The 141,999-nt window shown below is 48.1% G+C and overlaps 5 protein-coding genes across 8 annotated transcripts in view; all 5 read left to right on the forward strand.

The window, feature by feature from the left end:
* LOC116817833 (gastricsin-like) overlaps positions 1–8,390 on the forward strand; it is a 12,635-nt gene extending 4,245 nt beyond the window's left edge. For all 3 annotated transcript variants that reach the window (XM_075064908.1, XM_075064909.1, XM_032768285.2), the window contains 8 exons: positions 306–456; positions 2,551–2,668; positions 3,913–4,031; positions 4,831–5,030; positions 6,360–6,482; positions 7,117–7,264; positions 7,733–7,831; positions 8,029–8,390. In XM_075064908.1, the coding sequence (XP_074921009.1) occupies positions 306–456; positions 2,551–2,668; positions 3,913–4,031; positions 4,831–5,030; positions 6,360–6,482; positions 7,117–7,264; positions 7,733–7,831; positions 8,029–8,184 (1,114 nt within the window). In that variant the 3' untranslated portion in view covers positions 8,185–8,390. The remainder of the gene's footprint in view (positions 1–305; positions 457–2,550; positions 2,669–3,912; positions 4,032–4,830; positions 5,031–6,359; positions 6,483–7,116; positions 7,265–7,732; positions 7,832–8,028) is intronic.
* Positions 8,391–17,287: 8,897 nt separating this feature from the next.
* LOC116818123 (pepsin B-like) lies at positions 17,288–25,100 on the forward strand. Its single transcript, XM_032768810.2, is given in 9 exon segments — positions 17,288–17,343; positions 17,648–17,801; positions 18,385–18,502; positions 19,220–19,338; positions 20,300–20,499; positions 20,694–20,816; positions 21,434–21,578; positions 24,460–24,558; positions 24,883–25,100. Coding segments are annotated over 9 exon segments (1,167 nt in total). The 3' UTR covers positions 25,036–25,100.
* An 8,539-nt stretch (positions 25,101–33,639) lies between these two features.
* On the forward strand, positions 33,640–39,641 carry LOC116818131 (pepsin B-like). The gene is made up of 9 exons (XM_032768823.2): positions 33,640–33,695; positions 34,010–34,163; positions 34,773–34,890; positions 35,919–36,037; positions 36,978–37,177; positions 37,686–37,808; positions 38,368–38,512; positions 39,094–39,192; positions 39,489–39,641. Exons 1-9 carry the CDS (start codon positions 33,640–33,642, stop codon positions 39,639–39,641), a joined length of 1,167 nt encoding a protein of 388 aa, XP_032624714.1.
* A 13,074-nt stretch (positions 39,642–52,715) lies between these two features.
* Positions 52,716–59,432, forward strand: LOC116818103 (gastricsin-like). Its single transcript, XM_032768773.2, is given in 8 exon segments — positions 52,716–52,844; positions 53,294–53,411; positions 54,847–54,965; positions 55,625–55,824; positions 56,493–56,615; positions 57,030–57,177; positions 57,662–57,760; positions 59,280–59,432. Coding segments are annotated over 8 exon segments (1,074 nt in total). The 5' UTR covers positions 52,716–52,730.
* Positions 59,433–64,244: 4,812 nt separating this feature from the next.
* Positions 64,245–113,109, forward strand: TFEB (transcription factor EB). Of its 2 annotated transcripts, none has more exons than XM_032768297.2 (9): positions 64,245–64,384; positions 104,962–105,206; positions 105,321–105,575; positions 106,155–106,235; positions 108,189–108,318; positions 108,544–108,600; positions 109,738–109,813; positions 110,491–110,638; positions 112,530–113,109. In XM_032768297.2, the coding sequence occupies exons 2-9, from the start codon at positions 105,009–105,011 to the stop codon at positions 112,971–112,973; spliced, it is 1,389 nt and encodes a 462-aa protein (XP_032624188.1). In that variant the 5' UTR covers positions 64,245–64,384; positions 104,962–105,008; the 3' UTR covers positions 112,974–113,109. The 2 variants fall into 2 exon arrangements, with proteins under 2 accessions (XP_032624188.1, XP_074921011.1); XM_075064910.1 differs by having other exon boundaries at positions 64,302–64,384; positions 108,189–108,309.
* Positions 113,110–141,999: the final 28,890 nt, after the last annotated feature.

The following is a 141,999-nucleotide window of genomic DNA, read 5'->3' on the forward strand; positions in this document are numbered from 1 at the left end:
TTCCAGTGTGCTACTTCCCTACTTCAAGGAGGTCTTAAGAGAACCAAGTCTATGGAAAAGAGGGGGTCAAATTTATCCCTGCTGTAATTACAATGAAGTCAGTCCCTGTGGAACCCCACTAATTAGTCCCAATGCATTGGGTTCTTTCACTGGCTGGAAAATCATACCACTAAACTACCCCATCCCAAACCTATTGAAGCTATGGGAGAGAAGCAGGAAGAGTGAGACCACAAAGGAGAGAGGGGGAATAGGAAGAGGGAAAATGATGAGGGGACACTTGATCGCTGTCTTTACATTCTGTGCAGAATTCCCCTGAAGAAATTCAAATCCATGCGGGAGGTGATGAAGGAGAAGGGCGTACTCAGGGACTACCTGAAGAACCACAAGTCTGACCCAGCCAGCAAGTACTTCAACAACTTTGCTGTTACCTATGAGGCCCTGTCTAACAACCTGGATGTGAGTATGTGCCTGATTTGGAAAAAATAATGACAAAAATGGAACAGAGATGAGGAAAAGATGGAGGCTGTCAACTGTGGAGCAGGAATGGGAGGAACAAGAGAATTCAAATGGAAAATATGATATCCAACTTGCACCAGCCCATCGTCTGTAGGACGATTCTTGTAGTTGTCATAAATAGATAGCTAAGGGTTAATGTTTCTTTTACCTGTAAAGGGTTAACAAAGGGAACCAAACACCTGACAAGAGGACCAATCAGGAAACCGGATTTTTTAAAAAGCTTAAGGGAGGGAATTTGTGGGTCTTCTGTGTCTTGGGTCTGTGTCTTTTGTCTGTCTCTCAGCTATGAGAAGCTTCTTTCTATCTTCTAATCTTCTGTTTCCAACTTGTAAGTACAGGTAGAAAAACAATATAGGCTTTTATGTTGTTTTGGGTGTATTTACATGTGTGTAACTTGCTGGAATGTTTCAAATTGGATATCTTTTTGAATCAGACTGTTTATTCATTTTTTTCTTTTAAGCAATTGATCCTGTATTATTGTCATCTTGATACAGAGAAATTTGATGTCTTTTTTTCTTTCTTTTTTTTTTATATAAAGTTTCTTTTTAAGACTTGTTTGAGTTTTTCTCTCTGGGTAGGCTAAGGAACAAGGAGGGAATTCTCTTTGTGTTAGATCTATGGAGGATAAGCTCTGCAGCACCAGGGAATTTGTGGAGGGGGAAAGAGAGATAGAATCATTTCTGTTTCCTTGTATTTGGGTTTGTCTCTTTTGTGGAATAGAGAGATATGCTTCTTAGTATTGTGATGTAAAGAGATTGCATCAATACTCTCAGGTTAGCCCAGAGAGGAAAGTCTGGGTGGGAGAGGGAGGGGGAAGGGAAGTGGAATATTTCCCTTGCCGGTAAGACTCAGAGCTTCTGGGTCTTGGGGTCTCTCCAGGGAAAGTTTGGGGGGACCAGAGCGAGGCAGGCGCTGTAATTCCTGTCTGGTGGCAGCGAGATAAGATCCAAGCTGGTAATTAAGCTTGGAGGTTCATGCTAAGCAGCCAGATTTTGGACGCTAAGGTCCAGATTTGGGAGAAAGGCTTATGATAGTAGTATACTAGAATTGGGTAGTATCCCTTTAAATAGTTTGTGGGCCCTCTCGTGGTGGTCACCGTGTTATAGACCAGCCAACCAGAGCAGCCACGTGTGTAGCTAAGCCTTGCATGTTTGTGTCTACAGGAGAACCTCAGAGTTACAAGCACCTCAGGACTGGAGGTGATTCATAACTTTGATTCATAACGTGATTCATAACAATTCATAACGGAAATGTTCAGAACTCTGAACAAAAAGTTCTGTTTGTTCTTTCAGACATTTACCACTGAACATTGACTTAACACCACTTTGAAACTTTACTATGTAGAAGAAAAATGCCTTTAGCCAGTTTGAAACAAGCACAGGAGCAGTTTCCTTACCTTGTCAAAAAAAATTTTTAAACTTTCCCTTTATTTTTTTAGTCATTTACGTTTAACACAGTACTGTACTGTACAGTATTTGCTTTTTTTGGGGTGGGGTCTCTGCTGCCTGATTGTGTTCTTCCAGTTCCAAATGAGGTGTGTGCTGACCAATCAGGTCATAACTCTGCTGTTCGTAACTCTGAGGTTCTGCTGTAGTAAGTAAACACAGTTATTTGGGACTCAGCTATGCCCAGTGGTTCCTCCATATAGATTTTCTTCCACGAGGAATAAAAGGCCCAACAGTTCTCCCGGCCTTAATAAAGAGCACAGGCTGCCTTCTAGCTAGAATATATATTTAAGAAATTGAATCTCTCTGGGGGAGAGAGAAGGGTTAAAATGGAAGCGGGGGGAAGTTTGCCCTTTTTTTGGAAACCCTCTAGCATAGTTGGAGTCATTTGCAAAACCTCTAACTGCATGTGATTCCATTGTCTCTTGTCACCATTCATCCACCTGGCAGCCCCATTGGTTTGAGATTACATATGTGGTGCAGATGGCGGTAACTGTCTCCAGCATGCTCAATAGTACTATTGGTTGGCAAGTGACATAGATCATGAGGAGGAGAACCTGTGATGAAAAGAATGCCCCCTTTTCTCTAGATGTCCTACTATGGGGCGATCAGTATTGGAACCCCACCCCAGAACTTCCTGGTTCTCTTCGACACCGGCTCATCCAACCTGTGGGTGCCCTCGACGTACTGCCAGAGCCAGGCCTGCAGTGAGTAATCCCCATGCACAAGGGGCTGAGGGAAATGTCTCTACCATGGAGGGAAATTCTCTATCACACTATCCCATCCTGGGCACTGACCAAGCCCTAATCCAGATTGTTCATCAGGAATAATGTAGATATCCTTCAAATCCCAATATGCTAGGAGTGTTCTGAAGTCCCACTGCAAACAGAAAGATAGCCGAGGCTATGGAAGTTCATGTCATTTACGTAGATTGGACACTCTGTGGGGCAGGGACCCTCTTTTTGTTCTGTTTTTTGTTCTGGCACAGTGGGGGCTGGTCCGTGACTGGGGCTCCTAGGTTCTTATGGGAATTCAAATAATAGATTTATTTATAGATATACACTCACACATAATTTTAAAATAGATACTGTTTAATTATATAATACCAACATGGACACACAAATTATTCTTCTCTTCTTCTTTGCTTCCCATCCATCAGCTCAGCTGTGACTCTTGAGGCCAAACAAAGTCTGTCCACCACTTCCTACCTTGTACCAGCTTCATGGCTTTGTTCATCTTTAAATCTTTTTGTTGTATGTCAGTCTCCACCATGTCCATCCAGCGCATCCTTGGTCTTCCTCTATTTCTACCTGCTTGCAATTTGGTATCTTTCACCCTGTCTGGTATCCTTTCTGTGTCTGTTCTTGACATGTGTCCAGACCTTCACGGTTGTCTTTCTTAGATCTTCTGCAGCAGCGTTATTTCTTGCACTGTTTATAAAAATAAAATCAATCCATGTATTACAAAGGGGAGAAATTCCTGTTCAAATGCTTTCAGTCCCATAACGGCTTCACTGCTGAGGTGTCTGGAATCCCGAAAAACTGTTTCAATCAGTGTAGGCACATGTGACAGTTTCAGACGGCTGCATGCAAAGAAAGAGGCAAGCCAGGGAAGGATGGTCATATGGCTAAAGAACAGGATTGTGGGGTTGGGTTGTGTCCCACTGGGCAAATCACTGCCCAGTTTTGTGCCTTCATCCCCCACCTGTAAAGTGCGGGTGATTAGACCTACCTCAAAGAGGAGTGGTGTGGCTTAATTGATTAGTAACGGGTGGAAAGTGTTTGAGAACAGCAGGGGGAAGGTGCTACAGAAAGGTCAAGTTTTGTCATTATTGGACCTTTCTAGAGGGGATTAGTGTCGGGCTCGGTTCAGGGTGGGGAGCTTCAACTCTGAGTCTGAATCTGTCATTCGTACGAGCTGACAACTGATGCTGATCTGTGTTTACCCCTAGCCACCCACACTCGGTTCAACCCCAGCAACTCCTCCACTTACTCTTCCAATGGACAGACCTTCTCTCTGCAATATGGCAGTGGCAGTCTCACTGGAGTCTTTGGCTATGACACCGTGACAGTAAGTAATAGCATCAGCCGAGGAGATGATATAGTTATTAGAGTTTTGCATGAGCTGGCAGGTGCTAACATCCAAACTCCTTCAGCAGGCAGCAGCAGAAAGTCTCTGATTTCCGCTGTAGGCTCTGCCACGAAGGGGCTGAGATCACTCACTCTAGCTAGTGAATATACGGCCCATCACTCATTGGGGAATTTTCTGTTCAAACAGAGCCTTGCCGAGGGCCAGAACGGAGACATTTTTCCCGCTTTTAATCTCCAGATAAGGATATAATCTGGGCTGTTGAAGTAAGCTTTCAGAAATTAGGTGGCTGGGGAACCGGATGTTTGGGAGTATTTCAAACAAAACCCAAGGCACTCAGCATTCTTTTTTCAACACCGTGAACCTTCGGGCTCCCGGGCTGTGTGTGGTGAGGCACCTGTAGCTGGGAAGCCTTTGTTTAGTTGGACATCCACTAGCTGCAGTGCTTTGGAGGAACGTCTGAGCCTCAGTGGGTCTTGCTAGTGGTAACAACCTATTATTGTAAGAGGCAGCGTGGTCTAGTAGTGGGAGTCAGGAGATCTGGTTTTTATTCTCAACTCTGTTTGTGACGGGCTGGGTAAGCTTTAGGTAAATAGCTTCCCCTGTTTGTACCTGTTTCCCTATCAGTAAAATGGAGGTGATGAGACCCACAGAAAGTGCTCTGAGATTTCTTGGCTGGTTAGATAAGTGCACCCAAAGTTCTCCTTCCTGGGTTTGCTAGGTTCAGTGGCCTGCTTGCTCTGTCTGGTTGTAATGGCTATTCCCATCTCTTGCTCTGCAGATCCAGGACGTTTCCATCACAAAACAGGAGTTTGGCCTGAGTGAGACTGAGCCTGGCACCAGCTTTGTCTATGCTCAGTTTGATGGGATCCTCGGTCTGGCTTTCCCTGCCATTGCTGCTGGTGGTGCCACCACCGTGATGCAAGGTCTGATCCAGGAGAACCTCATCAGTGCCTCGCTCTTCAGCTTCTACCTGAGCGCGTAAGTAGGAGGATGCCGTTCCCCTGTCTCCTTAAGCCCATCTGCTGTCTTTATATTTCCCATGATCCTTTTCCCTTTGTGTCGGCTCCTCTGGCTCCCATACTCTGAGGAGGGCCAATAGCAGAATAATGGTTAGGATCAGACTTCATCCCTTCTCCTGGAAATGCGTGCTTCTTCTCTGCAGCCCCTTCTTCTCCCGCTCAGAGCTGGGCAAACCGATCAGTATGGGGAAGCTCACTGAGGTCATTCACCTGCTCCTCCCTGTGATGAAGGTTCTACCCAATCAGACGTAGCATGTTCCTCAGGGGCTACAGTTGCTAGGCTTCACTGTGCCATTTCTGCTCTACTCCACTCTGATTAGGCCTCAGCTGGAGTATTGTGTCCAGTTCTGGGCGCTACATTTCAGGAAGGATGTGGACAAATTGAAGAGAGTCCAGAGAAGAGCAACAAAAATGATTAAAGGTCTAGAAAACATGAGCTATGAGGGAAGATTGAAAAAAATGGGTTTGTTTAGTCTGGAGAAGAGAAGACTGAGAGGGGACATAACAGTTTTCAAATATGTAAAAGGATGTTACAAGGAGGAGGAAGAAAAATTGTTTCTCTTAACCTCTGAGGACAGGACAAGAAGCAATGGGCTTAAAGTGCAGCAAGGGAGGTTTAGGCTGGACATTAGGAAAAATTTCCTGTCAAGGTGGTTAAGCACTGGAATAAATTGCCTAGGGAGGTTGTGGAATCTCCATTGTTGGAGATTTTTAAGAGCAGGTTGGACAAACACCTGTCAGGAATGGTCTAGATAATTAATCCTGCCACCAGTGCAGGGGACTGGACTAGCTGACCTCTTGAGGTCCCTTCCAGGTCTATGATTTGCTCTGGACACTCAATGCCAGCTTTTTCCCAGATGCCGAGTACCCACAGTTACTTCCATGGTACCTTTGAACGCCGGGCATTAGACTGACAACTCCATCCTTGTTACAAGATGATTCATTTCCTCCAAACAGTAGATGAGGCTTTTCTGAAACACCCCATTGCAAACTGACTGGCACCCACCCACTGTGATGGTATTTGGGGACTGCCCAGGTTTGCCGCTTACTGGAGAATGTGCAGGTGTCACCGCACCAATATGTCTGGTGCATGATGATCGAAAGCTCTCCATAAGCTTGATTTACTCCCGCCTCAACCCTTTGTCACCAGGGTTCTTGGTCTATCTCTGAGAAGGTTTTTGTGCTATAACTCCAGCTAGGATCCGGGATGCCCCAGTCACAGGCTGTCTTTGGACTCTGTAGATGGCTATAAATAACCAGGTGCTTTCTTTCCTGGGCGTTTGTTTAGGCAAGAGGGCATTCAGGATGGTGGTGAACTTCTCTTTGGAGGGATTGACTCCAATTTGTACTCTGGTCAGATTGTCTGGACGCCTGTCACCCAGGATGCTTATTGGCAAATTGGAATTGAAGGGTAAGGTTGTTGTCATTGGTATTTTCTGAGGAATGTAGGGCCTGATCCTGAGCCCATCATAATCAGTGGGAGTCCTTCCATTAATTTCAGTGGGCTTTGGAACATGCTTTGATCATAATAACAAATGTAAGAACGGCCATACTAGGTCAGACCAAAGGTCCATCTAGCCTAGTATCCTGTCTTCCAACTGTGGCCAATGCCAGGTGCTTCAGAGGGAATGAACAGAACAGGACAATCACTGAGTGATCCATCCCCTGTCATCCACTCCCAGCTTATGGCAATCAGAGGCTAAGGACACCCAAAGCATGGGGATGCATCCCTAACCATCTTGGCTAATAGCCTTTGATGAACCTGTCCTCCATGATCAGACAAAGGACTCTGGGAGCCAAGACCTGGACTCCTGGCTCCTATTCCTAACTCGGCTCCTGGGTTCTACTCCAGACTCTGCCCCCAAGTCTCTGTGGGACCTTAGATAACCTAAACTTAAAAAGTTCCAGAGATACCCCGAGAATACAAAACAGTGGCTCTAACATCTCTAATGGAAGGACCCCCATGTTCTTGGTTTGTCATGCAAAAGATGGGTACATTGCTGCCAAATTTTCCTGCTGAAGTGTCCTGTGTTCTGTTCTCTTAGTTTCTCTGTTGACGGACAGTCCAGTGGCTGGTGTAGCAGTGGCTGCCAGGGGATTGTGGACACTGGAACTTCCCTCCTCACTGCTCCACAGGCGATCTTTTCGGAGCTGATGGAGGACATTGGCGCTCAGGAGAACAGCGACGGTGAGGTATGGAGAACAGCTGGCCACAGGGAGGCTTAAAAGTGGAAAAGAGAGGAACCTTGCTGCTAAGCAGGTTTCTGTTGGGTGAAGCAGCTCAGAGAAAGTGTGGTCTGGTGGTTAAAGCAGGTGACTGGTGGTCTGGGCTCTTGGATTCTATCCTTGGATCTGCCACTCACTCTCAGCTGGGTCTTGGGAAACTCATTTAACCTTCTTGTGCCTGTTTGCCCATCGGGGAAAGGGGGTAAGGGGGAACCTAATAATCTCTGCTGGTTCGGGCTGTTGAGGCCTTTTGATTGCAGTAAAACATTTGTCTTCCTTCCTTTTCCATGTGATTGTTATAAAGAGCTTTCCCAGGTTGATGGAAAGTGGCTCTGTGTGGAGAAGTGGCGGTTTGAGAGTCACACGGGTTGTAGCATTTTATCTGCAGTGGCTGTACCCAGTATGCAAACTTGCTCTTGCTTTCTCTTTCCACAGTACGTGGTTAGCTGCAGCAGCATTGACAGCATGCCTACCATCTCCTTCACCATCAGTAGAACCAGCTTCCCGCTGAGCCCCTCTGCCTACGTGCTCCAGGTATGGATTCTCATAGCAGTGCACTATCCTCACCTTCCTCTGCTTGCATAGTCTCCTCTGGGTGGGCTCCTGGAGAGCTATATATTTGATATGGGTCTGCTGGGCACATCCGTACTTGTGTTATCCATGTGGTGGGTTATGACCAGAGCTTCCAAACCAAAGGGCTTTAACTCAGCTTTCTGTCTTCGTCTCAACAGAGCAATAGCACCGAGTGTGTCGTGGGCATCTCGCCCACTTACCTGCCATCCCAGAATGGGCAGCCCCTCTGGATCCTGGGTGACGTCTTCCTCAGGTCATATTACTCTGTTTACGATCTAGGCAACAGTCAGGTGGGCTTTGCCCCAGCAGCGTAAGCGCCACCGACTGTCTTCCATGCTGCTCGGAACCGTCTCCTGCCTCTCCTCCAACCTGCTAGGCTGTAACACTCTGGTCCCCCCATGCCTCTTTCCAAGGATTTTGAATGTCTCTCTGTACTGAACTTTTGCAAATTTCTGAAGCCTCTCTCCAGTGAAATCTGTGCTATGGAATTCTGGGCTCCCTTTGAAGGTGACTGTAAATAAATAAAAGACATTAAAAACATGAAGCAAATGTGTTTTCGTTTGATCTCTTGGTGCAAAATAAACACATGGCTGAGGGAAGCATGGCATCAAAGTGGTATGTCCTGGGCACAAACATGCAGCTGCTCTGAGTAGGGGTGAATTTAAAGCTAACCCAACCATAGGAATTCCATTTAAATACCACCCACACTTAACATGGTGTTATAGGATAGTCATGTTGCAGCTCCAAGTTTAAACAACACTCGGCTCACACTACACCTTCCCTTCCTTTGTTGGGACTAGTTGCTTGATAATATGCAGCTTGTTTAATCTGTAGATGTCAACGCACTCTGAGATGTGGGAACAGAGGCCCAGGGAGGGTGAGTTTTAAGCAGAATCCTGGTCACTTAGAAAATGATCATCCTGCCTTTAGTTAAGGTTGATAAGAATGTTTGGTGGTTATGGCAAAGGCCTGAGAATCTTGAGTTCTGGTTCCATTCCTGACCATGTCACTGAATCCCTATCTGAACTCAGGCAAGTCACTTCCCTGCTGTGGGCCTCAGTTTACCCACCTGTTAACTGAAGACTACAGCTGGTCAGAAAAACAGCTGATTCAACAATTTGCCAATTCAGCAAGACCAGAACATTTCACAGATCTGGCCCAATTTCACTAAAGAGCCAATGGAACCAGGAAGGTGGAACCCTAGGGAACCTGGCACATTTCAACACCCTGGAGGTGGGGGACTTGTTGGCCTCTAATCTTCTGCTACAGAATCCGAGTTGATGTCAATGGGACATTGAACTCATGGGCAGAAACATCTAGATGCTCCTGATGAGCTACTCTGAGCATGGGCAAATCTAGGGGCCAAATTTTGCTCTCAGGTACAGTGTGCTCAGCTGCAATCAGTGGGAGTCACTCGTATCCTGCTTTGGGGTAACGGTGCCCCAGAATTCCAGTCCTGGCTGTACTGCTGACATTTGATGTGACAGAGGGCAAGTCACTTTCCCTCTCTGCCATATGGGGGTACGAACACTTTCCTCCTTACTTAATTTACCCTCACAGCCGCCTAGGGTTGCCAGTCTTGGCTGGACGTCTTCCTGGAGGCTTCATCACATGACTTAATCTTGAATTAAAGTTTCATCCTTAATTTCTGGAGACTCCAGGATGATCCTGGAGGGTGGGCAACCCTGCAGCATCCTCTTTTGACATTTGTGAAGGCACTTTGAACTCTGAAGAGTGGATTTTTATCTCCGCTACACCACCATAACCTAGAATAATTCGGCATCGGGCTGTTCCTTGCTAGAAAATTAAGTCACGTGGGAACGTGATGGTTGTGTCTTTGCTCTCTGTCTAATGTTAAGAATATGTGGAAATCACACAGCCCCAACTGGGTTCCATAGAACTAGGTTTACTAACTGCATGCAGATAGACAAAGATGACTACATGGGTATGGTGCTGCTTGGGCAGGATTCTAGTGGCTTCAGCAATAGAAGACAAGGATCCTGATTTCAGCTTAGCCTCCCCACCCAGATCTGGGACTGGCAGGACAGAAAGCCTGGGTGCTCAGCCTCCATGCCCCCTTCAGCTGCAGGCAGGCAGAAGTGAAATTGACAAGAGCATCCCAGCCTGCCTGCCGGGGAGCTGTCACTTTGATTTTCCTGACAGGGAGTTGACTTTTTTTTTTGGCAAAACCTGAAATTTTCCCATGGTTTTGCAAAAAGTGTGTTTTTCTTGGGAAATGAATCAGACAAATTATTTCCCACCAGCTCTAGTAAGAACCAATGGTACTCAGGGCCGATTCAAGGATGTTTTGCGCCCTAGGCGAAACTTTCACCTTGCCCTCCCACCCCTGCGCAGCAGCTCCCCCCCTCCACCATGAGGTGCCCTACCTGCGGCAGCTCCCCACCCTCCATCCTGAGGCACCCCCCCCGCCCCAGCTCACTCCTGCCCCGCCTCCACCCCGAGCATGCCTTCGCGGCTTCACTTCTCTCGCCTCCCAGGCTTGTGGCACCTAAGCTGATTGGCGCTGCAAGCCTGGGAGGCGGGAAAAGTGAAGCAGGCACGGCGTGCTCGGGGAGGAGGTGGGATGGGGATGAGCTGGGGCAGGGAGTTCCCCTGCGTGCCACCCCTATCTTACTTGCTGCAGGCGACCCTCCCTGCACTCCCCTGACCCAGCTCCCTCTGCCTAAATGCTGGCGGCGGCTGAAGATCTGGCCACTGTGGTCACTGTCGAAGAAAATGCCACCCCCCCAAATCCCAGTGTCCTAGTCGACCGCCTAGGTCACCTAACTGGTTGCACCGGCCCTGATGGTACTAAATGACCAGGCCCCAGAAGGCATGTAACCATAGGGCAAGTTTTGTGGCTGGGTTGTGCTAAGAACAGATTCAGCTTTCTCTTGGGATCTGAATAACCTGTCTGGTCAGTGGTGTGGCCACAAGATGTATGTGACTCTGTGACAAGTTCACAGTTCCCTTTGTTTGCTCTAAGCCCCTGCCCAGCCAGCCTCACAAGTAACTTTTGGAGGGTCTCAAAATGCTCTTCATATCTGTCGCCAGGACTAGTATATTGTCTTAGTAAAATTGCGTCCCAGGAATGTCCTATGATACGCAGCCCATGGCTCACTGCCAAATAGCAGGTGCACAAACGATTCCAAACACTAGCCTGTTAGATTGGGTAAACCTTTGCCTGTTAATTTGGAGACAGGTCTGGGCGAGGTTGATCATGGATAAATGCTCTTCATAGCTAATGATGCAAATCTAATCTCTCTTCCATGTAAAGTATGCTGATCCGCATGCAATATGGACTTTATGGTAGGGTGACCAGATGTCCCATTTTTATAGGGACGGACAGTCCTGTTTTTTGGGACTTTTTCTTATATAGGCACCTATTACCCCCCCACCACCTGTCCCGTTTTTTCACAGTTGCTATCTGGTCACCCTACTTGATGGGATCCTTGAAACGGCCTCTATAGGGGGTGCTGCATTCACTCCAGTTAACCTTAGATTTCCAGAGCTCTCTGTCCCTGGCTGTATTGCAAACAGTAGTGGATGAGCTTGAAAAAATGTAGGCATTGCCCTCCGGTGAAGTTTTTGCTTTCATGTGTGTTACCTTGAAATCGCTGTAAATACCGACAGCCCCATTCTTTTCCTGCTGACGCTATAAGGGTGCGTCATTCACTGCAGTTAACCTTGGATACAATTTCAGCCTCCTGTAGCTGCTGCAGCTCTTCCTCTACCTTTTCACCTTATCACAAAAGGTTACTGGATGAGCTCCCATCGTTAAGCACAATTTTTGCTTTTATGTCTTATATTTGCTTTCGGAAGCATTGGGGAGCAGTGACTTGACAGAATTTCCATAATCTCAGCAAATCTTTCATCGGTTGGTTTAACAGGAGTAAGGTTGTGCAGCAGGTTATGGGTTTTAGCTGCCATTATGCTCAGTAAAGCCACCAACTTTTTTTCATCATATATATTGTTAGCTATGTGCGCTGTTCCAGTCTCGCAATATTGGTAGCTCAGCCCTCTGCTGAGCAATCAGACAAGTAAATGTCACCCAGACATACAAACATTTATAAAGTAATTTTTTTATCTACATGAGCAGATCACTACCAGTCCCTGTGTTGCAGGCATCCCAGGATTAGGGACCTATCTTCATCACCAATTGTGATTTTGCTCACTCTAAAAAATGGTATGTTCCTACCTCATGTTAATGAACACAAGGCAACTAACATGAGGTACAATCCTAGCGGCTACAAGGCAATATATGGTTTTCATGTGTGGGAGTGTGACATTGTCTAATTACAATATGACCTTGCAAATCATTGTTGCTACTGCTGTTATATAATTGCAACAAATCTTATACAAAGTGTGATGTATGGCCAGAAAGGGTTAAGCATCCTGCAGCATAACTGATGCAGAGTCTCATAGACTTTAAGGTCAGAAGGGACCATTATAATCATCTAGTCTGACCTCCTGCACAACGCAGGCCACAGAATCTCACCCACTCATTCCTGTAACAAACCTCTAACCTATGTCTGAGTTACTGAAGTCCTCAAATCGTGGTTTAAAAACATCAAGGTGCAGAGAATCCTCCAGCAAGTGACCTGTGCCCTATGCTGCAGAGGAAGGCGAAAAACCTCCAGGGCCTCTGCCAATCTGCCCTGGAGGAAAATTCCTTCCCGACCCCAGATATGGTGATCAGTTAAACCCTGAGCATGTGGGCAAGACTCACCAGCCAGCACCCAGGAAAGAATTCTCTGTAGTAACTCAGATCCAACCCCATTAGAGAGATGTTAGAACAGTATGTAAATGGTAATTAAGGCCATTCCATGGTAGGTAGGCTAGAACTTTGAAATGCAAACCTATAGTGTTGGAAATTAGAGGTGATGCTAATTGTATGTGTGTACTCATATCTTGTTTGATGCTAGCCCTGTAAACAGGTTTTTGTCTGTCTCTATAGCTATTGAGTCAGAGACCAAAAGAACATACTAACATTTAGATGAACTGTAAACATATTAACATCACTGTGTTCGTTTCTCTTTGAAAGGTATAGCAAATCACCTGAGAACGATAGAAAAATGGGCAATTGCCTATGTTAATCTGTAGCTAATTACCAGTGATGCTTAGGAAATGGATCTACTTCAAAAGTCCCTATAAGTGCCTATTGTTCACCAAAGGACTTGGAGCTGTCACAAGGCAGCCTGAAATTGTATAAAGATGCCTAGGGTCCCAATTCTTTTTATCTCTGATCTGCTTGATGCTTCATGCAGAGGAAACTTAAGCCACAAGGCTGAGATCTCCAGTCTGGATTCACCCTGAATATGGACATTGAACTATAACCTATGGACTATTTCTGAAAGAACTCTTTGCAACTGCAAAGCTTTACTATGAATCTGAGCTCAGAACTGTTCTCCTGACTGTATGTATACTGATTTTTAATCAATACTCTCGCGCTTTTCTTTTTTAATAAATTTTAGTTTAGTTGATAAGGATTGGCTGTAAGTGTGTATTTGGGTAAGGTCTGGAACATTCATAAACCTGGGAGGTAATGTGTCCGATCCTTTGGGATTAGTACAACTTTTTTATGTGATGAATAAGATTTTCAGTAATCCTCATCCTATTTGACTTGGATGTCTGGGTGGAGGCCTAAGGGTTTGGCTACACTTGCAGCTGTACAGCGCTGGGAGTTAAAGCTGTCTTTGTACAGCTGTGTAGGGAAAGCGCTGCAGTATGGCCTCATTTGCAGTATTTGCAGGGGTGTTGGGAGTGGTTCATTATGGGCAGCTATCCCAGCATTCAAGTGACTGCAACATGCTTTTCAAAAGAGGAGTGTGGGGTGGAGTGTGACAGGGACTGTGGGGGAGACAGAGAGAGAGTGGTATAAGATCTGGACGGGGAGTAAGTTACAGCGCTGTAAAGCCACCAACAGCGCTGAAACTCTCAAGTGTAGCCAAGCCCTAAGGCTGGTTTACTTCAAGGGAACTGTGGGTATGGCTACACTTGGAATTTCAAAGCGCTGCCGCGGCAGCGCTTTGAAGTGTGAGTGTGGTCAGAGGGGCAGCGCTGGGAGAGAGCTCTCCCAGCGCTGCATGTAAACCACATCCTTTACGGGTGTAGCGTGCAGCGCTGGGAGCCGTGCTCCCAGCACTGCTGCCCTGATTACACTGAAGCTTTACAGCGCTGCATCTTGCAGCGCTCAGGAGGGTGTTTTTTCACACCCCTGAGCGCGAAAGTTGCAGCGCTGTCAAGTGTGAGTGTAGCCAAGCCTTGTGTTGTTGGTTTCTGGGTAACCAGTGAGGTGCTATAGAAACTGGGTTGTGCGGATTTGGTAAATCTTAGGCCTTGGCTACACTGGTGCTTTACAGCACTGCAACTTTCTCGCTCAGGGGTGTGTTTTTGCGGCAAGTTACAGCACTGCAAAGCGCTAGTGTAAACAGTGCCCCAGCGCTGGGACGGCGGCTCCCAGCGCTGCAAGCTAATCCCCTCAGGGAGGTGGAGTACCTGCAGTGCTGGGAGAGCTCTATCCCAGCTCTGGCGACACGACCACATTTGCACTTCAAGGCGCTGCCACAGAAGCGCTCCTGCGGCAGCACTTTGAAGTTTCGAGTGTAGCCAAGCCCTAAGGCCCTGGAGAGTTGCAGCGCTGGTAGTGGCTTTACAGCGCTGCAACTTACACCCCGTCCACACTGGCAAGGCACATACAGCGCTGTATCTCCCAGGCTACAGCGCTGGTTGTACTCCACATGGACGAGAGGAATAAAGAGAACAGAGCTGGTGCTGCAGCGCTGGAGTGCCAGTGTAAACAGTGATTAATCTTACTATGCTGTAACTGACCTCCGGAATTTTCCCATAATGCTTTTAACTAAAGAATTCTCTTTGTTTTGTTGTGAACTCGGGGCTCCCGGAGCTGCTTATCTAAAAAACAAACACAGCAATTGTTTGCTGGAGCAGAGGCAGGCAGGGAATGTCCACAGCTAGTGTTTGCTTGAGGAGAGAAACAGCACGGCTGGGGCGGGAGGAGGGAGTCCCTTGGAGCAGCTGCTTAGCTGATCTGAAGGCTATTTGCATTTAAGAGTGACTGAGAGAGGGGTGGGGGAAGTGGTTGGAATTTGCAAGGCAGCTGCTGACACAGTGTCAGCTCCAAAAATTCACTCTCTCCCATGCTCCCTGTCACACTCCACCCCACACCCCTCTTTTGAAAAGCACGTTGCAGCCACTTGAACGCTGGGATATCTGCCCATAATGCACCCCTCCCAACACCGCTGCAAATGCTGCAAATGTGGCCACACTGCAGCGCTTTCCCTACACAGCTGTATGAAGAAAGCTTTAACTCCCAGCGCTGTACAGCTGCAAGTGTAGCCAAACCCCTGGTCTTCCCTAGGGGGCGGGGTCGATGTAAGATATACAACTTCAGCTATGGGAACAGCGTAGCTGAAGTTGAAGTATATTATTTCAACTTACCTCCTGTCCTCACGGAGCGGGATCGACGTCCGCGGCTATTAAGAAATGTTATTTTGACAAAAATGGAAAATGTCTCCCTCAAAAATTAGGATTTCTATGAAATTTTGTATGTTTTAACCCCAAAACACCTTTAAATTGAAATATTTAAAAGTTTGGAGTTTCTTTTTAAGAAAGTAGAAGAAATGTTGATAGAAATAAAATGTTTCCATTTACATGGAAATTTTTTACAGGAAAAAAAATGAACCAACCAATTCTATTCTAGAGCAATGTCTATATGAAAGACTTTACAGTGGCAGAGCTGTGCCGATGCACCCGTGCCACTGTAAGATCTCTCGTGTAGCTGCTCTTTGCCAGTGCGAGAGAGCTTCCCCATCAACATAACTAAACCACCCCCAATGAGCATCAGTAGCTATGTTGGTGGGAGAAGCCGGTGGAACTTATGTGACCCCGGTTTGTGTGTGTGTGTGTGTGAGTGTTTTCACACCCTTGAGTGACATAAGTTTTGCTGACATATATGGTAGTGTAGATATGACTTAGATTTACACTGGGGTAAGTGAGAGCAGAATCTAGTGAATGTAACCTCCATATAACTGCTCGGCTCCACCATTAGGATTGCTATGGGTTTGGGTTAAACCTCTTGAAGCTGGTAGGCATAATGGCGGTCTTTCATTGAGGATAAATGAAAAACAGAATGGACCTCCTTTAAGGCATAAATAGCTGAAACAATGGAAACCTCCACCCAAAGCAAAACCACAGGCAAGACAGGAGTAGGAGCCAGCTTTGAGGCCCAAAGGGAATTCTGTTGCACTCACAGCAGAGCAGAATTTTTGGGCTGAAATTTTTCCACAAAAATGCAGATTTGTTTCAACCAAAACATTCTGAAAATTTGTTTCAAACTCACCAAATTGTTTCAGTTGAAAAAACAAACGAGTGTTTGGTTATGACATTTTATAAATGAAGCTTTTTGAGTGAGTCACAACAAATTTTGTTTAGAAATGTACTCCTAGTTTATTTATTTATTGTATTTATTCATGAATAAGCTCTAAAGCAAAACCAAAGGCTTTGTTCTGGGTTAAACAATGCACTTTGACCCCCAATTTTTTTTTAAAGATCCAATGATCTAAAAAAAATCAGTTATTCACACAGCTCTAACTGTGATCCAATAAACTCAGGACTGAGGGATCGATTGGACTGGAGTGGTGTGTCTGTGTGTGTGAGGGAAGAAGAGAAACACCACAGAAACAAATTCAGGAAAGGCCTGGGAGAGTGGCTTTGAGACAGAGCATAGAAAGAGGAAGATTTTGGGGCTAAGTGCTAGCTAGAAAATGGCTTGGAACTGTGAGCAAAGAAACTTTCTCCTGATGTTTGATTCTTGTTGTTTTCATGGAAACAGGACTTTGTATGGTCTTTGTAAGTGAACCAGATTGCATCAAAGAAATATCTGACTCCAACATCACTTTCTTCTCCTAAGCAAAACAATCAGCAAGGCCTTGAATTTTGGCTAACCACTAGGGTCAAAAAGAGAGAACTGTATCAAATTTCCATCCATTGCAGCCAGCAATGGATTTCTTCGTTTTTGGCAAGGAAGTTTTGGAGCAAACAGATAAGGCTCCAGTGTGTTGACATTTGACAACACCTTTCTTTTGTTGTGAGCAGATGTTTGCTTCTGAGCAGATCTTAACTGTTTGATCTTGCTGTCAAAGGTGCTAATTGCTTTACAAGCTCAGCACCCGACAAAAGAAACAAACATCTTAATACTTCAGAGAGAAATAAAATACACCAAGTGTTGACGCTGGGTGAGCACTATGATATGGGAATTTGGGTGCCAGCACATAATGGAGCAGGGGGCAGTGCCCAGGATATAAAAGTAGGGATTGTAGATTAGATGCGTCAGCCTAGTCTTGCGGCAGTGACCGACGTGTTCTGATCAGCAGCTGCTTGGTGGAAAAATTGAGCACCATGAAGTGGCTCATCCTGGCTCTGGTTTGTCTCCAGCTCTCAGAAGGGCTGGTGAGGTGAGTATTCCAGAACAGATATTGTAGTGAGGAGTGCGTAGAAGTATCCACATAGTAAATAAATGAGCATTTCTGTATTCTGCTAAGTAATGTCCTTATGTTCCTTACAAAGTGCTACTAACTGTATGATATTTGTAAATATATTTCTGCCTCTGCTCAGGTGTCCTCACTTTGGGTGGTAACACACTGATCTGTAGGAAGTACTTAAGAGGAAGGAACAGCATTATGGCAGGATACAGAGAGGAACAACATGAGAGATGCTTGGGAGGACGAACCATTTCCTGAGCTGCTCTTGTTCTTACAGAGTCACTCTGAAGAAAGGAAAGTCTATGCGAGAGGTGATGAAGGAGAAAAGAGTTCTGGAGGATTTTCTGAAGCATCACAAAGTTGATCCCGCCAGGAAGTACCACTTCAATAATTACAATGTCGCTGATGTACCAATAGCCAACTACCTGGATGTGAGTATTAAAGCTCTTCCCTGTCTCCTTTCTTTATGTAGTCTTGCTAGCCTTCTTTCCTTTCTTATTACCTAGTCAATCTATGTACTTCTGTGGTTATAAGTCAATAGATCCCTCTTTTCAGTCTTTGGAAATCTGTAACTATTTTGAAGTGGTTTGGATGAAAAAATCTAACAGAATACAATGAACACACAGATTCTGCTTCCAACTGTATTTCCATTTGGAGTAAAAGCAGAGTCTAGATTGCCCTGCTTCCTCCCACTTCCACTTTATCACTCCCAAGTGTTTGCTGTGTTCCTTGAGACACATCACGTGTCTTCTCCAGAAACTGGACGTCAAGAAGTCACAGTTCTGTTCCTGGCTTTGACTGACTTACTAGGTGAATTGGGCAAATCACTTCTCTTCTTCATACCTCAGTTCCCGCATATGCAAAATAATGGACCACCCCTGTGGACCTTAATTCCTTAAAAGCTGTAAAGACATTTGGCATCTTCAAATGAAAGATGCTAGAGAAATCAAAATGTTGGAAAATGATCAAGAGCACAAAGGAATCCCCCATCCCACACGTCTTCTCTCTTTGTAGTCCTTCTACTTTGGAGAGATCAGCATTGGAACTCCGCCCCAGAACTTCTTGGTTCTCTTCGACACTGGATCCTCCAACCTGTGGGTGCCCTCTACTTACTGCCAGACTGAGGCCTGTTGTGAGTACTGCTCAGCTGTTAAATATTCGGTAAATGCATGTCCTGGGTGCATTGTTTCTGAGAAGTGGAGTCAAATTCCAACTAGACAAGAAGCTATAGCATCTTCCAAACCAAAAATGATCCTCTCAGACAGTATTTGTGAATGTCATACTAAGATATCTGCTAGCCTGCTAAAGCTCTTTTCTAAGCCTTGAATACAGTATGAATCACTCTTTCCTCATAAAAGGTACTACAGTTTTCTAAAGTGGTAGTCCAAAACTCTACAGCTGAGATACTGCACTGCAAAATACTGTAGTGTGTATGCTAAAGTTTAAGCAGTTGTGCTGGGAGACAACAAATGCTGTGAATGGCATAACTATTACCCAGAGTTTTAGCTGGTATAAATTGACTTCAATAGAATTATACTTATTTATATCAGCTGAGGATCTGGCACATAATTCTTAAATGTTATGGTTACAGGTACAATATAGGTAAATAAAGAAGATGTGCATTAAAAAAAGTCTGAGGTTATCTGGCTTAATATCAGTGCTTTGCTCTGTCATATAAGAACTCCTGGGCTGAGTCTTGGTCCTGTTCTTTCACTCCATGGGAAGTCAGCTGTTGGGGAAATGCTGCCTCATCAGGGCACTCAGTCCGCAGTTGAATGAGATCAGCTCAAATCACATTGCAGCTACCAAAGAGAATGGCCATGATGTTGCAGTCTTGTTTTTAATCTAGCCAATCATGCAAGGTTCAACCCCAACCAGTCATCCACCTTTTCCGACATTGGCGTGACCTACACCCTGGACTATGGGTTTGGAGACCTGACTGTGGTTTTAGGTTACGACACAGTGACCGTAAGTGAAATTTGCGCCACCCCCATCACACATTGTCATTTGAGCTGTGTCTCTGGCACCGTCAAAGAGCATTGGGATTAAAAACGTGGGGTTGTGGATAATAAAGTCTTGTTCTGAATGCAACTTATTGAAGTGTGTACCCCACATAGCAGCAGAAATACGTAATCCGTCTTTCTAGTTTAACTGCAGTGGGCTTGGAGACATTTATCTGAGGACACTTTATGAGCTGAATTCCACTGGCCTCCATGTTGTGACACCAGCAGTGAATTTGGTCCTGTACATATGATTTTTATGTTGTTAATTAGACCCTGTTAATACAGGACATAATAAGGGCTTGTGTACATGAGAAACTTGCACCAGTTTTAACTTAAGACGTGAGTTTAAACCGATTTAGTAAAATCAGAGCAAACCCCAGGGTGGATGCCCTTGTGTTATTTTGAATGGTTTATTTTGGTGTCACTGAAGTTGATCAGGAACATAAGAGTGGGTTAGCTTCGTTAAGCAAAGTGACATAAAGCCACTCTTAAAGCGAGAGAAAAGCTTCTACAAAGGAGTTTGCACCAGTTTAGCTGAACTGGTTTAAAAAATGATTTAAGTTAAACATGTCTCGTGTAGACAAGCCTTGAGTTAACCAGTGCATAGGTCAGTTAGGAATAACGCTAGCTATACTAACAATTACTTGGTACAAATTCTATGGCTATGGGGTTTTTTTTTCCTCCGATTTTGCTGTGCCTTGAATTTTCTTTTCTGATTGAGACACTGTCCTCAGCTGACTCCCATCCCATATGGAGTATATGCAGCTGCATAGAGAAGCATTAGGTCGGCATCTAACCCTAAGGATGTGCTTTATCGGACTGTCTTGAGCGTCAGCCACCCTCAAGAATGAAATAGTTGGTGGTTTTTGTTGTCAACATTTAGAATAAAATTCTAGCCAAGAGCAATGATTTTTTCCCCCTGGTAGATCCAGAACATCACCATTGAGCACCAGGAATTTGGTCTGAGTCAGGATGAGCCTAGCAGCCCCTTCTATTATACGTATTTTGATGGGATTTTGGGAATGGCTTATCCTCCCGTAGCCATACCAGGGTACAGCACACTTATGCAGCAGATTCTGCAGCAGGGCCAGCTTACTGAACCCATCTTCAGTTTCTATTTCTCAAGGTAAGATCTCTCTCTCACACCCCTCCTATGTATTTTCAGTCTATATTTCCATCTCTCTCTCTCCCCCCACCATTAGTCTGGTTTCTTACTGTCAATCCATCACCCAGTCCCCCCATCCACATGTATCTTACGCCCCATGCTCCACAGGGCAGAATTTGATCCCTGTCTGATATTTTAACCATTTGTGTTTCCAGGCAACCCACGTATGAATACGGAGGGGAAGTCATCTTGGGAGGCGTTGACACCCAGCTGTTCTCTGGCCAGATTACCTGGGTACCTGTTACCCAAGAAGTTTACTGGAAGATTGGTATTGAGGAGTAAGTTCTGTTTGCAATCCTCCCTTTATTAACATGGGCGTGAGCCTTTCCTCTTTATTGTCCATGGGCACTTTCCAGCTGCAATTAGTGAAGTCAGCTGCCTTTGGTAAACTCTACTTTTCTGTGCTTGAGGCTGAACAAAGGAGGGTTTCTGTCCCATTCTCTAGTTAGCCTAGAGAGATTATTACTTACACAAGATCTGATCTTGGCCCAGGATAAAGGTTGGGTCTGGATTTCAGACACTCTCAAAAGACTTTGAATCCAGGGTTTTGGTTCAAGTAATGCTAAAAGTGCCTCTCCTAGACCCCAATTCAGCAGAGCTCTTAAGCAGTATTTTTAAACATGTCTAAGTCTTGAAGCAGCGACTTAGAGATAGGGGCATGCTTAAGTGCTTTGCTGAAGAGAGAGGGAGATAAGCACACACTGAAAGTTAAGTGTGTGCTGTGTCCTTTGCTGAATTGGGGCCAGTGACAGTGCTTGACTCTATAGAATAAGAGGTCACTGAACTGCACGTTACGGAGTATCTGAAGCCTTGTACTCTTGGCTCAGCCTGCATCAGAGGCATTCTTGTGCCTGATAGACGTGCACAGTGAACTCTGTTGGGTTTCCCTCCTTAGGTTCGCTATTGGACAGCAGGCGACTGGCTGATGCAGTCAAGGCTGCCAGGGCATTGTGGACACTGGGACCTTTCTGCTCACCGTCCCACAGCAGTACATGGAGGACTTCCTGCAGGCTGTGGGTGCCCAGGAATCCAATGGAGAGGTAGGAGCAACAGGTGCCTTGCCGCACTGCCGAGGACATCTGTGAGGGATTTTGCAATGTCTGACACGAGGAATCCAAGACACAAGAAGATGAGGCTGATGGGCTTTTGGGTGATCATACAAGGGTTCCTAGAAGAGCTCAAGGGTTTAAACCAGAAGTTTAAAGCTGGTGACAGCATTAACTACATCTGGGGAACAGAAAGTCTCCCCTGAGTTTGGGGGGGAGAGCTTCTGATCTCCCTTTCCCCAGTGTAAATCAGAAGCAATTCTGCTGAAGTCAGTGGGCCAGATCATTGGCTGGTGTAAATGGGGGTAGCTCTGGAGTGACGTTGACTTACACACCCTGAAGTGCTGTCTCAGTGTAAAGTCAGCATGAGATCTGAAGCAGGCCAAATGGGCGTACCATTGTGGGTGGCCACACATCAGGCAGAAGAGCGTGTGTGAAGCTGGTGAATTGCTGCCTATGTAATGGCAGAGTGCTGCAGAGGGGTTTTTATTACAGCTGTGTGAATAACTGGTTTTGCAGTTTCTCCAGACAACCAAAAATTCTGGGGAAATATTTGGTTCCGTTCCAAAAATGGTCATCTTTCAGCAGATTGGTAAAGTTCATGTCAAGCCACAAAATCTGGTGTGAGCGTTTCCCTTGATAACTGATAACCCCCTGGTTAGGGAATGGGAGAGCCTCAGGTCTGAACTGCTGCTCTGGAGCAGGGACTTGAAATCAGAGTTTCCTCTCTCCCAGGGGAGTGCTCTAACCACCAGGGCCAGGATATTCTGGGCTGTTACCTGCAAAAATCTAGGACACTGTGCCTATACGCTATCGAGGGCTCACGGCGTGCCCCGGTTAGTTTAGGTACCCCCACCTTCTCTCTACCGAGGGCTTATGGACGGATGTAAAGCACCTACCCTTTCTCACTGGGCTCAAGGAAAACCTGGTCAGTTTAAGTACCCGCCCTTACTCACAGTGCTCAGGGCCATACGGGTCTGCGGGAACTTTTCCCAGTGAAGAGCCTCACACAGCTATGCTCTGAACATCTATTTATTAGCAATGTACAGAGAACATATAGGTCAAGCCAATCTCTTATGCTCACCGCTCCCAATATACAGACAAACTTCACCCAGTCAGGATTCACTCGTCCGGGAGTGCTGGTTGATGCCTTTGCATGTCATGGTCATGCAGAGCGCTCAGAATTCTAGCTCTGGTTCCCAAAGAGCATTGCTTTTTATTTGCATTACATAGGTAAACTAGTGACCACCTTTAACTTCACTAAACCTATGACATTATTCGATCGCCCTAGGTAGCAAAATGTAACCTGTCGTGCACTAGCACCTATGTTTCCTCCTCCCCGCTCAGATCTTTTTTGTGCTTTATCTTTCATGCCCGAATTGTCACCTATTTATAACCTTCTTTGTTTGTGAACATGGTCAGCATAAATTCTCGGGTCAGAGCTTATCTGATGTGATGGGGCAAGGCCAGATGGTTACAGTAAAGTACTGAGAAACAGGTATGTTAGCCCCAGGCTAAACAAATCCCTAGGACCATGGTAACCAAATGGCAGTTGCTCCAGGTTAATCAAGCACCTGGAGCCAATTAAGACCTTTCTAGAAGGCAGTGGAGATAGCTACTTTAATTAGAACACCTGCAGCCAATCAGGGCAGGCTAATCAGGGCACCTGGGTTTAAAAAGGAGCTCACCCCAGTCAGGCAGGGAGGAGCCAGAGGAGAAGGAGTGCGAGTGAGGAGCTGGGAGCAAGAAGGCAAGGAGCTGAGAGTGAGAGAGTGTACTGCTGGAGGATTTAGGAGACAAGCATTATCAGACATCAGGAGGAAGATCCTGTGGTGAGGATAAAGAAGGTGTTTGGAGGAGGCCATGGGGAAGTAGCCCAGGGAGTTGTAGCTGTCATGCAGCTGTTACAGGAGGTACTATAGACAGCTGCAATCCACAGGGCCCTGGGCTGGAACCCGGAGTAGAGGGCGGGCCTGGGTTCCCCCCAAACCTCCCAACTCCTGATCAGACACAGGAGGAGTTGACCCAGACTGTGGGGAAGATCACTGAGGTGAGCAAATCTGCCAAGAAGCGCAGGACCCACCAAGGTAGAGGAGGAACTTTGTCACACTGATCTATTTCACGGTTTGTGGGGGTCTTTCTGTATCCTCCCTAAAACTTCCTAGTGCCTGGGTGTCGCTACGTTACAGCCCTTGGTGTTATAACTCTTGGTAGGGGCATTCCTGAGGTGGGGATGCCTTAAGCACTGGAGTAATTTTTTCTCAATTTTAGTGGCTGATCAAGGCTAGTTTACTATAGGAGTGAGTCAAGTCACAGGCTTACAGGGCTGGGTTGCTCTCGATTGCTTCTGTTGAAGCTTGTTCCTCTTTGTATAAAAGCTTAAATATTTATAATGCTAAAGAGATTTAAATCGTTCTCTGCCTGATTCTCATGTTGAAATGGAACAGCTTCAACAGGCGAGACTGAGAAAAACACACCCCTCAATAGCCTAGTGGTTAGAGCACTCAGCACAGAAGAGCTCTGAGTTCAAGTCCAGCTACCGGGTGGGGATTTGAATGTAGACTTCCTATCTCCCAGGAAAGGGCCCTTACCATGGGGCTAAAAGTTACAAAGAGGGAACACATGTCTGAGCGTTGGCACGTGGTTTCCTGGCCCTGAAAAACTTTCCACAGTTGAAACTATCAGGCCAAGTTCACAAATAGTTTTGGTCCACCTGAAACTGCATTTTTCACCAAAATGCTTCTCCCAGCATGAATTTCTGCCCTCAGTTGGGTGGAACGATAGATACCATATAGTGGCCATTCTCCTCTGTTGGGAGCAGTCTCTGCTCTAGGTTGTTACTGTCTTAACCCCCTCTTGTTCTTTTCTTCCACAGTACGTGGCTGACTGCAGCAGCATCCAGGACATGCCGACCATCACCTTCATCATTAACGGATCTCAGTTCCCGCTGCCCCCCTCAGTCTACGTCCTCAATGTATGTATTACTTTAAAGGCAAAACCAACTTCTATCTTACAGAGACAATAAACCATGCATGGTTTCCCAATCGGGAGTCAGAGCTTCTCTGCAAAGGCAGAGACCTTTTCCCCCCCACCCCACCACACTGCAGCTCTGTTTGCCTGTCATTTCTAACAGCACTCAAAAAATGATGAGGTGTTTGTGTTCCAACAATGCGAGCTTATGGGGGCCTGCTCCTGCTCCCTTCAAAACCATTGCAAAGCTCCTAAAAATTCCACTGGCACTTCAGAGTGCAGCCTACACAGCCCTAGAGATGTGTCTATCTCTTTTTCCCTCTTACAGAACAATGGCTACTGCAGCGTTGCGGTTGAGACCACTTACGTATCTTCTCAGAATGAGCAGCCAATCTGGATCCTGGGTAACATCTTCCTTAGGGAATATTATTCTGTCTTTGATATGGCTAATAACAGAGTGGGCTTTGCCCCATCAGCCTAGCCCAACCAGGCCTCACCAGAACCACATGAAGGCATTCCTTTTCCTGTCTCAATCTTCTCTCCTGGACACTGTTGGAATCAGACTGAGTTCATATGGACAAATTGAATCTTTCTTAATGTACCTTGCATACAGCCGTAACTTGCTTTTGGCTTGTGGGTAACAATCAGTGCTCTCCAAATGTATTATTGCGAATAAACTGAAAAGAGTCAAATTCCTTTTTGTTGAGTGAAGATTGAGCCCAGCTGTTTGTTTGTGGTATCACAACCTTATCAGCACACACCAATTGCTACGCAGGTATAAAGGAGGAAATTAACCTCTCAGTGATCCATTTCTGCCCCAATTTCAAAACAGCTAAGCACTTAGCAGCTCCCATTGAGAAAAATGGATTAACCCCCCCTTTTGTTCCTATTAGAAAATCTTCTGCACCACAGAATGGCCTTTCTTTGCACAGCTGTAATGGAGATGCTGATTCTTGACTAGCTGGCAAGGGGATGTGGGCAGCTTCATCCCCTTATGTTTGCAATAGGCTTTGAGATTCTCAGATGGGATGGGGATAGTGGGCCAAAATGTGGTTGCTGGGAAGGAGGTAAAGATCCTGTTTGCGCTCTGTATTTACACGCTATTACCATCGCATAGACGTCCTGAGGCTCTGCCTCTGTTCCTATCCAAGACTACCCTAACCAGTGGAATAGTATGTGGTAGGGCTTTCAAGTGATTAAAAAAATTGATTGCGATTAGCCATGCAATTAAAACAATTAATCATGCTGTTAAACAATAATAGAATACCATTTATGTAAATATTTTTGGATGTTTTCTACATTTTCAAATACACCTCTACCCCAATATAACGTGACCTGATATAACATGAATTTGGATATAATGCGGTAAAGCAGTAGGGAGCCTGGGCCCTTTAAAGCACCACCCGAGCCCCTCTGCTTTAACGCGTTATATCTGAATTAGTGTGGAGCCCCAGGACCTTTAAATCACTACCCAAGCCTCACTGCCAGAGCTCCAGAGGTGATTTAAAGGGCCTGGGGCACCCTGCAGTGGCTGGAGCACCAGACCCTTTAAATTGCTGCTGGGGAAGCCGGTCCAGTCTGGCATGGCTTACTTTAACCTCTGGATACAACGTGGTTTCACCTATAATGCCGTGAGATTTTTTTGGCTTCAGAGGACCGTGTTATATCAGGGTAGAGGTGTATACTGATTTCAATTACAACACAGAATACATAGTGTACAGTGTTCACTTTATATTTATTTTTTATTACAAATATCTGCACTGTAAGAAACAAAAGAGAGAGTATTTTTCAATTCACCTAATACAGGTACTGTGGTGCAAACTCTTTATTATGAAAGTTGAACTTACAAATGTAGAATTATGTACAAAAAAAAAACTGCATTCAAAAACAAAACAATGTAGAACTTTAGCGCCTACGAGTCCACTAAGTCCTACTTCTCGTTCAGCCAATCGCTCAGAGAAACAAGTTTGTTTACATTTGCAGAAGATAATGCTGCTTTTTCTTGTTTACAGTGTCACCTGAAAGTAAGAACAGTCATTCGCATGGTACTGGTGTAGCCAGCGTCGCAAGACATTTACATGTTAGATGTGCTAAAGCAGGGGTGGGTGGCCAACATGTGGCTCTGGAGCCACATGCGGCTTTTCAGAAGTTAATATGCGGCTCCTTGTATAGACATCGACTCTGGGGCTGGAGCTACAGGCTCCAACTTTCCATTGTGCCGAGGGGTTCTCACTGCTCAACCCCTGGCTCTGCCACAGGCTCTGCTCCCACTCTACCCCTTCCCGCCCCCTCCCCTGAACCTGCAGTGCCCTCGCTCCCCTCCAGAGCTTCCTGCATGCCACGAAAGAGCTGATCTGGAGGTGCGGGGAGGGAGCAGGGGCTGCTGGTGGGTGGGAGGTGCTGGGAGCAGGGTGGAGGAGCTGATGGGGGGCTGCTGACGTATTACTGTGGCTCTTTAGCAATATAACAATAACAACAATATAAAGTGAGCAGTGTACACTTTGTGTTCTGCATTGTAATTGAAATCAGTATCTTTGAAAAGGTAGAAAAACATCCACATCTTTTTAAATAAAATCCAGGTGGTATTCTGTTGTTTAACATGCGATTCAAACTGGGATTAATGGCGACTAATTTTTTTGAGCTAATCATGTGAATTAACTGCGATTAATCAACAGCCCTAGTACATGGAGTTCCTGATTTCCCATAACTGCAGCTTTAGTTGTGCCTAAGGCTGGTTACTGTTTCACATGTTGCCAGTGCAGAACCTAATACAGAAACACAAGCTCAGCCTTAAAGAGGTGATGGACTAGGAAAAAAAACAGACAGTAGTTGTCCAAACCCTGCTCCCGCTGAAGAGTCTGGGATTCCGCCATTGACTTCAGGGGGATCAGGATTCAGAAATGCAGTGCAGGCCGGCAGAAGAGCTGCCAGGATGGCTGAGGACTCAGCGGATGGGGGTTCTCTCACGTGATGCAGCTGATGCATGTGGGGAGCTCACCCGCTAATGCTGTGTTTGCAAATCGGCCTTTGGCTACCGCTGGAGAAGGGGAACCTGGGCAGGAAAGGGTGAGAGAGATTAGATACTACAGTCCACAGCATAGTTCAGTTCGTGTCTAAAGCATGTTGTCGCTTTGTGTGCTACTGGAAGGTGCTCTGATACTATGGTGATGAGCACAGTATAAGAATCTGTGTAGACTAGACTAGAATTTCCAGGAAAATGCAATGCAGCCCTTCCAGCATTGTGTGTGTGTTACTATGTCTCTGGGTCCATTGGATGAGACTTTATGATCCACAGTTATTGGATTCCAGGGCACTTCTGTAAGGTTAAGGATTTACCCTGGAGAACTTGCTTATTACTATTTAATATTTATATTACAGTAGCAGCTAGAGGCCTCAGTTAAAACTGAGGTCTTATTGTGCTAGGTGCTGTATGGAGATATATGAGAGAGTCCCTGCCCCAAAGAGCTGATCATCTAAATACACAAAGGGTGGGAGGGGAAACTGAGGCGTGGTGATTTCTACAGCAGGTCAGCAGCAGAGCTGTGGCAATAATGCAGGTCTCCTGAGTCCCAGTGCTCTAGCCACTGCCTCTTGGTCAAAATATCCTTTCTCCTCATGGTTGTGCATTGTGTGCTAATTAGCTGCTGCCATCCATCCCAGAAGCAGCTGCATTCTAGTAGTGCTTTGGTAGTCTATCTATAAATGTTGGTTTCCCAGCCCACTCTTCTTCGGCCCATTTTGTCTGAGGGAAAGGAAGCACACAGTGACCTCAAAGCCTGAGGGCTTGAATGCAAACGATCAGCATTAAAGGACCCAAAGAGTCAAATCCTGCTTTCATTTAAACTGGCATAAAACCAGCAAGATTCCACTGATGTTAGTGGGGTTCCTTTACTCACAATTTTCACAGATGCAAGAAAGCCCAGTTTGGCCTCATCATTTTACCACTGAGAAATGTCCCTGGGCCTCTATATCTGGCACAAGGAAGGGCATGAAAAGCTTTTAGATGTAGTCATGTGCCAGGGCAAGGGCTGTGAGCAGGGGTACTTTGTTTCAGTTTCCAATGCCCCTCATTTCAGAGCCAGCTGTTTGCCACCAGGAAGCATCTTGGCCCCTTGTGGTGGCATGCTGAGGCGCATGCGTCGCTATGGTAGAATCTATAGGGAGCAGCGAGTTGGGAACTTACTTGTCTGAAGCCTGGGAAAGGAAAGTGCTTCATAAACTAGCCAGAAGGCATGTATGTGCCCAAGCAGAACTGAGAGAGCATGCTAATGTTGCCCTAGATTTGAGAGGGGGTGTCCCCCTGATTTTGGTGCACAAACCATATTGTGTGCATTCAGCCAGCATGAATTAATAAAACAGAACACCACATAGTTAAGGGTTAATTTGAAGAAGCAGAGCTCCTGGAAGCAAGGTCAACGTTACCTGTAGGTTTGCAGTTTCTGCTAATTGGAATGGGAGGAGAGGAGAAAAGAGTCAACATATTGAGACTGAAAGAAAATAAGGGGATGAAAACTTTGAATTTGGATGCCTTTGAGAGAGAAGCTTATTATGACTAAGATTGTTAGGAATGTTTGTTGATAAGTAGTTTGCTGAAGTTAGGAGAGGTGATGATCCAGTAGAGCAGGGGTTCTCAAACTGGGGGTTGGGACACCTCAGGGGGTCATGAGGTTATTACACGGGGGGTCGTGAGCTGTCAACCTCCACCCCAAACTCTGCTTTGAATCCAGCATTTATAATGGTGTTAAATATATAAACAAGTGTTTTTAATTTATAAGGGGTGGTTGCACTCAGAGGTTTTCTATGTGAAAGGGGTCAGCAGTAAAAATGTTTGAGACTCACTGCAGTAGAGGGTCACTGTGTGTTTTGTAAAGTTATAAAAAGACTAGATAATAGAGTGTACTTTGGAGCAGTTCTCTGAAGCTATCCTGTGAGACTCTTTCCTGACACCTTACTCCCCAGTGGGGAAGCCACCGCCATCCTCACATTCCAAACCAGTCACATTGAAATAATGTGGCGTTGGGCTGTTAGGAAGATGATCTGGTCCTGATAATGCCCATCACCAGCAGATAAAGAAACAGATCTTAAGATGGTTGAAGAAAACTTCATTTGATAGCATCTTGCCAGGCAAGAAATCACTTATCAGTGGTTGTGGTTGTGAAACCTCCATTTCTGTATTGTTTTATCTTTATGGCCCCCACTTTTCTATTGTTAATCTGTCTGGTTCTCTAATTGTTTCTGTCTGCTGTATAATTAATTTTGCTGAATATAAGTTAATTAGGATAGTGGGATATAACCGGTTAAAGAATTACGTTATAATATCAACAAGGAGTCTGGTGGAACCTTAAAGACTAACAGATTTATTTGGGCATAAGTTTACGTGGGTAAGAAACCTCATTTCTTCAGATGCATGGAGTGAAAATTACAGCTGCAGGCATTATATACTGACACATGAAGAGAAGGGAGTTACCTCACAAGTGGAGAACCAGTGTTGACAGGTCCAATTCAATCAGGGTGGATGTAGTCTACTCCCAATAATAGATGAGAAGGTGCCAATTCCAGGAGAGGCAAAACTGCTTTTGTAATGAGCCAGCCACTCCCATCCCTATTCAAGCCCAAATTATGTATTGTAACATATGTTAGGATTGGTTAATCCTAACATATGTTACAATATGTTGACTGGGGTCAAAAAGGAAGTAGGGGAAAGGGAAATTGGAATCATGTTTGCTGAGGGGGAACGGGAATAGGGAATGGGGAACAGGGACACAGACAAGGCTCTGTGGTGTCAGAGTGGGGAAGGGAACAGATTATTTCGGTGTATAGAGATAAGCTTGACTGGTGTGAAGGGCTTTGGAATATGCTTGCTAGGAAACTAAGCTCAATAAACATCGCATTGTCTGTGCTTCGAACTTCTGGTCTTCTGCTTTCTGTCTACGTGACAAAAACCGGGGAGAGAGGGTGCAGGGAAAGCCTTCTAACATACCATCTTAGATTCTAGGTAATTATGTGGGATGTTTTAAGCCTATTGCTTATGTCTGTGTGTGCATAAATCTAATAAATTATAGTTTTAGATAAGAGCATGCTGACTTGTGTCAATTTTTATCAGATGAAAGCGCTGTGTTACCATTGATTTATTCCTGACACTGACTGGTGTGAAACTATTAAGTCATCATTGCTATGGGTTCTGAAAACCCTGGGTAAAGCTATTTCCAATGCACTGCTGCCTGCGCCCCTGTTGCTGTCCAATGTCCCTGGGGCATCCTTGTATTACATCTGTTCAAACAGAGGATCAGTAAAAAGCTGTTGTCAGGGCATGTGTGATCCAGCATCCAAGAAGGGGTTAAAAAGGTCCACATGTGTAGTTACAGGGATATCTTGGAGAGTTCCTGGAGGCCTCACCATTCCTATTATTTCAAGTGGCAAGAAGAGGAAGGCTTACACCTCATACCGTCAACCGGTGGAGTGCCTTGCCAGAGGACGCTGTGAAGGCCAAGACAATACTAGGGTTAAAAAAGGAACTAGATAAGTTCATCGAGGATAGGTCCATCAATGGTTATTAGTGTGGATGGACAGGGATGGTATCGCTCACCTCTGTTTGCCAGAAGCTGGGAATGGGCAACAGGAGCTGGAAACTTTGATGATTACTTGTTCTTTCATTCCCTCTGGGGCACCTGGCATGGCCACTGTCCAAAGACAGAACTGGGCTAGATGGACCTTTGGTCTTGTCATAAACAGATAGCTAAGGTTAATGTTTTTTTACCGGTAAGGGGTTAACAAGGGAACCAAACCCTGACCAGAGGACCAATCAGGAAACCGGATTTTAAAGCTCAGGGAGGGAATGTTTGGGTGTGTGTCCCTTTGTGTGTGTCTTTTGTCTGTCTCTCGGCTATGAGAGGGATCTTTCTATCTTCAAGCTTCTAATCTTCTTTCCCAGTTGAGTACAGTATAAGACAATATAGGTTTTATATTGTTTTGTATTTATATGTGTGTAGTTGCGGATGTTTAATTGTATTCTTTTTGAATAAGGTTGTTATTCATTTTTTTAAAGCAATTGACCTGTTGTCAACCTGATACAGAGACTATGTTTATGTGTTGTTCTTTCTTTTATATAAGGCTTTCTTTTTAAGACCTGTTGAGTTTTCTTGGGTAGCTAAGGAACAAAGGAAAGGAATTCTCTTTGTGTAGATTACGAGGGTGAATCTGTGCAGCTCAGGGAAGAAGAAGGGGGGGAAGGTGAATTGTCCTCTCTGTTTTTGAAGTCAAGGAGTTTAAGTACAGTATCGTCCAGGATAACCAGGGAGGGGAGCTGGGGATGAGGTAAAGAGAGACAAGGGGAGGAGGTTGTTTTCCCTTTGGTGTGGACTCAGGGCCTCTGGTCTGGGTCCCAGAGAAGGTGTTGAGGAGACCAGAGGAGCAAGCCTGCAATTCATTCCTCGTCTGGCTGGTGGCAGCGATATCAGATCTAAGCTAGTAATTAAGCTTAGAGGGTTCATGCTAGCTTCTCATTTTATGAACGCTAAGGTTCAAATCTGAGTAGGAAGCTACGACAGGTCTGACCCAGTATGGCCGTTCTTATGCTCTCACAATGAGCTTTGTCCTGAGATCCTGTGCAGATCTAGGACTGTGGGACTTAGCCCCTGAGTTCATGTTACAGAAGGTGAGTTGGTGTCAATGACACTTACCTGTGTTGAAGTAACTCCTTAGGAAGTTGGGGCCCAATTGTGATGTCAGGCACAGTGCCCTCAGCTACGATCAGTGGGAATAGCTGAAAGCCTGTCCTGGGAAAACAGTTCCACAGAATTCGAATCCTGGGTTTTCCTGCTTCGTGTTTGCTGACGGATATTAAAATCCTAGTGATGACAAGGCAGTTAAGAGTTTTCACGTGTTGGAGCAGCTCAAGATTAAGACCTTGGTGGAGCCTACGGTTTACCTTTTCCTGGTCACGTGTTAAAATCACAACACCTTTTCTTTGCTAGATTTCACCTCATTTCAGGGCTCATCTACGTGGTAAATTACCGTATGGCAAGCGAGGACGTCAATCTACATTGCATCTTTTTGCCACACAGTAATGGCTACTGCTACAGTGCACAGAAAGTCTCCAGGTACAGCTTGGTGCACTGTGCTTTCACATAGTACGCCAAGCCACACTCTCGCACTTTCAGTGTGTCAGAGCAGCGTCTGCGTGGGATGTTACTGCGTAGGAAGATGGGGCCCTGTAGTGTCACGCCCTGGCGTGTACAGTAATTTGCCATGTAGACAAGCCCTTAATACCACGTGTCAGCTTTTCTGAGGTAAGAACACACCTTTTTCCTAGTGGTGACAAGGCCTTCCAGCACTAAGTGACTTCAGATTAGAGCTGGTTGAAAAGTTTTTGTCTTAAGTTTTTTTTGTTTTTAGTTTTTTTTGTTTTTAATGAGCAAATGGCTTTTTTTCCACAAAAATCGAAGCTTGCTCCAAATAAAATTCTGATTTTAATTTAAAAAAAATTTTTAACAAAAGAAAAGAAATGCAAACATTTTACACTGTTTTTTGTTTAAGTTTTTGCTTTTCGATGGAAGGTCAAGAAATTTTGACGCAAATTAAAATGTTTCCCTTTCATTAACATTTTTTGTAGGAAAAAATACGTTTTATATACATTTATACACTTTATATAACTGCCCCTTCATTAGTATTATCAATTTCCATTCAGTCTAAAGAATGTTTTCCTTTGTTTTTGAAAAGAATGAGCCGGTGTTTGAAGCAAACAGATAATATTCCAGCATGCTGATTTTTCGATAAGACATTCCTTTGTCAGACGCAGAAGTTTCCTTCTCATTGGACCTTAATCATTTGATCTTGCTATCGAAGGCATTAATTGCTTTATAATCTCAGCACCCAAGAAAAGAAATGAATTTTTAAATACACAGAAGGTATTGACATTGCATTAGTGCGGTGAGATAGGAAATTGGGTGTCAGCAATTAATGGGTATCCTGGGTACAATGCCCATGGTATAAAAATAGAGACTCCATATCACAGACTTCAGTCCACTTTTGCTGGGGTGACTGACACATTCTGTACAGGAGCTGGCTGGTGGAGAAATCAAGCACCATGAAGTGGCTCATCCTGGCCTTGGTTTGCCTCTATCTCTCAGAGGGGCTGGTGAGGTGAGTATCCCAATGCCAGTATTGTAGTGATGAGGACATAGAAGTACCTAGACAGGTAAAAGACAGACATCAGCATTTCTGTATTCAGCTAAGCCCATGCCCTTATCTTTCTTTAGACCATCTACTATTTCTGTGATATGGGCATATCTATTTATGCCTCTGCATGGTCTGCCTCACTTTGGGTGGTAGAACATTGACCACTAAGAGGCCCATAAGATGGGGGAACAGCATTATGGCAGGGACAACATGACAGGTGACAGAAGGATGAACGCTTTCCTTGCTGATTTCTGAGTTCTATTCTTCATTCTGTGCAGAGTCACACTGAGGAAAGGCAAGTCTGTCCGAGAGGTGATGAAGGAGAAGGGAGTGCTAGAGGACTTCCTGAAGAACCACAAAGTAGATCCAGCCCGAAAGTACTACTTCAATAATTACAATGTTGCTGAGGAACCAATAGCCAATTACCTGGATGTGAGTATTAAGGCTCCTTCTCTCTCTTCCTTCGCTGTCCTATAGCTCTACTAGCTATTCCTTGTTTATTACTTACCTACCCACACAATTACCTAATGCATCTATGTACTTGTATGGTCCCATTAGCGTAGTATCTATTTCTTCTTCTTTGTGGTGATAAGCCAATAGAAAGTTTTGATCCCTCTTCTCAGACCTTGGAAAACTGTAAGTATTTGCAGAAAAAGCGGTGCTTGGTTTCTGCTGTTTATTTTCTGCTTTGTTACTCTCAAGTATTTGCTGTATGTTCTCTGGGACATTTCCAGAGAAAGGTGTTAGGATTGTAGTATGGACTGGGAGTCAGATCTGGGGTCTGTTCCTGGCTGTGCTACTGAATTCTGAGTGAGCTTGGGCAAGTCACTTCCCCTCTCCATGACTCCTTCGCCCAGTATGCATCAGGGGAATAATGGTAAACATCTTATCTCACCCCTTGTGAAGCTTAGTTCGTTAATGGCACTAAAAACCTTTAGGATCCTCAGCTGGAAGTAGTTAGAGAAGGTCAAAATGTTATTTTAAAATGATAAATAGTGCAAAGGAATCCACCTGCCCACACGTCTTTTCTCTTTTTTGCAGTCCTTCTACTTTGGAGAGATCAGCATTGGAACTCCGCCTCAGAACTTCTTGGTTCTCTTCGACACTGGCTCCTCCAACCTGTGGGTGCCCTCTACGTACTGCCAGAGTGAGGCCTGCTGTGAGTACAGCTCGGCTCCTTAGCATAGGTGCATGTCCTGGGTGCATTGTTCCTGAGAAGCGTAGTCAAATTCCAACCAGCCAAGAAGAACTGGTCCTCTCAGACAGGCTTTGGGAATGTCATACACCCGTATCTGCTACTCCTGTTCTGGAGAGCTTCACTAAGCTATGGCGACCATATGGATCGCTCTTTCCTCATAAAAAGGTACTATGGTATTCTAAAGTCGTTGTCGACAACGTCAGCAGTGATGCTGCAGCGTATTCTGAAGTTCAAGGAGTCACGCTGGGAGACAACTACTGCTTTGAATGGCATAACTATTGGCCAGGCTTCAGCTGATGTAAATTGACATAGGTGCATTAGTTTCAAAAGAGTGACACTGATTTACAACAGACGATCTTGCCCAAATTTCTTAGCTACTCTGGTGTTGGGTGCAATAGAGATAAGAAGATAGATAATGTTGGTGACGTAAGAACTCATGCTCAGTGGTTAGTGCAGGGGTCAGGTTAGAGGAGAAGGTGGTAGTCAGGAATTGGAGCTTGGGATCTGAACTGGAGTCAGAGGCCTCATGCCAGAAGCAAGGGTCAGAGAGCTGAAGTTAGGAATCAAAGCCGAAAGTCAGGACCGGGTTTTCTGGAGCAAGGCAAGGTGGGAGACAGAGGAGCTATCATAGCCGTAGGGAGATGCTTTGAGCAAATGCTGTGCCACTGCTGCTGCCTTAGGCACTAGTTTGCTGACTCTTTACAGCAATCAGGCAGCCTACCACAGGCCAGCTGTGCCGGTTAGGTTGCCCAGGGCTCTGCTACAAGCCCTGATTCCTGACAAATAGGTACATACAGAATGAGGTGATGCCGTTTGCATTAGTGCTCTTCTCTGTTATGCAGAAACTCCTGGGCTAACTCTTGGCTCTGTTCTTTCACTCCATGGGAAGTCAGCTGTTGGGAAGTGCTGCCCTGTCGGGCTATTCAGTCACCGGGTGGATGGGAGGCGTCAAATCCAGGAGAGTCACCATGATCTTGTTTTTAATCCAGCCAGTCATGCCAGGTTCAACCCCAACCAGTCATCCACGTTTTCCAATGATGGACAGACCTACACCCTGAGCTACGGGAGTGGCAGCCTGACTGTGATTTTGGGTTATGACACAGTGACAGTAAGTGAAATATGCACCGCTCTATCATGCATCGCCATTCACACAGTCCCAGGCCAGAAGGGACCATTGCAATCATGGAGTCTGACTTCCTGTATAACACAGCCCATAGCACTTCTCCAACATATTTCTTAGAACAGAGCTTTTGGAAAAACAACTCATCTTGATATCATAATTGCCAGTGGTGGAGAATCCACCACAACCCTTGGTAACTTGTTCCAATGGTTAATTACCCTCATGGTTAAAAATGTGTGACTTATTTCCAGTCTGAATTTGTCTATCTTCAATTTCCAGACATTTGATCATGTTAGACCTTCCTCTGTTAGATTGAAGAGTCTGTCATTAAACATTTGTTCCCGCAGAGATACTTTTAGGGTGTAATCACGGCACCCCTTAACTTTCTATTTGTTAAGCTAAACAGATGGAGCTCTTTGAGTCTATCGCTATCAGGCATGTTTTCTAATCTATTTGGGCTGCATCTCTAAAATCATCAGACTGCATTAGTATTAAAAACAGCAAAAGTCACTGATAAAACTTTTCTCTAGAATATGTGATACATTGCTCTAGTTTTACTGCATGGGACATGGGGACATTTATCTGAGGACACTTTATGAGCTAAATGAATCCATGGCTGATGACGCCAGGGATGAATTTGGTCCTGTACATTTGATTTTTATGTTGTTGATTGGACCCTGTTAATACAGGACATAATAAGGGCTGGTGTATATGAAGCTTGCACCAGTTTTAACTTAAGGTGTGAATTTAAACCGATTTAGTTAAGTCAGTGCAAACTCCAGTGTCGACAGTCCTATGTCTGTTTAAGAGTGGCTTATTTGGGTATAGCTGAATTGATCAGAAACATAAGAGGGCACAGTCATCTGATTTTGTTACTGTAATTTTGTGTAAAATTCCAGGTTAGAGCGATTATTTTCTTCCCTGATAGGTGCAGAACATTGCCATCACCAATCAGGAATTTGGTCTGAGTGAAGATGAACCTACCAACCCCTTCTACTATGCCCATTTTGATGGGATTTTGGGAATGGCTTATCCTGCCATGGCAGTAGGGGGCTCCTATACACCTATGCAGGAGATGTTGAAGCAGAGCCTGCTTACTGAACCCATCTTCAGTTTCTATTTCTCCCGGTAAGATCTCTCTCACTACCTCTCTCTGTCTCCATTACCACATATAACACTCTATTTTCCCATTTCTCTTTACATTGTACCTGTCTCTCTATATATCATATACCAACTCACCCACTCACTCTTTATCTGACCTTATGTATCTATACATCTGCTCACCCACCCACTCACCCACTGCTATGTCTCTTCACCCACTGGGTGACAGGGGATGGATCACTTGATGATTACCTGTTCTGTTCATTCTCTTTGAAGCATCTGGCATTGGCCACTGTTGGAAGACAGGATACTGGGCTAGATGGACCTTTGGTCTGACTCAGTATGGCCATTCTTATGTCCTGTCTGTTGGTCTACTACCATAAGTACTCTGTTTATTTTCTCTCTGTCTAACCATTGACCCCCCAACACCACACATATCATCCCACCCCCCATTCACATATATGTTACAGCTCCTGCTCCATAGGAGGATAGTTTGTGTAACATATGTCTGATATGTAACCATGTATGTTTCCAGCCAACCAACATATAATTATGGAGGAGAAATCATCTTTGGAGGTGTTGACACCCAGCTGTTCTCTGGCCAGATTACATGGGCACCCGTGACCCAAGAGGTTTACTGGCAGATTGGTATTCAGGAGTAAGTTCTGTTTGCAACCCCTCCACTCCCCGACCCTTTATTAACATAGGCATTGGCCTTTCCTCCTTATGGTCTGTAGGGAGCCTTTCTGGCTGTAATGAGTGGAGTCAGTTGCCCTGTGTCAACTCAAACTCTCCCTGGAGAAGGATGAATTTGGATCAGATCTGGATTTCAGGCACCCTCAAAAGGAGTTTGGATCCAGGTTTTTGGTTCTAGTAATAAAAGCTGCTAACCTAGGTTTCTATTCTGCAAACCAATTTGAACTTTAAACACATGAGGAAATCCCATTTATGTTAATAGGACTTAAGCGTTTACTTAAAGTGAGGTGTATGCTTAAGTGCTTTGATGAACAGAGATGGGCTTAAGCTTGTACTAAGAGTTAAGCATGTGCTTCTGTGCTTTGCTGAATCAGAGCCAGGGACAATGCTTGTCTGTATAGAATAAGGGTCCCAGGGCTGCAGGTTATAGTGTATCCAAAACCTGATCTCATCCTGCATCAGAAGCAGTTCCTTTGGCTGACAAGTTGCTATAATGATGTTTCTTGTATTTCCCTCCTGAGGTTTGCTATTGGACAGCAGGCGACTGGCTGGTGCAGCCAAGGCTGCCAGGCTATTGTGGACACTGGGACGTTTCTGCTCACTGTCCCACAGCAGTACATGGGGGACTTCCTGCAAGCTGTGGATGCTCAGGAATCCAATGGAGAGGTAGGAGCAACAGGTGCCTTGCCGCACTGCCAAGGACATCTGTGAGGGATTTTGCAATGCCTGACATGAGGAATTTGTGACACAAGAAGATGAGAATGATGGACTTTTGGGTGATCAGGCACAGGTTCCTAGAGGAGCTCAGGGACAGAGTCTTAAAGCTGGTGACGGCACTAATTACAACTGGGGAACAGGAAGTCTCTCCTGAGTTTGGGGAGAGAGCTCCTGATCTTCCTTTCCCCAGTATAAATCAGAAGTAACTCTACTAACATCTGTGGACCAGAGATCTGGCTGGTGTAAATCAGCCCAGCTCTGGAGTTGGGCTGATTTACCCCAGTTGAGGAGCTGGCCCAGTGTAAAATCAGCAGGAGATCTGAAGCTGGCGTGGTGAACGTAAGCATGTGTGGGGCTAGTGAAGCTGCTGCCCATGTGAGGGCAGAGTGCAGCAGGGTGGTTTCTCCCCTCTATTGGCTAGAAGGGTCGATACCTGGCAGTGCTACTTGCCTCTATTGGAGGCCCTGTAAGGGCAGCTTCTGCTCTCGACTGTCACAGCTGTAACCCTCAATTGTGTTTCGTTTCCACAGTACGTGGTAAACTGCAACTACGTGCAGAACATGCCTACCATCACCTTTGTCATTAGCGGATCCCAGTTCCCGCTGCCTCCCTCTGCCTATGTCTTCAACGTATGTATTATTTTAACAGCATAAAACACTTTTATCTCACCGAGACAGTGACCCAGCAGGAAGCCAGAGTTTCTGTGCAAACGCAGAGACCTTTCTCCTGCACTGCAGCTCTGTTTGCCTGGGGTGGGGTGGTTGCATTCCAACACTGTGAGCTTGTAGGAGGGCCTGCTGCCTGCTCCCATCAGTCACTGCAAAGCTGCCACTAATTCTGCTGGGGCTTCCATGGCTAGCCTATATAGCCCTCTGCCTAGTCAAACAGCCCTGATGCGACCTCTCTCTGTTTTTCCCTCTGATAGAATAATGGCTACTGCACAGTTGGGATTGAGCCCACGTACCTGCCTTCCCAGAATGGGCAGCCCCTCTGGATCCTGGGAGACATCTTCCTCAAGGAATATTATTCTGTCTATGACATGTCCAATAACAGAGTGGGCTTTGCCCCATCAGCCTAGACAAGCAGTTCATCCACCTGAAAAGGATGAAGCCTTTCCCCTTCCTCTTTTCCACTGGACACTGATGGAATCAGACTAAGTTCATATGGACAGATTGCATCCTTCTTCATATGCCTTACATAGCTTTTCTTTGGTTTGCATGCAATAATCAGTGCTCTCCAAATGTATCGTTACAAATAAACTGTAGTGAATCCAATTGTCTTGTGTCGTCTTTGGAGTTTGTTGAGTGAAGATTGAGCCCTCCTCTCTGTTTGTGGGTCCTGCAACCTTATGATGGTGCATGCACTACTCACTGGGACACAAAGCAGCAAGTTAATCTCTTGGGTCCTTCTACACTGCCGTAAAAACCCTGCAGTACCGAGTCTCCGAGCCCAGCTCCACTGACGTGGGGTAGGGCTGCAGGGCTACATATCACAGTGTAGAGGTTCAGGCTTGGGCTCTGAGACCCTCCCCACTCGTGGAGTCTTGGACCCTGGGCTCCAGCCTGAGCCTGAACAGCTACACTGCCATTTTTAGCTCCGCAGCCTGAGCCCCGCAAGCCCGAATCAGCTGAGCCAGGCCAGCTGTGTCCATGCTCTGGGTTTTTTATTGCAGTGTAAACATATCCTCTGTTATCCACTCTGGGCCAGACTTTTGAAAGAGCTGGGCACTTAGGCTATGTCTACACTTCAGTGTAAGCGTGGGCTCAGACCCAGACTTGAGCCCAAACTCCTTTCTGTCTACACACACATCCCTCAAACTTGGTCCCAGACCTAGGGTCCTATCATGAATTTTCCTATTATAAATCAACCTGTGTGGTCTATGAGGGCCTGCTTCCAGACAGTTATAGCAACCTGCTTCTGGACTGGTAAGGCTGCCCCCTTGCATGTATTGTAACACTGGAAGGTTAGGCCAAGCTGCTCACAAAGTTCCATATGCAAGTTCTGGACCTGCTGCTGGTCATCTGAGGTCAGCATGACAATGTGATCCCACCAATCTGTGCTTGTGGCCCTGTTCCAGAAGGGCCAGTCTGCATAGGGGGCATCAGTGGCTATACCAGATATGTTGAGCCACATCAGCCAGTTCATGACTGCTGATGTCAAAATGTCCACTGTCAAAATGTCCACCAGTAAGTCATGAAAGCTCTGCCCGTTTCCTGACACAGAAGTGAAAGCACAAGCCACAGAAGCTCTTCAAAAGGTGCCTTCTCCATGTTGCTGGCAGCGGTAGATGGGAGCGCACAGATCAAAATGGTTGCCTGGCAAGTTGTCTTGGTGGGCTGTTCAAACTTTCTGTAACACACTAGGTGGACAGGCAAGATTTCCCACTCTACACCACAGTGAAAGGACTAGAACAGCCACATTTCAGCAGGGTGCTGGGGAGTCTGGGGAATGGTTGATTTGACTCGTGTCTGCATGCTGCAGTGCGTGCACCAGAGCTCTAGGTTTGCACCTAGATTAGAAAATTCTTAAAATAGGGTTAACCATCCGTGTAGATCAGTAGTTGCCAAATGGGGGTTGGCGAAATATTACTGTGGGTTCTCTGGAAAAAATTCCCTAATGGTGGACAGAGCTGTCACTAGGGACTCCGGACAGCATGGGGCCAGCAGCTCAGAGCCCCTGGATTTCCAAGAGCCCAGCAGATCAAAGCAAGCATATCACTCATACTGAGGAGACTTAAACTTCAAGACTCCTTATAAGAAATGGAAAGGGAGGTGGATATTTTTTGCTGTTTTTAAAATGAAATTGGCAGCTAGTATTGTTTTTAAACTTATTATGAAGAACAAGCTTAAGCTTTGTTGTAACGTGTTGTTTGCCTGGACGGTTCAAGATCTGAATGCTTGTGCAGGAGGAACTCTAAGTTCACTTCTTAAATAAGGCTTCATGCTGTTTCACATCTGATACTCCTTGATTTCCAAGCTCACTGCTTTTATAATTTATACTCAGGTAAAGGAGAAAATCCCTGGAAATATTCATTTTTAGGATGGGGTTCGTGAGACTTGACATTTTAATGAAAGAGGTTCACGGGTTGTTAATGTTTGGGAACTAGTGGTGTAGATGCTCAAGGCCTGGAGTTTTTAAACCAAGGTGAGCTGACTTGAATCCCACTAATCTTGGGCTTATTGCAGTGTAGACAGACCCTTTGAGGACAATGGAGATTTCCTGCTATATTCCTATTGGAAACCAAAGTTATGAATTCTCTCTCTTTGCACAGCTGTGGTGGAGAGGCTGATAGTTACCTAACTTACATAGGGAAGCTTCATTCACTGATGATTGTAATATATTCTGAAATTCTCAGGTCTGGTCTACACTATGCGTTTAAATCGATTTAAAGAGCGTTAAATCGATTTAACGCTGTACCCGTCCACACTACAACGCCCTTTATATCGATATAAAGGGCTCTTTAAATTGATTTCTGTACTCCTCCCCGACGAAAGGAGTAGCGCTAAATAAGATATGAACATATCGGATTACGGTTAGTGTGGACGGAAATTGACGTTATTGGCCTCCGGCGGTATCCACAGTGCACCACTGACCGCTCTGGACAGCAATCTGAACTCGGATGCAGCGGCAGGTAAACAGGAAAAGCCCCGCGAACTTTTGAATTACATTTCCTGTTTGCCAAGCGTGGAGCTCTGATCAGCACGGGTGGCGATGCAGTCTCAAATCCAAAAAGAGCTCCAGCATGGACCGTACAGGAGATACTGGATCTGATCGCTGTATGGGAGACAAATCTGTTCTATCAGAGCTCCGTTACAGAACACGAAATGCCAAAGCGTTTGAAAAAAAATCTCCAGGATACACAGCGCTGCGTGACAAGCGTAACGGGAAGCCAGAGACTCAAATGGACGCTCATGGATGGAGGGGTACTGAGGACTCCAGCTATCCCACAGTCCACAGCAGTCTCTGAAAAGTATTTGCATTCTTGGCTGAGCTCCCAATGTCTGTAGGTTCAAAACACAGTGTCTGGCATGGTTCAGGGAATAGCTCCTCAGTTTCTTCCCCCCCCACACCACATGAAAGAAAGGGAAAGAAATCATTTCTTGACTTCTTTCAGTGTCACCCTATCTGTACTGAATGCTGCTGGTAGATGCGATGCTGCAGCAGTGAAGAGCAGTATCCGCTCCTCTCCCCCTCCCCCTCCCGGTGGTAGACGGTGCAGTAGGACTAGTAACCGTTCTCATGAATATCTAACATGTTGACATGAGGGCATCATTCCTGGTTACTCCCAGTAGATAGGACAGAACGGCTAATAACTAGCTTCATCATAGCAACTGGGGGCTTCAGCCCCTCCCTTTCCTGTGTAAAGAAAAGATTCTGTACTGCCTGGACTGTCATAGCAGCAGCATGCTGGGCTCCTCTCCCCACACCGCTTAATGTCCTGCCTGGACTATCATCGCGCCGGAGGCTGCCTCCCCTCATTTTATGTCACTATCAGTGTTTCTTATTCCTGCATTTTTATTACTTCATGACACAAATGGGCAGGACACTGCCACGGTAGCCCAGGAAGGTTGGGGGAGAAGGGAAGCAATGGGTGGGGTTGTTGCAGGGGCACCCCTGTGAATACTGACACGGAGCAGCTGTGCTCTCTGATACACTGGTCCTCTAATACACTTGCCCCTTATTCTAGGCAGGACTGACTCTATTTTTAGAAACCATAAGGGAGGATTTCAGTCCCAAAATCAATCCTTTTGCGTTGCATGGCCCCCCGACCCCACCCCACCTCAACCCCAGCAGCCCAGAGGGGCAGAGCCACCCCCACTATCCTGGCTGCCCCCGGCACCCAGAGCCACCCCCTCCCTCCACTGCCCCACAGTGCCCCCATGACTATTATGTTCAGGGAAGCGGCAGTGGTTTATCTGCACTCCCAGCAGACTCCCCTGGCTATGCAGTGCAGGGCTGAGACTGGGGCTGGGGGTTCACCCAGAGCAGCAGCACATGCCTGGCCCGCAGGTAGACACTGGGCTGTGGGAATACAGGCCTGCAGCAGACCTGGGTGAAGGACAGCTCTCCATGCAGGCGGGATGTCAGCGTGAGTGACAAGCCCCAGGACCGTGGGCTCAGGAGAAGCGGGCACTGGGGTCCCTCCAGCAGTGACTCGCGGAAGTACCAGGTTACCGTATATTTGGGTTGGGGGGAAGTGAGCAGAATCAGGCAGGGTGCAACCAATAACGGACTAGGGAAGAGACTGCTCTCCTGGCCTTAGCCAAGGTCTGACCTTGGCCGGGCCACCCCCAGTTTGCTAAGGGGGTAAGATATGAACTTGTGCAGCATCCAGTGCTAATACCTGCCTGCCCACACCGGAGCGACCGTCATGGGTCGAGGCAGCCCAGGGTTAGCACCTGGATGTGGGGAACTGCTTTTACGGAGCCACATTTCATAAGAACATAAGAATGGCCGTACCAGGTCAGACTAAAGGCCCATCCAGCCTAGTATCCTGTCTACCGACAGTGACCAATGTCGGGTGCCCCAGAGGGAGTGAAGCTAACAGGTAATGATCCAGTGATCTCTCTCCTGCCATCCATCTCCACCCTCTGACAAACAGAGGCTAAGGACACCAATCCTTACCCATCCTGGCTAATAGCCATTAATGGACTTAACCTCCATGAATTTATCCAGTTCTCTTTTAAACCCTGTTATAGTCCCAGCCTTCACAACCTCCTCAGGCAAGGAGTTCCATAGGTTGACTGTGCGCTGCGTGAAGAAGAACTTCCTTTTATTTGTTTTAAACCTGCCATCCATTAATTTCATTTGGTGGCCCCTAGTTCTTATATTATGGGAACAAGTAAATAACTTATTCACTTTCTCCACATCACTCGTGATTTTATATATCTCTATCATATCTCCCCTTAGTCCCCTCTTTTCCAAGCTGAAAATTCCTAGCTTCTTTAATCTCTCCTCATATGGGCCCCGTTCCAAACCCCTCATCATTTTAGTTGCCCTTTTCTGAACCTTTTCTAATGCCAGTATAATTCACATGCTGTAACACTGCACAGACGTCCTGAGGCTCTGGTTCTGTTCCTAGCCAAGACTATCCTAACCAGTGGAGTGGTATGTGATGCCCCTGCCTTCTCGTAGTTGCACCTCTGTAGATTTAGTTTTGCCTGAGACCCATTACTGTTTCACACGTTGCCAGTGCAGAACCTAATACAGAAACACAAGCTCAGCCTTAAAGAGACGGAGAACTATAAGAAACCATGAGCAGCAACTGTGCAAACCCTGCCCCCTTTGAAGTCTCTGGGAGTTCTGCCATTGACTTCAATGCGCTCAGGATTCAGCGGTGCAGCGCAGACAGACAGAAGCAGACAGCACCGATGAGCTACCGGAGTGGCTGAGGATTCAGGACAGGGGAAGGTTCTGTTATGTGATGAAGGTGATGGTGGGGAGCTGGCTATTAAAACTTTATCTTTTACCAGTGAATGGACGAGAAAACTCCATCAGCCATGAATGCAGCATTAGCTAATTGACCTTTGGGCACCAATGAAAAGGGGTGTCTGGCCTGGAACGCATGAGAGAGGTTAGATACTACAGTATACAACGTGGTTCAGTCTGTGTCCAAAGCACGTCGTCACTTGCTGCATTACTAGAAGGTGCTCAGACACAGTAACGATGAGAATGGAATAAGAACCTCTACAGAAAAGAAATTTCTAGAAGGTGCAATGAGGCTTTTCTGCTATTATGTTCCACTCAATGTGTGTGGGGTCCATTGGATGAGATCTAAAAATCAGGGTGGTTTGATTCCAAGGCAGTTTCATAAGGTGAAGGATTTTCCCTAGAGGCCTTGTTGTCATTATCATTACTTAATATTGATATTACAGTAGCACTTAGAGGCCTGAATTGAAACTGAGGGTGGGGGGCAAGTGGGGCAATTTGCCCCAGGCCCCGCAGGGACCCCGTAAGCCCTGGCCTGGAGGCAGTCTGGATCTTTGGCAGCGTTTCAGCAGCAGGGGGCTCTTCAGTGCTGCTGAAGACGCGGAATGACTAAAGGGCCCCCCGTCGCCAAAATACTGCCAAAGACCTGGACCACCGCCGGGTGAGTACAAGTGCTGCAGCTCCCCGACTTTGCCCCAGGCCCTCTGAATCCTCTGGGCGGCCCTGAGGCCTATTGTGCTAGATGCTGTACAGATATATAAGGTCCGGAGCAGCAAATTAACCCCTCTGAAGCAAAGAGAGAACACGGCCGTGGTCTGACATTTTGATAGGAGCTTTTTCTGTTCTGAGCAGCCATTTGGATCACAATCATTTGACCTCTCTATCTTTGAAACATAAGCCTAGCTTAATTTGCTTAAGCTACTTTGAAATAAAGCTAACTGTTTATCGAAACAAGAGCATTCACCGAGGGGTTTGCAGTGGTTTAATTAAATTGGTTTTAAAAGCTTTTTAAGTTAAACTAGTGCACCTTTTCTTTGGAGCCAAGCTCTGACTTAACAAGGGCGTGGGTCAGTTAGGAATAATGTTAGCTACACTGACCATTACTAGGTATAAGTCCCACCGCTATACAGATGCCCCCGACTTACGCAATCGTTCCATACCGGAAAGCCTTGAGTAACTCGAATTTTGTGTAAGCCGGAAATGTATACCCATACATTACGCACAAATTTCTGCAACTTGAAAATCCTATTTCTGGCTTATGGAACTTTTTCCATTAGTGCGAATTTGCGTAAGTCAGGCCTTGCATGACCCGGGGAGTGTCTGTATATATAAAGATATAGATATTTATTTGTTGTTTTTTGTCTATATAGTGGCCTTGAATTTTCTACTCTGAGGCAGTGTGGTCTCCACTAACTCCTGCCCCAGATCAAGTATATGCAGCTGTTAAGAAAAGATCTGATCAGCATCTAACCTTTGTGAGATGCTTTATCTCATTTTTTTGAGCATCACTTACCCTTAATAATGAGACAGTCATTTGATTAAGTTACCATAATTTTGTGTAAAATTCTAGTTGGGAGCAATTATTTTCTTCCCCTCTAGTTCCAGAACATTGTCCTCAAACACCAGGCATTTGCTCTGAATGAGGATGAGCCTCCCAGACCCTTCTGCTATTCTTATTTCAATGGGATTTGGGGAATGGTTTAGTCTGTCTTAGTGATAGCAGGACACAACACAGTTATGCAGGAGATGGTACAAAGCAGAGCCAGCTTACTGAACCCATCTACAATTTCCATTTTTCCCGGTAAGATCTCCGTCTCTCTTGCTATAATTCTCTATATCGCCAAATGTTGCTTGTCTGTCTTCTATGTCTGCCAACGTATAATTATGGAGGGGACATCATGTTTGGAGGTGTTGACCCTCAGCCTTTCCCTGGTCAGATTACATGGACATTCATTACTGTCAGTTCAGTACTGAGGAGTAAGTCCTGTTGGCAAATTCCTGTTATCAATGTGGGCATGAACTTTTCCTTCTTATTGTCCTTTGGGGAGCCTCTCCAGATGTCATCAGTGGAGTCAGCTGCCCTGTGTCAACCATCCTCTCTGGGCAGGAGGCAGAACAAAGGAAGAAACCTCTGTGCCATCCTCAAGATAAAATGGAGGGATTACTGCTTAAAGAGAGGTCTGAACTTGGCCCATGTGAGCTTGGCATTGGGATCTGGATTTCAGACACTCTCAAAAGGTGCTTGGAGCCAGTAATGATAAAAGCTTCTATCCTAGGCCCCAGTTCAACAAAGTCCTAGACTTCAGCATGTCCTAGACTTTAAATACATGAAAACCCTTAAAGTTAGCTGCATGCTTTGATGAACAGAGAGAGAGTTAAGCATGCATTGAAAGTTAAGTGAGTACTTCTGCCCTTCATTGGATTGGGGCCCATGACAGTGCTTGACTCTATAGAATAAGGGTCTCTGAACCGCAGGTTGAGTATCAGAAGCCTTGTGCTCTTGGCTCAGCCTACATCAGAGGCATTCTTGTGGCTGACAGATGTGTACAGTGAAATCTCTTGGGTTTCCCTCCTTAGGTTCACTATTGGATAGCACGTGAAAGGCTGGTGCAGCCAACGCTGCCGGCCCAGGCTATTGTAGACACCAGGACGTTTCTGGTCACCATCCCAGAGCAGTACATGAGGGACTTCCTGGAGGTTGCAGGTACTCAGCAGAACAACCAGGATGTAGGTGCTACGAGTGGTTTGCACAGATGCTGAGGAAGTCCTGTGAGGGTTTTTGCAATGTATGATACAAGGACTCCAAAATCATAAAGCTGGGCTGTGGTGTGTTCAGGCAAAGATTCATAGAGGAGCCCAGGAGCTGGAGGCTTAAAGCTGGTAACAACATTAACAAGTAAGTTCAGAATGTCCTTCTCTGAGTTTAAATTTGGAGAGAGAGATCCTGACCTCCCTTATATCGCTGTAAATCAAAAATAAATTTACTGAAGCCCAGGGGGCCTATCACTGACTGGTGTACATCCACGTAGCTCTGCTGAAGCCAGAGGAGTTATGTTGACTAACCTCAGCTGGCCCAGTGTAAAATCAGCAGGATATCTGAAGCAGGCTTAGTAAACATAACCTTGCTGCTGTTCCCATGCAAGGCAGGGGATAAGGGAGCATGTGTGAGGCTGAAGAAGCTGCTGCCCGTGTGATGGCAGAGTGCAGCAGGGTGATTTCTCCCCTTTGCTGGATAGAACCATTGATACCTGGAAGTGCCAATCTCCTCTGTTGATAGGCACTGCAAGGGCATCCTCTGATCTCGTTTGTTAGACTTAACCCCTCTGTCTCTTTGCTTCCAGAGAACATAGTTGACTGCAGCAATATCTAGAACATGCTGACCATCACCTTCTTCATTAATGGATCCCAGTTCCCTCTGCCCCCGTGAGTTTCGGTGCAGATTCAGAGACCTTTCCCCCATGCTGCAGCTCTGTTAGATTGCCCTTTCTAACAGCTCTCCAAATGATGGGTTTAGTCTTCTAGCAATGTGACTTTCTAGGAACCTGTTCCTCCTCCCATCAAAGCCACTTAAATGTCCCAGTGCTTAAGCCAGGGCTTCAGGGTTTAGGCTACGTAGCCAAACCACAGCACTGAAGCTGCCCCTGTCTGTTTACTCTCTTACAGAAACATGACCGAGGTTGAGATCACTTACTTGCCTTCTCAGAACGGATGACTTCTTTGGATCCTGGATGATGTCCTTCCCAAGGAATGGTCTTCTGTCTATGACGTGGCCATCAACAGAGCGGGCTTTGCCCCATCAGCCAGGAGTCAGCTGGAAAGGACCATGCAATTCCCTCTCCTGCCTAATCTCTCCTGGATGCTGATGGAATCATACTAAGTTTATATGGACAGAGTGTATCATTCTTAATGTACCATGGGTACTGTGTGAACCTGCGTTCTGCTTTTGTATATTAATCAGTGCTCTCTACATCTTTTGTTGCAAGAAAATGGCAATGAGTCAAATTGTCTCTTGTCTTCTTTGGTGTTTTGTTGAGTAAAGATTTAGCACAGCTGTTTATTTGTGAGTCTTGCAGCCTTCTTATTGCACACAAACTAATCAGTGGGTATAAAGCGGCAAATTAATCCCTCTGTCATATGTTTCTGGCCAGACTTTCAAAATAGCAGGGACCTCAGTAGCTTCCCAATGCGAACAGTGGAAATTCTCCAGTATGTTCCTGTTGGGAATAATGGGTGCTACTCTGTGCTGATCACTTGTAAAACTCCTGCCATTTCATTTAGGTGCTTAAATGGGAACTGAACATTATGGAAAATATGGTCCTTCCTAGCTGACTTTTCATTTTAAGGGCCACACTTTCCAAAACAGCCTCTGAAATGGCACTAGCGGATTTCCAGGTCTATGTTTCTACATGGACAAATATCAGGTTGGAGCGTCAGCTAGTGTAAATCAACCCAACTGTATTGACTTCAGCAGAGCTGAGCAACTTTACACCAGCTGAGGATCTGGCCCTTGCATCTTTGCACACAAACTGGATTGGGGAAGGTGAAACCTTGTAGTTGAGGCACTAGACTGGGGCTCAGGACAGTTGGGCTGTAGTTTCCTGATCTACTGCAGACTCCTTGTGTAACTACTTGAGATCACATCTTAAACCTGCTGAATACCTTGAAATCACATCGAATTCAATGGGAGTTGCAGGTGCTCAGCATCTTTCAGAATCTGACCCATTACTTATCAGGGCTTCATTTTCCCTACTGTAAAACAGGGATAACACTGACTGACCTCATGGGGGATTGAGAGATTTAAATTAGTTAATCTTTGTAGAGTGCATTGAGATTATCAGCTGCAACGCAGCTGAAAAAATGTCAGCTGTTACGGTGTGACTGCTTCAATCAGGGCACAACATATAGAACTGTTGTATTTTCATGTGTAAATGCAGTTTGCACACACAAGTCCAGGTGTTTGCATGCGCACACGCAAAAACATAGAGGTGAAAATGTATGGATACAGTTTTAGGGGTTGTCTGAGGGTCTTTTGAAAAACTTCATCTTGAACAGTTGCTTTCAGTTCGAGATGAGCCTGAATTGGGGGAAGGGGTGTGGAGAGGAAAGTTTGAAGCCACCCAAACTTCGGGACAAGTTGGCTTTGGTTCTGAACTGCTAGCCTCACTCTGACTCCTCTTCAGTCATCATAGTCTATCTCTTTATTACTAACAGAATCATAGAGTCGGGCGAATGGCTTTACGATCCCTGTCCGACCTGGTTCATCAGCTGCAAGCAGCTTGCAGGCTAATTTGGCTAGGTACTACAGCAGAGAGGAAACAGAGTGAGCCATTATATACACCATTTAGCATTATCATGGAAATTCTCAGGAACCCGTCCACCTGGAAAGATGTCTAACTTAGGAGGTGTTGGATGTGCAGACAGAGCAGTGACATGAACATCCCTTTATCGTCTTAAGACTTCAGTGCTTTTCTGCACATAAACATCAGGTCCTATGCATTCAGGGTGGGATTTTCCAAGGAGTCTGAAAGGTCTAGATGTCCAAACCCCAGTGAAAGCCAGTAAGATTTGGGCTCCTAATTCCATTACACTCCTTTGAAAATTCCAGCCTCAGCAGCTGGCTGTATTCACCTAAACTGGGGAAAAGATTGCCCAGGGTCCAGCAGGATAAGGAAAATCAGTTCTGTCTTCAAATACTAACACTGAAAAGTTAATTCTAAAGACCCATGGGGGAGAGTGAAGGTTCTATTAATACTTTGCACAGATAGAGGCCTTTCATCTTTGGATCTCAATGGTGAGATAATTTCTCCTCTTCCCTGCAAGGAGGTAGATAGTTTACAGTGGGCAAAGCCGTGGCACAGAATGTGGAATTGACTTGCCTGAGATTACACTGTGAATCAGTGACAAAATGGGGAACAGAGCCCAGGTGTTCTCCTATCTCTTCTGCTACTTCAGCGTGTGACATGAGTGTAACTGAAAACTGGCTTTGGCTCACTGATCACACTCCTTAGAGAGATGTGTCATGGGCTCAAGCCACCAGGAACAGCCTGCTTATTATGCATAACTTATGATTGTTATTACCATGTTCTGGAAGGTTTGATCTCGAACTACTATAGTGGGGTTTCCTATGTGATACAATTACAGATAGATTCAGTATTTCTCATTCCCCTAACCCCTTCCACATTCAGTCACCCACCAACCCTTTCTGGATGTGTTCCCAGAATCCTTTGCACTGATTCCCATGCCTAATCAATGGAGGTAGCTGGGGCATCAGGAGAAGATGGTTTAAGAGATGCTCTTGAGGTCTGAGCACAACCCAGTTGCAGCGAATAGAGCAAACCTGTTTCAGGAATGAAGCTGGTTCATGAACTGCCCAGGTAAGCAAACATTGTACTTCTTTCTCTTCTCTCACCTTCTCTTGACCAAACATTTATACAGAAGAAGTGTGTAAGGAGGGGAGTCTGAGGGCTGAATTCCCTTCATCTGAGTTACATACTTTACAAACATTTTACATTAACACTTTAAAAAATATGTTATTTTCATCTACATGGTTTAAAAGCCGCAGGAGCTGAGTGCTCTGATTGAGGGTATAAATCTGGCTATAATGCCATTATCTTCAGTGCCGTTACTCCAGATTCATTTTGGTTTAAATGAGAACACAATTCACCTCACAGCATGGACAAGGACTAAAATATTTGAACTCTGGTGAAGTGTCTCATAAATAAAATCCATTTCACTTAATTTTATAAACATGCACCATCTAACGGATGTTTTATTTTCTGAAAGAAACTTTGGACTGAGGTGACTAAAATACCTGAGTCTTTTGACTTCTTGATCACTCCAATTTTCTTCCTAATTTATCAGCAAGTTTGTCCCCCCTTATCAGATCCTAATCACCTCATGCTACTGTAACTGGCAATACCTGCTTTTACTGAAAGGTCAGTGGAGCTGTAAAGGACTTTCTCAGCATACTTAAGGAAAGAAAACACACACAAAGGTTTGCCCTTGGGTGAGTGCAGTGATATGTGAAACTGAAGTGTAAACAGATAGGGCATCATGGGGCAATGCCCCGGGTGTAAAAGTAGGGATGCTAGACTTCAACTCACTTCTACTGCAGTACCCAACATGTCCCATATAGGAGCTGGTTGGTAGAGAACCAGTCACCAAGAAGTGGCTTATCCTAGCCCTGGTTTGCCTCCAGCTCTCAGAGGGGCTGGTGAGGTGAGTATCTCAGCTCAGAGGCTACAGTGGTGATTGTGGTCAGAGGAATTCACTAGCAAGCTAGATAGCTGGAGCAGTGCACAAGTATGCAGCAAGGCAGCACCTAGCTTTATCACTAGCAGAGTAGGTCATGTTAGAAGTCACCCTTGAAGAGCCACGGTAACTGATACTATGTTAAACTCTCAGTGAAGACAAGGCCATTGCACCAGCTAGTCATGCTTAACCCGAGGGCAAACTCTACAATTAACCATCAGCTTCTGACATGATGCTAAACACAACAGTCCCTGTCTATAGTGAGTGGTAGTTCATGGCTAACCTTTAATTGCCACAACTTCTCAAGCCCTGTGAGTGGCAACATAATTAGCTGTGGGGGGACCGAAATGTAGGGAACAGAATCATGGTAGGGTCCCTAAACGGACAAATGCTTGAAGGATGAGCAATGTCCCTGCTGAGTCCCTGGCCTCTTCTCTTCATTCTGTGCAGACTGACCTTCAAGAAAGGCAAGACTATCTGAGAGGTAATGAAGGAGAAGGGAGTGCTGGTGGAATATCTGAAATACCACAAAATCGATCCAGCCAGCAAGTACCGTTTCAATGAGTACAATGTTGCTTTTGAACCAATGGCGTATATGGATGTGAGTAATGGTTTCTTTCTTTCTTTCTTTCTTTTCTTTCTACACAAATCACTCTCTGTTCATCTCTCTTCCATAGGCCCTGTCACCACAGGATACATTATCTTTAAGGGACATGGCTTGTACAATGTGCCAGAGAAGATGCCCCCAACTTGCAAGATCTTTGACAGGCATCTTGTCACACTTCATGTTCATTTGGACAAGGGACGCATCTGGAACTCAAATCTCCTGTTCCCTTTGTGAGCGCCCAGCCCTCAGTGACCATCCTGAAGAAACAGGAAATTTATCTGATTTGGGGATTACTGTCTGTTCTCCAGAGTGTACAAGGGACCAGCATTATTTCTGGTGTAACTCTCTGGCTGCATGGGGAGTTACCCCACAACTCAGTCCAGCTCACCATCCTCTTTGGGAGAACCTCTGTTGAAATTCATATTGCAATATGCCTTCTCTAGGCATCCTACTATGGGGAGATCCATATTGGAGCCCCGCCCCAGAACTTCCTGGTCCTCTTCGACACTGGCTCATCCAACCTGTGGGTCCCATCTGTGTACTGCCAGAGCCAGGCCTGCAGTGAGTAATCCATCCCGGCTGTCTGTTAAAGAATTTTGCTTCTAGGTGATTAGATCCTTCAGTTAATGCACAGACATGTCCTCAGGACAGCTCGATTCCTGAGAAACTGAATTCATATTGAATTCTCATCGGTCAAGAAGCCACAGCCAACTGGATTCTGAAGGCCGATCTCTTTATAATAGCCCATATAATGAATCATGAATTCCTGGCCCTTTCACCAGATGGCTGCAACATACTTTCCAGGCATCAGGAAGTGTTACTACCTCCAATATACAGATGGGTAACCAGAGAGATGGAGCAGAAATGGACCAGGAGTCAGGGCTCCCAGCTCCCCCACTTCAGCTAGGGATGCCACCTGTCCGTTTTTCGACTGGAACACCCCATTGAAAAAGGACCCTGGTGGCTCCGCTCAGCACTGCCGATCAGGCCATTAAAAGTCTGGCTGGTGATGCTGCGGGTCTAAGGCAGGCTAGTCCCTACCTGTTGTGGCACCCACTGTGCCCCACACTGAGCACTCTCTCCACACAGGAACTGCAGCCAATGGGAGCTGGCAGGTGTGTGGTGGGGGGGCAGTGCCTGTGGGCAAGAGCAGAACATGGAGTTTTCTAGCCCCCCCATCTAGGAGCCAGACTTGTTGGCTACTTCTAGGGCACAGCATGGAGCCAGGACAAGCAGGGATCCTGCCTTAGCCCCACTGTACAATTGACCGAGGTAAGCCCATGTCCCAACCCCGAGCCCTAACCCCCTGATCCAGCCCTGAGCCAAGCCTGTGCCCTCAAACTCAGAGCCCCTTCCTGTACCCCAAATCCCTTATCCCTGGCCCCACCCCAGAGACCACACCAGCAGCCTAGAGCCCTCGCCCCCCCACCCCAATCCCCTGCCTCAACTTGCAGCCCCCTCCTGCATGCCAAATCCCTCAGCCCCACCCCCAACCTGAAGCCCCCTCCTGCAGCCCAAACCCCTCATTCCCAGTCCCATCCCAGAGCCTTTACCCCCCTCCTGCACCTCAACTCCCTGCCCCAGCCTGGAGCCCCCTCCAGCACCCTCAACCCATTTCTGATCCCAACCCAGAGCCTGCACCCCCATTTAGAGGCCTCACCCCTTCCCACACACCAACCCCTTGCCCCAGTCCAGTGAAAGTGAGTGAGGGTGGGGGAGAGCGAGCCATCGAGGGAAGGGGAAAGTAGTGAGTGGCAGCATGGCCTTGGGGAAGGGGGTGGGGCCTCTGAGCAGGGGTGGGGCTAGGGTGTTTGGTTTTGTGCAATTAGAAAGTTGGCAACCCTAACTTCAACCCTTCAGAGTTGGGAATTAAACCTAGGACTCTGGTCTCCTACTTCCATCCTCTAACTCTGAGACCACAGAATATATGAATACAAATTTATTTGGAAAGCAAGATGGGGGGACAACTAGTGGTAAAACTGTATTGTGTTTCTAGGCAACCATGGAAGATTCAACCCCAGCCAGTCCTCCACCTACTCATCCAATAGGCAGACCTTCTCCTTGCAGTATGGCAGTGGCATTCTCACCAGGTTTTTCGGCTATGACACCATGACAGTAAGTGTTATTTCTGTGACACACCAATCCGTCGAGTGAGTCAGTTTAGTGATGACTAACAATCATTAGGATCTTTCTGGCCGAAACCTACTGACACAGAGCCCTGGGGCGGCACTCCGCCACGAATCCCTAGGTCTTCCCTCCCTCTCACAATGGAGTTGTTCTGGTGTGAGTGAGAGGAGAACCAGGCCCCAGGGCATATTGTGGCTACTAATCCGAGGCCTTTCACAATCCCTTAGTACTGGTGTGAGCCACCGCTGAGGAAGCTTCCCCTCATCCTTTGGGCTGTGGTAGCCACTCTGCTTCCCGTGCCCCCCCCATCACTAGTGGAAAGGGTGACAAGGAGACCCTCGAATGGCATCAGTGAGGCCACTCGGCCATAGGACAACCATGAAGCATTCTACCTCTCCATACCTCACAGGTTGTATCAGTGAGACAAGGTAGGTGAGGTGATATCTGGTATTAGATCAACTTCTATTGGCAAGAAAGACAAGCTTTCAGCCTACCCAAACTCTTGTATAGCTCAAAATCACGTCTCTCTCACCAACAGAAGCTGATTCAGTAAAAGCTATTCCCTCATCTCGCTCATATTCTGGGATTGACATGGCTACACCACCACTGCAAACAGGCTTAGTGACACTTTTCCGCCCTCTCTTTAGCTCCAGAACATTGCCATCACCAACCAGGAGTTCGGTCTGAGTGAAAACGAGCCTGGCACCAACTTCATTTATGCTCAGTTTGACAGCATTCTGGGTATGGCTTACCCTAGCCTGGCGATAGGAGGCACTACTACTGCTTTGCAATGGATGCTGCAGGAAAACCTGCTTTCTCAGCCAATCTTCAGTTTCTATCTGAGCAGGTAACAGAGCAATCGAGCCATTCATCTATCCTTTATTTATTTTAGTGACAAGAAATAAAGGCAGTCCAGGCCCCAAAGCGCTCACACTGGCTCCATCTCTCTTTGTTTTCTCATGTCTCTCTCCCTGCTTTGTCTTTTCTTTTGTCTTTGTTTCTTTATCTTTCTTTTCCCCTCTATTTCTCTCTGCCTCAACTACCCACTCTCTCGCTCTCTATGTCTCCTTTCTCTTCTCATTGGTAACGTAGTCAGCTGTAGAAATGCTAACCAAGGACGTCATCACTTTTGATGTAACCAGTGTTGATTGTGATGGCCCATGTGGTGCTCCCTTCCTTGTACTCCACTGGCCTTGGCTCTATTGTGTTGTGAATGTAGGTAATGTCAATAGCCAGAGGGACATGCTTCCTTTGTTTGCGTGTTTTCATTTAATTTATCTTGAACTGAAATCCCTCTGTCTCAGACCCATGTGCTTTGCTGGGAAACCAAAGACAAACAAGAAAGGGCTTTTCTGTATGCTGACAAATCCCCATCACCAGGCAGGGAATGATGTTCTTGTCCTTTTAAGTCTGGAGAGCTACTGAGAGCCTCTAATCCCGCCAGATATACAGTGTCTTTGCTAGATCATTTAGAGATTACTGTGTGTAGCTGATCCTTTCCCTTTGTGCTCACAGCCAGTCAACCTCTCAATATGGTGGGGATGTCGTTTTTGGAGGAGTAGACAGCAGCCTTTATTCCAGGCAGAACTACTGGGCTCCCGTCACTTAAGAGCTATACTGGCAGATCGGCGTTGATGAGTGAGTTGAATTTCCGATCCCTAATTTCAAAATCATTCTTCGTCTTTAGTGGGCTTCTGCAACTGAACATATGGGGCCATATTGGTCGATCTGACCTTTGCACGCAGCTCAGGAGGGGACTTTATCATCCTCAGTATAAAAAGCATTGATGCCCTCATAAGCAAGGAAAATTCATGGCTCTAGGGGTTCAAAATAAGGAGGTGAATTCTTGTTTTGACTCATACTTTTTCCACTGAGCTCAGTGGGATTTCAGGGGTGCGACACAAGGCATAAGTTGGCCCAAGAGCTAGCACTGGTGCCTGGCCTCCTAGCAGGTAGGCAATGCTGAGTAAGGATCCTTAAGTATATGGGGAGCCTCTCACCCTTGGCTCAACGTTTGCACCATGAGCCCAGCTGCATTTATCTCCTCCTTAGGTTCGCCATCGGTGGACAGGCAACAGGCTGGTGCAGCCAGGGCTGTCGGGCCATCGTGGACACAGGAACCTCCCTCCTCACCATCCCACAGGAGCTCACGAACAGTTTCCTGCAGGATGTAGGTGCTCAGGAGAATGAGTATGGTGAGGTAGGTGGAGCAGCTGCACTACAGAGTCACTGATGGTATCCCTATGCCAGTAGTTCTCAACTCGTGGTCCACTGGCTACTTGAGGCCAAATCAGCACACAGCTGTGGCCCATGTGATGTCCTCAGGGTCATAGAGGTAGTATATATATTGTGTGGATGAGGCCCACATAACACACAGAGAGCTGCATATGCAGCCCACAATGGTAAAGAGGTTGAGAACCACTGCTCTATGCTCATGGAATGCCAGGAATTGAGAAGCACAGCACAGCGGGCCTGGTGAGGCTGAGTATTCCCCCCCAGTGCTTATGAGAGCCTGGGTAGAGGAAGGAATGAAGCTGATAATCAGCTTTTCTATCTGCCAAAAGTGCTCAGTGCACTGTGAAGGCTGGGGAACCTCCTCATGGTCAGTGCTACAGTGTCCCTCCCAGAGTCCCAGCTCTCTGCTGGTATAGGCTGTTCAGGTGACCTTGTCTTTCTTTTCACAGTATGTGGTTGACTGCAGCAGTGTCCAGAGCTTGCCCACCATTTCCTTCACCATCAATGGAGTTTCATTTCCTCTGCGTCCCTCGGCCTACATCCTCAACGTACGTATTATGGGTTTGGAAGGGACAAGCTCCTCTGATATCTCTTTAGAATATAATCGACAGAGAGGAGAGCCGTGATTCTTAGTCAGTAGGGGGACTGTGTGGAAATATTTCTGATGATATGATATCATACAGTGCAGTGCACTACAGTGCCACATAGCAGAATGCAAAGCAATGCAACACAGTATCATGCAGTACAGTACAATGCACTGCAATATAGACTAATGCAATGCAACAGAGTATATTACAGTGCACTGCGAAGCAGTATGGAACAATGCAATTCACTACAGTACAATGCAATGCAATAGAATAAAATTGAATGCATGTTAATATAGCTTAGTTTAGCATAGCCTTCTTCACACAATAACTGCGTTCCAAATAATTTTACACAACTAAATAATCACTAGGAGAGGGAGGAAAAAATTAGCAGACACAGGCAAAAGAGAAAAGGGATGTTTCCAGCCGAGACTGGGCATGAGATGGAGAATCAACGAAGAGCAGGCACAAGCAGTTAATTCCAGACTACAGGACTCGGAGCTGCAAAGAATCACGACAGGTGGAACAGAAGAGTAAGAATAACATATTTCTTTGCACCTGATCCTCAGCTGGTGTAAACTGGTGTAGCTGCATAGACAACAATGGAGAATCTGACTCTCTGTTTATATAAAATAGACGTTTGTGAGGAGTTCAGATAAAGCTATGGTGAGTGCGGTATAAATACCTAGATAGAGAGAAACTTCCAGTATTGCCAACCACAAGCATATAAAAATCATGTGTGAGACTGCAAATATCATGAAATTCACTTACAAATCCTGAGAACTTTAAAACAATACATTTTGGGTGCTTTTTATTTGCCTATTGAATTCTGAGCCTTTAAGGCCCATTTGCTTCACGTTTTCAACTTTTCTTTGCAACCTTGAGAACTAGAAATGGCCTTTTAAAAAAAAAAAAAAGCTTCGACTCTCATGTTCTCTCTAGATTCCAGCATCTGGGTCTTTTAAAAACCACACCCATATTGAGGGAGTTAGTTAGCTACAGTGCTGGAAGGATGGATAGGGGTGGCCAGAGAGGCGGCTGATGCTACGCAAACAGTGGGTATAGAGAAGGCAGAAGTTTGAGATCCTCTCTTCTTGTGTGTTTGTAGTATGTGTAGCCCATTGTGGGCGCTGTGGCAATATAATAAATAAATCACATGTCAGGCTGGTAGCAACAAGCCTGTGGCGCATTTTACAGATGAGGTGGGCAGCTCTGAGCTGGCTCCTGCAACGAACAGGGTGTCAGCAGAGCTGTATGGGCCTGGGGATGCTGCAGTCACCCGTTTTTCTTCTCCTTGCCCATTGTGTAATGGCCTGCCTGTCACTTGCATTTTCGCAATCCCTGCAGAGGGTGCTGAAGTAGGGGGGGTGTTTACACGGGTTAAATGTAATTTGTTCAGTTTTCCACCCAGGGCTACCTTGTGCTCTTGATGTCCCAACCCTTCTGAGTCTCACTCATCATGTCCTACCTCCTTGGTTCACAGAACAATGGTTACTGCTCCGTTGGGGTTGAGCCCACATACCTGCCTTTCAAGAATGGGCAGTCCCCCTGGATCCTGGGAGATGTCTTCCTCAGGCAGTACTACTCCTTCTATGACATGGGCAACAACAGAATCTGTTTTGTTGCCGTTGCCTAGACTTCCAGATCATCACTTGAGCTGGGCTGGGCAGCTTGTCTGTTTTTTCCCACATCCGTCAGTTCCTGTGGATGGATCCTTCTGAACTAACCTTCCTCTGGGCTCTCTTTTTCCTTCTTTTAATCAGTAATAATAACCTTTGCTGCAATAAATCATTAAAAGAAATGTATGCCTTGAAGTCTGTCATGTATGCCTCAAAGTCTGTTCCTGCCCAAGGTGGTGCGAGAGAGCAACACATACGTGACATATTGCTACAGTGCTCAGGTTCTACCTGTAATGGTCTGCAGGATCAGATAACAGCAGCCAAGCTGACATCCAGCACCTGTCACAAAGAGTTTGGGGGAGGTTATTGGGGTCTCTATAGCCTCAGTCTCTCCATGCTGCAAGTTCCCCTTCCTTTCCCTTTCATGCTCTACCTCAACATACGTACTATCTTTTCCCCATGGATCTTTGCCACCCTGTTGTCTGGAAGAAGGAGACGCTGCTGCCAGCTTCTCATCAAAAGGCCAGTGAAGAGTACAGCAACCTTTGCTTTGCTATCACAGATAAATGATCACTTCGCTGAGGCAGCAGTATGACCCACAGAATTGGTTTAAGACCCCCTCAAACAGCAAAGCATTTAAGCACATGCTAAAGTCCCATTGAGGTCCATGTTCAAGCATGTGCTTAAATACATAGCAGAATCGGGACCTTAATGCAGAATTGCCCTGCAAACAGCTTGCACAGCATTCTCTAACCCCTGAGCAGTTGCTGATTGTTCACTAGCCTATGGACGTGTCTGTGGCTTTGTCACAAATACACAGGAACGATCACATAGAATATCAGGGTTGGAAGGGACCTGAGGAGGTCATCTAGTCCAACCCCCTGCTCAAAGCTGTTCACGAGCTGTTCCTGAACAATTCACTAAATGTGCCCAAATATTTGAGTGTGTGCATGAATTTTTCATTAATCATTCATGTGTATTTGCAAATAATTGGGGAGCAGAGCGGGGCAGAGCTTCATGACTTGACTCTGGATTTGCACTTCCCCCAAGTTTGGAGGTATTGGAATCTATCCCAACATGCAACACCACATCTAGATGTTGCAATGTCCAGATTTTTGTCCCATAGGACAATTGGAGGAGATGGTCACTGTAGACAATGCCTTATGTAAGGTGATATCAATGCTGCTATATTGCCATCTAGCGGCCTAAATGATACTCTAGTGGTAAGGGCGACAAGGTGGGTGAGGTCTTATCTTTTATTAGTCCAAATTCTGTTGATGAGAGAGTAAAAAAAAATCTCCTGTTCCCCCCCTTGTCACTGTAATATCCTGGGACCAACAGGGTTACAACAATACTGCATACAACCTAGTGGGTGACCAGAAGTAACCCGTACAGCAAAGACTGCAATACCAACTTGGTGAAGCAGCAGGACAGCTGCAGACAGTTGCAGTGAGATCTGGCCCTACAGTGATAGCGATATTTAGAGGAAAGAGAAGACAAAAATGCCTTTAATTTCACCAGCATGCACTGGGGTATTACACAAACTGAATCAGGTGAACAGTTTATGAAACCCAGTCTCCCACTTCCTGCTAAATCCAACAGCTGATGCGTCACATATTGGGGAACTCTCCCACACTGCTCTTGGGCAGGGTTACAAGTGGGAGGGGGAACTTCCTTCCAGCTCCCTGCAGTGATCAGTTTACATGGGATCTTATCTGCATAATGACAGACATTAATATTGGTCATAAATGTATCCCATCCTTTACAAAAAATCTAACCGCTGGTATTTGACTCTATTACCTCCTGTGGCATGGAGTTCCACAGGCCAACCACACACTATAGCCCAGCTTTTATAGTCAAAGAATCAAAAGGCTGGGAAGGAACTATCAGCTCATGTAGTCTGACCTCCTATATAGCACAGGCCACCATAGGGTGACCAGATACCCCAATTTTAGGTACTTTGTCTTATATAGGACCATATTACCCTCTCCCCAACTTGTCACACTTGCCAGTTGGTCACCCTAGGCTAGTGGTTCTCAAATTTCATTGCATCGTGACCCCCACCCCCCTTCTGACAACAAGATTACAACACGACCCCAGAAGTGGGGACCAAAGACTGAGTCCGCCTGAGCCCCACCACCCCGGGCATGCAGGGAGGGGCGGGGAGCACATAACCTTAGCCCTGGGCAGTGAAGCTTGTGCTCGAGACTTGCTGAGTCCTAGGGCAAACACTAACCTTGGTGATCCCATAAAAATGGGGTCCCAACTCACAGGTTGAGAACTCCTGCCGAAGGCCACCAACACCACCCACTAGACCCACCCACTGAAATTAAACCACGGGAGACTAGACTATTAAGTGCTGCAGGCAGGGAACAGGAGGGATTCAGGTGCACCCATGCCCGAGGCTCTGCAGTGGCAGGGAAATGATTCAAAAGAGCCCAGCACTCATTTAGACACCTAATAAAAATACTCCGGCCAGGGCTACACTACAGACCTATATCGATATAACTATGCTGCCCAGGGGTGTGAAAAATCCACACCCCTGAGTGATGTAGTTTAACCAACCTAACCCCTGGTATAGCCAGCGCTATGCTGGCGGGAGAGCGTCTCCCACTGACACAACAACTGCCTCTCACGGAGGTGGATTAACTATGCTGACGGGAGAGTTCCTGGAGCAGCTTCACTTAAGCACTGCAGCGGAGCACCTGCAGCGGTGCAGCTTTTGAAGTGTAGACTCATCCTCAGACTTGCAAAAGGGCTCAGCAGTGGCCACTGAGAACAACAGAGACTCCTCCCACCTTGCGAGAACAATGAGAGCTAATGAGAGCATTTTTAAAGCTCTGACAACTTCTTGTGAGAAGCCTAAATGGGAGGCGAGCGCTTTTGGAAAGCTGGCTGTTTAGGTCTGATTTGCAGAGGTGCTAAGCACATGTAGCCCTCATTGACTTGTGAGGTGTTTAAAAACCAGGCCCAGGGCATGTCTACACTTAAAATGCTGCTGTAGCACTTTTATGAAGACTTTCCCATCAGTTTAGTTAATCCACCTCCCCTAGAGGCAGTAGCTATGTGACAGGCAGTGGTGGATTAATGCACAGCCCCCCAGCCAATTTGAGAGTCCCCACAGGAACGCTGGAACCTGGGTAGAAGTGGGGGGACAGTGGCGCCTGAACTATGGCTCTGCCCCCTGCACCTCCTCTTCCACTGCTGCCACGCCCCTGCTCCGCCTCTTCCCCCCAAGGCCCTAGGGTGACCAGACAGCAAATGTGAAAAACTGGGACGGGGGTGGGTGTAATTGGAGTCTATATAAGAAAAAGACCCCAAAATCAGGACTGTCTCTATAAAATCAGGACATCTGGTCACCCTACAAGGCCTTGCCCCCTGGCCAGGCCAGAAGCCAGAGACGGGCAGTGGTAAGAACTGCCTAGGGAGCTTAGGCTGCTGTGGGGTGCTCTGGACCCTCCACCTGTCCTGGACGGGGGCTGGGGTGTCCAAAAGCAGCCACCAGCCTGTGTCTCCGCCCCCCCAAGGCACGACGCTGCTGGTGGGACCCAGGGGCAAGGGCTCCTCTCCAGCCTCTTGACACCTCCCTGGGGTCTGCAGACACAGGGCAGGGAGATGAGGCTCTGCCCTGGCTGAGAGGCAGTGGGGAGCCCTGGGAAGGTCACAGGCAGCAAGAAGCTGGGCAGGGAGGGTTTTCCAGGACAGCTCCCACTGCTACTGGCCCAGCCTTAGCAGCCACCACACTTTCCCCAGGCTTGCTCAGTGTCTGCAGCTGGCTACTGGCCTCCCACTGCCAGGCTGCCCCCCACCAGGTCCCTCCTACTCCCAGTGACAGGCTGCCCCTGCTGCCGCCTGGGCTTTGTGCCCAAGGCAGCAACCATGTACAGCACCACTCCTCCTGTTGCCTCTGGCCTGAGGCTTGCAGCTTTGGGGGGCAATGCCTCTTTTCCCCCCAAACTATGCCCATGCGGCTGCTGCTCCATGCCTGCCTGAGGCTACTACACTCATGTTAAAAAGTAGACAGGCATGGCCCTCCCACTTTCAAAAGTGTAGGAAGACATAGCCCACCGGCCTCCCTGGCTCTGGCACCCCTGGGCCCCAGGGTGTGAGGGGCCCAAATGTTCTTTGTGTCAAGGGCCACAAAAAATCTTAATCCGCCTCTGGGGACAGGAGAAGCTCTCTTGCTGACATAGCGCTTAGGTTGGTATAACTACATCGCTCAGAGGTGTGAATTTTTCACACCCCAAAGCGATGTAGTTATAACAAAACAGGGCTGTAGTGTAGACCAGACTCCGGTGTGAAGAAATGTCTGGGATGTGTTTCCCTGTTTGTCTCATCTCTATTCATTATTATTCATTATTAACTATGATTTATTAATTATTATTATTATTTTGTTTCATATTGAAGTAGCACCTAGGATCTCCGGTCTCAGATCTGGACCCCTGCTGTACTTGGCGCTGTACAAACCCTGAAGAAAAAGAGACCTCAATACCTCTTAAAACTTTCCTGGTGAAAATCAATTTTTGGGGAAAATATAGTAAAAATGAAAAATTTAAAAGAAAAGTTGTGTGTGTGCGGGGCAGGGAGGAGAGGAAAAAAACCCAGGGAACAAGGACGAAACTACAAGTCCCAGCATGCAATGGGCGCCGGGTGGCTCTGGAAGGGTAACCGCCCCTCGGCGGCCCCGGCGAACTACAAGCCCCGGCATGCCCCGCGGTGGCGTGCGCCTGGGGAGTGCTGCCCTCTTTTGGGTGCCGCGAGGAGGCTAGCGAGAAGGTGCCTGACAGCGGGCGGGGGGAGCGCTGCCCGCCCGGGGTCCCAGCAGGGGTGACGAGCCCGGCCGGAGGCGCAGCGCGGGCGGCAGCGGCTGGAGCGGCCCCCCCGGAGGTGTCCGGCCAGGCGCGCGGGGCTGCCGGGACTTGGAGCAAGTTGGGGAAAGTCCGCGGCGGGCGCTGACCTTCACGGGAGGGTACGTGCGCGGGGCGCGGGTGGCGGCCCCTGCCTGCAGAGCAGCCCGTGGGGTAGGGGGCGAACGCAGCTGGGGCACAGGGGGTGTTGGGGGGACGCTGGGGTCCCCCCCGAGTGGGGCAGGGTGCGTGACCGGAGAGCGGCCCTGGAGCTAGTGGCGGACCCGGGACCGGCTGGGGGCGAGCGGGCAGGTGGGCTCCGTGGCGGGGTGCAGCGGGGGGTCGCTGCCAGGGGCTGGAGTGGTGGCGGCGGCAGCAGGGGTCTGTAGCCGCTCAGGGAGAGAGGGGGCAGGCTGGACTCCAGTACCAGCACCCGAGGGGCAGGCATGAGTGGGTAGATGGGACACCCTCCTGGGGAGGGGGGGCACGCACGCTCTGGACCCGGTGCCAGAACCAGGGGCTCGGAGTTGAGCACAGCAAACGGGGGCGTGGAGGAGAGTTACCCCTTTTCCCAGCAGACCCCATGGCTGTGGGAGGGGGAAAAGCAGAGGATGTGTGTGTATTTGGGGGGGAGTCTGCTTTCGCAGCCGCGCAGAAAGCAGATTAAAAGTGAATCTTATGGATCTTATGTAACTTGTTACGGTGGGAAGCCAGCGCTTGTGTATGAGCGTCAAGCAGGGCTGCGCTGTTCTCAGTAACGCCAAGCAGCAGAGTTGTTTTTGTACTTGTTCCTTTTGCCTTCTGAAAGTGACTGCTCAGGGTTTTCTTTAAAGAAGAAATCAACTTTGGAAAGTCCTTCCCTGTGCTTGAAAACAGCACCAGAAGTCCAGCAGGAAGGAGCTTTCTGCTGTTATTGATACTGACAAGTGTTTGGAAAATATTGGGTGGCAAACTCTCTAGGCAGTTGTTGTGTGATTGCAGTAGGATGTTTAGACTGAATAATGAATAAATACTTAGTGCTCATTTGAGAGTCCAGCTCACAATGGGCGCAGTGTGGATGCAACAGTGCTTTTTGCTTTTAAAGCACTCTACAAACATGGTCTGTGCTTTATTATTTACTGTCTTAAGGATTGAGTGTACGCGTTTGGTGATGCCTGCTGCATCTAATGTTTAGAATCTGAGGCCCTGATCCTGCAGTTGTATCTGGGAGGAGGTGAGTGGTGCCTGTGCAGATTCTGTTTCAAGATTAGAACCTTTAACACACAAAACAAATCATCCCCAATGGGCTGTATTAGAGCTATTTTTTAAAATTGTATGTGAGTTCATTATTAATAGCATTGTTAATAACTTAGCACTGCTATTACACTACTGTTATTATTCAGATTGTGGTAGCTGCAGGCACTTTCCGGATGCAAAGGAAGATACACTGTCAGCCTTAATCTGTGTGCAGTTTTAACATGTTTTCAAAACATGTTGCAAATCTAAGCTAGCTAGTACTCACCAACCCCTTCTGAAGTAGAAGGCCCCAGTCCTGCCTTGGGATCCATTACTGTAAGCCCCTTTATTTGCACTGATTCCCACTGACTTCAAGTGTTGTTAATCCCCATTTTATTAATGGAGAAACTGAGGCAGAGAATCCATATTTGCTGTTACTCTGCACCTTGCTATTTAAACCAGTGTAGAGTGGATGTAAAATGCTGCCCTTCTGATTTGGTGTGGTTTTCACATCCATGATGCACTGCCGTAATTGACTCCACAAAGTACAGGTCAACCATGAGTTAGGCCTAGGGATGCTGGTTACTTGATAAACAATTAAATGTGTTAGTGTCGGGGTTAAAATGCAGGGTGCCTAGCTTCCAGTCTTGCAGTGTTAGCGGTGAGAACACACTGTGCCAGATTCAGATTGGGTGCAACTACAGCCTCTGATTGATTAATTATAAAGTAGGAAGGGTTGCAACAGCCCTCCAGCATGTTTGCTGATTCCACTGAACCTCAGCAAGTCAGATGATGGGGAAATTTTCCTTTAAAAAAATGTGGGTTTTTTATTATTGTTTCCTTTAAAATGCAGCAGATTCTTCATGTGATCTGGAGGGCTTCTCCTTGAATTGTTTGCAATGATTTTGGGTTGCTTCTTGCCTCTCTGAGGGCCTGAGACTTTACTGAAGAGAGTTGAACAGATGGTAAATGGTTAGCTTTTTCTTTCTCTCTTTTTTTTTTTTTTTTTTTGCCTTTTAATTTCCTCTGCCATGTTTGTTTGACTTCATGCCACAGTGCTCCTGTCTGTGGGGGCTTGGCTGGGGCTGGGTAGAAAGATCCCTGCTTAGTGCTTCTCCTTGTACTTCTGTTTATGAATGCTGGATCTACACCTAAACATGACTCTCTCTCTCTTTCTCTGTCAAGTGGGTGGATCTAGTAAATAGCAGTAGTGGCTTGCTTTATTTCCAGAGCATTTGTGTCTCCGATTCAAAGACATTTAGAACAGGACTACCAAGGCCTGATCCTCCAATCAGATCCATGTGGGCTGGGCTTCCATGCTTAGGGCTCTGGCTGAGTGGATCCAACTGCAGGATCAGGGATTTGTCAACTGATTATTTCTAGGTATGTAGAGTTCATGTCGGTGAAAGGATCTGGATTGACATCCCTGCAGGCTAACCACAGAGCAGGCAGAAGGGAAAGTGGTGCCATATATTTTTAGGGCTATGGAGTGGCCACTGTTGAAAGCTCTTTAGGTTTTGGGAATAATCCAATTGCACAGCAGAAGCCATGTGAGTTAGGTGACCAGTCATGCCTCACCAAAAGCAAACGATGAATCCCAAGTACTTGAAGCAGTAGTCAGGGAGCAGTCCTTAGCAAGTGGCTCAGTAATATGTTTACTGGTGGATAATTTGCAAATGCAAAAAGGGGCGGAGCTCATGCAATGAATTGTTAAGAAGATAAAAATGATGAGACTGGGTCAGACCAGTGGTCCGTCTAGCCCATAGCCTGCCTTCTGACAGTGGCCAGTGCCAGATACTTAGAGGGAATGAACAGAACTGGCCAATTTATCGAGTGATCCATCCTGTCATCCAGTCCCAGTTTCAGGCAGTTAGAGGTTTAAGGACACCCATAGCATGGGGTTGCACCCCTGACCATCTTGGCTAATAGCCATTGATAAACCTATCCTCCATGAATGTATCTAATTCGTTTTTGAACCTGGTTATACTTTTAGCTTTCACAACATCCCCTGGCAATGAGTTCCACAGGTTGTGTGCTGTGTGAATGACTATTTCCTTATGTTGGTTTTAAGTCTGTTGCCTGTTAATTTCACTGGATGACCCCTAGTTCCTGTATTATGTGAAGGGGTAAATAACACTTTTTCTCCACGCCATTCATGATTCTGTAGATCTCTGTCCTATCCCCCTTTAGTTATCTCTTTTGTAAGATGGGGAGTTCTGGTCCTTTTTAATCTCTTATTGTATGGAAGTTGTCCCATAGACCGAATCACTTCTGTTGCCATTCTCTGTGCTTTTCCAATTCTCATATATCTTTTTTGAGATGGGGTGACCCGATGTGCCTGCTGTATTCAAACTGTGGGCATACCATAGATTTATATAGAAGCATTATGATATTTTCTGCCTTATTATCTATCCCTTTCCTAATGGTTCCTAATATTCTGTTAGCATTTTTGACTGCTGCTTCTCATCGAGCAGATGTTTTCAGAGAACTATACACATTGACTCCAAAATCTTTCTTGAGTGATAACAGCTAATTTGCACCCCATCATTTTGTATAGGTAGTTGGGATTGTGTTTTCCAATGTGCATCACTTTGCTTTTATCAACACTGAATTTTATCTGCATTTTGTTGCCCAGTCCCCCTCTTTTGTGAGATCCCCTTGCTACTCTCCACTGTCAGCTTTTTGAATTTAACTATCCTAGGTAATTTTGTATTGTCTGCACACTTTGTCTTATCACTGTTCACCACTTTTTCTGGATCATTTATGATTATGTTGAACAGCACTGGTCACGGTACAGATCCTTTGGAGACTCTGCTATTTACCTCTCTCCACTGTGAAAACTGACCATTTATTTCTGCCCTTTGTTTCCTGTCTGTAAGGACCTTCCCTCTTATCCCATGACTGCTCTCTTAACTTATCGCTTAAGAGCCTTTGGTGAGGGACTTTGTCAGAGGCTTTCAGAAAGTCGAAGTACACTATATCCACTTAATCACCCTCCTCTACATGGTTGTTGACCCCCTCAAAGAGTTCTGATAGATTGTAAAGGGAAATCACTCCTTCCCCCAACATATTGGGTTCATTCATGCGTCTGATTGTTCACTACAAATGGCTCGCCAATCTCTAGTGCGTGTACTCAAGGAACTTGTTGCATTTATACCTGTCTCTGTATATGCACACACAAGTGTACATGTGGCACTATTCTACTCTATTATTATTTAATTGATTGTAGTACAGAAAAACATTCTCTGCCCCAAAGAGTTCTGCCTCTCTATTCATCCCATGGTGATCGCTGTGGTATCTGAACATTGTCACTGCTACTTGAGCTATTTCTGTAGAGCAGAGGTGGACAAACTACGGCCCATGGGACCCTTCCGCCTGGCCCCTGAGCGCCTGGCCTGGGAGACTACCCCTTGACCCCTCCCCTGCTGTTCCCCCTCCCCTGCAGCCTCAGCTCACTGTGTTGCCAGTGCAGTGCTCTGGGGACTAGGGCGGTGAGCTCTTGCCGGGCAGTGCAGCTGCAGAGCTACAGCCTGACCCGGTGCTCTATGCTGCGCGGTGGCGTGGCTGGCTCCAGCTGGGCAGCACAACTGTCTGTCCTGGTGCTCTGGGTGGCGCGGCAGGGAGCAGGGAGTGTTGGATAGAGGGCAGGGGAGTTCGGGGTGGTGGTTGGGGGCAGGGGTGTGGTTGGGGGCAGGGTGGTCAGAGGGCGGGGAACAGGGAGGTTGAATGAGGGCAGGGGTTCCGGGAGGGGCAGTCAGGAAGAGGAGGAGGGGTTGGGTGGGGTGGCTGGGGGCAGTCAGGGAGGAAGAGTGGTTGGATGGGACAGGGTTCTGGGGGCCAGTCAATAGTAAGAGGAGGGGGTGGATGGGGCAGGCGGTCCTGGGGGGGCGCTGTCACGGGCGCAGGCACCGGGGGTTGGATGGGTCAGGAGTCCTGGGGAGGCCGTTGGGGGCTAGAAGCGGGGGGGGATTGGAGGGGGGCCTGAGCCATACCTGGCTGTTCGGGGAGGCACAGTCTTCCTTAACTGGCCCTCCATACAATTTTGGAAACCTGATGCGGCCCTCAGGCCAAAAAGTTTGCCCACTGTTGCTGTAGAGCTCTTGCTGTATTAGTGATCAGTGTGTGCGCTGCGGGCTGATCACCTTGTGGGAGGGTGAGCAAAGGGGTAGCAGGTCAACTTGTGTGTCTACGTAACTGCAAAGTACACACTCTAACATCCAGGGTATTTGCAGGGGAGGTCAGGGATGTTTTCAAAGGGACACTGGACTCGCCTGATTCCAGGGTTTGTCCTTATCAGTAGGAAATTACACCAAGGTGTGGCTCGGTGGGACAGCATGAGTCCAGTTTCCGGCTGCTTTGTTTGAAGCCTCCGTTTTTCGATGCAGAGCAGCAGGTCTGCTGTGCACATGTCCCAGCGATTGAAATCGGGCCCCGCCTCCCACCCTGCAATGAGGTTTGCAAAGCTGGCCGGGGAGACAGCAAACTCTCTGCAACACTGTCTGGAAAGGGAAGAGAGAGAGCCATGTATTTCGTAGGAACTGAAGTGATTAGTCATTGTGTGTGTTTGGGGGTGAGGGTCAGCCACAGTGCTTGGAGGATGTAATGGTAAAGCCTGAACTGCAGCAGTAGCAGCAGCAAAACCTATTGTATATTTTAAAACAGAGGGGCTGTGGAGGCAGTGCAAGGGACTTCCCCCGCGCCACGCTGGGGAAAGGGGTTGAAGGGCCACTCCTGTAAACGTCCTTCTGCTTCCCCTACAACCTTTCCCCACCTGCCGAGAAGTACGAAGCTGGGGCTCAGCCTGGGAAACCCGGTGCTTTCCTGTCATGGCTTTGTGTTGGTTGACCTCTTGTCTCGTGACATGACTCTGTGTGATGTGCTGGGAAGCTCTGTGCAGTGTTGTGGTGCCGTGGCCGGGGTCGTTGAATAATATGGTGTGATGCCAGCCCTGGGCTGAGGGTGCTGGGGCTGCTCTGGCAGTTAAGATGCATTCAGCTCTTTGCAGATCTCTGGAGCGCTGGCTCAGCATGGCTTTCCCCAGGGTTTGGTTATTGCTTTAATGGCATGATTAGCTGAGGTTTATAGTCTCTCTGCACCTGTAGCTGACAGGGAGGCTCTGGAGAGGAACGTAGGTGGTGAACTGCAGACTGTGATGTGATCTCTTATTCCTTGTAATCTAATTTAGTCCTAGTGAAAGTTGCTAGAATGAGCCCTGGAGAATAACAGCTTCCAGTTCAGAGTACAGCCCGGGCCGTGGCAGGGCAAGCGTCTCCATCACAATGCATCAACTGGCTTTTAAAGGGGCCCCTAGCGAGTAGTTCTCCATGGCCTATTTGGTTGTTTTCCCTGCTGATGAGGCCAGGTACAGGGGTGGAACGAACTCCCACAAGAACAAAGAATGGTCACAGACCTCACTATCTTCCCCTCCCTCTGCAAGGTGTGTTTCTTCAACCTGCCTTCTCTGACCTAAACACAAAGCAGTGTGGACATTTGAAAAAGCCAGCCCCCCAAAAACAAAACTCTCCACTCCAGGCACAGTTCTCCCCCTTGGATAAGGATGAGAGAATGAGCGAACCACACCTGTTAGCAGTGCATTAAATGACATGACTGGAAGGTGTCCACGCACTGCCATGAGGAGGGCAGTAAAGGAACCTAGTTGGAATAGAATTGGGATGGGGCCCAGAAGGAACTGGACTGACACCCACCAAACTGATTCCATCTCAGGGCGATCCAGCTCCCTCTTTCCATCAGTGTCTGTGTTGCTAGCTTTTGGTCACTTTCTTCCTGTTTCTGTCCATAGATAAGGTGTATTTGTAAATCTCCCACTGGGATTAGCTAAAGTCCAAAGGCCTCCATTAAACACAGAAAACTAGGGCGTCTCACTTTCTTCTCCATATAGATTTCCTTTAGCAACACTGACAATCCAGATTTTGGTCTGTCTAGGTGCTTATATGATCAACATTTGGATAGCATCTGAGCGCTCCCCAAGTATATTTGGAAATAGCACTGAAATCTCCCTTCTTTCCTCCTGGCCTGTAGGAGAAATAGCCTGATTAATTGTGTATCTGCAAGTGGGTGTGTTGTGTTGCGTTGCGTGTCTGTCTTTGGGTGTGTGTGTGCATGAGATAATTACTAAGAGGAAGCTGAGTCTTAAGCTTTGCATTTAGTTCTGAGTATGGTGAGGCCTGTGTCTCTAATCTCATTGTTCTTCATTATCTGTGTACTGTGGTTGTACCTAGGAGCTGGAGTCATTGCTCAGGACCCAATTATACTAGGCACTGTACAGATGCAACAAGAAGATAGTCTCTGCCTCAAAGAGCTTACAATCAAAGTATGAGGCAAGAGACGACAGGTGGGGAGAGACAGATAGATAGGGGAGTGCAAGGAATGAGACAGTCCCTTGAGGCAATGAGTTCCACAGTCTAGGTCAATCTCATGTGAAAGTTCCATCTCCTGCATTTGAGTCTTTGCCTGTTGGTCGATCATTTCATTGTTCTGATGGGATGTACCCATTCTGGGCAGTGGGGGTTCCAGAGAGAGAGAGTTGACCTCTCAGGTAGTCAGGACCAATCCAACTGGAGCTCTTGTGTGTGCTGCATCAGTAATTTTTTTGGCCTCTTAGACTTAACAACTCTCAGACTTTTGATACCCTGCAACATGCTGCTGATAATTCATCAAAGGGTTCCCACAGAAATTCCCTCTCAGAAACTATGGCTGCTCCCATAGAAATAAATAGCAAAACTCCCATTGATTTTTAAAGGGCCAAGTCATTAGTCTTTAACAACCCCCCTGTCCTTGGTAAGTGTGTTTCATCCCTTTGTTTCCTCACTTAACCAATGATGCTTTCTCATACTCAAGAAAGGAGGCAGCACCAGCTGGCAGAAAGAAGTCTGTTTAGGGCATTTGCTGGAATTGATCCTGAGGAGGATCTGAATTATACTGGTAGGAGAGAATGTGGGCAATTGTAAGTCATGGCAGTGGGCGTTAAGACTCTGGGGTATTCTGGCCTATTCTTAGCGAAAATGCTCCCTTGCCATGGGTATGTGAGCCCTAAGGATAAATTCTCTCTGGGCGGGCTAAGCTAGCTGTATCCAGGGGGCAGACATCTCTTGTAATGTTTGTTATTGTTACACATATTTATTGTGGCAGCACCTAGAGGGAAAAGGGTGGGAGAGGAAACAGAGGGGAAGTGACCTGCTGGAGATCAGACAGCAGGTTAGTGGCAGAGTTGGGAGTAGAATCTAGCTCTCCTGAGTCCCAGTTCAGTGCCCTAGCCACTAGCCCATGCTGCCTGTCAATGATACTGATTACTCCATTATTCCAAGTCTGGCAAGGTGTCAGGAACTGTGATTTTCCAGGGCAGGACGCCTCTCTTTGTAGCACTCCCCAGTGCAAAAAGGCAAGGCCGGCTGGAGAAAGCATGGGATTGTGTTTTCCCGGGTCTGATTCATGCTGGCTCACGGTCACCGTTTCTGGTCAGGGGCTGCCATGGTGCCATATTTGCTTTTGGAAATTACAAGGAATTTTATAAGCTGCAGAAGCTGATATACTCAGCCTTTTACGGTATTGTACAAGAGTGCATGGGTTGAGGCTCAGCGCAGGTCTAACGTAGCACTGCATCGCAGCTGGGCTATGTAACAGGCAAGCAGACGTGCTGGGGTACCAGCTCTTGAAGCTGTGGATGGTGTAGTCAGACAACGCAATTGTCCCTGTACTCATGGTCGATATTGGTAAAGCATAGTATGCGGGGAGGGGGAGGAGAGAACCTAGGATTGCATGAGCAACGGGATTCCTCTTGCACCAGGTGTGGACAGTCCACTCAGGTCATAGCTTTAGCCTGGTGTCATGTTGGGGGAAACAACATGGTTTCAGTGGAAGCTCAAGATGGGATGAATGTGGAGACTGCATTTCCCCATGGTGACAACGGCTCCGTTGCAGTTGACGGCTCTCTGAGTGGCGTACTCTGGAAGGCAACTGATGCCTGCAGGACTCTATGCCAGCATAGAAAACCATGGTACCCCAACTGTACCATATTAGCACCTTCTGGGTTAGGACTGTGTTGCATCAGCATGGAGAAGCTTGTTAGCACGTCTTCCCACTTTTTGAAATCACCAGAAGGCAACTCTCACTGCCTCGTCCCGCTTCCCGGTTGGCTGATGGCTGTTTCCCAGGAAAGGTTTCTGGTGAGCCACATAGTGACTGAGAGGAAGATGAAAGCTGGAGGGGGCCGTGTGAGAGAGTCCAAATTTGCTGTTCTCATTTTAATAGCAGGAAATGCTTTCTGAAGTGCAGAAAGAGAAGTTTGGGCTTTAATGTGCTGGAAGACAAAGGGATTTTTTTCCTCTAATGTATCACAGTGACAAGAAGTATGAGTTAACTTTTTTCTCCATGTATCTTCCTCAGCAGGATCCTGGAAGATCCCCTGTGATTTATAATAATGCCATGCCTTTGCCTCCTGACAGATTTTGAGGCCTTGCAAGTTTCCTGTTGGAGGAGAAATCGGTGAGACTGAGACAAGGCGTTTTCATAGTATGACTTCTTTATTTACCCAAAGACACACTAGTCTGGGAACCCCGTGGTCACAAATGGCATACAGGCAATTCCTTCTTTTAGAAATCTCAGATCAAACACCTATGTCCTGTTCTCCAGAAGCAATCCTACACTGAGTATTAACTCTAGGAAGAGAGAGAGCAAGGGAGAGACCAAACCTTCTTGCTATATGCAACAGCTCCCTCCAGGTAACTTGCCTCAAAAACCTAGTACAAATATCGCATATCTTCAAAGACACTGCTTCCTCACCAAGAACCCCGCCCCCGTGTTACACAGTTTTACATTGCCATCTGCTGACTGCCCCATGGCAACGATATCTCATGTTTATATAGTTCCCGTCACCTTGAAAAATGCCAAAATTCTTTACAAACTTCTTTGCAATTTTTGCATTTCAACATTGCTTTTGCTGATGTAAAGAGGTAATGTACCTATAGATAGTACATTATAAAGAAAGAAAAATGCCACACAATTTCCCTGGGAATAGGGGAAGAGAGAGAGATAAAGAACCACATGTGACAGATGTTAATCATATTGCTCAGTGCATGTCTGGGAAGCACTCGTATTATGGTAATGAGGACAGTACAAGAACTTCAGAAGAATGTAACTTCAGAAAAGTTCAAGTGAATTTAGCACTGGCCACAGGTGCTGAATTGAGTCCTGGATTCTTTTCAAGATTCTATCATTAACTTGCTCTGTTTCTAGCTACTAGACCGTTAGAAATAAGGCTTGCATTTTTAACGGTGGTGATGATTCACCATTGGAACAAACTAGTGGTAATTCTCCATTCTTGATGTCTTCAGATCCAGATTGGATGCTTTTCTGGAAGATAAGCTTTAGTCAGACACAAGTTCTTGAAGTCAGCCAGAGATTATGGGTCTACTTCAGGAGCAAGTGGGTGAGGTTCTGTGGCCTGTGATGTGCAGGAGCCCAGAGTATATGATCATGATGGCCCCTTCTGATCTTAAAGTCTATGATCTGTGATACAGAAGTGTAATTCTTTGGTCTGTGTTATATCGGAGGTCAGATTAGATGATCACAAATGCCTTCTGATTTTAAAAATATGTGGATCTAGACCATATTCCAGCCTTGAAGTATATTTTGGGGAGGCCTTCGTTGGCTGGATAGGTTAACTCCAGGATGCTGCTCATTCTCTGTTCTGTCTGTGCCTCCGTTTTCCTAAGTGGGATAATAATACCACCTAAATAAGGATGATAATACATAACTGCATCCCAGGGAACGTGTGAGATTTCATTACTATTTTTAAAGTGACTTGAGGCTCTTGGCTAAGAGTTTGTCTCGAGGTATTATTATTGTTGTCGATTTATGTATCATCAGCTTTCATCATATTATTAACAAGGGCAAAATCCAGCAGGTTTTCGGGGGTTATTGGATATGCTTAGGCTCTAACTTAGGTTATGTGGTATAAATCCTTGCTTTTATGGACTTAAATGGTGTGGCAAACTTGACACGAGGCTTTGGAGTGATTTTTATTTTTATTTTGTTTTAATTTTAGAAGCAAAACACCTGGCGTGGTAATTCAGTGATTTGTGGTGGTTTTGCCTTTTTTTAAAGCTTTTATTTAAAATATATACCGTATATACTTGTTCACAAGCCGCATTTTTTTTAGTAAAAAAGGGAAGCACCAGAGAAGGGGGTCGGTTTATGAACTGGTATAGAAGCGGGGAGACATGGGACACAGCCCCATCCCCCAACAGAGGGGGCAAGGAGAGGCAGCAGAGCCAGAAGGGAAGAGGTGGGGACAGAGTCTATCCTCTTCTGGCCATGTTGCTCTCCCCCCAGCCTCCGAAGCAGCTGCAGCTTTGGGGCTGGCAGGCTGTGGCCGTGCTGCTCGGTCCTGCTTGCCGGAGCATATTGTGACCGTGCCACCCAGCCCCGCCTGCTGGAGCACGCTGCAGCCAAGCCAGAGACATCCTCCCCTGGCCCGCCCCAGCTAAGGTGGGAAGGGATGGGATGGGGAGAGTGTGGAGGTCCTGGGCTAGGGATGGGATAGGGAGGGGCTACATGGGGAGGGGTCATGTGCCGAGGTTCCAGGTTAGGGGTGGGGTCATGTGGGCGGTGGTCACAGGGGTTACTCTCCTGACCTCCAGCTTCTTCCCTCCCAAAATATTTCCCCACCAGTTGCTGTCCTGGTCCGTCAGGGTAAGCCGCTGGCAGGCCAGGACACTTTGTTTACTTGGGTTTACCTCCATACCTGTAGCGGCTTAATCTGATGGTCCGGGAACCAAAGTTTTCTGACTCCTGAATTATAGAGTTGGTTTATGAATGGGTCATAAAAAATTGCCATTTTTACTTATCTATCTTGTGGGGGTCAGCTTATAAATGAACTGGCTTACAATACGGTACTTAAGAAATTCGAACAACTTAGAGCCAAATGCAGTGCTGGTGCAGTTCCTATGGACATTGCTGTGGTCCGACGGTTGTAATGGAGAACAGAATGTGGACACCCAGGATTTAAAGAGACTTTGCCTGGGTAGTGTGTCCAATGGAAGGAAAAAGACAGGCTCAGACCTAATGGAAATAGTTATGAAATGGATTTCATTGCATTTCTCTTCATCTCTCTATCCATGCGTTTCAAATGTCCCTCGTCTTGGGTCTTGTCTACATGGGAACATTGCACTGGTTTAACTTAAATCAGTTTTTAAACTAATATAATTAAACTGGTGTGAATGTCATTGTTGATGGTCTTGTTTTGGTTTAAGAGTGGCTTAGCCTGATTTATCTGAAACCTGTGCCCAGTCAATGTAAGCGAAACTGAAAAATGCCACTTCTTTGTTGGAATAAGAATATTCACATGGGTGTGACCAATTGAACTGAATTATTATTTTTTGTATTGTGGGAGCAGCTGGGAACCTGAGTCTGGGATCCAGCCCTCTCTGTTCTAGGTACTGCACAGACACAGAACAAAAAGACAGCCTGGCCCCAGCGAGCTTACAGTCTAATCTGTTTAAGTTCATACTTAAAATTAAGCTGGTGCGACTTTCTTGTATAGATAAACCCCAAGACCTAGGGTCACTAATGTTTCATGCAGATTGAGTGTCTCCCCACTTTTATTGTTGAAAATTTGTTTCAGACATAAAGAATCCTGAAACTGAAGTTATAGGTAGCCATTTATGTTAAAGGGAGGAATTCCAGAATATTTCAGGATACCTTCATAAAGATTTTATTATATTGCATGCATCTAATCTAATCTATCCGTTGTCCTCCCCCATCACTGTTATATGTGAGTAGCTCTGTTTTGGATTTAAATAGCTCCCCCGAGAGGGTTGAAGCTAAGCACAACTGTGGAATTGTTGCATGAGAACCAGGAATGGAAACTTAGCAGAAACAGAAAGTGAAACTGACCAGGCTGGCTTCTTGGTTGTATGTGGAGCTAGCGCCCTAGATGGTACTGCCAGCACTTGTGCCATCAGTGTTGAAAAGTGAGCCAATCAAGTGTTTAATGTGGGTGAGTTTTTGCTTGAGGAGGGAATTGCTGATTCATCCTTTGTATTTCTGAGAGCAGGGTGCCTCATTGGTGCAGGCTGGAATCAGAGTAGCCAGTCACCTGACTGATTTGTCAGATTCCCTAGCAGCCTGGTGGGAACTCTCAGAAAGGCCTCAAAGCTGCAGCAAGACTGAGGTAAACAGTGTGTTGTAATATTAGCAGATGATAATGCAAAACCACAGGCAAGCCGGGGGTGGGGAGGGGGAAGGCAATAGGAACAGATATGCTCCCCTCCCCTGACTGGAAAGACATGTTTACAGCCAGAGAACAGAGAGGGGACTTTTTGGAAAGGTGGGAGGGAATGGGAAGAGATTCCTCTAGCTTCCTGAATCGCTGAGTACAGCATTAGCTTTAGACTATTTCCTCCTCGTGTGAAGGCTACTTCCCTGGTCCTTTGAGGGAAGATGATGGGTGAGGTTTGGTTTCAGCATGGAGTGACTAGGGGGAGGAGGGGGTGTGAGAGGAGACCTGCACCCTATCCATGGGGTGAGGCTCCCAGAAGATGCCCAGTGAACTGGGACCACTGAGTTGGGTAACCTTGTGCGGAGGGAGCTGTTCCATGCTATTGCCCTGCAGAGCTCTAGCTCAGGCCAGAGGGGCATGGGGAGAATGATGCGAGCCACCCTGGGTCAGTCGAGTTGCCAGATATTTCTCCAAACCATATATTTTAATAGCCATTAATGTGGGAAATACGGCCCTGTCACCTCACCTCTTTCCTCATCTGCAACAGGTTCAGGGCACAGGGGCCTGATCCATCTCCTCCGAGCAAAGGCCCTTCTCTTGTCTTTCAGGACTCTGGATTGTTCTTTTCATAGGCTCGTCCCTTCATTCCCCAAGCCTCTCCTCACCATACCCTCCTTGGGAAGCTAAGTGACCCAGCTGATTGAGCCAGAATCTCTCAGCTCGCTAGTGATTCGAGTTGGCACCTGATAGTCGGAGCCCTGTGGCAGCTCTCAACCCCACTGAGAACCCAGGCCTAGGCGGTGCACCGTTAGGGCTAGACCCTGATCTTGGTTGTGCCAGCATCACTCCATAATTTTCAGTGGGATTACTCTGAGGTCAGACGCAAACGTCACCTTCAATAAACACTAAAATGCAGGGCTGGGGGTGAGGTGGAGGAGGAGCAAAGCTGGTATTGCTGATTTTTCCATTGTCAGTTACATTTTTACAGCTGAGAACTCTGCCCTCCATTAATTAACATGCCTGAGAAGTGGGCTCCGGGCTGGGACAAAGGTGGATCCGGGTGTGAAAGCAGGGACAGTTGTGAGGGCTATTTGGGAAGTCAAGTCACACTCTGTCCTTTTTACTTGGTTATTATTGGGTATGAGGAACAGCTGCAGCTCCTGTGTCCAGAGAGGCCGAGAACTCAGGGAGCGACGCAGGCACGGTACAATTACATGCAATCTACCTTGTGTTAACCCTCCCAGCAGCCCAGTGGGGGCTGGTTGATGCACATTTATAAATACTGCCTGCTTCCCAGCACCGTGGTGCATCTTCCAAAACAGCCAAAGTAAGGGGAGATGAGGGGGATGGATGGAAGTTTCATGTAGGTCCATCTCCATTAGGAAGGTTCCTTCAACAATTGGCTGCTTTGTCCCTTTCGTTCGAGATTGCCAGGAGCTTACAGGTATATCTGTGCTTCGAGCTGGAGCTGTAATTTCCAGCTCAAGCAGTCCTAATGCGAGCTCAGAGCTAGTGTACTGATCTGATTCTGATCCGCATTACCCCTAGTTTACATTGCTGTATCTCCTTTAACCTGTCTGAATCAGAGCAGATTCAGATTTTTGCTTGAGTACTGATCTTATGTGCTAACTACTGGACCATGGTCCATCTTTTTTTTTTTTTTTTGGGTAGGGTTCCCCCCCTTCTCCCGCTCCATTCACGTGAGCTGTACAAGGATTGCTCCTCTCGGGGTGGCCATTAGAAAGTGCGGTTTTTGCTGAAATTAAACTGAAGAGTTGCCATTTCCCCCGTGTATGTGGGGAGAGCCTTTCCCAAGGGTTTGGCCAAGGTCATTCTGATTTTCCCTTTGCCCCTTTGCGCAAGGATAAGAAGGATGGGGGTGAGTGGGGGTGTTCTAAACTCTCGGTCCCTGGGTGTTGCTGGGTTCCCTTTGCCTCGTTTCCTGGGTCATTGAGCTCGAGTTGATTTATCTTAAATGGTGGATTGATCTCCTGCCGTGTCTCCAGGGTGTGTGGTCTTGTGACTCGGTCAGGACAGTTTTAGTGAGCTTTGCTCACTTGTCCCCTTCCCTCCCCCGCTGCCTGGCTTGTGATGTTTAATTCTGGCAGGGGATTGCCACCCCTCCTTGTGAGCGCACAGCTGGCCAGTGGACTACAGAGTAGTTCTCCCTTTGGTGGACGGCTCCCCGGGCAGAGCGGAACACTGGGTTGATCAACTACAGTGATCCCTGTGTGTTTTTTCCGTACCGCCTTCCCGCTTCCAGCAACTTGAGTGCGTACCCAGAATCCTCTGCGGCAGTTGCATGGTTCCTAAGTCAAGGGACGAGGGGATTGAGTGCGAAGGCACCCAGTGTTCGAGGAGGACCAGATGCCAGGAACGGGCATAGGGCCAAGCCAATCCTACTCCTTCCTCCTCCCACATATAGGCACATTGGAGGCCATGACCTCCAGCTGCGCTGGGGGCCATGCTTTGAAGTGTGATTGATCATTGATCTCTCTGCCCTGGGTTTGCTTTCCCTCACCTAGGATGAGGGCACTGGCAGGTTTTGTTAACCCTGTCGCTGCTGCCACAGAGAGCAGCCAGGGGCATGGCGGTTTGACCAAGGGGATGGATGTACCTGGCACATTGAGTCAGAACCAGATCCTCCTGTGTGCCTGGGGCAGCACCTGTCCAGTTCAGGTGTCTGTGGATGCTCCAGAAACCCTGACACAAGTGGAAGTGCACCCGAGGTAAATAGGACTTGCGTGTCCCCCTCAGCTCAGTTCCTGCTGTTCCACACCCGCCTGGAGCGTAATGTTTTCACTGTGCTAAATGTCTGGGCTGCTTCTGACTGTGGTATTTAAAGTAAGGGAAGGGAAAACATTTGGCCTCTGACCCAAGTGCCTGTTAACAACACAGTGGTCCACGTTGCTGAGATGCCGGAGCTAAAAACAGGCCCTGTGACTCAGTCGCTCATTGGCCTCCTGCCCTTATTTGCTAAGGTCTCCCCTCCTGAGGGGCTCCGGGGGGCCTGCCATGCCTATTAAAGGGCCGCTTCTCCCTTTCAAGGCTACATGTCTCTGGTGACATGAAGGGGGCCCAGCCCAGGATGCTGCCCATGCAGCTGTGGGCTGGTGTCTTCCATCCATCTGCCTAATCAATTTCTCCGCTCCTGCCTGCTTCAGCTGTGAGGTAGCAAGGGCAGAATTTCACAGTTTGCCACTGGGCTTATTATGCAGCCGGTTGCCAAGGATGTTTGGAAACAGCAACATCAATTAGCTTTCCCCTTTGGTCTCCATCCCCTTGCGTCTTAGCCCCTTCACAAAGCCAAGTGAATGGCTGGCAGGTTTCATTCCTGTTCCATCTTCTGATGAGCAGCAGGGCATTGTTTCCACATAGGTGTGTCGCCCATGTTTTACCCACGTCGCTTAGTCTAGGGGCCTGCACTAGATGGGATTGGATCGGAGAGTGAGTCGGTTGAACTGTCGGTAGTGCCCACTACGAAACGTCACTAGTATGACAAAAATAATAATAGTATGTTGGTGGTGAACCATGAATGCCCAGCGAGCATGCAAGTGATGCAGAGCTCGGACACCAGTGATACAGTACCAATGCACAACTAGTATGCCAGTGCACAGCTAGTACATCTGCAGTGCACAGCAAGTGTGCCAGTGGTGCATGAATAGCACACCAGTGGGGCATTACTAATATGCCAGTAGTGAACTGGCAGTACATAAATAGCATACTAAGGCTACCCTGCCAATTCACGACCAGTTTTCCAGAAATATGCCACTGCTGCTCCTCCAGTGCACCAGCAGTTGACTCTTTCACTATTAGGACGCCCAAACTACACTGCTGGCACTCCAGCATGCTACCACTCGTGAGACGGACCCTGGCGATGTGAGCATGCAAACCCCTATTGCCATTGGCCTTTCTGGGGTCGCGAGGGCTTTCCCGTGACTGAGAAGTACCACAAAGATGGCAGGCGCTATGGAGAAGATAGTAAGGATCAGTCCTAGAGTTTAAGGCCAGAAGGGATCATTAGATCATGTAATCTCACCTCCTGTGTCTCACAGGCCAGCCCTCCCTTCGGTGTTCAGCATGCGAAGAGACATAGCCTCGTGGGAAGCTACCTGAGCCACAGAGATGGCTTTCCGATGATACAGCCTTCCAGGGCCTGCCAAAGGCTGTAAATAGCCCGAGCGACAGCAGCCAGTTGTTGTCTCTGTGTGGGGTCATAGGATACGTCTCATCAGGTTTGCCCTCTGCTCCCCCACGTAAAACAAGACTTGCAGTCCTTTGGGGACACTAGCCTCTTGTTCTTAGTGCCCCTCTCATGCCTGCCTGGGGTGGGATGTGCCTCTGGTGCTAGCTGCTTTGACCCATCTGTTTCAGAGGGCTTGGGTGAGGAGGCTTTCGGTAGCTTGTGATCGCATCTCTCTGCTCATTTTGGGCCTGATCCTGGGAATTGCAGGGCATGGCAGTTTGGGATCCATCAGGATCAGGCCTTTGGAGAGGTGGCAGGATTAGCTGGACCGGCCCCTTCGTTGCCGTGGCTCACTGAGAGATGTGTGTTGCGGTAAACTGACTGGCTTGGGGATGGGCTACTGTGGAGCCTAGCACTGGTTCTGATCCCACCCGGGTCAGTAGGGACCAGAGTTATTTGTCTGGCTGTGCGATGTGATCAAGGTGGGAGTCGGTCTGTTGGATAGCAGACAGGTGCCCAGGTTGCATAGATTGCCATCATGTGGCTGGGAGCAGGGGGTTGGGGAAGTGCTGCCCTTTGTGTCAGTCTACCAGGACGGGCAAGGATTGGAAAGTCTGTCACACTGAACTCCTCACTCATGCCCCACAGGGTCCCGCCAGGGGAAGGCTGGGGCCAATGGCGGAAGCTTGCCTTGCGGCTGCCAGTGCTATCCCTGCTCTGTGCTTGTGATGGGGGACTCCTAAACCCTAGAAGGCCCCCCAGCCGAGGGGGGCATAGGATGCCCAGGAGATCTGTGCCTCATCCCCATACACATGGGGGAGAGAACTGGCCCCTGGCTTGCAGTTGTAGGTGCCCAGTTCTGATCTGTGTGAACGGGACCTAGAAGGATTCTGCTGATGAGAAGGGCGCTCAGCCCTGTACCCTCCTCTAGCAGCATGTGGACGAGGTCTGTATGCATTAACTGGTAAATAAACAGAGGCCTTCCGTGTCCCTCCTAGCTATTTAAATCCACATACAAGTGAAAAGATAAAGATAGGCCCTTCAGTTCAGCTGGCCTGGGAATACTGGCAGCGGGAGCCCTGCTGTAGGGGCCTCTCTGACCCCAAACACAAAGTGGGGAGGTAGTAAATAGACTCTCCACAAGGGAGGGTGTGTACTGGAGTCCCTGGGCAGCGGAGCCAGCTGTGTGAGCCTTCACACAGAGTCCTTGTCGCTGTCCCCCTCTGAATCGGACTCTCGCCCCGGGGGTTCCCGCTGGTGCCAGCTTGGAGTGAGAGGCTCCTGGTGTCAATGCCGCATCTGTCTGAGCTACCGTTGTGTCTCTGGAGTGTTCCGATGGCCACAGAGAGTGCGAGGCTCCTGCTATTGAAGTCTGGGTGGGGGCAGATATTAGTGAGAGTGTAGCGGGGAGTTGGGGAAGAAACAGCTGGCTGTGTGCGTGCAAGAGCCATCATCCTTCCCCCCAGAGTATGGGAGCTAGCTGTGAATGTCCTGCACAGGGCCATCCTTAGGATTTATGGGGCCCTACGCAGTATTATTAAACTGGTGCCCCTGTGCCGGATGGCAGCCCAAGCTCACAGCCTGGTGGGGGAGGGGGAGGAGGAGGAGGGACTTGACAGCAAAGGATAATGAGATGCCCGGCCTCATGGTGGCGGAGACTCACAGTTCCCCGCAGAGACTCCCATACTCTCTCCCTCATGCAGAATGGACATGAAGAAAGTACCTAATTAAAAGCACTAAAATTTGGGAATAAAAAATGTCAGTCACAGGTTTTTTGATATGCCCTGAAGTTTGTCAGAGATTTATTTGCAAAAACTCATAGTAAGGGTGAGTCAGCTGTCCTGCTGAAATACAACACATTACAATATAATGGAATACATGATGCAGCTCTTCTCTGTTTACATTTCTTAATCAGTATTTCTAAGCTGAATTTATATTTTAAATGTACTCAAACCTTTAAGCCAGCATTCCAGATTACTACAATATTTAACTCACTGAAACAAGACATTATTTTTAAATTAATCAGAGAGGTTTAGTGTGTTCATAACAATGTTCATACCCCCTTTAGAAAAAGGGAACAGTAATTTACTTTGTGTGATCTCCATAACAAGACATGGTTATATGAAATTTCACCAACTTTAAAAAAATATGTTTCCAAAGATTTTTAGGTATAACAAGGATTTTATGTCTTACTAGGTACTGATTTGCTGGAGGGTTCTTTTAAAACTAGTTCATCCGGATAGTCAGAAGTAAAGAAGGGAAACTCTTGTCCAGCTATCTGAAGGGGAAGGACTGTTGTCCTTTAAGGGCTCTCTTCAGTGGGAGTGGGGGAGAGGTGGTGAAGGGATGGACAGAAAGGACAGGAGAACTTGGAAGCACTTTTTTTTTTTTTTTTTAACTATAGTAATTAAAATGTGTATTTTAGATAAGGAGGTCTTTTGAAGGATTTATTTAAAAAACTGTATGTCTGAAGATGCCCCCGCCGCACAATCATTTTTAGCCGGAGATTAAAGATGCGTGTGCATCTAAAAGGGGCCCGAAGAAAAGGGGGGGGGGATATGCACCTAGCATTTTTTAGAAATGTGATTTTATATCTTCACCAGCTCACTAATGAAATATTTTTAAATGCAATTTTAAACTAAGGTCCTGTAGACTGACATGTTCTGTGTAAATATACATTAATGCACAACTGTTTTTGTCAGTAAAGTCAGAAACGACAGTATAAAAATTTATTTGGGCATAGTCAGCTTTCGTGGACAGCTGATGCAAAAATGGGTTCTAGCCTCACAAAAGCTTATGCCCAAATAATTTGTTACGTCTTTTGAGGTGACAACAAGACTCATCTTTGTTTTGGCTGATACAGACTAAAACAGGACTACCACTCTTAAACCTGTCAAGTATATACCTTGGGGTTGGCAAACTGCCTGTTAAATGGCTTTATTACTAGCTTGAATGTCTCTAACAGTTCAAATGTTGTGCTAATAGGTCTGCAAGGCAGGTTTTTTCACTTTTAACTACTAGATTCCCTCCCAAGGAAGACTCACCAGGCTAGAGCAGCCATCTGTGGGAGCCTACAGGAAGGGCCAGAACAGGGATAGGAAAACGAGAGGGTGGACACTAAGACCCAGTGGTGCCCCAAATTTTCAGGTGCCCTACGCAGCTGCCTATGTTGCCAATGCCTAAGGACGGCCCTGGTCCTGCACCATTACCTGGTCACTGTCAGCTGTGGGTGTGCCCAGGGGCAGGGGAAATGCTGCAAATGGGGTTTTGGTTTGTAGCCACAGCTGCTCCTCATCTGCTTAGCCCCGCTTTTCCACATGCACCGTCTTTCTGAGCGCAGCAGCTTTGCATGCTCATTTGCCCCTGACAGGCTAGTGCCGTTTCATGTGGGTTGGGGGCAAATGCTGCGGCAGTTGTGCTTTCCCCCCTAGCTTGTGCAAACCACAAGTGATGGATGCGCGGGAGACCAAAGCGTGAGACAGCTTACAGGTTTGTGTGTTCAGAATGGACAGGGGCTTGGGTTGTTAGGAGCAGAGATGAGGCCAAGCCAACATGCCCCCCCCCCCCATCAAGGCACCCTGAACTTGGGGGCCAGTTTGGACCCAAATCTGGACTTTGTACCTGTCAGGTTGGGAGCTGACAGCCATGCCCCGGGCCACTGGAAATTCTGAGGTCTGATTCTCTGTGATCCCACAAAAGGGAGCGTAAAACACTACTGAATGAGAGTGTCAAGGATTTACATTTGCTCTGTTCTGGTAGAAATAACCCCCCTGAGGTGTAGGGAGAATCATGCCCCTGATGTGATCACTGACAATACCTGTGCAAGGAGGATGTAAAACTTTAGCACACCAGGCTTCTTCCCTCATTCACACTCTGGGCAACAGTCAATGTCCTCTTTGCCTAGGTGGCATTGAGTCTGCAGGCAGCAAAGCAGGGCTTGGCTCGGGGTGTTGGTTTAGCTCTACATAGCTCCTAACCGCTGGCCTGGGACCCAGCTCATGTCCTGATCCTCAGCCGCTGTAAATCAGCACAGCTCCCTTGGAAGTAGTGAAACTATGCTCACTTACACTTGCTCAGGATCTGACCAAATATGCCTAGCAACTGGACTAGAATGCGATTCATTTGCAAGGGCAAACGCAAATAGCAGAGCTCACTCATCTCTGAAATGCACCTTGTTTCCCTTTGAATTCCCCAGCTTTCCTATGACGGGGTGCATATTAGCTGTCTTTCCCTACTGCTTCCCCATCGTTGATCCCACTGGTGATAGGGCAACAAGGGTAGACAGGACTCTGGTTGGCAGCTCAGGGTCTGGCCATCGGGATGCCTAGCCCTGCTCAGAGCAAGTCTAGGTGACGCAAGGGTTAAAATGCTGTCACCGTGTCTACTATAGGGCTCTGTTGATAGAGCCCCGCAGGTGGTAGCAAGGGGGAGTTTTAGGGGGAAATCAGGGGAGTTTTACTGGAGAAGATAGCATAGTGTGAGAGAGGAGTTGGTCCCATGGCTTCTCACCATTTGTGGCCATGTGAGCTCAGCAGCCTCTGTTTCATTAACCCTGTCACAGACCTACTCTACCCAGAGTAACACTTGATTGCATCATATCAGGGGCTTCTGTGCTGCCAGAAGTGCCATCTTTGGGGTGAGATGTGAAATCAAGCCCCTGACTTCTCTTTGGTCAATAAGGATCACATGGAATTTTTTTCAAGAATAAGGGTGTTAGTGTCAGGGTCCTGGGCAAATTCTAAATTGGGTGACTGGATCCTTCCTATTAAAATTCCACCCTCTCGCCCTGCAGTTTCAGTGAGATCCACGATTCTTCCTGCTGCTGCTCAGAATTGCTATGCAGCTGTTAAACAAGTCGCTCCTTCCCCAGAGGCAGCTGCATTTCAACTGTGGGAACTCTGAGTCTTCCAAATTCGTAAAGCGCTTTGAGTGCCATTTAGACAAAGGGCAAGTCTAGTGCAGAAAGCACAGGTGTGGGGGCCGGTATCCCAAAGACTCCCCCTGGCCTTGGGTAAGTCACTTGTCTTTGCCTTAGTTTCCCTGTCAGTAAAATGTAGCTGATAATTCCTGCCGCATGGGTGTTGCATGGCTTGGTTAATAAATGTCTGTGCAGCGCTTTGATATCAGTGGGCAGAAGTTGCAAAGGAAGGGCAGAGTATTATTTCATGGAGGTTCATTAGCCTCTAGGAGAGGTATGTGGGCCTAGTGGTTAGAGCAGAGGACTGGGAGTCAGGCCTCCTTGGGTCTATTCTTGGCTTTGCCAGTGACTTCTTGTGTGGCTTTGGTCAATTTCTGTAGTTTTGCTTCGTGTCTTGGCTTGCATATCTGTAAAAGGAGGATAATGACCTGTCTTTTGGGGTGGGTTGTGAAGCTTGCTTAATTGATTTATGACTGCAAAGCACTGTGAGATCCTTGGATAATACCATGTAATAATAGTGCCTGGCTGTTACGAGTGCCATGATAAGACTATGCCCGGGTTGAACAGAGCTGCCGAAGCCTTACTTGCTGGCAGAGAGGAACTATAGACATGCACCCTCGACCTCCTGTCCCCATGCAAGGGGCATCTGAGTGTGACTGCAGAAGCTTTGCCTCCTTCCTATATGTCACAGGTGGCTGCTTACATCCCGTCCAGCTAGCAGGCAGCAGTTGGGAGATGCGGGAAATGTGTGTGTCTTCTTGGAGGGGTCACAGTCCGTGCGGTAGCAGGGCAAATGTGGTGACGCCTCGTGGCTGTTGGGTCTATTTATTTATTTTATTTTAGCCTGGCTTAGTAATTTCTTCGTCTCGTTAAGAGAGTGAGACAAGCGGTCCCAGGGGCGTTTTGCAACTTCCTCTCTCCCGCTGCTGCCGGGCGCTACATTAAAAGCGGGGCCCTGAGGAAATGAGGAAATGCAGGAGCGGTCTAAGAGTCGGACACATTTACCCAGACAGTGAGAGGGGGATGCTGCTGGGTGTCCCTGTCCTAGTGAGGATCTGATCTCATCTCTCTACTATTCCTGGCTGCGGGGAGCCACTCTTGGCATTCAGGTAATGATAATTTTGAGCAGCGGGCGTGTTGCACGTTCCTCCGGCCCCACACCCAGTGGGTGCCAGATAGAACAGAGCAAGTGGCTGTCCTTGCAGGACAGGAGAGGGATGTGTGGGTGCAGAATGCACTTGTGGGACTATTTGATGACAGAGCTTGTTGGTTCTCCCATGCTGGAAGGAGGGCAGAAAGCGGGTGTGGTTTAAAGTGCCAAGGGGCTCTGTTCCTGGGACTCCTTGTAGGAGAGTAGCCAGTTCTGGGTGGGGAGGAAAAAGGCTCTGCAACTTCGTGGTGCCCCCAGAGAGCACTGTGATTGTGGGACTGGGGTTCAGAGGGCAGGGGGAGCTGTCCGGACTGGGGTTCAGAGGGCAGGGGGAGCTGTCCGGAGGAAGATGGATGTCCGAGCTTTCAGCTGTTTTTTGTCATTACAATTTCATAGTGGGGAAAACAAGAACAAACCAAAGCCACTGGTCATGGTGGGGTGAGGACGGGAAAGGCCTGGCACCTATCAGAGCAAATCTCAACGCAGAGTAAGTGTCTCTGCTCTGCACCCTGTCTCAGTTGCTGGTTCTTACCGGCTCTGCGTCCTGAACCAGACAGACAAGCGTTCAGTTCAGAAGGGAATAGGGGCAATTGTGTCACCCCTACGTCTGTGTGCCTTCCTCATTGTCGCTCCCTGTTCATCCCCATGGTGCATGCCAGCACCACTGCAGTGCCCTCTGGGCACCAGCTGGGGGGTGCAGCTGGCAGCTCTGCCTACACCTGCTGTGCAGTGCAACCTTCGCAGTGTGATGTGCACAGCATGAGCACCTGCATAGGATAAAATGCTCCATGCCATCTGCGGTGCAGGGCCTGTTTGTTACAGCTATGCAGGGTGGCAGTGAGCTCAGTGTGGAATAACCAGCTGAGAGATGTAACCGTGCAGTGACCCTTGTGCCAGCTGTGAGTAGAGCCCCCTCCTTGACTCCTCCTGGCTCTGGTATCCTGTGAGCCCATCGCTGGTGACACAAACCTAGAGCAGGGACGCTCAGATTGTCTCCTCCCCCCATCAGCCTGTGACGTGACCCCCAACTTTTTAACCATGAGCTTGTGGGCCCCGGAGTCTCTGTGGGCTGTGCCTAAGTTTTAAACTCGAGGATGGTGGTGATCGCCTGTGCTTTTTTAGGGCCTTGCAAACTGGGTGTGGCTCTGAGCCAGTAGTAGCTGCTTGGCTGGGGTGAGTTTGGGTGCCCCTGGTTTTTTAGCTGTGTCTGTATATCTTTTGGGTCTGCTTCCTGGGCTTCTGCCAAAACTGTGAGGCTTTTGATGCCAAGCCAGGCTACCCCTTGGTGGGCACTGCCCTTTCCTTCCCTTAGTGGCATTCAGAAAAGAGAAACAAGGAAGGAAGATTGCTTTTTTTTGTTTTGTTTTTGTATAAAGAAACAGTTATTTTCATTTCTTTCTTTTCTGTTTCCTTTCCTAAACACTTACGTTTATCAGTGAAGCAGCACAAACTGAGTATCAAAGGTCAGATCTCCCCCCACCCACCGGGCCTTCCCCACTCCCCATTGGCTTCCTGTAGCAACCTTTCCACTGCTTGGGAGTCAATATTTTAATTGATCTTTCCATTCATAAAACGCCATGATCAACCATGGTTGAGTGGCTCAGGGGATTAGCAATGGGCCATCAAGCCTCCCCGTTCTCAGCCTCCAGTTTGTATCTGTTCAGCAGGCCTTTGTGGAATGAGTTTGGTGGCTCGTAATTCCGTCTCCAGCTACAAGGTATCGAAGGCACCGCGGTTAGTCCCTTGGGTTGGGCGTCTGAGCAGAGAGGCTTTCACCTGCTCCCCAGAGATCTTTTGAGAGTAGGGTTGTGGGGCACTATGTAGGAAGCTTGCCCTGCTGTATGTGGCACTGTGGATAAGTCTCTGGGGCAGGCACTCTGGCTCCCTGTGCTCAGTGGTGCTGGAACAGTTCTGTATAGTCGGGGGGCTGAGAGCCATTGAACCAAACTGTAAACTTTGCATACATTGGAAACTGCTTCAAGCCAGGGGGTGCAGTAGCACCCCTAGTTCCAGCACCTGTGCCTGTGCTCTAGGATTGTGGGACACTCCAGGCAAATCTGTTACTCCACAGGGGATCCTGTCCACCTGTGCGTAGCATCCGGTGCCCAGGGATGTAAGTCAGAGTGACTCCTAATAAAGCTGATGTATCAGTGACACCAGATCCCAAAACCTCACCTCCCTGTAACGGCGCAGTTGCTCTGCCCTGGGCAGTCAGACTGTGCCCTGAAAGAATGGTGCTGTGCATGTGCCTTGGCAGCTGGACGTATATTATCCATGGCAGGGACAGGCAGCCGTGCCCAGGATATTGCATCCAGGGGCCCTGTCAGCAAGTGACTGCTTGGTACCTCTACCTTACAGCTTTAATCTGTGGTCTTTCTATGGATATATTATTTATTGTGCATTAAATGTGTCTTCTGTTGTGAAGCCCAGCTTCTCCTCTGCTATGCAGGACAGAGTTCCTGCCTGTGTGAATCTGTCAGCCATTACCAGAAGCGTAGATAGTGCTTGGAGAGGCAGCATTCCCTCCTTCTGTCCCATCTGTTTGGAACACGCTGTACGCACAGAATGAATTTGAGAGTGGAGGGGCCAGCAGGAAGAGCTGCTGAAGTCTCATATGAACCTTGATATTCACCCCTGTGCAGGGGAACCCTGCATGAGGCCTACAGGAGTGCCTATCATACCTCCTTTTCAGCCTCCCAGTGAGTACCACGATAAGGCTGGCAGTTGGTTCCCCTTGGCTAGGGTGGGGGCCTGTAACCTGAGCCACCCTGTGTGCTTTGCATGTGCTATATGTGGAAACCGGCTCGTTACAAGCTTTATTTTTAGTCCTGATTTTTATTATGTTCACTTCCACTGACTATGTGGCTCAGACTTTCCCCAGAGGCATTTGGTGGCAAAGAGGGTCCCACTGCTTGGGAGATCTGGATGGTAGGAGATTGGGGGGCGTGGGTAGTTCAAAATGGCATCACTTTGCTGTGTGAAGGAGAAGCTGAGCCATAAGCAGCGCTGGGTGTTAGGCTGCCATTCCTTCTGTATAAATAACTGCAGGGCATATTTTATAATGGCACGGGGTGTACTGTGCCAACTGAGTGATAACTAGCTTCTGGGCAAGCGCAGCGGTGCCTGGTAACAGGCAGCTCCACAAACCTGGTCAGTCGCTGAGCTATGGCTGTGTGCAACTTTGGAAAATACACCCTGTTGCCAAGCAACTGTCCCGATGCACCAGGAGTTGCTCTCTGTTGGTAGATGCATGAATGGTCAGTAAAAACGACTTCAGGGGTCTGATTCTCTGGTGCATCACAAGTGTCATTTGCACCTGTGCATAGGGAGTGCAAAGTCCTCCCAAAGCACAGCCTTCCACTCCCACCACTGGTAACGTTTTTGTACCTGTGTTGTACTCACTTTGCACAGGTGCAAGTGACAACTCAGGTAGGGAATCAGACCCTGCGGGCTTTCATTCCATGGTGACGCATGCTGTATAAAACCGATCATAGACAGACAGGGGCCACTTCTGTCCTTGGTGGAATTACTCCAGATGGACACTGGTGCAAATGAGAGAACAATAAGATTACGACTCCAGTGAAAATGAAAAAGATCCATCAACAAAATGTGCATCAGTAAATAACAGTGAGATACTTTTAAGAAGATTAATTCTTTATTCTGGCATCATCTGTTGTATTTCAGTCCATTAATTTAATTTACTGGGGATATCAGAAATAAGTGGTTAGCTCCCATGCTACAAGCTTCCTCTCTGCAAAATCACAGTGGGTGTGATTGTCTCATTTACTCTGGTGTAAAATGGATGAGATTGGGAGGAAGCCTAGTGTTTTATGTTTACACAGCAACTTTTCCCCCACAGGATCCCAAAGCACTTTACAAACTTGGGGCTGGTTTACACTACAAAGTTAGGTTGGCTTAGCTACATTGCTCAGGGCTGTGAAAAATGTCACGCCCTGTACGGTATAATTAAGCCACCGTATAACCCAGCGTGGCCATTGCTAGGAGAGGGGGATTTACCGCATCGATGGACGAATCCCTTCCACCGCTGTAGTAAGTATCTGTGCTGCAGCTGTGCTGCTGCAGTGTTTCTAGCGTAGGTATATCCTAGATTTTCCAAAGATCCAAAGGCCAGATTTACAAGTGCTCAGCACCCAGGATTGGGGCCAGGCTTTCTAAACGGCTCAGCACCTAAATGTGTTGTCTTTTTGGGAAAATTGGCCATTTATTCTGCTACCTAAATGGGAACACAGCTTTTTAGAAAAACTGATTCTTAGTGTAGCGGATCTCCAACTGTGATCCATGCTATATAAATCCAAACTGTTGGGCTTTTGTGTGTTCTTTTCTCTTTACTTTGGAAATAGGTTCTAAAGTGCTAAATTTGGATCTGAATCCAAATTCAGAACCGTACAGATATTATTTAAACCTACCCGTGTGTGCACTGTTACAGATTTGCCGCATTCCACCCCAGAGACAGCTCCGTTTGAGTGGTAAGTGAGGTGATCCCCATGTAGTATTAGAAGATCAACTTCTAAAGCTCACTGGGATCCTTTGGGATTAATGGATTTTAAATGTGATGGGCCTGAGTCTGATTGTCCTTTTTAAATTGTCCCTGTGTAAATCTGGAGTAACCACATTAGTATCAGGGGTAAGTGAGGAGAATCAGAGGTTCTCTCCTGCCATAACTGTTTTGGCCCAACGTCTTGTTCCTAGAGTCCCACCTGCCAGAGGGCAAATGGCATCAACGTGGAAATTCCCCAACAGGTGATAGCAGCAACCTCCCTGCACCTTGGCTCAGGCAAGGAATATACCCCAGATTCTGCAGGGAATGAATCTTCCTATCTTGGTCCACGGCTGGCACCCAGTGGGTGATCAGCATTGTGTTAGCGTGAGGTATGAATCAGCCAGTCCCCACCATGATGTGTCTGATACAGGTCCTGCAAGCCAGGGAGGAGCAGCTCTCTGCACTGTCAAATTCTTGGCCTGACCCCCAGCTGCGGCTCTGCGAGGCTCTCATTTGTAGCTCAAGGCTGCACACAAAGTGCCTTTGTTAGCCTGAGCTCCAGCCAGTGGGGTTGGGACACAGAGCATGTCACTGCAGAGCATCACTTCTTCTGAGTGGGCCACTCCGTCCCCCAGGCAGGGAACAAATTCAAGGATGCCATTGGAGACTGCGTAGGGGAGTGAGCAGCCCTTTAGCTCAGGGACATCTAGCAGGATGATACAAGGGGCCAAGACACCAGCCCTCAGCAGCGTAGTTGGGGACCAGGCCCTGGGTATCAAGTTCCTAGTGCACATTGGACCCACTCCTGCTGGTCAGGACTCTTTTCCTCCTTTGTCTCTCTTACTGCTCTGCACCTGCTTCCTGTCCTCCTCCACTTCCCATGCTGCTCTGGACCCTCCGCCTCCCTGCTGTTCCCTAATCCATCTGCGTTTAGGATCCACCCTCTGCTCACCGTTCATAGGCTGGGCAATGTCTGTAGGGGTGTGTGAACAAGACTCCAGCTTCCGAGATCCCAACAGGACTCCTGTGCCAGTAGTCCAGCACCACAGCTGACCAGACCTGTCCGTCTCCCTGTCCCTACTGCTTGCCTGCTGCACAACTCCAGGCTTCCCTGAGGCGTAGGCTACTGGACGCCTGTATTTTCCCGAGCACGGGACTTTGTCCGAACAGTGTGAGACTGAGCCCTGTGAAACAGCTCAAATGCAGTCTGGCTGGGATGGCTGTGAGGTGATCTTCAGAATCTGATGTAAATCCCCCACCCCTATTGAAAGCTGCTTGTGCTGTCTCGTCACCTGGTGTAAATCGGCATTGCTCTATTGACATGAATCTACATCTGCTGAGGATCTGGTCTTCTGAGAAACATAATGTACCCCTGCGTGATGGGGTCCTGGCCTGTGACTGGGGCTCCTAGTTGCTGTGGTAATGCACACAATAAACAATAATTCATCATGGTGCAAGAGAAGCAGTGAAGCTAAGGGAAAGGGGAAGTTATCCTACATCTGGTGTGGGGTCAGACCAGACGTAGCAACACATGCTATCTAGAAAAGTTCACAGGCCGCATGGATATGGGTGTATGTCCGGTAATAGAATTGCCCTGCCAGCATGGGACAGATCAGTGACCGTAAGGACCAGCCCACAGGTAGTGACCCTAACAGGACAGGAACAGGGTGTTAACCCCCATAGTGCCTGCTGTGTAACCAAGAATGTGGTTGGTGGTGAGTTAAAGGCACAAGGACGAGTGTTTCCCTGTAAGCAGCATGGTCGGCCTCTGAAATGACCCTTCCCTTCCCTGTAAAGTGGTCTCCCATCCTGGCGCTGGAGATACCTGATAATGGGGAGGGGAGTGGTACTGGTGGATCCGGCCCAAGGCACCTCTACACCTGTGTGGATGAGTGTTCTTGGGGCCCTCATATGACCGCCTTCCGACCCTGGCTGCCTCTCCCTTGCCCCACTGTTGACATGAAATCCAATGTCTTCCTAAATATATAGAAGCCTGGAATCCAGCGAAGGGTCATCCAGGGACACAGCATGAGCTGAGTGATTTATAGAAGGCACCTGGGCTGTTCGTTTGGTTGCAGCTCCCTGTTTGTTCCAGTCAGGCTTCTGCAGTGCAAGAGAAGATGCTGCTGCAGGGAGAAAGCATCACTCCCAGAAGCATGATGGGTCCCTGCCTCTCCTGCTTCCGCCCTGGGGCAGCCACACAGCTCCTGGAGGCTCATCTCTCTGAGTTCCTTCCTCTCTGTTGCTCAGCCCCAGGTCAGGAGCAGCAGCACCAGCACCAGCCCAGGGGTCATTGAGAACCATTGTAACTTGAGAACATGATCCTTGCCTGGGTGGTGGGGTAATTGCCCTGCTTGCTGGAGCCCCCTGCCCTGAGCACATTCCCTATTCTCTTCCTCTTTTTTTCTCTTCCTTTCTTTCCTTCTCCACTCCCCATTCGTTCTCTTTTGCCCCCTCTCTTCCCTTCCCTGCCTCTCTTCTGTCTATTTTCTTCTTCCCTTCCTTTCTCTCCTCCCCTCCTCCGATGCCTATACACTCTCTCCTTCCTGTCTGCTGTTCCCACTCCCTCCCCTTCCCCTCCTTTGTTTTGCGAGTCCTCTGGCCTTACCTCCCAGTGACTGACAGGAGGCACTGCTCTGAGCGGAGCCAGTGGGAACAGGTGCTCGGGTTGCAGGGTTGGAAGGAAACCCAATCCCATTGGCAGGGCTGCCTTGCTGGCTGACTATTGATATACCCTACAAGCCCCGAGGACCGGCCTGGGGGCTGCTGCTCAAGACAGAGCAGCCAGGTGGTGCCTTTCGGTTGGGGACTTGGCTTGATTGGGAGGAGCAATTGCTTAGATTCATGTCAGGCCCTGCCTAACTGAGATGGGCCCTCTCCCTGGCCTTGTCCAGGTTTAATCTGGGTTTAGACTCGCATGCGATTGCACTAGTGCCTGTAAGACCTTGCACGAGGAGGGGCCTTTTTCTTTCCCCCTTGCCAGAGGCCTACCCTTCTGCGAGTCACTTGTTTCCTGCTGCGGGGTAGGAGCCAGTAAATGGGATATCACATTCTAGCAGCAGGGAGGGACGGAGCTAACAGAGATAGGGAAGGGGTTACAGAAGTGGAGAATGTGGCTGGAGTGGTGGAGGGAAGGGGGCAAGGTGGCTGGGTGAGAGCTGGAACTTGAGAATGATCTGAGCTGTAATCTACCTCATCTATGTCTAGCTATACTTAGATCTAGTTTGTTGTGGCTTTGTCTCTAGATCTAGATGTTACTGGATGACATTGAGGCTAACGCCTCTCATCTTGCAAAGAATAACAAGAATCTTTAATGGTCAGCAGCTCACCGGGACCTCACCTGTACATCTAGCCTGAAAGAAAGCACTACTCTGGGCCAGTGGTTTCGTTGGCTCTCAGAGGGAAGAGCACTCCCTAGTGAATCACCAGCACCACATCCTGTGGCACCTTGGGCTTTCCTAAGGCAGGTCTCTCCTCCAAGTGCTGACAGGCTCCCCTCCCGCAGCTTAGTTCAGGAGGGTTCACGAGACACCAGTCTGTGGTGGCCATTCTCCAGGCTGAGCTTGCGGCCTTCGGTTTTCACGGCCCTTGTGACTCCGGTGGTTTTCATTCTCATTCTGTCAGACCTGTTAGCCTCCCCCCACGCTGCGGGTGAGTCAGAGCGAAAGCAGAAGCTGCTGAGCTTTGCCGAGGGTGAAGCCAAGCAGAACCGGCCGGGCTATTTTAAAACCAGTCTGATTTTCCCCCCTCCCCATTTCACATCAGGGGCCTGCCCTCACTTCGGCTTCCCTTTTCCCCTCACCCTCACCTCTCCTTCTCCTCAGGTGATTGGCTGAGGAATTTCCTAAGGGGAAATAGCAGAATTCTCCATTCACCACCACCCCCTGATTCTTGTAAAGCAAGTTCACAGTTAGGGGAAGGAGGGAGGCACTGAGTGGCGTAGATTTCTTGGTTGTCTTAAGCCGTGACTGTGTTCACAGGCAGCCCCACTGAGAGACCAGTGGCCAGCAATCAGTCATTTCACTCTTGCTTGTTGTCTCTTATCCTGTATGTAGAGTGCAAGCTCTTTGGGGCAGTGGCTGCCTTTTTGCTCTGTGTACGTACAGCACCCAGCACAGTGCGGCTCTGACCTTAGTATAGGGCCTCTAGGTGCTATTCTCATAGAAATAATGAACAATAATGATGACCTCTTAAGCATCAAGATGGATATGCAGGAGTTTGCACCCACTGAGCTAATCAAGATCAATGCCTGGTTAGCTCACTAGTTGCAAACCCCAGCTTGCTCTTGGGGGTGGTGGTGGTGGCGTGTGATATGCAGGAGGTCAGACTGGTGGATCTTGTGGCCTCTTCTGGGCTTAAACTGTATTTATTTACCTGATGTATGCAATCTGGTCATGCCAAGGTACAGCATTCTTATCAACAGTGTTCAGGGCATGACTTGCCTAAGCATAGGGGCCAGTCCTGGCCCAGCTACACCGACTGCTAGGCACTGATGGCTGACTCAGGGCATGTAAATAAATTCCTCAGTCAAGATATGCCATGGATGGTTTTCCTGTCCCCTAGCGTATTTTACAGTGGTGTGAGGTAACCTCCTTGCCACCTGCTAATTTGTGCATTGATCCTCTGTGCCGGTGCATGTTTCCGTGTAGACTCCCCAGTGCTTCCAGTTGTCTTTGATCTGCTGATATTTCAGATGCTTTCATGGCAATTCCAAGTTGGATCCTGAAAGGCACAGAGTACCTCAGCCCCCCAAAGGAACGTGAAGGCACTTGGCACCTGACAGAGTTCACCTCCCATGTCATCTCTTTCATCTCTTGGTTGCGTCAGCAGGGAGGGAGAAATGCAAACCTGACCAGAAACCTGGAGTCAGGAGGAGCAGGGTCCCTTGAGCATCATGTGGCAGAGTGAGGAGGCAAACGTTGCTGAGGGCTCTGGTACTGCAGTGATGAAGGGGCCATGTAAGACCCTGGATGGAGTGGGGCTGCATTGTGCTCTGTTGCGATGCCATGAATCTGGAGTAATTCCACTAAAGTCAGCGCAGCTGTTCCACATTTATGACAGGGTCGTTGAAAGCAGGGTCTGGACTGGATGGATGGCCCCGTTGCTGGGCATGGGGAATGGATGCCATCATTCTGTCTGCACCGCCTGGGTCTGCTCCCATGGGAATATGGACTTTGGGCTGCAGCGACGGGGCAGGAAGGGAAGCAGGTTCTGGTTTACAGTGACTGTCAGGGACAAGCCTGCGTTGTAATCTGACGTGGGTGGTCATGGCTTGGTGCACATCACATGACCCCCTCCTCCCCAGTAGATAGCCTGTTCTGACTCTGAAGGGCCCAGAGTGGGCTACCGGCATCCTGTAGGACCCAGCCTCTGTTTCGGCAAAGAGACAGTCTCATCCTGGAGCGGAAGCAGAGCTTACTCAATGCTCTAAGCTGAGAGCCATTCTGTTCTTTCATTTCCTACTCCTCCCTCTCCCATCCTGCTCATCTCTGTTTGTCCCTACAGCTTCCCCCTCTTTGGGCGCTTCCAGCCCCTGCTGGCCTTGGACATGAGCTGGGGATGCAGATTCAGAGCCTCCAATGGCAGCACTAATTCCTCCTATTCCCTGACCCAAGGGAACCACCTGTGCATGTGAGAAGGAAGTTGGGCCTCTCTGGTCCAGGCAATCCTTGGCCTGGTTGCTGCTAGCGAGTGCTGGTGGGTTCTGTGCTGTGGATACCGGTATGCAAGGAAATGGACCCAGGCCCACTCTCATCCCAAAGGTGACAAAGCAACTTCACAAGGACTGGATTTGAAATCCCTCACCTGCACAGCTGTTTTCCTATCAGCCTCCCCAAGCCACCCTGTCCTCAGTGGAAGGGATTATTAACTGCTTCATTGCCAAAGCGTGCCCCAGGTATATTCATGAAACGTGCTCCTCCAGTTCAGGGTTTCATTTTCACTTGCTCTCCTGGCTATGTAGAGTTGCGGTGTGGCTTTTAAACAGCTGCTGTTTAATAGGGAAGCAATTTCAAGATGGTTTCCAAAATGCTTTTGGGTGCCTCCAAAGATAGGCACATATGATTTGTTGTCATTGCTGCTCTAAGGCTTTTCCTTGCATGGGACCCTTGATGTTTATGTTTACTTGTCCACAGTCAGCCTCATTTTATTAGTTCCAGGCCACTCTTGTCTCTCCATCCCGTGGCGTTTATTTCTGCACTTCCCTTGGCTCTGCTGCCCCTCAAGGCTTAGCATCATCTTATAAATTTTGCCATGTTCTCTGCTGTGTCTTCTAGCTAGTTTGAAAAAGTCATCTAACCGAAATGACACTTAATCCCCCTCCCAGTGGGACCCCATGGGCACCTCTCACAACTCTTCCCCCACCCCCAGGGAGATGAGCCACCATGTAGAATTAATTACCGTCCTCTTGCCGTTCAATAGCCAGCTTTTGATCCATGTAATCGTATTTCTGTCCGAGCCAGCTTGATTTAATTTCCCCCTTAGGATATCTCGTGGCACTGTGTATCAGATGCCTCACTGAAATCCAGATATATTTTATCCACTACATCTCCTCTGGCCAACATTATGTATTTTGTTTAAATAGAAGAACCCTTTAGATTTGTCTGACTACATTTATTCCTAAGTAAACCCGGGTTATTTGGCTTCTATGTTTCCCCTTTAAATATTTCCTCATTCCTTTTGGTAGAGGATGTGAATTAATGCACAAAGAGGGTCTTTACCCTGATCGTTCTTTGTTCCCTCTTTAAAAATTGGTATCGGGCTGGCACAGGTTGTGCCCTGGAATGAATGGAAAAAGACCAAATAAGCTACTAGCTGGTGCTGTTTCCCACCCCCTGCCCCCATGGACCCTGGCTTTGATTGATTTATGTTGTTTTATTTATTTTCAAAAGTGACTAGTGCTTTTGGATGCCTAGCTGGAGACACCGTAAAGGGGCAGAGAGGCTCAGCGCTGTCTGATAATCAGGCCTCTTTAAGAGGTCTCAGGTTAAGCCCCCAAATCTCTAGTGCAGTGGTTCTCAACCAGGGGTAGGCAGAGGCCTTCCAGGGGGTGCACCAGCTCATCTAGATATTTGCTTAGTTTCACAACAGGCTACATAAAAAGCACTAGCAAAGACAGTACAAGCTAAAATGTCATACAGACAATGATTTGTTTATACTGCTCTCTATACTGTACACTGAAATGCAAGTACAATATTTATATTCCAGTGGATTAGTTTTATAAATATATGGTAAAAATGAGAAAGTAAGTAATTTTTCAGTATCAATATGCTGCAACACGTTTTTGTATTTTTATGTCTTATTTTTGTAAGCAAGTCATTTTTAAGGGGGGTGAAACTTGAGGGTGTGCAAAACAAAGCAGACTTCTGAAATGGGTACAGTCGTATGGAAAGGTTGAGCGGCACTCCACTTCTGAAACTCTTGGCCGGCGTCTTTTGCCTGAGATGTAAAACTCCGGCCCTGCCCGCCTGTAGGGCATGAGAGAGAGGGAGGATGGCCTAGTGGTTAGAGTACTAATCTGGGACTTGGGAGACCTGGGTTTAGTTTCCTACTCGGCCACAGGCTTCTTGTGAGAGCTTGGGCAAGTCACATAGCGTCTTTGTGCTTCAGTTTCCTCATCTGCCCTGCCCTGCATCACAGAGGGTTGTGACGAGAAATGCTTTAGAGAAGACTGTGAGGTGCTCAGATATGTGGTGCGGTAAGTGCCAAGGATTGATGATGATGCTGCATCTCTCTTTCCCCCGCCACCCCATAGATTTCAAGTTTCTTATAACAGTGGGTCAGTATCATTGTTCCTGTTTTACCAATGGGGGAAACTGAGGCACGAAATGGGGATGTGACTTGCCTGGCTGAGGTCACACCATAATCAGTGGCTGTGCCAGGACCAGACCCTAGAGCTTGATTCTCAGTTGCTCCATTTTCATGCTGGAGGGAAGGGGGCTTTAAGCCACTTCTGCACTGCCTGGATTCTGGAGCCATGCATGGGCCTGCCCAGTCCCCTACAGACCTCAGGAGGCAAAGAATAACTACAGCACAGTACACTCTCTGCCCATGCCTCTGACGCCCCATGCCAGGGGCTGGGAGCAGAGGCTGTATGGAGCCCTTTCACTAGCTCACACTTGGTCGTGCAATGTCTTTTCTCAGGGGCCCATTCCACACCCTTTAAGGCCCCTTTATGCTGCCAGAGTAGCACAGAAGGGCCTTGATATCACTGAGACTCAGCCCCACTGTCTTTTGATCTGTACTTCAGTGCCCTCTCTCCCCTGGGTCATTTATGGCTCTTTTTGCAAATGTTGTGATGTTAGCTCAGGTGTCCTGGACAAATTGCCTTTGCGCTAATTGCATCCTGCCTCCACGAATACCCTTTGCAGTTTCCACTGCACTCATTTTCTCCAAAATGCAGTGCTGCTGTTATTGGGCATCCTTAAACAGCACCCTGTATTTTGCCTCAGAGGTGACTGCATTTTAGTGGTGCGAGAACTGATTGCTAATATAGCAGCAACTCTGTAGTGAAGGGGCAGAGACAGTTTCCATTCTGAGCCCAGTTTTGATGTGTTCCCACCCCCTAGAATATTAAAATGCTTTGGGGCCTTTCTGAATGAAAAACATTCAGTAAATGTAAGTCATTGTCTGGGCCTTTGAACTGGATTATTATCCAGAGCTGTTGATTGATGTATGTGTGTGTTGGGGAGCAAAGATACGGTATTTAAAAACAATACACCTGTTCAGACACTGTACCCCACACCCTCCACATTAGATAGGTAGCATTAGCCACGCGTTGCAAACAGAGAGAATGAGGTGCAGAAAATTTAGGGGACTTGCTCGTGGTCTGAGAGCCACGGATGGAGCTCAGGGGTCCTGGCTCTGAGGCTTGTGCCTTAAACACAAGGTCATCCTTTCTCCTGCTTCCTTGGTTATCAGCATCATGGGTTCCCAGGTGTTCGAGTGTGCAAACCTTGGAGAGGAAAGAGAGGCAAGGGTCAGAAGTGAAGCGCTGACAGGACTGTGTGGGATGTGAGTTAGACAAGTTGTCTTCCCTGCTGTGTTTTTCTGCTCTGGATTGGCCTTTGTAGGACACTTTTTGTAGTGTCACAATTCATGGGAGTGGCATGTCTTAGCTGAGTGGGAAAGGTACCTCATTTCTCCCGACCACATTCAGTTCCTTAAAAGTCCATTCAAAATATACAGGGAAGCATCCCTTCCCTGCATTGCCAGATTCACTGCTCCTCCTGCTGAATTGTGCACCGCCTGCTTTCTTCATCTCTACTAATATCTCTACTCTCCCCTCCTCCCCCCACATGTCTTCAGCCACTGCAGTCTGGAGGGAAAATTCTGCTTTGAATCACTCACCATCTTCCTTCCCCAGGTTATGGATGATGGGCTATCCCAGTGTGAGCTAGCAATTAGAGCAGTGCGCTGGGAGTCAAGACCCCTGGGTTCAGTTGCACAGCCTGCATGGGCGGGTGGTTTAGTGGATTGGTTCCCAAACCTTTTCCTAAGGTGACTTACCAACTGCATAATATATTTGTTTTTGTGACCCATCATCACATACATGCACTCTCTGCCCTGGCACTGCAACCCTAACCCCAGTGAACCATGCCTGCACTGACCCAGCAGCTCCTGTCCCGCAGGGCCGGGATGAGCTCTGGGCTCACGGTGGGCTCACCCCCACCCCTGCAGGACCTCCCTTCTGTCTCAGGCCAGGGTAATTGTGTGTTTGCTTAGGCAAGGGCCCCGTGATGTGTTACTCCGGCCTTGGACGTGGTGACCCACTTAGAACCTTCCTGGGACCCACCGTTTGGGCGACTCTTGTCTAGTGGGTAGAGCAGACGGTCACGTGTCAGGACTCCTGGGTTCTGTCCCCACTGACTCCCTGTCCCCATCTGGAAAATGAGGGTAATGACACTGAGCTGTACCTACTTCCCAGGATGGATGAGTCAGTAACACTCAGTTACGGCTCAGGTAGGGCGGCTCCCACTGGAGCCCTCTCATCTCTGCAGGGTTTTTTAGCACTGCTTCGCTGCACCCGAATGGGCTCTCATCCCCTTTGTATGGACAAACAAGAGCCCTGTCTGTGTCTGGCTGCGTCGCTCTCCGTTGCCTCGTGCTGCCTCTCTCGCCTCCAGTCTCTTGCGTGCAGGCTCCTGGGACAGAAGAGGCATTGTTTGCATTGTTCCAGGGTTAAGGTTTTCCTCTGGCTTTGGGTTTAATTACTCCTGACAGTCTCCCCACCACCGTGCTATGGGGAACACCTCTAGGTTTAGGGGACAAGGGAGACTGGGTGTGCGTCGTGCTAGGTCAGCTAAGAGACAGTTAAACCGTGTCATTCCACTTCCTGTGGAAGGCTCTTTTCTTTCTTCCTCTGTCTCTCTGGCTGTCTCTCTCTCATGTTCTTTCTCCTCACATCTTTCTTTTGAGTCCCACCAGCAGCACATCAATGGGATTTCCCTTGAAATCCAGGAATAACTAACTGGCTATTACCCTCTTTCTTCTCTCTGGCCTATTCTTGTCTTTCCCTTTGTGCTCCCACCCCCAGCTGGGTTCCTGGCCTTTGGGTTTCTCTTGTAGCAATAGAGACATCACCTGGAACCTCTCCATGGACATAAGAGGCAGTCTGGGTGGGTGGCAGAATATCTGGAATCCTGACTGGTTCCTTGTCTCAGAGCTGGGAAGTGCCTCAATCCAGGGCATCGATTTCCAGCTTCCAGGAGAAACCAGCACAAAAAGATCAGAGAGTGCTGGGGTCTGGATTTGTCTCACTGCAACAATTCCACATGTTGCTGGTTTTCTTCACCCACCCACTTTCGCTTGCTCCTATCGGGCTCTGGCTCTGATTAGGAGCTCTCTCCCCTTCGTCTGCCAACTGGCCCGGTTTTGACAGCAAGGCAAAGTGAGTTTGTCATGAAAGAGCTTGGCATCCGAGTACACACAGGGTCCAGGCCTGAATCATTTTCTCTCCCAGAGCAGGGACAGCAGCGAGTCCAGGCACAGTGGGACTAGAGAGACAAAGGCCAAGATTGAAAAGAAATGGAGGGGCCTGAACTGAGGCTCCTTGGCTCCTACTTAGATATGTGATTATGTGCAGCTGCTATGCCCACAGGACCTTCTGGTGCCTGGCATTTCTGAAAACGAGGCATCGCTTATCTAGGTGCCAAAATATCGACTAGGGCACTGCATTTTAGACCCCTATTTTTGAAAATCTTGGCTGAATTTCCAGTCCCTCAGCAGAAAATGGCCTATTGAGATCTGTGGGGTGGAGAACATCAGACCTGAATCACTGGAAACTCGTCAGCCCCCTTCCCTAGCAGAGGGCTGTGCCTTTGTTCCCTTGATATGGCAGCATCCCTTGGGAAAGGGGTTTGGGCCAATGAATGGGGAGCATGCACCATGGCCTAATGGATAGAGCTCTGGACTAGGACTCAGGAGACTTGGTTCTATTTCCAACTCTACCACTGGTCTGCTGGGTGAGTTTGGGCAAAGTCTCATCCTTGTTCTGTGCCTCAGTTTCCCCATCTGTTCAGTGACCTCCTTTATAAAGCGCTTTGAGCTCTCCTAATGAAAAGTGCCAGATCAGAGCTAGGGGTTATTTTTTATTCGAGTGCCTTCAGTGGGTCATTCCAGATCAGTGGCCAAAGGTGGAAGGATGATTTTGGTCCCAAGTTTAGTGCTGTGGGGTTTTTTTTTGTTTGTTTGTTTTTTTTTTAACCCCCAGGATTTTACAAACCAAAGGACAATTTTTGAAGCTGTCATAGGAAACAGTGGATGGCTTTTTTGTGTATTCCTCTTTTGGGGGTTGGTTTATTGCTGTGGCTGTTTGTTTTTGCTGGGGCCCAAAGATGGAAGCCTTGTTCTGCTCGGTGTTGACTGGGAGTCAGAGGGTCTTTTCCTGAGTCAGGGAGGCAGTTTGACACACTGGTTAGAGAACTGACTTCCCGTGGTTCAGTTCCCTGCACTACCACAGGCTGCTTGCATGTCACTCAGCCTCTCTATGCAGCAGTTCCCCACGTATAAAGCAGGGATAATAATCCTTCCTTTGCCTCATGTATTTCGATTTGTAAGCTCTTCCAGGCAGGGGCTTTACGTGTATGTACAGCACCTACCGTCCTCATAGTTAACCCTTATATCACGCTTTTTAGAACGACTCCCCAGGGAATAATCACAAGCTGGCACTGCCTTAGTAGGACTAGATTTGCAGTCCTTATGGAACACTGGGGCCCTGATCTTGGCTGGGTGGTAGCGGTCACTTGGCTATGGATGCAGCTGTCAGAGAAATTTTCTGGGTGGCCATGGGCAAACTCCTTTGCTGCCCTGTTCCTCAGTTTCCCCATCTGTAAAATGGAGATAACATTACTGACCCTCCCCACATGAAGCACTTTGAGATAGCGAGGTGATGGGCACAACCCAAGAGCACTGCCATTAGAGCCCGATCCCTTGGGCTTGATTTAATCCTATTGCAGCCTTTGCTATGGTCCAACCCATCCTGTTTCTCTCAGCAATTCCTTTGTGCCGCGGGAGGAGCTGTAACCTACCCCACACGTGCATGATGGCGTCGCGCATCGGCCTGCGGATGCAGCTTATGCGGGAACAAGCGCAGCAGGAGGAGCAGAGGGAGCGGATGCAGCAGCAGGCGGTGATGCATTATATGCAGCAGCAGCAGATGCCGCTGGCCCCCACGCCTGCCATCAACACTCCAGTCCAATTCCAATCCCCGCCGTCCGTGCCGGGAGAGGTCTTAAAGGTACAGTGCGGATTAGTTTGTTTCCTTCTCTCCTGAGGGAGGGGAGGGGAAAATCTTGGCCATGTTGAGAGCTCTAATTGTTTTTCCCTGCCTGGGGTGTATGTGGATTTTTAGGTTCAGTCGTACTTGGAGAACCCCACCACATATCATCTGCAGAAGTCACGGGACAAGAAGGTCCAGGAGTATATCTCTGAAACCTACGGGAACAAGTTAGCTGCTCAAATCAGTCCTATCCGGCAGTCTCCGAAGCCTCCCCCTGCTGCCTCGCCGGGCGTCAGGCCTGGCCATGTCATGTCCTCTTCAGCCGGCAACAGTGCCCCCAACAGTCCCATGGCCATGCTCAACATCAGCTCCAACCCGGAGAGGGAGGTAAGGAAATGGCTTGGCTATAGAGCACCAAGATGACTAGGGGAGAGAAGGGGAAGGATTTAAAAGTGGCATGTGATCAGGGTCTCTCCAGTCCTGGCTTCTCTCAGCAGGAGGTGCGATAAGGAGCAGAGCGGAGAGCTGGGATTTCCCAGCAGGGGGCGCGGTGGGACATAAGATACAAATACCTAGCTAGCATGTACAGGCCTGTTGCATCTTACGCGCATTTAACATGCGCGATTTCAGCTTTACACAGTCAGCAAAAACAAAACAAAACAAAAAAACTCCCAAAAAGAGAAAAATAACAGTTTTAATATTGTACCTATACTGTGGGCGATTCCACCCGCCATTCAACTCAATGTAATTTTGACTATACGCAGTTTTCGCTTTACGCACTAACCGCGGAACGGAACCCTCGCGTAAGATGAGACTCACCTGTAGCGCATTTCATGGACAAAGTAGCACATACCATCAAAAATGAAACCACTGAACTGAGGAAACGCTTAGCTGTCTTTTTGTTTTCGCCCAGTGACCCCGCACCTCCAGCCCTGTGCTCTATCAAAATGCAACTTTCTTTTCCAGATAGATGAGGTCATTGATGACATCATGCGTCTGGATGACGTTTTGGGCTATATTAACCCAGAGATGCACATGCCCAACACCGTAAGTGTCTCTGATTGACTCCTGGCCTGTTATCCTGACTCTGGAGGGAGGGAAGGAGCCTGCATTTGACATGTACTGGCTAGGGAACAATTGCAGTATATGTGCTCTAGCCGGAAGAGCTCAGTCTCCCGTAACCCTAAAGGGTAGCTGCAGGGAGCCCTCCAGGGAGAGTAGTGACTCTGCTACCCATACCCTCTGGGCCGGATTGTCTGTGGCTCTCTGCCCCTTCTGTTGGTGGCCGAGAGCCAGGGTAACCGCTATATACTGGTGCAGTCTAGCAGACCTGGCACAGGGGGCGTGGATGGAGCACTGCTGTGTTCTTGCTATTCTTAGCTGCCAGGGCAACCCCTCGGGGCTGTGGGGAGCAGAGAGTAAGCTAGAGCAGCCTCAGTGGCCGCTCTAACTCTCACTGGGGGCCAGACAGGCTTTTGGCTGGGCTCAAAATATAGGGGGGCTCACCGGAGGCATAAAGCTGCCTTTACCACCCTGCCCCCTTAATTCCTGCCCTGAGCGGAGCTCGGCTGGAACTGACAATCTGGCAATCAGGGTGCCTGCATTGATTGCTGCTACTGGCTGTCAAGGCCGCAGCCTGAGATTTTGCTGCACACTCTCCATATGTCAGTGCTGGCTCTTCCCAGCAGGCAGTGGGAAATCATGCGGTGTGGTGTGTACAAACTGACTGAGCCTCTCTCCCCCTGCCCAGCCCCTAGAGTTGTAATGATTATTATTGCTGAGTAAGTCAGCAACAAGGGCTAGTCTGAGCTGGCTGCAGCCTGACCTAGAGACAGTAAACATCAGGTTGGCATTGCTGTGTGTGGGCTGGGGGAGGGGAAAGCTGTGCAGTTGCATGACTGACTGCTATGAGACTCCACGAGCCCTTTCCTTAACGCTCCTACTTTTAAATGAGCCCCAAAGGACTGGGAGGGTTTAACAGATTCTAAGCCCAGAAGGGATCATTATAATCATCTAGTCTGATATCCTCTACAACAGCCCTAGAACCTCTTCCAGCTGTTCCTTTTATCTAAACTGTTTCTTGTGCGGGAGCTGACTCCTGATCTTTTTTTTTTTCCCCCCAAAGACTTCTGCTCTTGATTTTAAAAAAACCCAGATTCTGTTTTGTGCAACCGCGACTGCCCCCCATTGTGCAAACTCAGCAGGGTTTGAGGCCTGCACTCCTAGCACAGGCTGCTACCACTTGAACTTCTGGCCTGACTGTGAGGATCACAGTCTGGTGGTTAGAGTAGGGAAATCTGGAGTCCTGGTTTCAGTTCTTGATTCAGCCACTGTGTGTCCATGGGCAAGTCCATTTACCTCTGTGTTGCCACCTGTAAAATAGGGCTAAGGATACCTAACGCTCAGGGTGCATGGTGAGGCTTTCTTGATTGTGCTTTGAGATCCTGTCCTTGGATGGAAGGCACCATAGCAAGGTGAAGATTGAGTGATTGATTTTTTTAACATTCTCTCCCTTTCCGTCATCTAGCGTCCCACCGTGAGAATGTATCATGCAGTGGTGAGGATACTTAGCGCTTTGCAAATGTTTCTAGCTGGGGTGTTGAGTGGGGCTTAAGGGAGTTAGTGCTTAGCACCCAGTGAAAGTCAATACCTCCCTTAGAAAATCTCAGCCTGATGGATTCAGTTCCGAGTCATCACCACCCTGCCCCTTGTGAATTAAGTCAGTAGCCTTGGTCTCATTTTGCACATAGGGAAACCGAGGCACAGAGTGGTGAAGTGACTCACCTAAGGTCTGGCAGAGCAGGGAGTAGAAATCAGGAATTTCCAGCTCCCAGTTGCATGCAGCCCCTAGATTGTGGTGCCCTTCACGCTAGGGCTTGTGATTTGGAATCTTCCCGGAGATTCGGCCCTGAGCCAGCTTTCTAGCTCCCTGATCCCATCTCCTGCTCCTTCTCCTCCTGGATGAGAACCATACTAGTCACCTGCTTCCTTGTTTTTCAGCTTCCAATGTCCAGCAGTCACATGAATGTATATAGTGGTGACCCCCAGCTGATGGCCCCCCTGGTGGGTGTCACCAGCAGTTCCTGCCCCGCCGACCTCACTCAGAAGAGAGACCTGACAGGTAACGCATGTGAGTTCTGACTGCAGCCTATGTGTGTGTCTGTGTCTTTTAGGTTGGGCCAAATCCTGTGTCAATGCTCGTGCCACTGATGGTAGCGAGGGTTACGCAGGGTGAGGGTCAAACAGAATCCTGCCCAGCCTGTTTGACATTAGGTACTGAGTGATGCTGGGAGAGATGGTGAGAAAACACAGCTTTGTAACACGCGTGGTGTGACCTCTTGGGTCTTTCTTGTAGATGCCGAGAGCCGTGCCTTGGCTAAAGAGCGTCAGAAGAAGGACAATCACAACCTGAGTGAGTGGATGGTTCATTCTAGCTGCATGGCTGGGTCTCCTACCCTAGTTCCCTTCAGCCCAACCCTCATTCTTTTCTTGGAGGCCCCTCTGTCTGTATCGCTGTTTTCCTACTCATCTGTCTGAACAGCCCATTCCACCTAGCACCTCGTGCATGGCGTGCATGTAGGGATCCCCACAGCGTCCCCCGAGCAGGGCTTCATTTAACCCAGTACCCTGGCTGACAATGGCCAGCCCCAGATGTTTCGGAGGAAAGTATAAGAAACCCCATTATTGTGATTATTTTATTTTTATTGAAGTAGTGCCTCAGGTCCCCAGTCATGGACCAAGCCCCCATTGCGCTAGGGGCTGTACATACAGAACAAAGAGACAGTTCTTGCCACAAAGATCTTACAATCGAAGTAAGATGAGACAGTCTCTTCTGGACAGTTATGGGATAACCTGTTTGGGGGGAAGTTTCTTCATGAGCACTGTCAGGCCCTCATCACTGGCTTGTGCCCTGAAATACGAGGGTTTGTTTGGTACCATGTCTAATGTAACTCTAATATTCTCTTTGTCCATAGAAATGTCTCTTTCTTTGTTTGAATAGTGCTAAGCTCTTGGTTTCAATGGTTTCCTATGCTACATAGCAGCCTAAATCTCTCCCACCCCGCCTCCGAGCCCACTTGTCATACCCAGTACCTCCTGTGACACCACATGCTATCCTCAACCACTTCTCTCCCATCCAGTGTGGCTCTACACGGCCCCACTTTTCCCAATGTCTCCTGCAACCCACCTTCCTCTCTAAACCATCCCTCACCCACTGAATGTTTCCCCATCTAGACCTTTGGCACCCCGCCTCTGACTGTCTGTGCCCATGGAATCAATCACAGGTAAACTGCAGTCCTCCAGAATTTAAGGCTGCATGTTTGGTGACAGGGACAGGCCAGCTTCTGAATAGCTCTCCTAGTCTCTTCACCCAAAGCTGGGAGAGGAGAACAAGGGACGAGAAACTCTCTGGGGAACTTGGTGATTCCCATAATTCAGGTTGGGGACAGCGGGGGCTGAGCGTGGTACAGACTGCAGAGTGTTGAGGCTGATCCCAAATTCCTAAACCTGGGTCAGTTTCCATCTTTCTCTTTCTTTTCCCTCTCTTTAGTTGAGAGAAGACGAAGGTTTAACATCAATGATCGCATCAAAGAACTCGGAATGCTGATCCCAAAAGCCAATGATCTGTAAGTATCACTGCAAGCAGTATAAGTCGCCTTGTCTTAGATATCTCCCGTGGATTTGGTGGTGCATGGCAGAGGAATTGTTAAGGATGGTCCAAATGGTGTTGCCCTGGGGGATGAAACTTATTCTGTAGATCAGGAGAAAACTTTGTAATGGCAACTGTTGAATATTTGTCCCAGAGAAACAGTGGTGGGCCCATTGTTTGACATGTAAAACTTGACTTGACAAGGCACCTGAGGATTTACTGTGGAGATCAAGCCTGCCCTGGCCAGGGGATGGACTAGATATAGATGATTGTCTGCTGTGTCCTAGTAACAGGTTGTTCCAGTCCCGAGTCAGATTCTGTTTCACACACTGAGAATTTTCATTCCTTCATCTGATCTTCCAGCTGGGCAACTGCTTTGATACTGGCTGGTTGGTTGTCAGTGTCTGGTCCCACCTTGGATTCCCTAGGAGTCTGGTGCTTGGTGTTTTCAGAGACTGGGATAATGGCGTGTGTGTATTGATCAAGGCCAGTGCCATTCCCTACATCAGTGTGTCCAGGAAGTAATTCAGGGTATTACATTTGCAGAGGGGCATTTCAGTACAGCAGTGCTCTGCAGAACTTATCCAGCCTTGGAGCTGGTTAGAAGGAACTGACAGGACAGATTGTAATGACTTCTCCCATGTTGTACCCCAGGGATGTTCGCTGGAACAAAGGGACGATCCTGAAGGCCTCGGTTGATTACATCAGGAGGATGCAGAAGGACCTGCAGAGGTCACGGGATCTGGAGAATCACTCTCGGCGTCTGGAAATGACGAATAAGCAGTTACTGATCCGTATCCAGGTGGGTTCCCATCTTCCCCCCGTCCCTCTGTTCTAACCCAGCCCGAGCGTAGGTCCTCATTGTAATGAGAAACCCATGGTAGGGCCATGGATCACTTGGGTCAGTTGACTTGGGCTCACGCGGCTAGAGCTGCGTGCTAAAAACTGTAGTGTAGCTGTGCAGTCTTGGGCTGGAACCCGGGCTCTGAAGCCCTGTGCAGGAAAGGGCATTGGAGGGCAGGCTCTGGCCTGATCTACGTTGCTGTCTTCAGCTCTGCGAGCCTGCCTCAGTTGACCCAGACTTGGAGACTAGGTGCCACCGTTCCTTTTTTTCTTGGTGTAGACGTACCCTAAAACACCGTCAGGGGCTCCAGTCTTGTTCCTGCCCCTTCCCAGTGGGTCTGGGCCACATGCTGGGCCCTGAAATTGGAGCATCTTCATTAACCGAAGTGGAGTCCGTCCAGATTCACGCTAGAATCACCTGAAATTCATTTCTGTCCTTTTGAGATGCTCCATGCACATGCTGAGCCAAAGCTAATGAAGTCACTGGCTAGATTCCCACTGACTTTCAGTGGGCTTTGCATCAGGCCCCTAGAAATGCTGTTTGCACAGCTCACTTACTGCAGACATTCAGGTGTGGTGGGAGCTGCTCCTGTCTTGTGACTTGTGAGTGCTGCTTTCCAGGCAAGGCCCTTGGCTTGCAGCTGACTGGTGCCCACCAGTGATAGGGATGAGTTAGTTTGGGAGAAGTTCCATACGACACAAGGAACACTTGCAGCTAGTGGCATTCGCATGGGAGCCAGGCTTGCTGTGTTCATAGCTGTCCCTGCTGTGGGGTGGCCTGTGCTTCCTGGGCTATGGCACTAGGGCTAACGCTTTCAAACCTGTTTGCTATTGGCAGGCTTCAAATCCATCTCTGGGCACCTAAAGAGAGGTTTTTTAAGGAGCCTTGGTGTGGATTTAGGAGGCTCACCAGGCCACCAGGTTGACCTAGGGTTTATGGTACCTGGTGGGGATGCTGGTGCCAGCTTTAGCCGGGGATTTCATGTAGGGTAGTGAGCAGCCTGCTTGCACTAAAGCACTGAGCCCGCAATGTCTGCCTCACCTTACCCTTGGGTCACTGACTGCTGGAATTCAGCCTACGAAATAGCAAACCTGGCAGGGATTGGGGACTTTATGGGTTAAAGTTTGAAGTGCTGTTTTCTTCTTTGTCTCTTACTCCTTCTCTCTTTCCCTGGGCATTCCTTCCCACTCCCTTTCTTTGTGTAGTTTGCTATCTTCCTCTTCTGCTGTGTCTCTTGGAATCTCTTCACCCCTCTCCCAAGGTCCCTGGCTGACTGCCTTTTCCATCTGGCCTTGTCACCAGTTCGATCCCCTGACAGGGATGTTTGAAAGGGGTGGTGAACCTCGAGGATTTGAAGTCAACCACTCTTAGTGGCAATGGGAAGAGGTGGGAATAACCACAAAAATGCTGTTAGTGGTTCTGGGAGCCATGGGTCTTATTTGCCATACTTGGAGTGAGTGGTGGCCAGGGCGAAGGTGGTCAGAAGTGCTTGATTTAAGACATCTGAAACTGTTCTGATTTTCAGAGGGGTGGGTGCTCAGCTCTGTCTGAAAATCAGGCCCTTTGAAGGCATCTCAAGTTGGGAGCCCAAAATCGCTACTCACTTTGGACAGTCTTGGCCTGTAGTGTCTGCCCTGGCAGCTTTGTAAACCCCGTGGTCCTTAATGTGACAGTGGTGCCTTTGACCCATTATGCCTGGCTGCTAGAGTCTGTCAGTTCAGCTCTCAGGCTGGGGGAGGGTTCCCCACAGAGCAGTTAGTGGGGCAAGACCACCTTGGCTCCCTCCGCTCCCTGGTGTGTTATTGGTGCCTCTGGTAAGGACTCCTGGCTTGTGTGCTTTGTCCTACAGGAGTTGGAGATGCAGGCACGCCTCCATGGGCTGCCCGCCTCCTCGCCCTCCAGCGTGAACGTGGCAGAACTAGTTCAGCAGGTCGTGAAGCAAGAAGTGACAGGAGAGGACGGGTCGATGGAGCCTCAGCAGCCCCAGCTACCTCCAGACCAGGAGACGCAGCAACAGCCACCCCTGCCGCTGCTGCCTCCATCTTCCTACCAGCTGGACTTTACCCATGGCCTGAGCTTTGACGATGGCTCCAGAGGGTTCCGCGACCAGCTGGACCCCAGCCACAATGTCTCTTTCCCCTCTTTATCCAAGAAGGAGCTGGACTTGATGCTGATGGAGGACACAATGTTACCTCTGGCTTCTGACCCCTTGTTCTCCGCCATGTCCCCCGAGGCCTCCAAGGCCAGCAGTCGCAGGAGCAGCTTCAGCATGGAGGATGCTGACATGCTGTGACAAGGAGCTGCTCGGAGCCTGGGGAAAAGGACGAGGAGCGAGGCTTGTCTGTGAAGACACCACACACACACACCCCCCTCCCAAGAGGAACCCAGTCCACACTTGAGCCTACATAGAAATACATTTCTTTATGCAAGTGTTGTCACAGTCACTGGGAAGGTCAGACCCATGTTGCTACAACTTGATCTGCAAACTTTCTTGTTTTGCCATTAACTGAGCAGAGCTCCCTGGCTTCGAATGACCCTAGATTTACAGCCCAGATGCCTTGCCTTTCAGCTAAACTTCCCACAAGCCACACGCAGTGCAGGAGTGGAGGCTGGAAGCCAGCCCATCACGTATGAGAAGGAGCCTTCGAGTCCTGGTGGAGGCTAATGGGGCTTGTCGCTCAGAGCACCTTGCTGCAAATGTGCATCCAGCCAAGCTTTACCACTTGAACTCGCGTTCCCTCAAAGTCTTCCCAAGCCCTGGTGCTAACGTCCTGAAAATGTCGGCAGAGACTGCCTTGTACCGTGTTCCTGCATTAGGCTTCCCCTTCTCTTTTTGGGCAGGGATGTGCAGCTTTCCTGAGGGAGGGTGTGATGTCCCTGTTTGTCACGGCATAGGGGAAGTGTGTTTCTCAAGGCTCATTGGGTAAGAAGGTGCAGGGGGGAGGAGGAAGAGGAGGAGGGTAATCTGAACAAATTATTTAGTGATACCAGAGGGACACTTTCAAAGCCAGGAGTAAGAGTTGGATGCAACAGTCTCACTTATTTGTCACCAGGGTTTGTAAAGGCACCGGCTTTGAGAGTGGACCTGTTGAGACTCACTCAACTTCCGCCCCATTAGAGATGGGTTCCTAACCCTCGAAAGCATTTAGGGGGTTAGGAACCCATCTCTAATAGGGTTGGGATGCTGGTTTGGGCCAATCTCTGCTTCCTCTCAGTCTGTTCAGATGAATCCTGAAACTTCCAAGTGATACTCGGTCAAAACTATCAGTGTGCGCCTGGTATGGAACTAAACCCTTACTGATGTGTCCAGATACCAGCTTCTGGCTTTGCACCTGCACTTATTGGTGCCAGCCATTTTGCACTATCAAGCACTTGGGCGGCTTTTTCAAATGCACGTAAGGGTGTGTTCACACTGCAGCTGGGATAGGGTGACCAGAGAACAAGTGTGAAAAATCGGGGTGGGGTGTAATAGGCGCCTGTCTAAGACAAAGCCTCAAATATCAGGACTGTCCCTATAAAATCGAGGCATCTGGTCACCCTAGCTGGAGCGAGCCTCCCAGCCCAGGCAGACACGTGGTAGTGGGGCTCAAGCGAACAGGCTGAGAACAGTAATGTGCTGGTTGCGTTGCGACCCAGGGGTTGAGGTGGGCTTGTACTCAGGCTGGCGTGCATTGCTGCCTGTGCTGTGCCATTTATATTGTGGTTTTTAGTGTGCTAGCTGGAGGAGAGCAAGCATGTGTTCGCCTGCCCAGCTGGGAGGAGCGCTCCCATCTGTACCCGTAGCCAGGGCCAGCGCTTTCATTTAGGCGACTTAGGCAGTCGCCTAGGGTGCCAGCATTATGCGGGGGGGGTGGCATTTTGCCGGGGGGGCGGCAGACGGCTCCGGTGGACCTGCCGCAGGCGTACCTGCGGACGGTCTGCTGGTCCCGTGGCTCCGGTGGACCTGCCGCAGGCGTACCTGCAGACGGTCTGCTGGTCCCGCGGCTCCGGTGGACCTGCCGCAGGCGTACCTGCGGACGGTCTGCTGGTCCCGCGGCTCTGATGGACCTGCCGCAGGCGTACCTGCGGCAGCTCCACCAGAGCCACAAGACCCACGCGCGGGGCGGCGAAATGGCCTGGCGCCTAGGGCACCAGAAACTCTGGCGCTGGTCCTGCCCGTAGCTGTGCCCTGAGTGACTTGTGACTACCAAGTATGTCTTTGGGCTGCATCTGAACCTGAGACCTGGGGGAATATGTCTGTGGGAACCTCCCCTATGAAGCACACCTGGAAAAGGGGTTTGCATGTGCCCTTGTACACTGAAACCTCCAAGTTAGGACCCTCATACCCAGCATCCCTAGTGCCTGAACCTGGCAAATCAAGCTCATGGAAGGCACCCTAAATAACTGATTCAGTTATTGTCAGGGTGAGCTTTGATCCCTTCTTCCGTTAAAACACTCAGTGGGCCAAATCCTGGCAGGCTTTGAGTGCCCTCTGCTCCCAGTGAAATAAGTGAAAGACCTGACTGAGTTGTTTTCTCTCTGTCTTTACTCAGGCAAGCCACCCATTGAGGCCAGTGGGAGGTTTTGCCTGAGTTAAGGGGCCTCTGTTCAGTGTCATCACGAACACGTGGAAGATGACGACCACATGAGGTCAAGTGACCTGGATCCAAATGCTTTCTGCTGAAATGTCCACAGGAGGAAATTTTTCTGCCCTTTAAGAGTACAAACCCAGCCAGCAGGGCTGGCTCCAGCTTTTTTGCCGCCCCAAGTGGCGAAGCGAAAAAAAAAAAGATAAAGCCGTGATTGGCAGCACTTTGGCAGCTCTACCGTGCTGCTTCATTCTTCGGAGGCAATTCGGCGGCAGGTCCTTCACTCCAAGAGGGACTGAGGGACTAAGGGACCTGCCGTCGAAGACCTGGACTTGCTGCCCCTTTCCATTGGCCACCCCAAGCACCTGCTTTCTTCGCTGGTGCCTGGAGCCGGCCCTGCCAGCCAGGGGTAGAACCTGGAGGAAGCTACATGAGGTGGAGGGGAAGGATGGAGGGGGAATTTGAGTTCATTGCTCAATGAGCTTGGCTCTGAAGAGGAGGAGAACAAGGTCTCTGTTCTACAGGGTTCTCTAGCAGCACTGAGGACCTCAGTGATATGGGGAAACTGGAGTTCTAAATCTCTCAGGTGGGTGCTCCTCCAACCCATGCCGCCCCTTCTTGAGGTTGATCCCAGAACCAATATCGCTTTGACGAGGAACTGCCAAGGAATGTTAAAAACAACCTCTTCCCTCCAACAAGTCCCTCTTCGACTTCCTGTGTCTTCATGTTCAGGTTCGGCTTTCTCTCACTGGACATGGCATCCTAGAAACCATGGAAATTAGCCTTGCTGAGGTCAAAAGCAAATATTAAGGAGTTGTCTTACTCTGGGAAAGGTTTCTTCTGTGTCCTCATTGTGGCTCTCTGTCTTCCCCCAGCCCTCAGTTGCTTCCATGTTTCTGTCAACACAAACCATGTTCTTGCTGATTGGAAGAGGATATTTCCATCCCTGGCCAAAACGAGGTTTGGTCAATTAAGAGAATGGAATTGAGGACTCCTTCAACAGGACCAGCACTGGCTCCTGACCTCATTCATGTCGTCATAATTCTGAGCTGGGGCTCTTCAGACAGAAGGCAAATCGGTCTTTATACCATGTCTTCTGGATCCTTAATGTAAACCTGTATCTGGGCCCCCACACAGAGACTGGGTAACAGGGCAGCCACCCTGGTGTGAAGCAGCAGAAGGAGGATTGTACATTGGTAACAATTGCCAAAATCTTAGCCAGGGCTGTTTGGCTTCTAAGAGTCAATCCCCTCTCCCCTCGGCTATCCTCAGATAGTTTTTGGCCTAAAGAGCCAAACCACTGAAGAGTTTCTTTGCACAGCTTTGTAGCTCAATTGTTTTCTGCTTTCTCAGTGCTGCTTATGTCGGCACAGCCACAAGGAGAATTGGGGTGGGGAAGAGTGGTGGGGGGTATCACTTTTATTTAAAAGAAAAGATGACAGTATTCTACAGTAAGAGCCTAAGGAGTATATGGGGAAGATGGGGCAATCTTTAGTAATGATTAGGGTTGTCAAGTGATTGAAAAAATGAATTGCAATTAATCATGCAATTAAAATAGAATACCGTTTCTTTAAATATTTGTGGATGTTTTCCACATTTTCAAACATATTGATTTGAATTACAACACAGAATACAAAGTGTACACTGCTCACTTGATATTTATTTTTTATTGCAACTATTTGCACTGTAAAAAACAGTTTTCAATTCACCAAATACAAGTACTGTGGTGCAATCTTTCTCATGAAAGTTGAACTTACAAATATATAATTATGTACAAAAAATACCGTGCATTCAAAAATAAAACAATGTAAGACTTCTTAGAGCCCACAAGTCCAATCAGTCCTACTTCTCATTCAGCCAATCACTCAGACAAACAAGTTTGTTTACATTTGCAGAAGATAATGCCATCTGCTTCTTGTTTATAATGCCACCTGAAAGCGAGAACATGCATTTGCATGGCACTGTTGTAGCTGGCGTCGCAAAATATTTACATGTCAGATGCATTAAAGATTCATGTGTTCCTTGATGCTTCAAACATAATTCCACAGGACATGCGTCCATGCCTATGATGATTTCTGCTTGATAATGATCCAAAGCAGTGCGGACTGATTCAGGTTCATTTTCATCATCTGAGTCAAATACCACCAGCAGAAGGTTGATTTTCTTTTTTGGTGTTTTGGGTTTTGTGGTTTCCACATCAGAGTGTTTCTCTTTTAAGACTTCTGAAAACATGTTCCATACTTCATCCCTCTCAGATTTTGGAAGACACTTCAGATTCTTAAATCTTGGGTTGAGTGCTGTAGCTTATCTTTAGACATTTCACTTTAGTATCTTCTTTGCATTTTATCAAATTTGCAGGGAAAGTTGTGTGGGCAGCGTTATCTCCCGTAAATGTTAAACTTGTTTGTCTTAGCGATTGGCTGAATTGGAAGTAGGACTGAGTGGACTTGTAGATGCTAAAGTTTTACACTGTTTTGTTTTTAATGCAGTTATGTAGCAAAAAAAACTACATTTGAAGGTTGGACTTTCATGATAGAGATTGCACTACAATACTTGTATGAGTATTGTATGCTATTTCTTTTATCATTTTTACAGTGCAAATATTTGTAATAAAATTTCAATTAGTATTTAACAGTATGATTGATTTTTTTAAGTTAATTGTGTGAGTTAACGGCGATTGACAGCCCTAGTAATGATATTACATTATACCCCACTAACTGCCTTAAGTATTGCAGGAAGGCTACAGCAAATTGTAGTGTTTGGGGCCTTTACTGGAGAACCATGTAATATCTTTCTTTTATTAGTAATGTCTGGATCTCAGTCCTCAAAGTTCAGGAGCACTCGGATCCAGGCTTTTTTTTAGATCAGGCCCCATCTCCAGCCCTGATTCTGCACTGAGAGCTGCGTGGGTGGGCCCCCTGCACGCACACAATGCTCCCTTGACTTCAAACCATGGTGACTGGTGCTGGGCCAGGACCTAAAATCATAAGGGAAAACTCAACCTGCCAACCCCCTGAGAAGGAAAGAGCTCGGGAATTGGATTGTAGGGTGCTGCGTGTGCACATGACCAAAGGGTACAGCTGTGGGGCAAGTGCAGGTCTGTGATGGGAGTGAGGAGATCGCCAGGGTGTAGGCATCTCCTGAGCTGACAATGAGACGTGCCAGTCGGAAGTGACATTTGCATGTGATGGCAAAGAGAGCGAATGAGAGAAAGCGGGAGAGAGGGCAGCACCCCTTCACCTCTTGAGATGGGCAGTCCTCAGCCACTGGCAGTCAGGAGAGTCAGCGTAGAGCAGGGGAAAAGGACGTCCCTAGCCTGTGTTCCCTTGTCTGTATATTTGGTAACAGGAGAGGGAACAACTAGTCAATGTCCCGAGATAGGAGTCCCGCAAGGGGAGCTCTTGCAAATGTCAGTGATATAAATGCAGGGTTTCTGCGGGAGGTGAGCAGACAGGATTCTCTGTGGCTCTTTCAGTGGGTGGGGCCTGCAGGATGAGTCATGGGAGTGTCCATTGTGCCACGTTAAACCAGGGCACGGGTTCCTCCGAGTGAGCCATTACCTGCATATGAACAGGAGTAGTCCTTCAGGGCAGGCCCCTGGAGCCCTGTAGACTTGTGTTAAATGCCTATGGATGTGCAGTGTTCCTCCTCCAATACAGCCGTTAAACTTCTTTACGTAACACAAGTGTCTGTGTGGACGCACTGTGTCCCTGTACACATTTAAAGTATCACCTGGAGAGTCTTGTGGACTTCTGTTAAGTGCCTGTGGGTAGGTGGCATGCATCCTCTGCAGCAGAACCTATAGAACCTTATAGATCCACATTAAGTGCCTATGGATGCACTGCCTGTCTGCAGAGCCTCGCACATGTAGACCTGTGGATGTAGGCTAAAAATCCAGCAGATACTGGAAGTGGTGCATGGTCAGAGCCAGTTTAGGAAGAGTTGGTGAAGTTATAGCCAGTGAGATAGGGTAAGGTTCCAGGAAAGGTGGGTGGGGAGCTGTGCCTAATGAGATGAGTCAGATTCCTGGAAGTTCTGGTGGAGCCAGTGGGCTGAGAGGAACATACCTAGACAGGCCTAGTGTGCTTTGTTGCTCAGGTGCTCTCATGAGGAGAGTCCCTTAGAGGAAAATAAAACTGCCTGGTTTGAATCCAAAGCTCTTTCTGAACCCACAGCAGGTTGATTCTGTGTTATAACTGTGCACTATTCACGGCATGCTTCAGTAAACATAGGATGCGATATATTGTGTGCATTATGCCGTGTGCTTGAGTGGCTTCAGGACATGGTACATACTAGGGATGGGCACATATGTAACCTTCACTTAAGATATCAGCTTGAATCACTTGACTTTTCTGTTCTTGAGGTCTGAAACCATGGCATGCCTTTACTTTTCCTGTTGGTGGGTGGGACAGGAAGTGATGTCATCTAGTGGAAAGATTTTTTTTCCTGGTCTGTTGCAGCATCTGCAGTCTTACTGAAGCCAAGATTTGTGTGGGAAGACCTGACATCATAAGATTTCAGATGTGATGCAGACCCAACAGTCTCAGAAAAGCATGTGAATTTGGGAGGGCAAAGCTTGCAAGCCAAGGTTTGCAAAAGCGACTAGTGACTTTGGGTGCTGTATTTTCAGACAGTGCTGGGCACCCCACCCTCTGAAAATCAGACTCTTTTAAGATGACTTGAGTTGGGTACCCAGAATCACTAGTCACTTTGGAACAACTTAGCCAGACACTTTGTGAAGTGCTCCTCAATAGTATATACCGTAGTGCAGCATGCTTCATGGACTGTGAGTTGCGGTGTGTGCTGTATGCAGAATGGGGTCAATGTCTGTCAGATACAGTATATACTGCACTCAGCTCATGGCTATGGGATGCAGAACATGCCACACCATTATCCCCTGCCCCAGCCTGCGTGAGAAGTGGGGTGCTCCCCATGCCATGAGAGAACAGTCAAGGATTTTTTTATCTCTTTTGTGTTTTGTTTTTTAATGCACTGTGCTCTGATTCAAAAATTTTACTACTGTTTTATAAATAAATGTACAAAAGAATGAACTAGAATGGGAAAAAATCATTCATTAAAATATATTTATTTACAGCCTATCTGTGTGTAGAAGTTTATTTGTGTGGAGCAAAGGGCAGCAACCATGATGATCCCATGCATTTCCACAGTGGCTGTCATCCCAGAGATCTCAAAGTGGTTTATGAAAGCAAATCAGTATCACTTATGCCCATTTTACAGAGGGGAAAACAGAGGCACAAAGTAGGGAAGTGACTTGTCCAAGGTCACATGGGCCAGAATTTTCAAAAGGGCTCATCTCCCATAATCAGGAACAGATTTTCCAGAGAGTTCTAGTCACTAGATTTGGGGTCAGGAAGGAATTCCCCCCACCCCAAGTCAGATTAGCAGGAATCAGATTTTTTTTCACCTTTCCCTATGACACAGAGTGTGACTTGTCTACTGGGATCACCTGGGCATTTTTCACCTAGTCAGTTCCCTGACATTGCAGGGGTCTTGGGCATTGGTGGCACCTTGGTGTCTCTTCTCTGCCTGTGGCACCCGACAGTTCAGTGTCCTGAGGACTAAAATGCTTTAGTTTTACTGAAATCATAAGGCTCAACATAGGGGTATTAAGGGGCAACTGAATGGCCTGGGATATGCAGAAGGGTCAGATTAAATGATCTGGCCTTAAACTCTATAGTATTCTTTGAAACTATTTATGTGCCTAGATAAGTAGCCAGGTTTTTGGAAGAGCCTTACACATGCTGCGTTATTAAAAATCTGGCTGTGAGTGTGACAAGGGGGAGTTGCTGGGGGCTAAAAATCTGTTTTTTAATTGGGTGCCCGAATGAGAGCTGAGCTTTGCTGAAAGATGGTCCCACAACGGGTCAGTAGTTCTGGGACAGTTTGTGACCGGTGGACTTAGTGTTCAAATCTTGACTGCCATCAGCCACCGGTACTTTTGAGTTCAGTGGGATCAGGATCATCCCCTTCAGTTGGTTTTTCCATTTGTCAGACGCTTTTTTTACACACATCTCCCACGCACATTTTCTGCAATGATGCTACAGTTTTTATGCATGAATATAACCCTGACATCTAAATATGCCTGGTGGTAGAGAAATCCGTGTCTGTATCCATCATTCAGGATCTTTTCCAGGATGTAATTTTTGCCCCGTGATGCTTGTTACTGAGAAAAACCGGATCCTTATTTACACAGGTGCACTATTATTGCATTTGAAACATACTGCACTTGTGACTTGGGAGCACAAGATGGTGCTGTTGGCATAGCTGTTCCAGATTTTGATTTTGAAGCTGGAGCTCTCTTGCCTTCTGCAAAGGAATCAATGAGAGGAACTGGTCTATAATTATTTTCCTTTGTCACGGGTGCTGAATAGTGACAGAAGCCCTTTAAAGACGCACCAAAACTCCCAACTTTTGGGGAGAATTCAGACTATTTTGAGTTATTTTTAAATACTGTATAATTTTGTTTGCAGTGTTGTTGTAGCTGGGTCGGTCCCAGGATAGTAGAAAGAGAAGGTGGGTGAGGTAATATCTTTTTATTGGGCTAACTTGGCTGGTGAAAGACAAGCTTTTGAGCCATGCAGACCAAACCCTCTCAATCCCCCTGAGAAGCAGGGCAGGGATATTATATCCAGTGTGCAGATGGGGACACTGAGGCAGGCTCTGACTTGCCTCAGGTCAGGGAGTCTGCAGCAGAGACCCAGGTCTCGTGTCTGAGGCCAGTGCCCTAACTGTGTAGACATTCTCCCTCTAGTTTGTGTTGCACTCTCTAAAGCACACCAACTCTGTGGTGTTATCAGCTGCCACCCGTCCTCAGTGGGTCAGTTTGGGAAGATTTCTGATGTGTACGTGCAGTTGATGGGGGGTGCTAATGGAGAAAGTGTGTCCAGACTCAGGCACAATGAACGTGACAAGTCTGGCCTGGCTCTGTTCCGCGGCATGCTGGCAATGTACCCCTCTGGGTGATGGATGCATGCCATCCTCCATCCCTGCTGTGGTGTAGGCAGGGCCTCAGTCAGTGGCGTACTGCCAGCCTGCCAGAGATGACAGCAATCATCTCTCTCTACCTAAAGCACTTCAAGTAGCTGTTGAGCAAAGCACCCTTTCTGGTGCTATTGGGGAGAAGCGTGAGTCCCACCTTCAGCCTTGCTGTAATTGGCTTGAGCGCAGGGACTGCAGCTTCTCCATCTGAACATTTACGCTGTCCAGGTGGGATGCAGGGAACGGCTTCTGAACATATTCAGGGGTTCTCCCGCAGTGTGGTCAGGTTTCCCTGAACAGTGGGGGTGTCTGAGAATAAAGGGAGAGCACGATGCAAAGTTTCCCCTCAAATTTCTTGGGCTATATCTATGCTACAACCAATGGTGCAGTTCCCCTGCTTATGCCCACCTACTCAGCTGTGTTTCCACTGCCACTACCTGTGCTGTGCTGCTGTTTATGCTCACGCAAGCTTGATGGGAGCCAAGCAGGGCACTCTCATCCCTTCCTCGTAGGGTCGATGGAGCCTTGGTGCTAATGCCCTGGAATCATGACCCAATGGTTAAAGGGGAGGTTGCAGAGGCAGGACTGCTGGGCTGCACTCTGAGCTCTGGGGAGGGACTAGAGCTTGAAACACACAGGTTTTTATGCCTCCCTCTGGTAGGGAATGTGGTTTAGTGGATAGCCCACTGGTCTTGGCTTCAGGAGCCCTGGGTTCTAGTCCTGGCTCTGCTGTGTGCCTCAGTTTCCTCTAGCTGTAAAATAGGGGTGCTGCTGCTGACATCCTTTGTCAAAGGCTTTGAGATCTACTGATGGAACATGTTTGGGTGGAGCTTTTAGTGGTTACAGCAGAGAGGTTGGGAGTCAGAACTCCTGGAGGCTGCAAACAGCTCCTGGCTGGAGCCTGGTTTAGGGCTTGGCTACTCTTGAAACTTCAAAGTGCTGCCACGGCAGTGTTTTGAAGTGTGAGTGTAGTCACAGCGCCAGCGCTGGGGGAGAGTTCTCCCAGCGCTGCATGTACTCCACTTCCTCATGGGGATTAGCTTACAGCACTAGGAGCTGCGCTCCCAGCTCTGCGGCACTGTTTACACTAGCGCTTTACAGCGCTGTATCTTGCAGCGCTCAGGGGGGTGTTTTTTTCACACCCCTGAGCGAGAAAGTTGCAGCGCTGTAAAGCGTCAGTGTAGCCAAGGCCTTAGCCATTACAGTGAGGAGCTAGCAGGCAGGATGCATGGGTTCTCTGTCCAGCTGTGCCACTCTGTGACCTTGGACCAGGCAATCAGACCAACAGTTTTCATACTGGGTAGTGAAGGCCTGGCCCCTAAGCAAATGGCCTGGTTTTCAGAGGTGCTAACACTAAGGGCTCTCATCAGCTTGACACTTTGAAGATCAGCATTTGGCCAATTTAGTGTTAAGTGCAAATGAAGCTCTCCCATCGCTGTGTGAAATCCAGCTTGGCCCACAGGGCTGCCGTGGGTAGAAAAGCAGAGTTTCCCCAGCCCCTCAAACTCCCCCTCACACCAAGCAGCCATTTACATTGGGCCCATTCTGACATCCTGCCATGTGGCTGAAGGGACTGTGTGCCTGGGCCTGGTAACCATGGTGACACCTTGCAGCTGCAGGCCTCTGATTAGCAGTCCAGCTGGCTAATTAAACCCTCTGGGAAGGTGGGTGCATGTGTCTCAAACAAACCAGATTCTACCTGAGGAGTGGTGCATGTGTCTTAGAGCCTGCAGAGAGGGCTGCCTTCGACTTCCACACAGGAGCGGGTATTTTTTTTGTATTCCTATGTTATCATGCAGGGACACAGAGTTTGAGTTTGCCTCTCACCACCCAGCCATCTCCCCTCAAAACTCAAATTCATGCATGTCCTGGAGATAAATTTACGGGCCTCCCCTGAGTTGACCCAGCAGCAACCCTAGCGGGTTCTGGCTAACAGTGGCTTGTTCCCCCCAGCCATGGAAGCAGAGGGACTGGGTCTACAGTGGGAACATGCCAGCCCTTCCAACCAGGCTGCAAAGTTTAGGAGCAGAGAGGAGATGAAGCTGCCTCATTCTGATCAGGTGATCTGAACTGCCTGAAGTTCACAGGAGTGGTTCAGAGCTGAGTGTTTGGGTCATCCCGTTCCAGCGAGACACAATTTTCATCTGGATCTGGGTGCAGATGTCATGTGCTCTAAAGTTCAAGAGAGTTGGATCTGAGCCCATCTATAGGCAGAGGGAAGTGGGGGAAACTAGCTTATTGGGTCTTTTTCTCCAGGCCTTTTGGTTAAAAGCGAGGGCCTGATCCAATACCCATTGTAATCAATGGGCCAGACCTCAAGTGCAATATTGTTTTAATTTCTCATTTGCCCTCTGTTAGGTGACTAGCTGCCAGAGCAGGGAGACAAGCTTGCTGATGTAATCTGTCTTTTCCCTGTTCCTGTAGGTTGACATTTTCAAGAGAGCCTAAGTGATTTAGGGGCCGAAGGTCTTGTCTGTGCGGCACTGCAGTGCAGACTCCAGGGATGTGACCTTGTAGACCTTGCTGGTGTGAACTAAAAGGGGTTGATGTAGTCCCGTTTCAAACAGGACTATGGTAATGTGCACAAGGTACCTCGTTGTTTGCACCAGCAGGGTCTAAGCTGGGTAGTTAATGTGCTCCACAACTCACAATCCTGTAGTCTGGACTGTGGTGTCGTGTAGACAAGCCCTAAGTCTCACTGGGGATTTGAGTTCCTCAATCGCTTTTGAAACTGGAATTAGGCTCCTAAGTCACTTTGCTTTTGAAAATGTTATCCCCTGGTTTTTGAGGCCAGAGATGGAGGATGGCCCAGGGATTAGGGTGCTGGTCAGGAACTCAAAAAGCCTAGGTACAATTCCTTGCTCTGCTATAGGCTTTCTGTGTGACTTGGGCAACTTATGCTCTGTTCACCATCTATAAAAGGGAGATAAACGTTTTTCCCAGGTGCATTGTGAGGATAAATCCACTTAGGGACTGTGAGGCACTCAGATCCTACAGTAAAGGTGGCAGCTAAGTACCCGAGGGCAGAAGGTTCCGTTTTATCATGAGCCACCCCACAAATCAAACCAGAATCGAATCCCTCAATAACAACCTGCTGCACCATACAAGCAAGGGGTTGAGCATATGCTGACCAAAACTCCTCACATGTCTAAAGCTTCAAGCGACTGAGCTCTTTGCTCGTGAGGTATTTTAGGAAAAAGCTACTCGGCCGGGTAGAGCTGCGGCATTTTTGTCTGTCACTCATGAAAAGTTCCGGCTGTGGGTCAGCTCCTCACTGACAATAGAATTTAAAAAAATAAAATAAAAAATACCTTAAAATAGACTTCTGGGATGGAAAAATCACACAGGCTAATCTTGGAAACTTTGTTAAAGGCGGGGGAAGGGAGGGGAGTGAAGAGGAGAGAGAGAAAGTAGTTTCAGACACTTACCAAAAAAACCCTGATTTGATTTATCTGGGGAGTGTGAACACTAAATAGAGAACAGTGCCTGAAGTGTGAATTATTTCCTATATTAACACAGAGAAAAACTGATAGCCTTTTCATGTCAAGAGAATAGCGAGGAGGGGAGGAAGGGAGGGGGGGTGAATGACATTGTTCAATCTCTGGGTTTGCTCACTCTTTATCAGACTGAGATCAAAATTTATTCCCAGGATGAGGCCTGCGGCCCGGCTGAGGCCCTAGAGATTTTTAAGGGCCTAATTAAGAAAACAGGATGAAAATGGCGAAATAAGAGGGCAATTTACTTCTTGCAGAATAGGGAGATCAAATCAACTTATGAGCAATTAATGTGCACAAGGAGAGAATAAAGGGATGCCGGGATATGGTAGAGGGCCTCATTTTAATGACATGCTCTGGTGTTGGCATAAAGGATTACTCTGAAGGTCAGATGTAGATTGAAACGACCTTGCAGATTCTTAACCCTCCTTCCAATTAATAGAACCAACTCAGAAATGCAAAAGACCCTGGCTTGGAGCGCTGTCATCCCTTTACGGTCAGAAGGGGGTGGGGGGAGAGGACAAAAAGGGGTTTTCTTCAGTTAAACAACAGCTGCCAAAGATGGGGAACTTGGGCAGGCGGTAGAGAAGGGCTCTTAATTACTACATACGAGCCATCCAAAGGAAAAAAATCAGTGTCAAGGCTCCAGCTAGGATATAAAAAGGCAGGAGCGTGCGAGTTGGGGTTGCAATTCTTATTAACTCCCCTGCAGGGATAGCAGCACATGGGTGGCGTGCTGGTTAGGAGTCATGTTGCTATTTTCTTCCTTGGGGGGCATTCTGGGACAAGGAAGCAATGCTGGCAGGATGAGGGTGGTGGTGTGGTGGGGGGGCGTTAAGCCAGATCCCCAGTCACTGCTGTAGCTTGTGTAAGCTCTTTGCAGCCGTGCAAAGTGTGTGTGAATCACAATGGTCTCTTTTTGCACAGGTGTAAATGACTACACGGGCAATGGGGACCAGGGCTCCCTAATCCTGCCTGATGGTGCATTTCCAGCAGTCTTTTGCACCAGTGCAAAGTTAGTGTGCCTGTGGGTGCTATGAGTTGGTGGTGTTTTACCCCACTGGGTACAGGGATAAATGCCCGTGCAAGGCACCAGCCAGGGAGAATCAATCCAATATGTTGTTTGAATGATGTCAGCCCATTTGCCTTGTTTTGTTTGTTGATGGAGCCTAGTGCATTGAAGCTCTTTGATGGTCATGGCTGAGGCCTCAGGGAGCGACTGCATTCCAGTAATCGATAGAAAGACCCAAACTCTGGATCCAAACCCTGGGAAAGCTGATGTTTAGCTCTGACTCTGGTGTTGGGGACCCCTGGCCATCTCTACTAGCTGGATGCATGTCACTGTGCTGGCTATAAACTCCCTTTAGTTACTCAGCTCCTTTGGACATCTAGGGACAGAGTCTCAAAAGAACCCAAAAGAAAACGCATGTGATTAAATAGGTCAGTTTCTAAAGGGCTATGCAATATCCCAAAGATCCCACTGAGAACAATAGGGAACACCCCCGCCCAACTAAGAACCGTGGGGAATCCCCTCCCTCCCCCTCAGCAGGCACTGAGAACAATAGGGAACACCCCTCCCCCCGCTGAGAACCATGGGGAATCCTCTCCCTCCCATTCCCATTGAGGGCAATGGAAGCTGTTGGGTACTGAACAGGTAGTGACTGCAAGACCACACCTAGTAATGCTTTTTTGGCCCCTTGTTATTGTGCTGGGCAGTGTCACCCGGCAACAGCTCCATGGTGCGGGCAGACACGATGAGCTGAACTAGAGGGGTTTGGGCTTTGTGAAGTTGCACCCTGATCTGTGGATATATTTACCTGACAATGTAAGCCCAGGATTAATGGGCCTTGAGTCTATGGACCCTGGGTTTCCAAGCCCAGGGCTTGAGCATCCACACGACATATTGACCTTACATTAAGAAATTTGGAGCTCAGGCCCCACCAGCATCCACCCTGTGGTACGAAGATCTGAGTTCAATCACCCATATCCCAGACTTCCTAGCGCCCTCCCAAAACATGGCTGCTCTAGCCTGTCCTTTGTTCATGGTGCAGTGTGGGAAAACTGGACTGTCGGCTCCCGTGTGACACATCCTAGCTGAGATTAGGGCCCCACTGTGCTATGCACTGGACACGGACTGAGTAATAGAGTCCCTGTCCCCAAAGCACTTAGTCTACATAGGTTAAACTGTACATTATTTTTATTATTGAGTCTGCAAAAGACCCCTACATAAATAAATTACAACAATCTGGACGTGTATCTGTGCATATTTATTTGTTTTTCCTAAAGTTAATTAAGTATTTTAGGAAAAATTCTCAGAGCACCCACCAGCAAGAATTGGTGGCTGTACTCTGAGGCCACCAAACAATATGCTGTGAGAACCGCTGTCCTAGAAGCTGTTTCTCCAGATCACAGTAACACCATGCAATTACTGCAGAGGGGGGGTTGCAGGTAAGGGTGATGGGGCAGCATCAAAACATTATGGGGTCCCAGATCTGGAATGATAGGCTTAGCTAAAAGATACTGCTATGGTGCCCAGACAGAGCTGGGAAGAGGAGGTCCGGAATCACAGGTGGTTCATGCAGGGCAGAATTGAAGTGCATTGGCAGAGCTGAGGTGCGGCACAGGACTAGCATAGCGGAGATGTTAGGTTTGGATTGATATGCAGTGACTGATATACATGAGGGGAAACTGATACAGCACTTACCTGTGGCGGGGGAGCATAGGCTAGTAGTTGGAGAATAGGTCTAGGAGTCAGGATTTCTGGTTTCTATTCCCAGCTCTGTTACTGGCTTGCTGTGACACCTGGGGCAAGTTACTCAATGGTTCCGTGCCTCAGTTTCCCTGTCTATAAAATGAGACTAATAGTACTTGTCTTGCAAGGATAGTTGAGAGATTTTTTATTAATGACATCCTCGGCCGATCTCTTTCAGGTTGGGATCATGCGTTCTGTGATGTTGCACCCACCACCAAATGGAAGGCTCAAAATGACGGGCGAGCACTGTCCTGTTGATATCTAGGACTAGCTATGCAGTGGGGGTTCAGACCTCTTGATGTATGAATGATATGTTACAAAATCAAACTTTGTCATAACTTTCCTAGTGTGGTATTGGCAATAGTAAGGTAGCACCTGGAGGCCCCAATGAAGGTCAGGGCCCCGCTGTGCAAGGTGCTGTATTTACACTTAGTAAGAATCATAGAATATCAGGGTTGGAAGGGACCTCAGGAGATCATCTAGTCCAACCCCCTGCTCAAAGCAGGACCAATCCCCAACTCAGTCAAGAGATTGTCCCTGCCCCAAAGAACTTGCAGTCTAATCTGAGAAGAGAGACAAAGGCAGGGAGAGGAAAGAGGCACTGAGAGGGGAAGTGACTTGCCCAGTGTCACAGGGCAGAGCTGGTTTTCACCCCTTCTTGGAGAGAGCTTCAGCAACACAATGGCAATGGGTAGGTGGGAAACAGGATAGACCAGGGGTCGGCAACCTTTCAGAAGTGATGGGCTGAGTCTTCATTTATTCACTCTAGTTTAAGGTTTCACATGCCAGTAATTCATTTTCACCTTTTTAGAAGGTCTCTTTCTAGAAGTCTATAATATATAACTAAACTATTGTTGTATGTAAAGTAAATAAGGTTTCAAAATTGTTTAGAAGTTTCATTTAAAATTAACTTAAAATTCAGAGCCCCCCGGACTGGTGGAAATCAGCTCACATGCCGCCTGCGGCACACGTGCCATAGGTTGCCTACCCCTGGGCTAGACCCAGATACTTAGCATGACAGTGGTGTATTGGCTTTGCCAAGGGAAAGGCACACTGGCCCAGCATCTGAGCCCCTCCATGCAGTTCTTAATCTGCCCTTACTTAGGCAAGAGTCCTTAGACCTGGTCTACTCCAGGTCAGCTTAGGTATCTCTCTCCTCGGGGAGGGGATGAAAAATTCACAAATTCCTGCTGGAAGCCAATGGGGGAAAGGAGGGGGCATAACTGTCCCCAAATAAGTGCTGTGAACAAGTGGAGTAAAATCAGACAAGCAGCTAGGATTTGGCCCATTGTCCTGGCTGGATCTGTAAGGTCAGTCACTCTTAGCGGCCAGCCTAGCATTGGTTGATCAAGGGCACATTTTCTCCTGAATCTCCTCTTCCCCTGTTCTCTTTAGGCCTCTCACAGCGGAGCGCTGTGCTTCTTTAGTGCAGGTGGGAATGCTACCCTGGTAGAGATGAATCAGGCCCCCTGAATTCTGAGCTAGCCCTCTCAGTACTGGGACAAGTACCATGGGGGAGCATCCCAGATGGGGCATCTCTCTGGGCCCTGCCACCACACTTGCTCAGTGTCGAAGGACTTTCCTGCACTTGGATTCTCTTTAACTGAAATCGCTGCACTGTTGCAAACCCCTGGTCTACAAAGTGACTTGCACTGGTGCAACATGTCCGTGTAGGTGTTTGCACTGAATGGTTCAGCTTGCAGTGTATCTACATCTTTCCAATCCAACTCCTTAGTGTAGACAAATTCTTTGTTCCTTGGTGCAAGGCAGATAGCTTTCATTAGCTCCAATCCCTCCCCTATGGCTTGCCACCATCTTTCTCTGCTTTTGTGATAGTGGGTTTGGTGATGACATGGATGCTATGCCCAGCAGGTACACCAGGGGGCAGCATGCCAAAGGAACAGCCCTGCAAGCACTTCAAACCATGCTGTACCGAGATGCTTTAAGTTCTCTTCAGTCACATATGTTCCATGCACCACTGCCCCTCTCCCCCCCAGCCCCAGCAAAAGCCCATCTCCTTGGCCACTGACTCAAGTTCAGCCTGTTCTCACCGAGATGGGTATGAGGTCACAACAGGTAGTCAGGGGGAGGATGATGATGTCACAATGTGTTTTCATGGAGAAAGATATGAGGTCACTTTCAAGAAGGATGTCTCAACTCTGGGCTGGTAGATGGGGAGAGTGGGTGGGATTGGCTCCCAAGTTTAGCTCTGATTCATGGGCAGCCAGCTGAACCTTGAATGGACACGGGATTGCTCAGGGTTTGAGACAAGGGGCTCGACCATAACTATGGCAGGAGCTGTGGAGGGGAGAAGGAACAGCAGTGCTGGGGGACAGACACTGAGAAGAGAGATTGAGGTCCTTGCTGGTGGAGATTTGGAAAGCCAGCTCTCTGTGCCAGGCCAGGTCCTTTCCCAGAGAGCTACGGGGAGCACAGGGAGGCACTGTATTAGAGACAGGGACACATGGCCCAGGAAAGACAGCCCCCCACCCGCAAGGCAGAGAGGTTTCTGTGCGGTCTCAGAATGTCCCAAACACCCCTATTCTGCAGCTGCTTCCTACATACTCCCCCTTCCCCTCCCAAGGCCAGATGAGGTGTCAGGATGGGAGGATTAAAAATAAACCTGACTGGAGACAACAGAGGCGCTGAGCAGCTGCAGCTCCCTTTGGAGTGTGGGTACTTGGCACCTCTGAAAAATCAGGCTCTGAGAGTTTAAAAACCAACTTGTGTAAACTGCCAGCACGTCTAGGGAGGAAAGCATTGCTCCTAAAAGATGCCTGGTTTTGAAATAGGCCAGCAGGGAACAGAGGGGCTGCAGGACAGGCACCCTGGAAGCTGGGAGTATGAGCAAAGCCGATGCTTCCTTGCAACAAGGGGTGGAAGTGAAATGCTCCATGTACTACTTTATTGTTGGATCACAATGTCACTCCTCCAGGGCTGGGATTCTACCCAAATGGGGCCCAGGAAGGAAACCCAAGGAGATGGGTACTCCTCTTGTAATCCAAAGTGACATGCTGCTTGGATAGGCATACCTGTACTAGCATTGAGCTAGTTTGCAAGGCTAAAAATAGTAGTGAAGGCCCAGCAGCATGGGTTTTAGTGAGGATTGTACAAAGCCATACGTGGATATATCCTTGGCTTGCTAGCCTGCCCTGGGATCGATGGCAAAAGCACTCCCCTCTCCTCGAGTTCTGGCGGCTGCATTCTTACCCTATCCCACTCCCACCTCTTAAAGGCACACGTGTGTAAATCACTTGGTACATCACCCCCTTAAACTTTTTACTCTGCCAGAGAGTTATGCTGTTTGCCCTTGGGCATATTTAGCCTACGGGGAGCCTCCTCTTCCTCCTGGCACTCAAGGGGTTATGATCTGCTTTAGGAACATGAAGACAAACAGACTGGGTCAGACCAATGGTCCATCTAGCCCAGTATCCTGTCTTCTGACAGTGGCCACTGCCACGTGCGTCAGAGGGAATGAACAGAACAGGCCATCATCAAGGGATCCATCCCCTATCGTCCACTCCCAGCTTCTGGCAAACCAAGGCTAGGAACACCAAGAGCATGGAGTTGCATCCCTAACTGTCTTGGCTAATAGCTTGGGGAAGGCAGAATCCAAAGCATGCAACTATTTGTATATTCTAGGATCTCTCCCTAGCTTTGATGGGATCACTTCTGTAAACCGGAAACAGGTGGTAGGCTAGAAAATTTTCCTTCATTTTTGTTTCTGAGATCCCAGGGTCTGCTTGTGCCTCACACTACGCAGGAAGGTGTAGTACAAGGGGCCTGATTCTGATATCACTGATGTCAGCTCTGCATCAGTGTAATTCCATCAGTTTCAGTGAAGTTACTCTTGATTTATGCTAGAGTAAGAGAAGAATCATGCCCAGTAGGGTGACCAGAGGTCCTGATTTTATAGGAACTATTCCGATATTTAGGGCTTTTTCTTATATAGGTGCCTATTACTCCCCACCCCCGTCCCAATTTTTCACACTATCTGGTCACTCTAGGGCTTTACCTCTAGAATCAGCCCCCTCAAAGTCTAATAGTCATGCTCAGGAAACTGGAGTGGACAAAGCAAAGGACAGCATTCTGGTGGCAGCAATCCCACAGCCAGGGGACATGGAGGCGATTTAAGAGACACTTCAAATCTCTGATTCTGTGGGCCAAACACTCAGGTCTTTGAAGACAGTGGAAGTCATGCCTGAATAAGGACTAAGAGACAGGACCTCAGGCTTGGGCTCCGTGGCTCTGCAATGATCTGCTATCTGGGGAAGACCAGTATTATCCTGAGGAAGTGTCGCTGCGGAATTGGCCAATCCACGTGTGACGGGGTTGGGGGCTGGTTTTACAAGGGGCTATCTCATTGAGAGTTGATGGATCTTAGGACCTGGATTTGAAGGGCCAGAGATGCCTTCAGGAAGCCAATCTGCTTCTAGGTCTTGTGGGATTTCTGTATTTTCCTCCCCTTCACCCACCCTCACCCTCCTTTCTTTCTGGCTAAAGATGAGCCCCTTTAGCTGCCGAGTAAATCCGCTCCGGCTGCTCCTTCCCTGCCTGAAGTCATAATCCTCCATTGGTGACATCACCGGGGGTTGTTGTGGGAACAGTTGCAATGAGGTCACAAACAGGGGATTACATTTTCAGGTGGGGAATAGGCAGCAAAGCCGGACTGGCTTTGAAGAAACAAGAGTAGCTCTTTGCCTGTAAATCTCTGTGGGTAATAAAGAGAGAGCAAGAGATGAGAAAATATTTGATCTCCATCCAGAATTGCTTCCAAAAAGAAGGAGTCAGGTTGATTCTCCGGGTGAGTCCATGGCTCCAATGGAGTTACACTGCAGAGGCATTTGGCCCAGTGTTTTACCATATGTGGCTTTTTAAGGCATTAGGATTCTGCTAGCGAACATGGAGCCCTTGTGGACAGCTTAATTACAGCCAGGATTATTGGAGAGAGAGGAATAACGAGCAGAGCCCCAGTAGCAACTTGCCACCAGCCAATGACACCAGCAGATCCGGAGACGAAAGGATTATGACTCATCAGGCAAAGGGTTGTGAAGGAGCGCATGCTGCAGTAGGATTGGCGCTGACAGAAAATGAGGCCCGGGTAGGGAGACCAGGAAAGGCAGCTAGGGCTGCTAGCCCACTGGAACAGCAGCTCACGTGAACCTCTCTGGAGCAGAAACGGATGACACCAGAGATGGACGAGGCAAGCTCAGCATCCCTCTGAGATTGCTTCTGGTGCTACGTCTGGTGGAGACTTAGAGAGCAGGGAATGTAGCGCCGGTGGAGATGCCAGCTTCACGCCCCTGGAGAGTATAGTAGGGTGACCAGATGTCCTGTTTTATAGGGACAGTCCCGATATTTGGGTCTTTTTTATATATAAGCTCTTATTATCCTACCACCCCCGTCCCGATTTTTCACATTTGATATCTGGGCACCCTAGAGTATAGGCATCTGTCTGTCCCATGCACTGCTACAGGCTGGGGACTGACTGGCTAAACAGCAGTTCTACAGAAAAGGACCTGGGGCTTACAGTGGATGAGAAGCTGGATAGGAGTCAGCAGTGTGCCCTTGTTGCCAAGAAGGCCAATGGCATATTGGGCTGTATTAGTAGGACCATTGCCAGCAGATAGAGGGAAGTGATTATTCCACTCTATTTGGCACTGGTGAGGCCACACCTGGAGTATTGTGTCCAGTTTTGGTCCCCCCCACTACAGAAGGGATGTGGACAAATTGGAAAGAATCCAGTGGAGGGCAATGAAAATTATTAGGAGGCTGGGGCACATGATTTATGAAGAGAGGCTGAGGGAACTGGGGTTATTTAGTCTGCAGAAGAGAAGAGTGAGGGGGGATTTGATAGCTGCTTTCAACTACCTGAAAGAGGGGGTCCAAAGAAGATGGATGTAGGCTGTTCTTAGTGGTGGCAGATGACAGAACAAGGAACAATGATCTCAAGTTGCAGTGGGGGAGGTCTAGGTTGGATATTAGGAAACGTTATTTCACTAGGAGGGTGGTGAAGCACTGAAATGGGTTACCTAGGGAGGTGGTGGAATCTCCATCCTTAGAGGTTTTTAAGGCCCGGCTTGACAAAGCCCTGGCTGGGATGATTTAGTTGGTGTTGGTCCTGCTTTGAGCAGGGGGTTGGACTAGGTGACCTCCTGAGGTCTCTTCCAACCCTAATCTTCTATGAGAGCCGTACAGCATGACTGGTGGCAGGGCAAGCTTCCGATGGCCCTGCCAGTGCCCCTCACCCATGACCTGGAGACGTCTCCTCTGGGTAGGTGGGATATTGTGTATATAGCACATTCAGTCGTTGGTCCCTTTGCGGAGGCTGCCATCACAGAGGCCAGCTGTCTTTTGGTAGGAATTATTTAGACCTAGATCAGAGCTCTCTGGCTTGGGTCTGTTTCTTACTGCAGCGCAAGCAGGTCTAGGGATGCCACCTCTGTGGTACAAAAAAAGAGGATACCCAGGATGATCACAAGCCCCTAAAACTGGATGGCTGGCAATGTGTCCTGAGCACCCTGATGGGATTCCCAAGGTAGCTACCTCCAAAAAGGGATGGTCCTGGGAAAACCTGGATGTCTAGCAACCCTCTGCAGGCCACGAGGAAAAACCATGTGGCAGAGTCCCCTTCTCAGGCCAACAAGCTCATTAGTTCTGAGGTGCTGGATGATTCAGTTTCCTCGAAGCCTGAATTAGATCAGTGGAGATGTGAAGAGAATTGCCTCCTGGTGCACGCTCTGGATTCCCTCCCGCAGCAGGAGGGAGACTTTGAAAGGGCTGATCCACCCCCATGATGTCAAACCAGACCCTGATTTTCAGTGCTGAGGAAAGCAGCAGATACAAAAACAGCTAATGCTGCATGGGGGCTCAGTGACAGTTATGGGCCTATTCTGGCACCCACAGTCAGGTTCAGCAGCCCAAAGGAGCCCCAACTGCTGCCATTGCTCTGCTCACTGTCCACCGCTCACTGTCCACCAGTCACTGCTGTACCTTCCATTGCCACCAGGCCTGATGCCTTCTGAAACACAGCAGCTGCCTTCAAGCAACGTCTCTGGAAAGTTTGCCAGCAGCCAAGCGGTTAATGCTGCTCTCTTATGGAGATGCCTATGTATATTTCAGAGGGTACTAAGCAGAGGGAGCAACTTGCAAACCAAGGAAGGCTCAGGCTTAACAGTGCAGTTCAGAAGACGTCAAGGCAGAGAACAAGGATGACCTGGTGAAAAAGGCACTGGCCTGGGAATCAGGACCCCTCCCTTCCCCGGCCCCTCAGCTCTGCCACTGACTCGTGTGATTTTAGGCAAGTCCCTTAATCAATCCGTGCCTTGGTTTTCCCATCCACAAAATGAGGATGACGATAATACTACTGACAGGGAGGGTAAATTAATTGCTATTTGACTGATTAGCACCTGGAGCTCCTCAGGTGGAAGAGGCTGTATAATTGCAGAGTGTTAACATTAAAAATGTCCTGATCCCGCTTAATCTGTCAGCTCGTGTGTGTGACTTTTGGGGCTGAGTCTAGTGACAATTAGAAAAGGGCCCTGCAGTGCCAAAACCATCAGACCTCAGCCAACCTTGCTCTGCCTTGCCTCATGCATGATGAGCAGAGCTGAGTGCTAAACACAGACTGGGGAAACCTTAGAGCTGGTGATGCTGAGCTCAGGTACTACAGTGACGGATGGGTGCAGTAAAAGAGACACACATAGCCAGATTGCCAGCTGGCGAAAACAGGGACCGCTCCATTGGATTCAGTGGAACTACACCAGCTGAGGATCTGGCCCAGGGATTATAATTGATGATAGGCAGAAAGAACCCAGCTGGATTTTCAGAGCCTAGGCTGGGACTTACCACACTGGCCTCTGGAGAAATCACTTGTTGGCTTGTCAGTTAAGCAAAATGGCTCTGGAATTATTGGGAGAGAATGAACAGAGGACCCCTTGATGCCATCTTTACCGTCATTTTTCTGACTGCAGAGGCACACACCAGAAAATCCAGACACTGGACTTCAGCTTGGAGTCTTGGAAAATGGGAACTTGGTTCTTCTGCTCACGGGCAAGCTGAGATCCTTAGATCCAGGATCCTCAACTCCTGGGAAAACAAGGTCTCAAAATTAGTTGTATATAGATTATGGTAGCACCTAGAGGTTCCTACTGAGATTGGGGACCCATTGTGCTGGGTGCTGTACAAGTGTAGCAGAGACAACCATTGAGATCCCAGTACATTTGTCCCTCTAGTAAGCTGGGTCACTGGTCCCAGTATCGTTGGCCCATAGGAAAGCTGGAATTCCAGGAATCTTGAACTCAAATTTGCACTGGAAAGATGGGTCTTGAGGTCCCAGGATCTCTGACCCACCAACTCTTGGGAAATTGGGGGCTTTGGACATAGCATCCAGTGGATTCCTTGGCCTAAGCTCCATGGGGGAGGGTGTCTGTTTATCCCACAGTCCGAACTGGAATTCTTTCCTTCTTTTCCCCCACATTCCAGAACCAGTTTAATCAGCCTGTAGTTTTCATTTCATGCCTTTCTCCTTTTTGAGGGGCAGTGAAATTTATACAGTATTTAAGCAGCATAGCGGAGTCCTGGAAGATATTATTAATGTAAAAGGGACAGGCTGCAAATGCACTTGAACCTGGTTACAATTAGAGGGTGATTTTTCTAAAGGTCAATGAATTCAGATAATATCCACGGGGGGAAAAGAAATTTAATACCTTTTTAGTGAATTAATTAATTATAATATTATATCGGCTTGGGGTTCTTTTCCAGAGTGATTAAGGGAACGATCTGTCTTCCGAGAGGCTGGAGGAAAGGCAGTGAGCGAACGGAAGACTGACAGAGGGAGCGAGCGAGAGCAGGAGGGAGAGGGAGTTTAATGCAAGAATAATGGAGCCTTTTCTTTCCTTTCAAAACTTACTGTATTTCAAGGCCGCACATTCTGGCCTTGCTGGGTTCAGACCCTTTCATTATGGTCTCACCCGAGCCATAGACAGTAGAGGCCATCCTTATTTTTATCTTTTAGGAAGTGAATTTGGAGGGTTTATATATATAATAAAAATATGGGTATGTATCTGGAAGTGGTAGAGAAAGTAGCAGCGAGGGAAAGGCATGCTGGAAGCAGGGGCATGCGTTTGTCCCGTCCCATCCCATCCCACACAGCTCAGTCCTGCCCTTGCAAGATCCTGTCACTGACATCCTGTCCCCCGTACCTCAATCCTAACCTGCCGCACCCCCCCATCTATTCCATTCCTGTCCCCCTGCCCCAGCTCTATGCATGCTCCTCAATCCTGACCTGCAGCCCCCTCCCACGGCTGTAATCTTGACCCACGCCCTGGCAGCTCTGTCCTGACCTCCATCAGACCTGTTATTCCAGCACCACTCCCCTCGCCCCCACCAGCTCTGCCACAGCATCTACGTTGTGATCAGCAACACACGCAGTCCAGCTCACCATTCCCCGCCCCCGTTACAGCGCAGGGATCTGTACTGCGAACTCCCGACACTGACCTTGCCAGTGACCTCGAGATACAGCATAGACTGCTGCAAGCTCTGTGCACTACCCTGCTCTGGGCTTGAGCAGTGGCACAGCTAGAAGTGGAAATTTGGTGGACTCCCAATTTGTGGTGCATGGGTGATGAACTGTCCCCAGGGCACGCCTGGGGGGTGAGTGACCAAACTCCCCTATTCCTGCACGAGGGAAGGAGGGTCTTCATGTTTGTCCCAGGGGCAGAGGCATGATGAGCTTGGGGAGGCAGTGGCAGGGGAGGAAGAGGGTATTGGGAGCAGAGAGGCAGTGGGGAAGGGACACGCTGCTGTGTCTGGAGGGGCTGCTCAGCAGATGCTGCAGCTTTTCCCTCCGCCCCTGGGCAGGACCCACCCATGAGCTGGTTGTACGATCTGTCCAAATCCCTGGAGTCGGACAGGGTCTCTTCCTGCCCTTGGCCCATATCTTCCCTACCAGCCCCACTCCAGAGCTGCCCCACACCTGGCCAGGTGTGTCTGCCCAGGGGAGGGTGCTGGGATGGGACAGGGGCCCTGAGGACCCAGTTTTGGCTGCAGAAGGGAGTGGGCCAAGTGTGCCTTCTTCCCCTCTGCCAGGCAGTGAACATGTTGAGCTGGGTAGCAGGCAGGGGGCATGAGGCTGGAGTGGGTGAACTTTACAAGGGCTTGGGTAGGCTGTGGCCCACTCACAGTGATGCCTTGCTTGAGGCTGCAGCGTAGGCATCTGCCCTGGATGTCCTCCTGGCTGCCCCGCCCCTGACTTGCAGGTACAGCAGGGGGATCTGAGCAGCTAGCTCCTTTTCACATAGTTCTCTGACCCCTGCCCTTGCGTCTCTGCCGGGACATCCTACTTTCCGGGGAGCATTTCTCCTCGCTGCGGGTGACTGTGCAGGCAGCTGTGATATCGGAGGCCCCTGTTTCCCAAGTGCCCCTCAAGTGGGAGCAGTGCTCAGGACATTGCAAAGGGTGTGAGGCTTCCTGTTAGGATGGTGTCTGGAGGCCTCCAGATAAACTCTCCTCAGCCTTGGGTGCATCTTCAAGCACCCCCGCTTGGCAATAGGTAACATGGCTCACTGGACATAGACCTTGGACTCCGCTGCCACTGGCATGTTGTGCGACCTTGGGGGAGTTTCTTCCCTTCTCTGTACCTCAGTTTCCCCCATCTGTAAATCAGGGTTAATGAAACTTACCCTTTTAAAGTGGTTTAAGACTTATCTAAACACCTTTTCTAATGTCATCCCTCCTTCCACCCAGCATGTTTTGTGAGGGGGCAGCATGGTCCACAGAATGCAGGACTCCTGGGTTCTGTCCTGCACTATGTGATCTTGGGCAAGGCGTTGCCCCTTTGTGCCTCAGTTTCCCCTTCTGTCAAGCAGGGACAATGGTACTCGCAGTAGAGAAGCATTTTGAATCCACACTTACACGCCCGAAAGATTTTTATCCTTTCTAGCCAGCTCTAACTCCAATTGGCCCCTGGGAACCCAGCAATAGCTTCAGACCAGAGTCCCTTGCTCCATAGCCTTCCCTGGTGTTAAGTTTATGTGCAGTCCAAGCCAAGGCTGAAATTTACACTCTCCGCTAATCCACCCAGCCACTGAAATTAATTAGAGCCTTGTACATTAGAAATTAACATAACCTTTCTGGATATATGTTCTTATAGTGCAGGAGGGGGGCAAATTCCCTCAGCTGCCTGTAATTGGAGTTGCTTTTTTCTAAACCTTTCCCCTTGTTTTTTAAAGATGTGGACATTTCAACTCATTAATCACGGATCCTGGTAGCTGGTAAAGTTTAAGAGGCCTGTAATTGCGTTCTGTCCTGGCAGTGTGTCTCTTTAGGGGGACGGGGTGGGGGTGGGGAAAGAGGGGAGGTATATCATGTCATGAATATTCAAGTTGGCACATGTAGGCGGGAGAGAGTGAGGAGGACTGGGGGTGTGGCAGTGGGGAGAAGCTGGGAATTAATCTGCCTTCTCTCTTGCAGTTCCTCTTGGCATAGGTGACGTGCAGAATGTTGTGTGTGCGAGTGCACGTGTGTGTGTCTGGGTGGGTGTGACCTCAGAGTCTAGGCTGGGAGAATGCTTATAGGTTCTTTTGATTTTTGGACCCTGTTATTAAGACCTTGTCTACAGGAGAAATGGACTGGAATAGCCCTTGCGGCCGAAGCTGTTCGGCAAGAGCTACTCCAAAATAGCTCCTCATATGGATACTTGTCTGGAAAAATGAGTGTACTTGCAAAGCGATGTCATTATTCTGGAATAAAATCACCTTTATTCCGGAACACTGTATCCCCACAGGGAACTAATCTGGAATAGCCACTGCAGTCCATTTCCTCCTGAAGACAAGCCCCCAAACCCATCAGGGCCAGGAAGGAGCATTTTGTTCTGCAGTCTTAGATCTCGATGGCTGCATAGTTATACATAGATTAAACACCCCCACCTCCTGCTATCCCTCCTCATCCCCTCTCCTCCCATTTCTCCTCCTTTCCCTCTCCTTGTGTCCACCCCTGCCCCTAGGCCTCTCTCTTTTCATACATTCGCTTCCATTTCTCTCTGCTCCTTCCCCAGCCCCCCGCCTCTCCACTCCCATCCTTGCCTTATCTGGTTTTTTGCATGTATCTGTTTCTCTCTTCCATTCCTGCACTAGTTTTAAGCAACAGTGAAGAGGCTATTTTAGTAGCCCACCTGGCCTTCTCAAAGCTAGTTGTGGGTCTGTAGTACCTTCCAGGACCTTCCCCCCAGTATTTCATGGTGTTGGTTCGGATGGGGAGCTTCATAACTATCTTGTGGATGTTCCATTGGGTTGAAAGGTGGCAGATGAAGGCCTCAGAATCAAAGGCTTAATCATCTTTAGATACATCCACTCCTGCATTTGACCCAAGGTAACTCTACTGCAGTTGAAGAAATGGCCCCTGTTTCTACACCCACCTGGCCTGATGGGTGTAGAAACCAAGACAGTAGGTGCCTCACTGGGGCTGTTGCAGTACTGTGGGAGCAGAACAGGTGGCTGGGCTCAGTAGTGGCTTTGATCAGCGTGCCGGGTGCTGAAACTTTGGGGAAAAAAACAGACCGCTGATCTGAGTGCCGAGCACTTGAAAACCAGGCCCTGGGCTCTTGAGAGAAATCTGGCCCCACCGGCACCTTAACGGTGGCTGAGAGATTAGCCACCTGAGGGGGATTCATGGGGGGAAAAGGGCGTTAAAAAAAGGCCAAGAAATTAAAGGGTAAGAAGGGGGCTCCTCGACCATCCTGATGAGCAGTACCCCATGGAAGGCCTAGGTTTGATTTTCGCAGTCCAGCCCCTGGCTAGCAGGAATTTGGAGAGCTATGGCGACAGCCTGTTCAGCCTCGGGCCAGGAGGGACTTTAGTGACCTCACAGGTTGTATTACCCACATCAGTGCTCCCCAAGGTACTGTAGCTGCCATCTGGCCTACCTTGGCACTTATGCAGCTTGGCCATACCTTTGAAGCACACTACAGACCTTCAAGGTTAGGGGCCAGATCCTGGAGTCACTCTACTGAAATGGATGGAGCTACATTGGCTCTCACCAGGTGAGCATCTAACTCAGCATTTTCACTTGTGGATACTGATGTGTATTTATTGCTTCTGTTTTTGGCCATGTGGCTGCATGTAATTGACCCTCACAGATCCCTGTTTGTGGGTGTAGCAGTGTGGACTCAGCGGCACAGTGCTTCCTGCTGGTTGCCTCGGGAATTAGCTCCTCAGCCTCAGAGCACCCCCTGCTGGCCCATGTCTCACCTGCTACAGGCCCAGTGTCCCTCCTGCACCCCAGTGCCCCTTACCTTAGGGTGCTTCCCAGGGGAACCCCCTCCCCCTATGCCCACCTTGCCTCAGTGGCTACTGCCAGTCATCATCTAGCCCCACTTTCTCTGGGGCAAACTTCAGTCTGTAATGCCATTCATCATGGGCAAGGGGGTTGGACCTGCTGCCTTTGCCTATCCCTGAGCTGCACCTCTGCAGCCCCAGTACCTGCTTAGGCCTTAAACAAGGGCTCTGC

The sequence above is a fragment of the Chelonoidis abingdonii genome, chromosome 4 (assembly GCF_003597395.2).
Source record: "Chelonoidis abingdonii isolate Lonesome George chromosome 4, CheloAbing_2.0, whole genome shotgun sequence".
Taxonomy (NCBI): Eukaryota; Metazoa; Chordata; order Testudines; family Testudinidae; genus Chelonoidis; species Chelonoidis abingdonii.

Bases quoted from the DNA above. Each gene is read 5' to 3' on its own strand.
- LOC116818131 (XM_032768823.2), top strand. From the start codon at position 33,640: ATGAAGTGGCTCATCCTGGCCTTGGTTTGCCTCTATCTCTCAGAGGGG. The intron at 37,178-37,685 runs GTAAGATCTCTC...GTATGTTTCCAG, and splicing joins TTCAGTTTCTATTTCTCCCG to CCAACCAACATATAATTATG. The intron at 37,809-38,367 runs GTAAGTTCTGTT...TTCCCTCCTGAG, and splicing joins TGGCAGATTGGTATTCAGGA to GTTTGCTATTGGACAGCAGG.
- TFEB (XM_032768297.2), top strand. From the start codon at position 105,009: ATGATGGCGTCGCGCATCGGCCTGCGGATGCAGCTTATGCGGGAACAA. The intron at 108,601-109,737 runs GTGAGTGGATGG...CCCTCTCTTTAG, and splicing joins GAAGGACAATCACAACCTGA to TTGAGAGAAGACGAAGGTTT. The intron at 110,639-112,529 runs GTGGGTTCCCAT...TTTGTCCTACAG, and splicing joins AGTTACTGATCCGTATCCAG to GAGTTGGAGATGCAGGCACG.